The sequence below is a fragment of the Podarcis gaigeae genome (assembly GCF_964106915.1).
Source record: "Podarcis gaigeae genome assembly, chromosome: 9".
NCBI classification, from domain to species: domain Eukaryota; kingdom Metazoa; phylum Chordata; class Lepidosauria; order Squamata; family Lacertidae; genus Podarcis; species Podarcis gaigeae.
The window spans coordinates 44,494,666-44,623,964 of record NC_139685.1 but is presented as its reverse complement, the minus strand read 5'-3'; the positions used below and the strand labels follow the sequence as shown (position 1 = coordinate 44,623,964).

At 42.5% G+C, this 129,299-nt stretch overlaps 2 protein-coding genes across 7 annotated transcripts; one reads left to right on the top strand and one right to left on the bottom strand.

Moving 5' to 3' along the window:
• Positions 1 to 8,930: 8,930 nt before the first annotated feature.
• RNF150 (ring finger protein 150) lies at positions 8,931 to 92,972 on the bottom strand. Of its 2 annotated transcripts, XR_014568089.1 has the most exons (8): positions 91,544 to 92,972; positions 40,362 to 40,612; positions 30,949 to 31,020; positions 30,065 to 30,147; positions 28,773 to 28,869; positions 27,054 to 27,264; positions 15,253 to 16,278; positions 8,931 to 15,210 (listed from the first exon to the last, which is right to left on the bottom strand). XR_014568089.1 is itself a non-coding variant. In XM_083755847.1 (7 exons), the coding sequence occupies exons 1-7, from the start codon at positions 92,073 to 92,075 to the stop codon at positions 16,160 to 16,162; spliced, it is 1,365 nt and encodes a 454-aa protein (XP_083611973.1). In that variant the 5' UTR covers positions 92,076 to 92,972; the 3' UTR covers positions 8,931 to 16,159. The 2 variants fall into 2 exon arrangements, 1 of the variants encoding a protein (XP_083611973.1); XM_083755847.1 differs by having other exon boundaries at positions 8,931 to 16,278.
• ZNF330 (zinc finger protein 330) lies at positions 91,414 to 128,646 on the top strand. 5 transcript variants are annotated; one of them, XM_083755992.1, is made up of 11 exons: positions 91,414 to 91,874; positions 116,085 to 116,163; positions 117,891 to 118,020; positions 118,570 to 118,589; positions 118,692 to 118,762; positions 119,715 to 119,794; positions 121,545 to 121,671; positions 122,722 to 122,826; positions 124,341 to 124,387; positions 125,598 to 125,715; positions 127,546 to 128,646. In XM_083755992.1, the coding sequence occupies exons 3-11, from the start codon at positions 117,901 to 117,903 to the stop codon at positions 127,794 to 127,796; spliced, it is 939 nt and encodes a 312-aa protein (XP_083612118.1). In that variant the 5' UTR covers positions 91,414 to 91,874; positions 116,085 to 116,163; positions 117,891 to 117,900; the 3' UTR covers positions 127,797 to 128,646. The 5 variants fall into 5 exon arrangements, with proteins under 5 accessions (XP_083612118.1, XP_083612119.1, XP_083612117.1 ...); XM_083755993.1 differs by having other exon boundaries at positions 91,739 to 91,874; positions 117,826 to 118,020; XM_083755991.1 differs by lacking the exon at positions 91,414 to 91,874 and adding an exon at positions 112,557 to 112,814.
• Positions 128,647 to 129,299: the final 653 nt, after the last annotated feature.

Genomic DNA, 129,299 nt, shown 5'->3' with positions numbered 1-129,299 from the left:
GCAAGCGCCAAAGCTCAGTGGTAGAGCATCTCTTTTGCATACAGTAGGTCCCAGGTTCGTTCCATGACATCTCTAGGTAGGGTTATGAAAGACCCTTGCCTCAAATCCTGGAGAGTGACTGCTGAGTACAGTGGTACCTTGGGTTACAGATGCTTCAGGTTACAGAAATAGTACCTCGGGTTAAGAAGAAGAAGAAGAAGAAGAAGAAGAAGAAGAAGAAGAAGAAGAGTTTCGATTTGATATCCCACTTTATCACTCCCCTTCAGGAGTCTCAAAGCGGCTAACATTCTCCTTTCCCTTCCTCCCCCACAACAAACACTCTGTGAGGTGAGTGGGGCTGAGAGACTTCAGAGAAGTGTGACTGGCCCAAGGTCACCCAGCAGCTGCATGTGGAGGAGCGGGGACACGAACCCGGTTCACCAGATTACGAGTCCACCGCTCTTAACCACTACACTAGTTAAGAACTTTGCTTCAGAATGAGAACAGAAATTGTGCGGTGGCGGCACGGCGGCAGTGGGAGGCCCCATTAGCTAAAGTGGTACCTCAGGTTAAGAACAGTTTCAGGTTAAGAATGGACCTCCAGAATGAATAACCCGAGGGACCACTGTAATTGAAAGACAGTACTGAACTTGATAAGCACCTCTAAACATAGAGACACTTACCTGAGAGTAAACATGCAGAGTATTATGATGCATGAGGAGCAATTGTTTATAGAGCACCTATGATATAGTTAATAATTAATAGTAGCCTGCCCATCTGACTGAGTTGCCCCAGCCACTGTTTTGAGATGCAAAGAATAAAACAGATTTGATAAATGATTTGCATCAGCCACTAGATGGCACTAGCAAACTTGAATAAACTCAAGTGATACAATGCCGAATTGTGACTTCTTGTGAGATAAGTAACAGCAACTTGTTCCAGGTCATCCAGTGGGCTTCTGAGCCAGGTGAAGATTTGAATTAGGGGCTCCCTGGGCTAACACTACACCATACATGGTTTGTACAGCCTTCGGCACAGTGCAACATAGGCCCAAGTGAAAAGTGGCTGGTCACTAACCTTGGTAATAAGACTCATTAGCCGCTAACCATAGGTGTATTTTTCAGGCAATGTCTTACTCATGATGCTGATCAACTATAGTACAGTGGTGCCTCGCAAGACGAAATTAATTCGTTCCGCAAGTCTTTTCGTCTTGCGAGTTTTTCGTCTTGCGAAGCACGGTTTCCCATAGGAATGCATTAAAAATCAATTAATGCGTTCCTATGGAAACCGCCTTCAGACCAGGTCCGGGGACAGTCTGTCCCCCGACCTCTTCTGAAGGCCGGTGGGGGGCGAAAGTCTTTGCTCCCCCCCCGCCTGCCTTCCCGGGACAGCGGAGACTTCTCCGCTGTCCCGGGGCAGTCTTAAAATGCTGGCGGGCAGCAGCGAAGCCTTCGCTGCCGTCCCCCAGCATTTTAAAAGCCCCTGGGACAGCGGAGACTTCCCGGGGCGATTTTAAAATGCTGGCGGGCAGCAGCGCTGCCGCCCGCCAGCATTTTAAGATCACCCCAGACAGTGGAGAAGTCCTCCGCTGTCCTGGGGTTTTTAAAATGCTGGTGGGCGGCAGCGAAGGCTTCACGGGCAGCAGCGCTGCCGCCCGCCAGCATTTTAAGATCACCCCAGACAGCGGAGACTTCTCCGCTCCCGGGGCGATTTTAAAATGCTGGTGGGCGGCAGCGAAGGCTTCGCGGGCAGCAGCGCTGCCGCCCGCCAGCATTTTAAGATCACCCCAGACAGCGGAGACTTCTCCGCTCCCGGGGCGATTTTAAAATGCTGGTGGGCGGCAGCGAAGGCTTCGCGGGCAGCAGCACTGCCGCCCGCCAGCATTTTAAAATCGCCCCGGGACAGTGGAGGAATTATCCGCTGTCCCGGGGCGATTTAAAAGCCCCCGGGAAGGCAGGCAGGGGGGACAAAGACTTTCGCCCCCCACCGGCCTTCAGAAGAGGTCCTGGACCTCTTCTGAAGGCGGGCGGGGGGCAAAAGTCTTTGTCCCCCCTGCCTGCCTTCCCGGGAGAGCGGAGAAACGCATCGCTGCGTTTCTCCGCTCTCCCGGAAGGCAGGCAGGGGGGAGCAAAGACTTTTGCCCCCCGCCCGGCTTCAGAAGAGGTCCAGGACCTCTTCTGAAGGCCGGTGGGGGGCGAAAGTCTTTGCTCCCCCCTCCCCCGCCGCCTGCCTTCAAAAGCCATCCGGGATAGCGGGAAGCGCTTTCGGCCCCCGCCGGCCTTCCTGGACCTCTTCTGAAGGCCGGAGGGGGGGGGGAAGGCTTTGCTCCCCACCGCTAGCATTTAAAAGAGGTCCCCGGAGATTTCCCTATGGGCTTTCTTCTTGCGAAGCAAGCCCATAGGGAAATTCGTTTTGCGAAGCGCCTCCAAAACGGAAAACCCTTTCGTCTAGCGGGTTTTTCGTCTTGCGAGGCCTTCGTCTTGCGGGGCACCACTGTAAAGGTAAAGGTACCCCTGACCGTAGTGGACAGCAAATAAAGAGACCTGGTCTGAAACTGGATAATACACCCTCATTAGAGAAGATGTAATTTGTGTGGCTGGTTAGGTATACACTAGGTATTCAACTAAGTTTTACTTGGAGTAGTTGCATTTAAATTAAAGAACCTAATTTACTCATAACAAAAAAAATTCCTTCCAGTAGCACCTTAAAGACCAACTAAGTTAGTTCTTGGTATGAGCTTTCGTGTGCATGCACACATTCTTCAAATGTGTATTCTGTGCTTGAGGCAAGCTCCTTCTACAAAACAAGCATCTAAGCCTGGCTTTAATCAGCTAATTAATTGAATCTGTTTTGGTGGAAAGGGAAATGTCTAGGTATTGCCTGAATAATTTAAACTGGATGCTTTGTAACTCAGAATGATGATGGTGGGGATAGATTGGAAAGGCAATAGAATTTGGTTTACCATACTGAATTTTCTTCTAGTTCTGCGTGTTTCTTGCTCATCTTTCTTAATAATGATGGAAAAGGCTCAGTGGAATATAAATCATTGTGTCTCTGTGTTCACTAAAGCAATTTTGAATCTCTACAATAAGCTTTGTTCCCCTGGGCCATACTTCATGCCGCAGTGATCACGCTTGACTGAGATTAACTTCTTCTTTGTCTATATTCTTTGTATCAATTTGAAATCCACATGAATCTGCTTTCCGTTTGAGTGTGGCTTGACTATTTAACATACATTTCAGGAAAATCCTACCATTATCTGAAAGGTATGAATGCCCCCTACTGGTAATTTTAATAATACAGCTGGATTGTCCATTGAATTCAAATGAATTCCAAATCTCAAGGCAAATTGGGGCATCTTTGAGAGACTTAGGGATGCGGGTGGCGCTGTGGGTTAAACCACAGAGCCTAGGACTTGCCGATCAGAAGGTCGGCGGTTCGAATCCCCGCAACGGGGTGAGCTCCCGTTGCTCGGTCCCTGCTCCTGCCAACCTAGCAGTTCAAAAGCACATCAAAAGTGCAAGTAGATAAATAGGTACCGCTCCAGCGGGAAGGTAAACGGCGTTTCCGTGCACTGCTCTTGATTCACCAGAAGTGGCTTTGTCATGCTGGCCACATGACCCGGAAGCTGTACTCCGGCTCCCTCGGCCAATAAAGCGAGATGAGCGCTGCAACCCCAGAGTCGGTCACGACTGGACCTAATGGTCAGGGGTCCCTTTACCTTTACTTTACCTTGAGAGACTTGGGGCTTGACAAAGGTGAAGTGGGCTCTCTACAAATCAGGCCACACAAATCAAAATGCTTTGTGGCATGTTGGCAACCAATGCATGAAAAATACTATAGACAAGCATCTGCTAAAAGTAAAATAAATGCCTCTAAGTTTACCATAATACCAGGAGTGACTCAAGGGGGGAAGGAAGAACAAACACTAGAGCCCAGTAGGGGGAGAGAGAATATTCTCTTGGGACTGACAGGTCAAACTTCTAGTCAAATAGGACAATTTTATCTACAGAGTGAATCCTTTTTTAGTTCTTACCTTCCCAAAATAAACTTTAAGGGTGACTAGCACAAAAGCCTCTGAACAAATTTGTTTGCAGTTTGCCAGGGTTGTTACTCAGGGGGCACCTCTCTCATGCATACAAATATCAGACTAATTTCAGGCAAAATGCTAGCGGAGATTAAGCGATTCCTTTTATTTCCCTTTGTGGGAAAACAACTGCTGTCATCTTTCTGAAATTTGGCAGGATTCATCCTCTCAGAAGAGGTAAACTTCCCTGCAAATTTCATCAAATTCCACACCCAAATAATGGGAAATATATTGTCAGGAGTGAGCTGGCAGTAATTCAAATAGGAGTCAACTTTATTAGCAAGATGGTTATCTGCAGACTTGGGGGAGTGTCATGCCTAATGAGCCCAGCAGCTCATCCCTGGTAGATCTTGCCTCATGAATTAGTTGCAGGGACCAACAGTCCCTGCCTTCCCACAGCTGTCTAAAGTCCCCTCATTTCCAGGGCTTTCCCCAAGCAATTGTAGACTGCACCTGCATGAAGCCACCCTCTCCTCTGCTCTTTTCATGCCTCTTCTGGTTCTGGGAAGCTGGGAGGGGGAATCTTGTTGCAGCAGGCGGGGGAGAAACTCATGACTCTCCACCAGCCTGATTCCTCTCTGCTTCTTGGCCTGTCTCCTCCTATCCTCTGATTCTGGGGTAGATCCCTGCTCTTTTCGGATGACAATTAGGCCTGCATAGCATGATAGGGGCCAATTTAAACTTGAAACCTGCATGAATGTTGTGTAGATAAGTATTTCTTTTGACCAAAGGATAATATATTTTAGGGAAATCAAGTATTTAAATTTTATGGAATTCAAATTGCAATACAATAAAGTACAATATAAAAAATAAAAGGAATAATAAAAACACAATTAAGAATCAGTATTAATATGTAATGCAGGCACACTGTGGACCACTTGAATGAAGTTCATGGACCACTGATGGTCTGTGGACCACAGTTTGGGAACGCAAAATCTAGATGCAGCATTGTGAAAAAGAGTGTAACTTTTAGATGTTCATTCAGAGACAAAGTCCAGGAGAAATTCCTATTCAGGCATCACAGTGTTTTGTCTATTTGACTTGCTTGGCTGCTTTTGCATTTAGAACCATCTGGTTTCATGCATTTTTAACTAGAATGGTGTTTGCTTCACCATATTCCCCCAGGCCTTGGAGCTGGGCTGTTTTCATCTATTGAACTATTGGAGGGCATATCAGTTGCTTACAAAAACAACCTGTGTGCTAGGTTCTGTTTCATTTGCTATTGTTGGTTTAGGATTAAAAAACCTAACTGAGCAAAGTGCGCCAGACTATGCTTACGTTAAAGTCTATGCATGTTTACAGAGAGACTGTTCAAGTGTGTTTTAAGGATGGGGCAGCCAGTTGCAAAAAAATTCAGTGCTGCTTCTGTTCCTTGGATAGTTGCTAGATGAGGACATTTCAATAGATGCAGCTTGCAATGCAAACTACACCTGCTGAAAATCCCTGTTCTATGCAACTATTAAAGGTATAGGAGCAGCCCTGCCTTCTTTTTTCACCTGACCAACCCTTTTGCTCAGGGTTGCAGCTGTTCAAATGTCTCCGTATACACGGCTCTGCATATGGAAAGTGCAGACATAAAGAGCAAAACTCTGCTTACACATCATTTTACACAATTGCAATAAGCTATATTGTTCCTGGAGCTGAGTTTCCCAGCCAATGGGGGGCTCTCACTCTTGGTTTCTCAAACCCAGATAGCAGTGCCAATGTGCTTTCACCATCTGAACAGTTTTAAAAATACAGCTAGCATGAATCAGTGAGTGGGAGAACTTCTTTAAGTCCTGAACCAGAATCTCTCTCCGCAGTCAGCAGCAGATATTTTAATAGGTTAGTGTCAGGCTCTTTACATCCAAATGAGACACTCATATTGACATGTACAGAGCTGAGCTTCAATAAAATTAAAGTAAGGATTGTATCATTTCCCCACATTGAGTCTTTATCCCCAAACTGCCAGAGCTTTCCGGTAGAAGCCGAGCTGGGGTAGTTTATTTCTCAAAAAGCTGTTCCTTCATTCTGGACTTGGCAGTTCCTCCTTTTGTATTTATTTATAGATACTAATGCCATTCTTTCTTGCCCCCTCCCAATGCTGCCCCCCCCAGCTTCAAAATGTACTCTTCAGATATTTGAGACCATTCCCTCCCTTAAGATCTATAATATCAATGACAGCTGTGTTGTGTGTGCAGATCACATAGCAACTTGGTCCAGCTGCCTGCCAGAAACGCTGGCGCTGGCTTCTCCCATGACCGTATTTTAAATGTATGTGAAGAACAAAAGGCAATGAGGAGAGAGGAAAGGGAAGCTGGAGGAACAACTGCAAGAACAGGGCATGGCTTAGAATACTCAAGTGACTTATTTCTTTTGAAAAAGCCAGACAACTCTAGGGGTTATTACCGTGGTGACTTGCTTCCATTTTTGGAACCAAAATGCTAAGGAGGGGAAGCCTCTTGTATCACCAAGTGGCTGACACGTTTTTAGGGCTATTGGGAGACGTCCCAGCATCATTGGCAGAAACATCTGGAAATGTGTGCGTTTCCTGTTTCTGATTCAGTGTGCTTCCCAGTCACAAAAAGAATAACTGTAGCGGAATTGCCTTTAACGTCAGGCTGTGGCTGGTCACAAGACTTAGCTTGGTCCTGACTCTGACTAGGAGTGAGGAACCTTTTTCCTATTGAGGCCCCCATTAACTCCAGGAGACCAAGTTTGTTCTACGTAGTCTACCCAGTTTTCTACCTTTCACATGACGCAGAAGAGGATGTCATCCGCAGATGTTGTGGGCCCACCCTGGAGATCAAGATTGAGCCCACAACATCCAGAGCACGGCCTGTTCCCACCACTGTTCTAAGGAAAGGCAAACATTCATCTTGTGGCATTTTCACTTTTTGCAGACTTAAGAACATAACAAGGACCTGCTGGATCAGGCCAATGGCCCTTCTAGTCGCGTGTCCTGTTCTCACAATGGCCAACCTGTGGGGAAATTTCATGGCACAGAAGTGACTGTCCATTTGCATTGTCCCGGGGGGGGGGGGATTAAGTTGCTGAGCTCGAATACAATAACAAACGTAGAAAATGTAATTGTTTAATCCCCTTTCCTTGCTACCACATTAATGCCTCTTCTGGCAGATTCATATATACTCTAATTTGAGACAGAGGAACATCAAATGTTCTTGCACATCGGTGAATGAAAGCACCTACGCTTGGAAATTCAACTAAACGTCTTGTGGCTGAATCGTGTCAGGTTGGAACCCATATTTCCCTGTGAATAATATATTTTCTATGTGGGGGGGAAATAAAAGGCTGAAATCTTGCAATCTGTGTTAAATAAAAGAGACTGAGGAGTAATAAGCACCAAATGGCACTGCTTGTAGCTACGGAGCCAAAGAATTTCAAGATTCCAGAAATGGGAATGCAGGGTATGCAAGAAATTGTGCTCATTTTGCAATGCTATTTGTATTGTTAAAGATTACAGTGGCATTCATTTAATTTTCTTTCTTTCTATAATGCTACCACGAGGGATATTGACAATGGAACAGAGAACTTTGGGGGCTGCCTTTCTCCAGGGCATTTCTAAGAGGCAAGCTAGGGTTGCGTTGAAACCCACCCTCCAATTCCTATTTTTTCTTTACCTGTGAAAGAGGCTTCTGTTTTTCTGCCTTACATGAGACACTTGAAAATTTCTTTATGAATTTGATGGGTGTGCAATTTGGATACTGATGCACTTGTGTGTGATAGGCATGTGTGTGTGTTTTCTTCCTATCAAATATTTCTCCAGTGCTCTCTCCAGCCTTCCCACCTGCTTGTTCTTTCTGATCTGAAAAAGGCCAGAGGGTGAAGTTTACATCATTATGTCTTCCCCTGGATTTTAATTGATTAATTCAATCAATATATATTTTTAAACAAACCTGCCCCAATTTCTTAAAAAGCAAAAGTACTTTACACAGTCCTCCTCTGCTGCATTTAGTTGAAAGCCTAGCTGAGGAGACCAAGGCTTTTCAGGAAGTGTGGGCAGCTAGGAAGGCTGAAGTGTGCAGACAATCAGAGATGCCATTTTTAAAATGAAAGAACATTCTACAAACAACACCTTGGCAACCTTGAGAGTAATTTTAGCACAACAAAAACATTGCAGCCCATGCAACAGACTTTTGCTGAAATTGTCTCACTTCTTTGACAGATACAATTTCTTTTCTCATTGAGAACGGTTATTTAAAATGAAGAGGAGGAGTTTGGATTTGATATCCCGCTTTATCACTACCCTAAGGAATCTCAAAGCGGCTAACATTCTCCTTTCCTATCCCTTCCTCCCCCACAACAAACACTCTGTGAGGTGAGTGGGGCTCAGAGACTTCAGAGACGTGTGACTAGCCCAAGGTCACCCAGCAGCTGCATGTGGAGGAGCGGGGAATCGAACCTGGTTCACCAGATTACGAGTCCACTGCTCTTAACCATTACACCACACAGAAATTTTCAGCACAGCACTGGGGGAAATTGTGACGGCAGCCACCACTCTTTTTTGGCCAGAATGCTCTAGAATTCCACAACTCCCATTACTGTCTGGGATGAAAGTGGCAACAAAACTCGGCTCCTGCTGCACCAGATATGATTGTACCACTCCATCCAAATAGGTAATAGGAAGCAGGAAAAATATGAAAGCTGAGCTGAACGGGCCTCGTTCAGTTCAGTTTTCATTTATTGAGAAATAAACTCCCACCTCATGTGGACACTTTTGAGATTGCATTTGCACCAGCAGCTGCAGTGAGCATTTGTGAGGTGGGTGCCTTCAGATTATTTTGTTTCTCTTCAGAATTCAACCTGAGATCATTTGGAAAAGAAGCCTTTGTGCACTTGCCTAATACGTTTGTTAGGGAAAATGTAGGACACAAATCAGATAGTTTTTTATTAAAAAAGAAAGCTTGCAATAAAATTCCTCCGATTTCACAATCCTTTAACTTTTACAGTTGCAATATTTTACTAATACAGAATAACACAGTCTCACATATTTACACTATAGTCCTCTATATAACAAAAATAGCCATGTTGTACTACTGAATAATGTTTCTCCAATATCAACCTTAACATCTCCATATTTCCTCCCACAGCTGAGTCACTGTCTAAAGCTGTAAAGGACAGTGAGGACACAATTAACCAAAGTAATGTTTTTTTAAAAATAAAATTTTAAAAAAATCAATATTTGTGCCACTTGATTTCAGGCAAATCCCTTTATATATGATAGTTGTCAGACTCTCACATTTTCCAAATGATATAAAGTGCATTGGAAGGGAGGGTGGGATATATAAGGATGCATAATAAAGTAACAGCAACTTCACTAGCAGTTGAAATACATTTGCAATACTGTACAGAAGGTGTCGTAAAATGGATTCTTCATAGAACTATTTCAGCGCCGCATAGGCAGACAATTCACAGCTGCCAAAATATGTTAAGATAAAAAAAAATGCCTATGCAAATGTCATTGGGTAATCTTGATGATTTCTGCCACACACATACCCCTCCTTTATAAGCCGCTTCAAGGTGAGATTTAGAAGGTGATGAATTGCTTCCACTGTCAAAGCAGGGATGTTTTGTTATGTATGTGAACATTATAATGTTTAATGAACACTGTGAATGTTAATTGAATTGAGCATCCAACTGAATTGAGCATCCAATTGGTTGTATTACTTATTTTAAAGGAACAAAATCACTTATTGAAATAATAATAATAAAAAGAAATAAACAGCTTGGCAAATGGAGGAAATGGCCTTGTGATAACACAGGGAGCCAGCCAATCAGTGCTGTACACAGCCAGCTTCTGCTATAAACAGCAGAGTAGCTTGCAAGTGTGAACACAACTGCTTTTCACAGCAGGCTGATTGTTCAAACTATTTTTGTCTGACACATTCTAAATTCAGGGGGGAAACAGCAGGAGAATGAACTGTTTTAAGAGTGTTCTACTGTAAAACACTGTTTTGGTAACTAGAAATAATTTCAACATAACTGCAAAAAAGGAGTTATTTTTATTCATTTATCTACCTTTAAAAAATTATTGGCATTTGCTGGTATGGTGTGCATTCTGCTACATGACACGGCAGGAGAGAACTTTGGAGCAATTACTGTAAACCAAATACTTTTAGCGTTATGGATGAACGTTATACCAAATGGACGTCTTGTTTTAGTTTAAAAACTACTTTAAATAAAAATAAATATTTTCAGGAAATGGATGGAATGTATATTTTGACAAGTACAAAATCATTTTAAAATGCTCACGAGGTACAAGGAACATCTTGCTATAAAAATAACAGCCCTTCCCACCCCAACCCCTAGTTTACATTCCATTCTATTTATAAAATGGTATATAGCCTCAGGTTGCTTAACATGAAAACAGGAAGAAAAGGTGATACTATGTACATGTTAAAAAACACTTTTGATATTTCACATCTGTAATAACCATATACATATACATTCATGGCAAAGACATGTGTATCATCTGATGCCTTTAAAAATAGGCAGTATTTTAAAATTAGCAAATAACGGGGAGGGGTGATGACAGCATCCTCTTCCTTCTTTTGTCCTTTCTTCTTTGAATTCCTTCTTGCAAGGTAACGTTTTGACCAGAAAGCAAAATATTTTTGAAGACAAATGAGCATAAGATGATGCTATATTACACTTTCAGCACCTTCAATCCTTTTCCCGTCTCATTATTGTTATAGCCAAGCGGGTACATCCTTTCCCCACCCCACATCCCGGTCACCAAAGAATTAACATTTCTACCAGTGACAGATTTCCAGCTGTTGGATCTATGATAGAATTAAAAGTGGGCTTCTGGCGGCTGGAAGTCAGGCAGCAGAGGGTGCTCTTCTACTTTGCTATACAATGCATTAACAAACACCATCTGGTATGCCAAGACCCTTCTAGACTAGAAATTCTCTCACGTTGTTACTGCTGCAGAACTATCAGTTAGTTTATGCAACCGTTTGTCAAAACAAAGAACCTAAGTTGCTTTGTATCAACTGTTCCAATTATTATTATTATTTAAAAAACAACTTTACTAAAGCTCAGCCTTTCCTCAAATAACCCCTTGCTTTAATGGACTGCCTTCTGCCTACTTATAATAGGCCCACCTGTAGATGCATGCATTCTTGAGAATAAGCCCTGCAGAATGCAGCAGGTCTTTCTTTCTCAGGAGAAATGCATAGGGCTAGAGTGCGCACTCATGAAATACAGCCATCAATCATATCTGCTTATGAAGGTATCCATGATGTGCATTACATTTCCTGAACTGCCCGATCCTTTCGTATCTTTTAGGCTGATTCCTCTTGTTGCCAAGAGAAGCTGTCCCACAACTGATCAAAAATAGGGCTTCTTCTCCAGCTGCCTCAGGACGGTATAGGAATAGCCCAGCCAGGCTGCCGTAGAAGGTGCCTGTTCTCAGGTCACCCCATGTGTTTCTTGGTAAAGGCACACTCTAGGTGACTGACCATGGCAGTGACACTGCTGTTAATGTCTGTGAGGTGGTTTCTATTGATGGCAGCGTAGAAATACTGGAGGAAGAAAGTTGAGGGCTTGAATTCTAACTGAACTCCTGGGCAAAACTTCAGATTGTTCACTGCCTTTATACTGTGCAATGCAAACACTTCTAACCATATTCATATAGCAAGGTCTGGGAGGGAATACTGGAAGGTCAAAGTTAAAATGGTACCTATTCTTAACACTGGTGAAGATAATAGAGCTATACATTGGTAGAGAACCACGATCCTGGGCTCGGGGCATTTGATCAAATGGACAAAGATCATATGACTTTGGGGGAGATTTATCACACTCAAATCTTGATGCAGCAACAGCTGAAGGAAAAGATGGCACCTCTCCTCAATCCATGCATAAAAGCTGATTACACTGGCAGCTGAATCTGACCTCAATGCTGGGAGTGGGACAGAAGCTTCCACTGCACCTGAGAACAGCAGGTTGGCTTAGGAGGGGGAAGGGCAGGCCACGTGGAACAGGCACAACACCTTGCCACATCTCCCTGTTCCTCAGCAGCTGTCTCACTCTGTATAGCAGATCTGAGGAAACTTTGGCCCTCCAGATATTGCTGAATTACAACTCCCATCATCCTTGGTCATTGACAATGCTTGCTAGGACCGATGGGAGTTGTAGTTCTGCCAAAGGTTCCCCATACCTGCCAGACAGCAAAGAGATTCCATGCAAATCATACTCCCCTGTTCATATGATGGCTGCTGCCTCTTCCTAGGCATTCTGAGGCTAGAGTACGTCTGGAAGGATGAGACACCCAAGCACCTTTGAGCTTCCTCCCGGCCTTCTATTTTCAGTCCTAATCGATCCATGCCGTAGTTCAGTCACTTACAAGGCTGGAATCTCTCTCTCTGAAATTTGACATAAATCCATTTTCCAAAAGAAACTTCTTTGGATACAAGGATCTAGAAAAAAACCTCTGAAGTATAAGTGACATTTAACTGATTTCCCAGGACTATTTTGTTTTGTTTTTGCTATTTCCATATCAGTTTAAAAGCTTCCATCCTCCAGTAAATAAAGGCCTGGTCCCTGTACTATAACAACAAATTATCCCAGAAGGATCTCTCAAAGAAAGGGTGCAGAGCATATCCTTTGCATGCAGAAGTTTCCAGATTCAATTCCTAGGAAGACCAGGTAGCAGATAACTGAAATCACCTTTACCTGAGACCCTGGACAGCCACTGCCAGTCAAGAGTAGTCTATAATGGGCCAGATAGACAAACAATCTGACCTGCTACAAGGCAGCTTCCCAAAGCAGAAGATGCATGTCAAAAGAACCAATGTTTCCAGAAGTATGGTTTGTACTCTTTGTGGATTCTACATTTCTACATTTTTTTGGCGGGGAAATGAGATGGATGAATACGTTTTTAACTGGGAGTTGGCCATTAGCCTTTTCCTCCCTGTCACTTCTACATGGGCAGAATAAGCTGAATAAGCTGAAAGGGTGGTAGCTTTGGTGAGGTGACACAACTCATGCTGTTCTGTCAACCGAGCATTAGTGGATGCACCAGTAACTACCTCCAATACTTGAAGTGACATAAAAGTGGTGCTCAAAGCTATCAGATAGCACAGAAATTACAGAGACGGGGGAGGAACAGAGGTAGGAAGATTCACCGTGACGAAGCCAGCTTTTGCCAGTGCAACTTTGGATGCATGGTAAGAGGTTATAAAAGGAGTACAACTTACAGCACAGCTAGATGGATACATACTATTTGCGATCTTGCTATATTCATGCGAGCCACATAGCAATATAGGATCGACAAGGGCTGTATAGAAAACCCACTTTAAAAGGTGGCTCCACTAGATTGGGACTGCGCTATGCTTCTTTCTAACTGAATATGATATTCCTGACGTGCCTCAGAAATAATAAATTGAAATTGAAGATGGATCTCCCCCCAAAACTCATGCCCAGCCAGACTGGAGCACAGGGAAATGTGAATTCCTGAGCAGAGATGGCAAATGCTTCCATCTTTCGGCTCCTACATTTTGTAACAGTTGGGATAATTGAGTATGTTTTCACAGGTACAGCTTTATAAAACCTGGTAGAGCTGCGATGTAAGTTACACCTGCCAAAATTCTCTCTTCTCCATAACTACTGGAGGTACGAAAAGCCTAATTTGAAAGCTTGACTCTCAGTCTGAAGTTGGCCTGAAACAGCAATAAACATAGGTCTCAATTTGTCCTCACACATTTATTTTGGCTCAATTTAAATGAGATTATGAAAGAATAAGTAGAAGATGGCAGCTTTCTTTTTTTAAGGTGCCCACCTTCCCACACATAAGCCTTCAACATGTTGAAGCAAGCATGATCTTTCAAAGTGATTTAAAGCTCACTGAAAGCAATGCTCTATATAGGGGAATTATGACAGCTCCATAGTAACACTTAGGGTTGCTTCAGATGGAACACCAAACCAAATGTATGGTGCTACATGAATAAGCCCCTTAGGCGTGATTCCCCTCTCCTCAGGATAGACATTCAGCTCCTACCACCCATTGCAAGGTTCCCCTCAGGAAATGAAGAGGGAGGTAGCTGTAGACATTTTGCCAGGCCCTACAAAATCTAGCCACTGCGTGGGTGGGAGCATGTGAGCGCAGGACCTGTTCGCAAAGTGCCAAACTATGGGCAGATGGCATTATATCTGAACAATCCTTATAGTACTACTCTAATGCAGGAATTCTAATAGATTCTGTTTCTATTGTATTTTTTTTAGCACAGGCTACAGTGCTAAGCCTATTTACCTACCGCAATTTAAATCACTGTTCATATTGTCAGGAGTAATAGCGTACCCTTTTATGAAAGACAACAAGTTGAAAAGTCCTCCTTAACGCTTAAGTATTTTGATTGAAATATACAATTGCCCTCTGCATCAATAGCAAATCCCCTGAAACTACAGCACAATGCAAGATCTCTTGAGTCCCAGCAGTTTAATGGCAACCCTTTTCAACATATGCAGTTGAAACTGACAGTTGATTCATTTTGGAATGTTTCAGGTTTCTATTACAATTCAAAAATATGACATGGGAACAAGAGCCTCATCATTTTCTTTAACCCACTGGGGATCTACATCCAAGTGAGTTCAGAAGCCAGGGAGCAAGAGTTGACTTCCATACCAGGAACAACAACAGAACACTTTTGAGAGTATCTTTTCACATATGCCAGTAAAAGTGCCTCAGTGCCTCTGAGCCTCTTTCCCACTGTTTGCGCACACTAGTGAATTGCTTCAATGCAGGTCTGAATGTGCTAGTTTTTCATTTGACTAAAGGTTATGCAGGGAATAATCTCAGCCCTCGTGTGCTTTTGCTGTCACCCATGAACACATGTCCTCTACCTGAATTGGAGGACTGGTCCTTCATCTAGCAGAATGAGCACAGAGCTGTACATTTGATGGAGTGTGCGCACATTCTTACCCCTATTGACTGAAAGGGACCTTGGAAGTAGGAAGTGTTTTCACCTATGAACAGAGGAAGGAGGAGTGAACTAGAGTGTTGGTGGTGGTAAAGGTGGTTATGCAAAAAATAGCCTCAGTCCATTTGTAACTTTCCTATTATGGCCAACATCACCTAGCTTCTTCCCCCACACTTCCAGAAAATTCTGTTCTCTTTTCCCCTTACCACAAACAGTTTCAATGAACTTCAGTGCTCTGATGGCCAGAAGGAAATCTGAGTGAAATACCTCTGAAGAAGAAGGGGGGGGGGGAAGTGAATCTCATTACATACCAATCATAGGGAAGACCATTAAGGAATGAGAGATTTGTGATGACAGAAAATATAGCAAATAGGCTGCAAGAACAGGCTGACTTTTAATCCCATTATTATCATCTTCGTCTTCTCTCACTTGGTATCATATGTGCAAGCCATGAAACTCTGAATGTGAACTAATAACATTAAGTAGCAAGTCACCAACTTCAGTAAATCCAGTCACCTGTCTCCTGGCTGGGAGACCTGGAAGCACAAATCTCCAAGCCCCACTAAAACCACAGTGAAAAGAAGCTTCAGACCAAGACTCTGCTCTGAAGCACCATTTCTTTCCAAAGCAATGTTTACCTCATTCACTAACTTGGTGACCCATAAAATTATTCAGATTTCTGGGCTGAACTTTTGAAAATGCTGGGGGGGGGGCATGTTGAGAGGAAGAAAGACATGTCCATCCGAAACAAGCTATAAATAATCACCTTGAAGTGCTTTCTTCTGCTTAAAAAAACGACAACAACCAGGGTCTGAAGAAAGGTAGAAAACACACCAGCTGTCATTTCAGTTACATCGTTACGAACCACCAAGAAGGTGAATAACTCTTCTGATCACCTTCCAGTGTCAGTGAAATGGACACACCGAGTTAATGATGAAATTGCATCCAAGCAGACACGTCTGTTGCTATTGCTTTTCATGACCATCCTAGAATGGAGCGTACTGGAGTTCACAAAACGTTCTGGACGTGTGTATGGTTACGTGTGTGTGTGTACATGTGTGAATGAGAATGCATGTGTACACCAGTGGTCCAAATCTGACAGAACTTAATTCTTTTCCTTCCCCTCCCCACTACTGCCCTTTAGTTTAGTGGAAGGGTCTTTTGATCTGCTTTTTCAGGATTTCACCTCTTCGCAGTCTTGGTCAGTAGAAAGCTCTACATCAGAGAGTCCAACCTCCATTGCCATGATCAACGAAATATCTGAATCGCTACTGACGGCTGGCTCCTGCTCACCTGAAATAAGAAAAGAATGTCAAAGCCAAATTCTCACATCCCCCAAATTCCAACTTAGCTCCTACAATCTGATCTTAAATGAGAGAAGAAGCCTTGTATTGAGCCAAGTACTGCCTATTCTAACTGGAAGAAGCTCTCATGGTCCAAGGCACTGAGTGGCCTTTCCTCACTGGTCTTTTGAGTGGGAAATATCCGACATCTTCTACATGCAAAGTGTAGTGTCATACCCCTGAGCTGTGGCCTCTTGTTCTTCTTTCGTGTATTTTTAACTGGGTGTGTTTCTGTTCCCTCCAAACCTTCCCCAAGCCACTGTCCTGCATTGCTCAGTGGATGGATCTTGGGTAAGCAAACCACCTCAGCCTCAGCTCTTTGTCTGCAGCATCTCAGGAGCCCTATGAGAACACAACAGGTTGGCAAGGCTTCCTACGTCTCCTGACCTTTAAAACAGTCTTCCAGTTAAGGACAGTTCCTCCCCTGGATTGTTTTGCCTTTCAATCTACTTCTCTAGAATTCCCCATTGCTCTGTTCTGTTTGTTCTCCATCTTCTGCAATCCCATGCCTGGTTCCAATGCTATGAAGTAACATCAAGGGAAGTACTTCCATGAAAGGAATGTGCAATCTCTAGTTTTCTACATGTATACAAATGCTAGGAAACTGAAACCACTTGTAACTTCCTGGCAAGTGTATATATGGTGAAAAAACTCACAACGATTCATGTGCAGGTTTATTTCTTTCTTGCAAAACTTATTGGCCCACATTTCTTTTGTGTAAAAAGACCCCCGAGGAAATTAAAAATCATAACAAAAACAATGCCAATAAAACCCATGGGGAAATAAAAGCAAAAACAGGAAAAAGTTGCATTACCAGACCGGCAAACCAATACCAAATTATCACAGAGTATCCTCTTGATGCATGATTAAGCAATTTGGTTTTTATCCAGTGCCAAAACACACAGAGAAAGGAAGGCAACTGGATCACCCAAAGTGTGGAACTCCAAACTCTGGGTACCACAACCAAGGAGCTATTGTCCCTTAGGCCACCAACCATACCTCCGATGTTGATGGAATACAAAGCAGTCTTTCCTGGAAGATCAATGTATGATACACACTTCCATTGCACAGAGAAATGTATTCTGTGACCAAATTGTGTTATTGTTAATTTTTTAAGGCTGTCTTGCATATAAGTCCATGGATTTTTAGATTCATACTTCTTCCTATATTTTGCCTGCAAGACTTCTGAAGCGGAGGAGTAGCAGCTGCTTGAGTCAAGCAACAATGTATAAAATTGTTACCGTACTAAAACAGCTGGATTTCCTATTGGCTTTTCAACAGTAGCATATAAGAATGTTTATGTAATTTTGACTATTCTTTTATAAATTTACATTTTAGAAATGAAAAGTGAAACTACAAAAGCCCATCTGGGCTTGAAATCTTTTTAAAAAATTGATCTAAAACTAAATAAATCCACATTCAGCCAATATTGGATTGCAGAATTGTAGCTTCAGGATAACTATCCCAATTAGAATTTTCAAAGCTCCCTGAAATCTCTCCAGATTTCTGTAGCTTTGTCCTATAATAAAGGACTTGTGGTATAAATACCTCTTTGACAAAGTAATCACAACAGCAATTACACAACACACTAGGTAAATCCGTCTTTAAAACACACACACAAAAACTAGTTTCACAGGTAGAGGCACCACTATGAAATTATCTCCCCTGTTCTTCTTACAAAACACCCAAGTCTTTGTGCAGTTCATATATGCATCTTCAGGTGTCCAGTACACAGAGAGATTTGTGGAGTGTGGGATGTCAAATTTTTATCATCACCCTTCTGTAACGGGCATTGGTGAAATCAGAGATGGTATCCCGCTTTGCAAACATGCTTCTTTGTTGATGGGGAAGACCAGAGACCAAGTAAGCCCCAAAGTTTCTGAATCTGCCCCTGATACATTGAGGCGCACAGCCTGTCCAAATATTCTCCAAATATGCCAAGTCTTACATTCCACAAAGATGAGACTATAAAATAGCTCTTAAATAGCAGGAAAGGGAGAAGACATATTTGATATCAACAATTTTTTGAAACCCTTGAACCAGATGCATGAAAGAAGTTTTGCAAAAAGGAAAGTTAAGGAAGTGATAATGTGGCAAGACTTAAAAGACTAAGTCCAGTTAAGCAACGGTCATTACCTCCACTGTACCTTTCAAATGCACTTTAGAAAACCCACCCAACTAACATTAAAAGAGCCTAACACTAAAACTGTGTAGGCACAGTCCAACGCATATAGCTAATGACTGGGATATAAAGCTGTACAAAGCTATGGATGGAATATAATTAAAGACTGCAACTGTCTCTTCTGCTCCCTGTTGTGTCACCACTGAGCTACTATCTAGACAGTAGCTTTGACAGGTGCTTTGAAAACTCATTAAAGGAGTGGCAAGTGCTGATGTGAATGTGGGGAGCGAGGGAAACATCTTACTGTTTAAGAGATGAGTGTGTTTTTTGTGCAGGCATTACATTGAAGAAGTGTTTGGAATCACTAGTACATCCATGCTCACTGCTTCGTGATTTCTGAAGCCACCCCACTTTCCAGTTTCTGACAAATGGAAGATGTGCTTTTTGTACATCTGCTGAACAGGCAACTTATCTAGCAGGCTGAGTTTCAGCACATATCTACTAGATATTCATTAGATACACATACTGTTCCACTTATTCAATATCCAGTGTGCTCCCACCACTGGTTTGTGAAGCTGTGCACACATGACATCAGCCACAACCCACATCAGTCCTGCAGTTACTTGAGAAATACTGTGCTTTGACGTTGTTTGCTCCCAAACCAGCTTTGATCCAACTTGAAAACGTAAGCTATGTAAAGACAGAATGATAGATGGAGGTGGGGGAAAAAAACAAAATCTTGAGATATTTTCTGGTCAACATTGTGCTGTTATTGCATAAAAGCCATTGTACAAGGACAAAGACTCCGATTCTCTGTGGGAATCAGCTCTGTGCCAGTGCAGTGATTCCCATCAAATCAAGTGGCATTGATTGATTGATTGATTGATTGATTGAAGTGACAGTTAGCTCAGTTGGTTAGAGTGTGGTGCTGATAACGCCAAGGTCACGGGTTTGATTCCCATACAGACCACCTTCATATTCCTGCATTGTGGGGAGCTGTCAAGATGACCCTCGAGGCAACCTCCAACTCTACAATTCTGTGATTCTTAGCAAGCCAAACTGCCATAAAATGATGCAACCCACCAGAGACCGAAACTGGCTAGCCTAGTTTTCACCTTGCAAGACCAAGAGCCTGTCTGGGTGAAATATTGCCATGGCGCAATTTGCTTATACTCCATAACAGTGTTTGATATGCACAATTGACTCTGTAACAAATTGATTCTTGCTACAAAGGCAAGCTGCTCTTCTCTACATTTGTTCTGCTTTCTGCCCATTCCCAAACATTTCCTGCTGCCTCTACAAGGGATGCCTGGAATACTGCTATGAGGTTCTTTTGCTTTACATGTGTATTAATTTGTACAGCTCTTCCTACTTATTTATTAATTATTTTTTTAAAAAAAGATACCTACCATTCCTTAGTAAAATAAACTCACAACAACAGTCCATTAAATAATAAAAATAACAAACCAGACACATTGAAATCAATACTATTTCCCTAAGTTACTTGACTAGCACAGCTCCCATTGGTTTTAATGGGTCTACTGCTAAGCATGACTAAGTCTGAATCCAGCCTAGTAAAAACAGTTCTGACTGCTAAAAAAACTACACCTCTCTTCCAAAGCTAGTCTTACTGTTGAGGTAAGATAACCATACACTTAAAACACATACATTTAGGCTTCCTGCCCAAAAGTCTTGGAAACTGTACTATTTTATTATTATTCTGCTAATCTGGAAATTCTGGGGAAACAATTTCTTTTGTCATGTGGCCTTTGCCACCCTTGTGCCTTCCAGTTGTTCTGGCGTACAACTCCCACCAGCCCCAGCGAAGTGAGGCCATGCTAGCTGGGCCGATGGGAGTTAATAGTCCATAACCCCTGGAGGGGTCAGGGTGGTGAAGGTTGACACAGAACATTAAGGAATGCCAGGTACATCTGCTGCATTTAAAAAGCAGAAAAGGCAGGACAGGCCTTGCTATGAGGCAGAGGGAGGCAGGTGGAAGAGGCTGGTCAGCACAGAGCACAATGTGTGTGTGTGTGTTTGCCTCATGCCGCAAAATGTCTTGGGCAAGCGGTGAGAAAGGCAAAGAAGTCTTCTTGATAAGAAAGCAACACCAAGCACAAACGGTATGCGAATCTTTCGTATCATTTCCACCAGAGTGATTCCAGACAGACAGTGGCATCATTTCAGCCTTCCGGAATATTGTGGTGTGGGGAAGGTCCAGTGGACCTGATCCAGTGGAGGCACTACCTTGTTTCTGTTACCTCCTGTATCCTTAGTGATCAATCTAAACGGTAAGAGGAAGTCTACACTAGCTATAAAGAAATGTTGCATGGGTGAAAGTACAGCTGTGGGAACAACTGGCGGATGCAACAGAGCCTTTGAAGTGCTGCTGTGATGGGTGTGCACCTATAACGATACGTTGTCACGAGGTGGTAAGTTAACCCTCCCTTAGCAAGATGGCTACTGTGAAGAAGCAGCCTTTAGAATAAATTCATTTTAGAAATTGATTTTGAATGCATTTTACACTGAACAGCTGCTGAGTAGCTTTCATTGTGTGCATTCCAGGCAGCCTCCGGCCTGTAAATAACCCATTGCTACAGTCAGGCCCTGAATAATTTCTTCTTTCCCTTGTAACAGAAAATGGCTTGTTTCGAATGCAATTCTTCCTCATTCTTAAGACGTTCAGAGCAGCATATGCTTCCCTAGGCAAGGAGCCAGTGACTGTTAAACCTGCTGCAGTGGAAGGTCTCTAGCAAAAAATGAAATAAAGAAATGAATGCCTAGAGGGGTCATGGACTGCACTGAAAAGACGAGTATGAAAAAAGTAATGGACATAATCGTAACAGCACTGTGCATGTGACAGGGTATGTGTGTGTGTGTTTTGGAAATATGTGCTTATGCATAATAGTATATAATCATTAATCAGATGTATCATCTATCATCACCCACAGAGCGAGAGAGAGAAAGAAAGAAAGAAAGAAAGAAAGAAAGAAAGAAAGAAAGAAAGAAAAGCGGATGTGCTCATGGTTTATAATCTTCAGGGTAAAGGTCCTAAGAGAACTCTCTAAAACAGGGGTGATGAATCTGTGGTCCATCAGCCACGTGACCCAGTTTCCTCTGGGAATTTAACTGTATAGAGAATTCCTAGACATAAGACAATGGGGGGGGGGGGGGGAGAAGCATCACTAGGATGGAGCCAGATTTATAGAGCAATCAAAACATGATTAATCAGTAGTCAGTCCTATTGAAATAAATGGGGTTGACTCCCACTTAAACAGGGTTGGGATTGCAGCCTTCATCACTTTTAGAAGAGACTTGTTGGAATTGACAAGGGTGCTGCTCATAATCTCCAGTTAAGCCACTGAACACCCTGGCCATTGGATGTGTGCCATCAACAATTGCAGTTCTTAGTCATACTGCATGCCATCAGTAGCTGCGCCAAATCTGGCTTCACCCTGTAAATATTTGTATATTTGGAATATTTATTGGGATTTTTCGTGTGAAGAAAAAGCTCTCACATAGCTTATTTCAGTACAGCTATGGGAATATACAGAACCAAGTTAATAGAATGCCTTTGCTCGAAGTGCATTTAGCTAGACTTTTAATTTATCTTTGTGATCCTGAAGTTCCATGAGCATTATTGAAACATAGCAGCAAGAAAGGTTTGACTATTATTCTCTCTGTTAAAAAAAGAAGCCAATTAACTATTTTTCAGTTATTTGGGAAACTGCAAAGTACCACTGGGTGGGGCACCTAAAAGCACAGGTACTGTTTATGCATCATTTGTTTAAATTTATCAGGTTTAAATCACCCTGCTGTTGTTTTAAAAGTTTTATTTTAACGGTGAAATTTTCATAGTGGTTGACAAATATAATATCAGAATTTTTAGGCTATTATCATAAGTAGACTTTGGAAAATGAAAATACACTCCAAAGTATATTCCAGAGTACACTTTGGAAGAAGTTGACGGGACTTATGTCTTGATTAAGCATGCTCAGGTTGGATTTTTAGAATTGCAATAACTGTTAGTTAGATTTATACAGTATAAAAACATAAAAATACATAACATAACCTCCCAATAAAGATTCTTCTTGCTTTAAAATTGTTTCCTTATTGTTATGTATATTATATTATTTGATGCATGTTTTGATATTGTCTCCTACTTTGGGATTTATTTTAATTAAGACTGGGTTACAAGTACCCTAGATATAGATGATTGATTGATTGATTGATTGATTGATTGATAGATGACAGATATAGATAATACTATTTTGCATAAAAATAAATACAGCATCTTTCTATCTGGCTAGAAACAGGGGATTTACACATTGGGCTGATCCTCACTAATGAGATATTGCTTATCTGTCACATTTTACATGAATATTAATTTAAAAGGAAATAATTTGTACCAATAAAAGCCCAAATCTTTCTGCTACCAAACAGAAGACTGGAGGTGGAAGCGACTTTGCAACTCTAATAGACTAAGTGTGGTTTGTGACTGTCCTACTTCTGCATGTCAGATTCTTCCAGGGGTTAAACTCTTGCACTGGGCAAACCTTCTCCACCCTGGGGGCACCTCATCTATCTTGGTGCTCAATCTCAGTCAACTCAGCTCTGTCAAGTAACTCTGCATATCTTCCTGTGGCTAGGCAGGCCTTGAGTTGCTGCACCTTCACTTCCAGCAAGACAACCACCTTGCACTTGCTACAAGTGCGCCATTGCTTGTTCTCTGGCAGAATGACAAACATGGCACAGGCGCTACAGGTCACTGCAGCAGCTCCCTCACCCTCCATGTCTCTGGTCCTATACACACCAAGAGACAGAAACCTGGGCCTCCCCTGCTAAAAGCCCTTGCAAACGCCCCTGTTTCCGAGGTCTGTTTGTGAGCTCCCAGGATCTGCAGTGAGCTAAGTTTGACTGCTGCTGGTTGCTAACTCCGTCATGTGCCATTAATCATGTGAACAGCTGAGACAGCAGGGGGTCAAAAACTCCAAAGCAGGATTTCATTAGCATGATGCCCTTGAAAAAGCCAACTCACAACAGTCACACACCTATGCTGTTTCTGTAAAGGCCTTGAGTCTTATGAAGAAATTGATCCACAAAACACATAAACTGGAGTATTCAGACTTGCGTCTAGGAAACTAAACAGTTTTGCTTGAGTCATTTAACTAATCCATTTAACTAATCCACCTAGACTGGGTGAGCTCCCTGAGAAATATGCACTGGCATCTACATTCCTAGGGTCTCGGTGTGACTGAATGATATTGAACCAATGACAACACTAGCAGAAATAGAAAGTGTATGAACTCCTGAGGTGACATTTTAGAAGAGCAACGACCTATGCTGAACTCTGAGTAACATAATAGGGGAATGGCACGTAAGAACCTAAAACGCTCGTTGGAAGTCGCACGGTATTTCCAGTGTGCAACTTTGGAAGCCATTAACTTTAACTGAGGGATGGAGAACCAGATCTGGCCTACTGGCCAGATCTACTTATCTACACACTCTCCTGAAGGCCACATTTGACAGGTGGGTAGGCATATCCAATTGCTTCGCTGCTGGCTTCACCACAGCAGGGCTGCAGAGAGAACAGGAACCGCAGATTCCTTGGGATTTGCACTTCCTGCTCAGGTCTTCCCAAACAGATCTTTTGGGGAACTTTCTCAGCAAGAAGATGTAAATGTAAAAATATGTCACTTTTCAAAATTTATATTGTGAGCACCACCTCTGTCAGATGTCATACCACCAGCGGTGGAGCATATGCCCACGCTGCCCAGGGCGGACACGCTCCTGAGGGGCACACGGTGTGGATGATGTCCTCCCAGATGCAGGATAGCCGCTGGGGTGAATGGAGTGGCGCGCATGCCATGCAGCTGGGACCAGAGCAAGCTGCTGAAGTCAGACATTCATGCACCACCCGCCTGCGACTCCCAAGTCTCCCCCAAGTTGTCAAAAGGAAGGGGGGAATGCTGTTGGCAAAATGACACAGCTCCCCCCTTCCCTTGATGGCTCAGGGTAGGCTTTGGAGTCACGGGTGGGTGGCACGTCAAATGTCACCCCCCTCAGCAAAGTCACCTGGGGCGATTCGCCCCCCCGCACCCCCTTCCTCCCCTCCTGCATCCCACTGTAACCAATAGCCCACTCCCTCTTTGTCATGCCTGCTCTTCAGCTGCCTTGACAGTGGACGTATTTTAAAGGTGTTCCTGAATGCCTGACAATAGAATATATATGTTCAGATCCCTGTGTGCTTCCAGATGGAGGTTTACTGGGGAATCAGTATTACTTTCCCACACAAGGGTCTTGCACTGTGCACTCCATGTTGCCACCATCAAAATCTCAGGCCATGTTTTTAAAAACATTGAATCCAGATTTCCTCTTACAGTGGGAAATACGTTAAAGTAAACTTTTTCCATCTACAATATTATAAATTTGCAGTCATCACTGGCATGGAAGCTTGATAGCGCATTTGTTCAGGTAGGGAGCTTGTCATACATGTGGCAATGTTTCTGTGGGCGGCCTCTCTCGCTACACCCACATTTCCATTTGCACAAACTAACTGTTTTGTTTCCCGCAGCTCAAAGGATATTTGAAAAATAAAAAAATGGAGGTTGCCCACCTGTCTCCACCAAAAGGATAAGCCTCCATTTTGCCCTGATAAGTAGGGGCTGGTAAAAATTTGCTCTTCCTCCAAAGTTCCCAAACTTCCTGCGTGCTTGCTCCGAACGGGAAGAGGTAGCAGAGAGCAGGAAAGCTGTGACTGAGGGGCCAGAAAAAGGCAGCATGGAAACGCACTCACTGTTGTGAATGAGGCACAGAGGAATTATCTATGAAAAATCTAAGACCAAAAAATGAAGCGTGTGGACAATCATGTGCCAAATGTGTAAAATCCCCAGATAGGCAAGACGGTGAAATGAGGATACAGAGGACCCAACAGTGCATAAACATCTGTGTGATTTTTGTTTTACTTTTTGCAGGGTTGTGCTGAGCCCAATTTATGCCATATTCACACAGAGTCCTCAGGCAGCCTTGCTTTTAAGTTTTCTCACCAAGGCTACTCCACCGGGGCTACCTCTACTTCCATAGTCTCAAAGCACTTGATGACGGATAGGAAAAAACCAAAAACTCAGCCTGCAAACTCTAATTGTCTTAACCAGTAGATTTATCAACTAAAGGCTAATTTTAATCAAACACGGCAGATTTTCATTGGTGGGGCCACAAATTCTGGGGAAACTTCTTGTTTCTATAGGTCATACTGATTCTGTTATGCTATTGAAATGTAGAATGTTTTCCCCTCCCTTATCCCTAGTAAATATTAGGTTTTGTTTATTAAATTGTTAATAAAAATAACTTGGATTCCCTTTAATATCTCAGATCGACAGCGCTAACTGAAACAGTACTTTGGGTAGCTATGAAGATATTTTCCTCAGAGCTAATGCAGAGAGAAGACTTTTCCCCATATGTTGCAACATGCTCTCTTTCCCACAGCTCCCATTTTACAGTAAATTCTAGCTGTATGCCCTGGTCAGTTCATATCTGTGAGTCAGTCAGTCAGCTTCCTGTTTTTTAAGTCACAAAACATGTGATTTTATTTTTTTAAAGAAAAAAAAAGAAAGCAGAAAAAATATGATTATAAAAAACCCCCAAAAAGTGTAGCAGGAAAGTCAATGTGTATTGCTAACTGACGCTGTAATCCTAATCCCAGCTACCTAGGTATAAAACCCATTGTAATTGATATGAGTTTAAAGCTCCTTTTGAACTTTTGAAATGCATGTGGGAGGAAACCAATGGGAGAGTAATGTCCCTGCTAGAACTGCATTTTTAAAATTGTCAAATCTGGAAGCCGCTCAAGTATGCTGTGGTAGCAAATGTAAGATACTGCAATGCCTGCTGAAACTGAGGCCAGCTACTGTGGTCTGACACAATCCAAACATGTTGTGTCCCCTTGTGGCTTATGAAGAGTAAATGTATAGCAGGACTAGAAGATCATCTTTCTGCAGAACTGAACCCTAACAGGAAGGCAAATATAACCTGTGCTTACACTCTTGCGAGCCACAGACATATTTGCTTTGGGTTACATAGAGCCATCCTGCAATTCAAGGATTGGAGAGCGACAACTTGTTTGCCAGAAGAGGCCCACTCAGGACTCAAGCTTACCTTTAAAGTCTTCTGTTAATAAAAGAATTACACCAGACGGGCACATGAGATCCCTGCATATTCTCAGTGAGAACTATGATCGCACTGCATATTCACAAGTGCATATTTTTGGTATAACACCACAAAACCCTCTCCCAATACCTTCTTTCATTATGTGGTTGTGCCTGCTTGCACCTTCAGTGCAATTTTTGTTTTCACTGCAGCCAATCTGAGATCACGGTGAACATTGCGATTCCATGTAACCCATCAGATTTGGTTTGGAATGGATTACAGAATGCATTTGGGATGTCTATTGGAATTTCAAATGAGAAATCCAGTTCTGCTGAAGTATTTTCAATGGGAAACAGGACTTACCCATATCCCTGTTGAAAATACTACAGAATAGTCACCGGCAATTTTATGAATCACATTTGAAACATTCACTCTAAGCAAATGAGTTGAGAACTTACTGCTTGTGTTGAGGTTATTTTCCCCAGTCTGTGGAAGAGGGTCTGCATCCTGGATGACTTGTAGTACTCCAACTGTCCGGACAGGAGGATCCAGTGCTACAGAGCTTTCATTCACAGTTATATCGCTTGCTCCTGTAATCTGATTAGTTGGTGGCCCTCCTATAGAAGCTTCAAAATCTGGAGGTATGTCATCTACACAATCTGCATTGGGCTAATGAAAACAAGAAAGAAGAGTCTAAAAGGAAATATTTGTGACTGGATTACAGGAAGAAATAGTTCATTTATTTCTATAGTTCATTGTAGTTCCAAATATTACCTTGTCATGGATTTCAAAACATGCATTTTGGCTTCTCTTTACAGGATAGTCTTTGCAAATTCTTCTGAAAGCAAATGGCCATTTAGAGACTATCCATACCTAGATTGTTATGTTAGATATTTGCTGATGGCACCAAAACACCAACGCCTCTAACATCATAAGCCTAACCATGTCTACTCAGAAGTAAGTGCCAGTGAATTCAATAGAGCTTAATGCAAGGTAACTGGGGTTATGGCTGCAGCCTAAATCAGTAATCCTATCTTGGACATATCCTCACAGAAATACTTACCGTATTTTTCGCCCCATAGGGCGCACCAGCCCATAGGGCGCACCTAGGTTTTTTTTGGGGGGGGAATAAAGGGGGAAAAAATTATTCCCCCACCAGGCACGGGGCTGGGGTGGGGGAAGCCGGAGCTTCCCCCGACTCCAGCCCCCAGAACAGGCAGCTCTCCGCAAGCCGTGGGAGCCCAGCGTGAAGTTGCGCCGGGCTCCCATGGCTTGCGGAGAGCTGCGCGAAGCCCAGGGCGCGCTCCACTTTGTGCCCCGGGTTTCGGGATGCAGGCTGCTATCCGCAAGCCTAGGGAGCCCGGCGGGAATTCCCGCAGGCTCCCCAGGCTTGCGGATAGCTTCCTGAAGACTGCAGAGCGAGAGGGGTCGGTGCACACCGACCCCTCTCGCTCGCCAAGCTTCAGCAAAAGCCTGCATTCGCCCCATAGGAAGCACACAGATTTCCCCTTCATTTTTGGAGGGGAAAAAGTGCATCCTATAGGGCAAAAAATACGGTATCCAAATTGGAGGCATACGACATCACATGCCTTTTTTTTAAAACTGATGCCTGCTTGGTATATGGAGTTAATACATTTTCCTGGTAACCCTTCAGGTGTCTTAATGGATGATATCTACTAGACAGTTTGCTAATTTATGGCGTTACTGCTGGGATCCCCATTGTGGTACTGGGGGGAGCCATGCTACCCTCAGACACACTCTGTTCCCCACAACTTTCACTTAATTTTTTGCTTAAAAATGTGTGGGTATTCTTTGATTTTGTTGTAGGGGTTGTCGGTTTTGGGGAGGGTTGCTTACTTTGTTGCCTTGTGCTTTGTTTTAGGGGTTGTGTGTTTATCTGATTTGGGAAGTTTTGAGCTTCAGGTTTTTTTCATACATTGAATATTATGGTTCATGCCGAAAACATCACTTGGCGTGTGTGTGTGTGTGTGTGTGTGTGTGTGTGTAGTTTATATTGTCTTATTAGCATTGGTGAGGAAATGGCTTTAGGAGTCCCAAAATCTTCAGGATAGAAATATAATGCTCACTAGGATGATCCTTGCTTATTCACTTTTTAAATTAGGAATTAGGATTAATGAAAATGCCATGTTCAATGTTCTATCACATTACATGCTTACCGGAATCCCTAGTGCTTTTAAGATGTTCATTTTACACATAGGGCAGGTGCGATGGTCTAGTAGCCATGGATCCACACAAGATTTGTGAAAGAGGTGCCTACAAAGGGAGAAAAATGAATAAAATCTATATACGAACTAAATATTCACAATTTCTCAAAGTTGCAGTTGATACCATCTGTTTTGAAAAAGCCCAGAAGTGTCTTGCAGCGTAAGGACTATACAGCTGAAGATATATCTGTGTGGAAAATGCTTTTCTCAAGAAAAACCTGATGAAAGATGACCTGTACTGAAAAACAGAAGTGCTTTGTAGTTAATAAATTGTAGTGGATGGAACCTAGCTTGTAAATTTCGAATGTAAAATTAGCAGAAAAAAGCTCTCTAAATAAAAACTTCAGAAGATAAAATAAAATGGAAGCAATTTTCTATATTAAAAACCAGACCCTAAGAAACATTTATCTGCTGACAGCAGATTTATCATCCTTGGTCCTGTGAAAAGTAGCATAAATAAGTAAAAAACTATTTATTGTGTTTCACCTCTGTATTCATGACTGGAGATACTGCAAAACGCAAGATCTGCAACTGCAGAAAGAGAACTGACAGCATACAATTTGATCTGTGAACACAGAACCTATCAACCTGCGTAGGATGAGAATTGGAGTAATGGGCATTGATTCCCTAACAGGCTTGCTTCTTTGCTTGGAAAAAGATGCATGCAGTCTGTCACATCTATTTATTTACTGGTTTTGGTTTACTCCCTCCCCTCCCCCCCCGCCCACTGATCATAAAAGGAACATATTACATTAGATTGGGTCCAAAGGTTCTATTTCCCTGACAAAGGAAGACTATTTCCCATCAGAGTAAAGCAACCTTTGGATCTAAATCATCTGTTCCAAATTGGATTTTTCATGTGGGTTTTCCAAAAATACTAGCAGCATGTGCACTGAGGTAGCTGAAAAGGGGGCATGTATATGACACAACTACTATATATATGATATATCTAAGAAAAATTGCAGTTAAATTGCTTCTACTTTAAGGTGATCCAGTAAGTTAAAAAAAATCCCAATCAGATAAATTTCCGGCAACCAAATTTCAAACACCAATGTTGTTTCTTTAGCCCCCCCCCCAAGCCACTATTATTGTTTTAGCTTTAATTGGGGGGTTTGGGGAGGTGTTTAAAGCATATTGCACTGTTAGCAAATGACAAGGACATATTATTGGCCTGTGAAGAACACCACAAAAATCCATTACTTTATTAATTGTATCTCTCTAACTGGATGGTTATATCAACTCACCGGCAGGGCAAGATCCTGACAACGTCATTCGGTTTGTAACCCTCAATACACACTGCACAGTTATCGAAATCGGGTTCAGTTTCCTACAGAAACATTGAGATTGACATTTTCAACGAAAAGCATGGCGGACTGAAATACACTGACATTTAATAACATCCCCAAGTCCTTCCAGATTCCGAGAGTTCGGTTTAGTCCAATTGGTTACAGTGTCTATTTGCAAAGGGATCCCTGTACAATGGTGCCTCGCAAGACGAAATTAATTCGTTCCGCGAGTCTTTTCGTCTTGCGATGTTTTTCGTCTTGCAAAGCACGGTCCGTCGCAACTGCGCCTCTTCAAGCGGCTTTAGGAAAAAAGCGAACAAACTCGCAAGACGTTTTCATCTTGCGAAGCAAGCCCATAGGGAAATTCGTCTTGCGAAGCGACGCAAAAACCAAAAAACCCTTTCGTCTTGCACGTTTTTCGTTTTGCGAGGCATTTGTCTTGCGGGGCACCACGGTAATTCAGGAATGGAGAACCTGTGGCACTCCGAACTCTCACCAACCCCAGCCAGCCATGGTTAATGGTCAGAAACGACAGGAGCTGGAGTCTAGCAATACTTGGAGGGAACCATGTTGGTACCACTACTGAAGCACATAACACAGGCCAGTTTCAACCCTTCCTCCATATGGGGAGTCAATGTAGCAGGTTGCTGCAGGTATGAGCAACCAGGGTGTGCCTTCCATACAGCACTCTCCTCAGTCCTCACCAGGCCCTTTTGTGGAAGAAAGTAACCCACACAAAGGTTTCTGGTTTATTTTATTTTATTGCCCACGACACAATGCCTAACTGCATTCCCCACCCCCACCCGGCTTGGTTAAAACAAAGACTTAAGAAAAAAAATTACCTTATCTCCTTTCCTTATCGTTCTGACCTGCAGTTTGCTGATGGCTTTCTTTGCAGCATCTCCCAGACGGCGCTAAAAATGTAATATACCACTCTTTACTAAAGAGCACACCTTCACACAGATGTTCTTGCATAGCTCTGTAATAGTTTGATGGTCCAAGATAATTTTAAATGAAACAGAGAAGAGCTACGTAAATGCAATATTGGATTCAAAGAGGTCACTAATACGGGGAGTAATTGGTATCGACAAAACACCAGATGCAGGATGGATTAAAAGGTATCTAATTATCTCACACTGTTATATAGATGTTCAATTTGATGGAACAGGAACCAATGACAGAAGTATCAGGTGTAGCTGATTTTTGCTGATCCCCTGCTACCTATTTCATACTACATAATATTCCAGAGAGCCTGGCAACCTTTGGGAGCAGGGCATTTTTTAAGAAAGGTGGGCAGGGGCTTAGGTGGATAGGCGGGATCAACAAAAAATAGGTGTCCTGACTTGTGCAAGTAGAAGCACATTTTTTGACAATTCAGGACAAACAAAAATGGTTCTTCACACAAAACACAGTTAAAGTACATCCCACAAGATCTAGCAATGGTCACCAACTAAGATAGCAGTATGCCTCTGAATACCAGTTGTTGGAATCACAAACATGCTCAATGAATGCATGAGTGCTCTTGCAAGAACAGGGTTATATTACGGGTGGTATCAGAGCAGGTCCATTATTGTCTGTGTGTTGCTTACAGCACAATCCTAAATAGGCTGATTTAGAAGTAATTCCTACTGAATTCAGTTGGGCTTGCAAGACAAAGGGAAGTACTTCTTCATACAGTGCACAGAATTTGCTCCAGAAAGAGGCAATGATGACCACCAACTTGTATGGCTTTAAAAGTGGATTAGTCAGATTCCTGGAGGATAAAGCTATCAATGGCTACTATCCCTAATGGTTATGTTCCACCACCACTGTGAGAGGCAGCAATGCTTCTGAATGCCAGTTGCTGGAAACCACAGGAGGAGATGGTGGTGCTGTTGTGCTCAGGTCCCGACTTGATGCCCATGGTGGCCACTGAGAAAATATTTCTGGGTTAAGATGGGCCTTTGACCTCATCCAGCAGGTCTTGCAACCTGGTGGCCAAATAAAGAGGCAGGCACAGAGGCTGGGTTGAACTAAAACCATTAAATTTGAGATTAAAACCCATAAAACCGCTGCAGAGGGAAACACTATCAGTGTGGGATCAAACTTGAAACTGAGGCAAATTGCAATCTCTAGGGCAACCAAACCCAGGAACCAGAGGCACAGCTGTCCAGTCTGCATCCCTTTCCCAGGCCACACCATGAAGGTGAACAGGGAGGTCCACGCAAAAGAAGTTGCAGGATGTTGTGAGAAAGGCCTTGCCATTATGTTGCAAGAGGTATATCCCTGGCAGAATCCCAGACTGCATTCCTTGGCCAAATACCTGAAAATGTTCCATACTCTGCAACATTTGAAAATGCATTTCCCCACTACATTTTATTGCTAAATGAATACTTTTCTAAGCTAAGAAAAATGACTTTTGCACTTTAGCACTTCATCCACTTTCTCCCAACCTAAGTACGTACTGACTTCACACCATCCCTGCATGAGTGAAGCCATCTGCCTGGAGAATTAGGGTAAAAAATTATTCCACATATTTTTTGCATCTGAAATTCTGGAATGTGGATCATTCTTCACCCATCTGTTTCCATTTGCTTTTTTGTTTGTTTGTTTTTCCAAGGCACCATTCCAGTTTTCAGAAAGGAGAAGCAAAGATTTGGAAAGGGGGGAAGCAGTAAAAAATGTAGATTAAGTTTCCAAAAAAAGCAGTTTATTTTAAGAGTTGTCGCTGCAGTTATTTCCTTTTTTAAACCATGTAATGGACTATAATAAGGCTATCAACTTAGGCCAAACTGCTAGTTGGCTGCTCATCCCTACCCCCACTTTTTGTTTAAGCAATTATCAAATACAGAGTCACTCCACTTCATTGTTGGAGCCACTCAGTGTAAAGAGACAGTGAACTGATAAAAATATATAGGAGCTCCTGAAGACTCCTGTCATGTGATCCAACACACATGTGGGGCACTTCCTCTTCCAAATGGGTTCCACTGAGTTTCTTGCATTTATTATATCTCTGTGTATTGGATATATAGATTTGGATGTTAACATTGCTCTGTTCACAGAAGGACCTTCAGTTCATGGTTAAAAAAAAAAACCCTAGTTATGTTTTTGTAGATACATTTCATTATATTTTTGAATTTCTTGATCTTTTCCCCCTGCTAATTAAATCATGTTATATATTTTGGGTTTAATTGCCCTTATTATGTTAGTGCAATATATGGGGTTTAACATCTTGGGGCCACGCTGACGGGCCTAACAGCTCCCAAAGGTCTCCTACCCGGGTGGGAAGGCTGTAGTGCTGGGGGCACCCTTCATGCCCTGGAAACGCTTTCTCCTTCTGCTCACCACGGAAGAAAGACACCTTTTACCCTGTATTGAGCAGCAGGAGGGAAGCCATGCAGCGTGGAGAAGGCTGCCATCACCTCTCCCTGGGACGCACAGCTTTGCTTCTGTTGCACAATATGGAGGCAAAACAGTCCATACTTAGCAGGGAAAGAGAAAGATGTGATTCCAACTGCACATTGGGAGGCTATGTTTTATAATTTCACCAGAGTTGTTTACCTACCCAAGAGGCCCTGGTCAAATGCTGATGACATCCTTACTGAGGGGTGTATGTGGTGGTCGTATTCCACTATGTAGTGCTGTGTCAGGGCCCTCCAGAGTCCTCTTTAGTAGCACTATTTAATCGGCAAAATTTCAGCCACCACAATGAGTGGGGGCTGAAAAGTGGCGCACTCTGGCTGGATCACGTCCATCGTTTGCAAATGGGAAACATGTCCTTCATACAGCTCCTCGGAAGGGAGATAACAAAATGAACATTTAATGTAGCTCTTGATCATGACATGCTCGCCAACTATTATCTTGTAACGCAGCATTTTATCTTTGGCACCATTTCTCTCACAGCTTGCACAGAGCAGAGGGGAAAGGCAAGAGGGAGGGAAATATTTCTTGTGCGTTTTAAATATATATCAAAGGATGTGAGCTAGTGTAAAATAGATCTGGCAGGATGGCCATGATAGTTTGCTCCTCAGTTTTGCTCTCATGAAGCATTTAAGAATAAAACCATTTATTATTAAAATAACACTAGTTGCATCCAAATGATGTTTGATTCAGAGAAGACCTATTTAAATGAAGGATCCAGTTTGTCATGTTCATTAATTTTAGTGGATCCACTGCAAGAAGGATTAGTGATGAACACAATCCCATGCCACCTACTATAATAATAATAATAATAATAATAATAATAATAATAATAATAATTTATTTGTACCCAGCCCATTTGGCTGGGTTTCCCCAGCCACTCTGGGCGGCTTCCATAGAAACCAAAAATACACTAAAATATCACAGATTAAAAACGTCCCTGAACAGGGCTGCCTTAAGATGTCTTCTGAATGTCAGGTAGTTATTTATCGCTTTGACATCTGATGGGAGGGCGTTCCACAGGGCAGGCGCCACTACCGAAAAGGCCCTCTGCCTGGTACCCTGTAGCTTTGCTTCTCGCAATGAGGGAACCGCCAGAAGGCCCTCGGCGCTGGACCTCAGCGTCCGGGCAGAATGATGGGGGTGGAGACGCTCCTTCAGGTATACTGGGCCGAGGCCGTTTAGGGCTTTAAAGGTCAACACCAGCACTTTGAATTGTGCTCGGAAACGTACTGGGAGCCAATGTAGGTCTTTCAAGACCGGTGTTATGTGGTCTCGGCGGCCGCCCCCAGTCACCAGTCTAGCTGCTGCATTCTGGATTAGTTGTAGTTTCCGAGTCACCTTCAAAGGTAGCCCCACGTAGAGCGCATTGCAGTAGTCCAAGCGGGAGATAACCAGAGCATGCACCACTCTGGCGAGACAGTCCGCGGGCAGGTAGGGTCTCAGCCTGCGTACCAGGTGGAGTTGGTAGACAGCTGCCCTGGATACAGAATTGACCTGTGCCTCCATGGACAGCTGTGAGTGACTCCCAGGCTGCGCACCTGATCCTTCAGGGGCACAGTTAGCCCATTCATACTTTCCACCTACTAAATGTACTTTCATGTTGATTGTTCATCATTTAAATTAAATGCTGACACACTCCTTGCCTGCCGGAATATTTTTGCTGGAAACTTCAACTTTTGAGTCAGCAGATGTTTAATACTTTTGGGAATTAGAAATACAGTTTAAGATGGAAAATGAGGGTGGGCAATAACGGATTAAATATTTGTGATACTTTTGGAATACACTTAAGTTTTAAATATGATCACCATATCAGACAAATTAGAATACTTTCTCATTTTTACAGTGTTTAGACATTTATCCAGATCATGGCAGTTCCCTTTCTCCTCATTCCATGTGTCACTTGAGTGAGGAAAGCTCCAGTGATCAGGACCAACTCAAATGCTTGGGTCATCTAAACATTCTCCCATCCCATGTAGCCTATACAAAGGAAACATAATTCCAATACTGCAACTTCTAAGTGATCAGTGACTCTTTATTCACTTGGGGAGGCTGTGTTAGCTATTCCACTACTTGTGGAGGCTCATAGTGTGGCAGCATGTGGAAGAGCCTTCTTGGTAGTGGCTCCAGAGCTCTGGAACTTCCTGTCACTGGATCTACATTTTATAAGTGTCAATGACATTCCAAGCTGACCTTTTAATCTAAGGTGAATTTTAAAGGGCATTTTGTCAATTTGGAGAGGAGCAGGGTTTTGTTTTTTTTACTGGTTTATGTGGAAGAGGGTTATTTACTATGGTGAATAGCAGCGGTGGATTCCTTTTTTTAACTTGAAAGAAGATGAAGTTTTGCTGTTGCCTGTGATGGTGGCAGCAGTAGTAAAGCTCTTCTAAGTGGCTGGCAGAAGTCATCATCCTTTTCTTTCTATAATGCCTGTGGACTGCTCTTTGCCACTGCAACCAGATGTGATATTTTCTTCCTAGCAAACAGAGAAACTACTTCTTTCTCATGTTATGGTCCACTGACTGACACCTGCCTTTTGCCTTTTGTGTTTTAGATCTGAGATGAGACTATACAGCTTCCTCTGCCATAAAATTCTAGAGCTGTAACCAATTTGACATGAGCTTGGGTGCTCTCTGTCAAAAGGAAAGCAAACCAGTACAGAAAACAAATGAAACACATAGTTAAATAATTGAAATAGGCTGCTGACAGAACTAAAATACCACATGATAAAGATATTGGCAAAAATGACCTGAAACAGGGGTTACCAATCTTTTTTTGGGACTGTGGCCACATTTGCAATCCAGAAAAAATATTGTGGGCACCACACATGCAACCCCTCTCTAAATTGTTCCTTGCAGTATAATTAGGCTTTTAAAATCCTTCTGTTTGCTAAGGATTTTCTCCCCAAGCCTCATTGCAGTGGAGGAAGAAGCAGAGGGATGGGGCCCTGTGGATAGCAAGGAAAATTCTTGTGGATGTGTGTATGCCCCCAGGCAGCATGTTATCAACCCATGATGTAATTATCATAGCTATTGCTATGCATTATATATCAGTGAACGTTATACTGAGCGGAGAGAATGACAAAGGCCAAGCTAAAGAGGGGAAATGTTTGCAACAAATGGCTTTAGAAGAAGAGATGGAAAACCTCCATACTTCAAATGTCAAACATGCAATGCTACACCAGACATTAAGCTTTGAGCACTTTGCCCAAGAAGATGCAGAAGGAATACTGAATATGTGAGAGCCAAAGGCCAAACAGATATAAATTATAAGCAAGTTGATGTTTCACATCATTTCTACATATCATACAGCCAAAGATATATTAACTGTTAATGTTTTATATTTTGATCCAGGCAGGAAGAGCTACTTTAATAGAAGAACTCATGGCACAGGAATAAAGGAAAATGGTTGCAGCAAAGACTAATGGCACAGATTGAAAGAAAGCTGTCAAGAGAAGACTCCCTATTAGCAGCTCTCAGTTTCGGAATGAAAGCTGGCAAGCAATAAATGTTGACAACAGGACTTGGAAATCGATACTCTCTGAACATTAGGCCAAGGAAATTTCATTTTTTTATTCCAAAGCAAACAAGAGGAATAAGTCAGTGGTGGTTTTTTAAATCTGCATTGAGTTCATCAGATGCAGCTGATTGATTGCAGGAGGGAGAATGGGACAATTTATTTATTTATTACATTTAGCTTCCACCTATACATGGTTCACCTGACATTATCCTCACAACAATCATATGAGCCAGGTTAGGCAAAAGAGATAGTGACTGGCCCAAGGTTCATGGCTGAGTGGAGATGAACTCTGGTCTCTCAGGTTTTCGTCCAGCACTCTGACCACCATAAATTCCACAGGAATCTTTATTCTCTTTAGTAGGAAAGATTCAGTTTGTGATGTGTACCAACTGCAATCTGCTCTTTAAAACATAGCTCTGCTAGAAAGTTGGAGGGAAATTTCCAACTTTTAATAAAGAAAACATTTATGACAAAAGCAGAGACATCACCTTGCCAACAAAGGTCCGTATAGTTAAAGCTATGGCTTTCCCAGTAGTGATGTATGGAAGTGAGAGCTGGACCATCAAGAAGGCTGATCGACGAAGAATTGATGCTTTTGAATTATGGTGCTGGAGGAGACTCTTGAGAGTCCCATGGACTGCAAGAAGATCAAGCCTATCCATTCTTAAGGAAATCGGCCCCGAGTGCTCACTGGAAGGACAGATCGTGAAGCTGAGGCTCCAATACTTTGGCCACCTCATGAGAAGAGAAGACTCCCTGGAAAAGACCCTGATGTTGGGAAAGATGGAGGGCACAAGAAGAAGGGGACGACAGAGGACGAGATGGTTGGACAGTGTTCTCAAAGCTACCAGCATGATTTTGACCAAACTGTGGGAGGCAGTGGAAGACAGGAGGGCCTGGTGTGCTCTGGTCCATGGGGTCACGAAGAGTCGGACACGATTAAACAACAACAAAATGGATGGACATGTGCCATGAAAGTTGATATTGTTCAATGTGTGTGTGTGGGGGGGGCGTTGTATCTTTTTTATGCATGCACCAATGAAGAGTCTCTTAATGGGCAGAATAAGTTGACCATTATAACAGCCATGGCATGTCAATGAATGATGCTTAGAGATGTACTGCCACCAATGACACTGACTGAGCATAATTTCAGTTGAATGAAATATAAATATAAAAATATTTATTCCAAGCAATCTTTCGGCCAATAAACCTGCATATAATCTATTTGGGCTATTTTACTCTCCATTCTGAATATTCTTTAATAAGGTATGCAAAGCTTAATCTTACATTTGTCAGCAGTATTGCACATTTGCATTTTTAGCATGTCTGAAATATATAGCTGTTCAGTCTCTTTTACTGAAGCCATTTGTGTAATACTTAATCCTCTTTAGCGGAAGCCATTTGTAGTTCCTCCAGTGAATTATGTGCTCACATTTTTTTTTTTTAGTCTCTTTCTTTGCATTTATATAATACAAAAGTACAAATACACATAACTTAATTCCCATCTCCCCCTTCCCCCAAAGTATTCTCTGTGTATATATTAGTATAAGGCAAGTATAATATAGCCCATATGTTTATTCTTAAATGATTATAATTGGATATTGTGATATTTTCTTAGCAGATTGTTCCAGAGTGCAATGAGTTGCTTGTGGCTTTGTCATTATGCTATCTTTCCTAATGTACTGAACAAACATGTACCAAATTTCTTCAAAATCATCTCTGGCTTTCGTGTTTCTTCGAGCTTTAAGTTGCTTTGACTATTTTTCCATGACAGCAATGTTTCCAGCCATGTGTCCAATGTTAAAATGGCATTTTTCTAACATATTTATATATTAGTGGAGGAGGACTGCCGCTGGGATCACAGTGCATAGAGAGGTTTATTCCTTCCCTCCCCAGATGTGATTTGGCTGAAAATCGCCCTCCCACACAGGCATGAAGTTTAGCAGTTCCACTGGACACTAATTGAGATTTCCCCGCTTCTGAATCTAATAGACATGCCCAGAATGTGGGGAGATCTTTCTCCAATGAGAGAGATAGGACAAATCTCATCTCCTTGCATGTTATGGTTCTAATGACAACTGGATCCCTGTGGCTGTAACTAAAGAAGAAGTAACAGAAATGTAATGTATAGTTTGGCCCCAAGGTATCCGTTTTTGTTTCTGAAATTGCCTGATATATGTGATGTATATGTGTAGACATACAAACTGCTGTTTCAAAATTTTGGCTGGGGTGTGGGTGCTACTTCAGTCAGTGGGGCTAAAAGAGAAAGGTAACTGCTGGATCTCTGTACCCTGGTGCTGATAAGAGAGGTTACAGAAAATAGACAGGGGCTGGGTGGCTGGTAGAAACATGAAAATAGGAAACTAATGGAGCAGTTGTACAGTTACAAGTTTCTTCACGAAAATAGTTATTTTTCTTTCATACATTATGTTACTCATCTTCTATCTGCAGAAGTTTTTCCACTTTTAAAAGAAGTTACAGCTTTTTAAAAAAAACTTCTGCTTTCTTTAACTTACTGCCATTTCCCACTTGGTACTAGATCTGACTGTGCCTTTCGCTCCTTATCTGTTGCCTTTTGGCATTTCCAGTTCTAATTCCTCAACCTGAGACTAAGAAAGAAGTGTGCACACAACAAAGCAGGAATGTAAGAACTCTGCTACCATCACAAGCCATACGGGAGTTAGGTGCCCCATTTTTAACCAGGAGTAAAATTCTCTCACTTTGCTTTAAGTAATGTGTTAATGGTTGTTTTCTCTGGAGTAAAAAATAAATAAAAATAGTGTGAACACATTCCTGGGCATAGAACTATCAGTTCTGACACCTCACTTATTCAGTGCAAGAACTGTCAAATGGCACATCATCTTGTTATTCTCTTAGCTGTTGTATTGTATTATTATTATTTGTTAGATTTCTGACAACCCGTCATGATAAGTTCTCATGATGAATTACAGCAATATAAAAATGTAACATTAAAAACAGTTCTCAAAGGCCAGGGGAAACAGGTGCCAGACACATCTCTGTGGGGAGGGAATTCCACAGTTCCTAGTGCAGGTGAAAAATATAACAAGCACTTCATTGTGTAAGAATCTATTAATTCACCTGTCTTTCTTCCCTGTTTTTTGTTTTTTTTGTTTTTGTACTAGCTGACTCTCTCATTGCCCCTTTCCTTCATATTAAACATTTCCTTCTTGGCAATAAACAATAAAAAGACAGGTTAATTTAAAGTGCAATTCATTACTATGGGTTCGGAAAGGTTAAATAACAATGACATAAACCCTTTTAAGGAACTTGGGGCAGTGCGGGAGAGAAAAGTATGTCCATTTGCAAAGCTACTCACCTGGTTTCTGTCTCTAGCATTCGCATATCTGAACCTCTGAATGTAGTAGAAGACTAGCCATGCCAAGGAGATGATCATCAGCACAATGAAGGAGATGGAGACAAATACCACAGAGGTTCGGCTAACGTACTTCTGTAGGTTTCGAGTTCCAATTGTTATATGCATCATCACAGTAATATTTCGCTCCAGCAGACTCACTATCTCTTTCCCCTTTGGCTCAGGGATCATTATTGCTACAACATCTTCTGTACCTGCCAGATTGGAAAGAAAGAGAAACAACCATTAAAAAACAGCAAGAACCAAGGAAAGCAGCAATTTTTAAGAGGAGGGAAAGCAATAGCATCACAGCAAACTAAGAGGCGCAATGGCAATTGAACAAAAGCATCTGTAGCATACTCTTATGTGTTTATGTTGTTTTCCATTGAGGGAGGAAGCAAACTTGAACTCAAAGAGAACTTTAGGTAGGGAGGTTGAAACTCAAAGTTGCAATAGGGTCCTGCAACAGCTTGTGGGAAGCCTATTTCAACAGTAGGAAACAGGGATTGAGTAATGACTCATAAGTGCTACACACCTTTCCTATTTGACCACTTGTATTTAAAGCTATTATTTAAGATCAAAGAGTACAAGGGTGCTATGATCATACAGAATGTCTAACTGTAAATCATGCCTCATGTTGGCTATGTCTTCAGTGGGAACAATAGAGTTTCTGCTCTCTTTATTGCTTACATCGCTCCTTCTCTTTTTCTATTTCTAGATGACATTAATACAGAGTTTGCTATGAATTTTTAAGCAGCTGACAAGATGAATCACACTGAATCATGAATCAAAGGTGTCTAAATGCAATGAATGGGTAGGTTTTTCTGTTGTTCTTTCTCTAAACATCTCAAAATGCCATTTTTCTTTATTATTTAACAATGGGGGGGGGGGAATGTGACGGTGTGGTTAACTGAAACATACTCACTTGCTGAGGGACATTTACCCATCCCTGTATTTGAGCTAAAAGGACTACAAGATGTTCCAGTGACCTTTGATTAGCAGCAGCCTCTAATTTTGCATTGCACAGGATTGTTAATGAAATGCAATAAGGAGAATGGTAGTAGTGCAACGACCACACCCTCTTCATCCACACATTCTTACTGTCTTTCAACTTGATTTTCCAGGGCTCCAAAATGCACAGGGAGCCTCCATGGATACAAAAAGACTTCCCACTACAGACACTCACCCTCCATGAGTTGCAAGTCATTTGAAATAGTGTTGGAAAGCGGTGAAGCTAGCATGCTCATTCCTGCTGCCCTCCTTTATGTGCTTAAAGGTAAAGGGACCCCTGACCATTAGGTCCAGTTGTGACCGACTCTGGGGTTGCGGCGCTCATCTCGTTTTATTGGCCGAGGGAGCTGGCGTACAGCTTCCAGGTCATGTGGCCAGCATGACTAAGCCGCTTCTGGCGAACCAGAGCACCGCACGGAAATGCCGTTTACCTTCCCGCCGGAGCGGTACCTATTTATCTACTTGCACTTTGACGTGCTTTCGAACTGCTAGGTTGGCAGGAGCAGGGACCGAGCAATGGGAGCTCACCCCGTCGCGGGGATTCAAACCACCGACCTTCTGATTGGCAAGTCCTAGGCTCTGTGGTTTAACCCACAGCGCCACCCGCGTCCCCTTTATGTGCTTATGTTTCCCTATTAGTCATGCCTCTATAGGGCTTGAAATGATAGGTAAATCAAACACAACCCAGCAACATCTCAGTAGTCTATCCTCCAGAAATCAAGATGCTTCCTATTCTATCTTTTGGTTCTATATTCAGAATCATTTTATTGCTTGCAGGTACAGACCCAATCATGTCCATCCAGCACTAGTACCTGTCTTTCCTGGAGAACTTTCAAGACATATAAAAAAGAATTTCCTTTACAGTGGTACCTCTGGATGCGAACGGGATCCGTTCCGGAGCCCCGTTCGCATCCTGAGTAGAACGTAACACGCGACTGCGCAGGTTGCATTTCGCCGCTTCCGCACATGATGTCATTTTGAGCGTCTGCACATGCAGCAAAACCTGGAAGTAACGCGTTCCGTTACTTCTGGGTCACCGGGGAGCGTAACCTGAAAACGCTCAACCTAAAGCATATTTAACCCGAGATTTGACTGTATTTTAAAAAAATCAGCACCATAATCTGTGTTCTGCATACCAGTTACCTCATAAACTGGAGAATTTCACTGGATCAGTAATTTGCACTACATTTACTTATGTATTACCGTAGAGGTGAAATTTTTTTGGACCACTCCATTAAACCAGCCCTGACCTAACTAGAGTTAGTTATAACTAATTCCTATGGAAGCCAACAAAAAGGTTTTAGGGACACGAAATTAAGGTCCCTTAAAAAAAAAAAAAGGACCTCGTCATGATGATGGATGTTGCAGAATTCCAATGAAAATGGAAACAGAAGAACAAATTGCTGATGCTCACTTATTCATCCCATGTTTGGAATGGAATTCAACTTGTTGTTGTTTTCAGTCTATAAACAATGCATAATGGATGGCTTCCCTCTCCCTCATTTATATTGTGTTTTCTTTGCACTGAAATGAATGGTGTAGGAAGAATGATTAACTATGTTAAATTCATAACTTACATAAATTAAGTAAACAATTAGATAAATTCTGTTAAATAGCAGACAGTAGGATGATTAACACAGTATTTAACAGGAACTGAGCTGCAGTGGAATGGAAACAGCACTGATTGTGACGAAGGCAGGTCAGAACTGAAATGGCTGCCTTCTTACTTCCCTAGTCATGACTAACTTTAGATGGATTGTATAGCACAACTCAACATGGTGTATAAGAACTCAGGCAAAACGTTATGCTTCAATACCCTATAATGCTGCAGTAGAGAAAACTGAAAACAACAACACTGAATTGAAAATTGTACTTGGGACATTTTAGGAGCTTTACATCAGAAACCTGTTACATTAACAGTCAATTCTTGAACAAACTTTTGAATGAAATAAAAATGTTTGAGACAATGTAGAAAGAAATGTTTGAATTCTGAAGCTTACTATCTGACATAGTAAGACAGGCATAGTTCATCTGAAATATTAAGTGGTAGACTTCTCTAAATCATATTTGGATTCAGCAAAAACTGCCTTGCAGAATAAGCTTAAAAATGATAACTAGTCCACTCACATGTAACTATTGTCAGTCGCTGATAACCAAAGCAATATAGAAATAGACCTATCTTTTACCCACATGTATTGATTGAAGATATTCATATTCCTTCCAGTTTTTTAATATATATCTGATCTTACCTTTCTACTGCATTGGGTCTCAAAGGCAACTGAGAACTCAATTTAAAAACAAAATCATCATCATCATCATCATCATCATCATCATCATCACTACAATAATAACAACACTGCCCCCCACCCCCGGACTCGGGAAAATGCTATAGAAAGCAAACCTGAAAGCAGTATGACACAGAAGCCTAAACGCATAAAAACAGCAATAGCAGCAGCTGTTAAAATTAAATAAGCAAATAGATCTTGTAAACCACCAGGAGGTTGGGAGGACAGGACGGATTTAATGTGGCACTCAAAGAATAGCAGTGCCAGCACCAGGCAACAATTGTCTGGGAAAGGAGCTCTAAAAACCTGATCATAACCATAAAAGAGACCCCCGGCAACCACCCACCTAATTCCAGGCAGTTCCTCAGCTGAAAACCTTCATTTCCAAAAACATCATTGTCTGATCACATAGAGGTTCTATTTGCCATGGGACACAGGTTATTTAAAACCATGAATCAACCCCCCCCCAATAATAAAAAGATAAAAAGAAGTTTATGTATAAAAGCTTTTTATCGCCCTGCTGGATCAGCCCAAAGACTGATCCTGCATCCAGCTTCCTGCAATGGCCAGCCATACACCCCTGGGAAGTTCATAAGCAAGGCCTCACTCAGTTAAGTAGCCAATTCCCCATCAGCTGGTATTCAGAGACATGCTGCATCTGATCCTGCTGGTAACATATAGTCATCACGATTAGTAGCAAATGATAGCTTTAAAGAGGGAATAAACTATGGGGGATAAGGATCTCCGCACTGGTAAAATGCAACACATAACAGATAGATATGCCCATGTACAATTATGGAGATGGGGGCATCGGCATAGGCCAATCTTCCCCAACCTGGTACCCTCACAGACATATCATATCTAATAATTGGCCATGCTGGCTGGGACTGGTGGCAATTCTAGCCTAGCCAGCAATCCCCAGTGTGAAAATCAGGGTTTAAAAAGTACTCAAGTATTTCCAATTTTCACTATCAAAAATATAAAAGATAAATAATGAAAAACAAATAAAATATCCTAATCAACATAAATACAATGTATGATGATGATGATTAAATGACTCTGTTTTGTCAACTATGAAATGTCAGAGTGGACATCTTCTCTTCTTGGTAGTTAAGTTTTCCCTTTAAAAAAATTGAAGTCATTCTTCCATTATCCTTTTCTCCTTTTCCATTACTTTCCCAACTCACTTTGAATCCATATATAATCTGTGCAATGAGTGCAATACAGTGGTACCTCAGGTTAAGTACTTAATTCGTTCCGGAGGTCCGTTCTTAACCTGAAACTGTTCTTAACCTGAAGCACCACTTTAGCCAATGGGGCCTCCTGCTGTCGCCACGCTGCCGGAGCACGATTTCTATTCTCATCCTGAAGCAAAGTTCTTAACCTGAAGCACTATTTCTGGGTTAGCGGAGTCTGTAACCTGAAATGTCTGTAACCTGCAGCATATGTAACCCGAGGTACCACTGTACTTTCATATGACTTTTAAATGGAGTTATGGTGCTTCCACATGACATAGTCAACATCAAAATGCCGACCCACAGCCAGCTTCCAAAAAGTCTCCCTATTTACCCTTCCCATGAAAAAAATTACAAAAACCTGTTGTTGACTACCCATTCGCGATATCACAATAACCCGTTTGCAATATTAGGTCCCTATCTGGAAGAACCCCCTCCCTCTTATTGAAAATACTAATTCAGACTATAACCCCATCCTTCGGCCACAAACTGCACAATGCTGCAGACACATTAACAATTTAACAGGATAATTAAAGCCAAAGGGGTTCCTCCCCCCCTTTTTTACACTGGTCGTTTAATGTCTGGCTACAATATGAAGCAATTAAAATGGGAACCTTCCACCCAGATATTAACAGAATACTACAGAGCTCCACTGAACCTGTTTGAATGCTAATTAGGACTCCTTTCAAAATGCAGACCAGACACAGACAAGATGCAGCTGACTGTGATCTTTCCAACGTAGCACAGAACTAAGCCAGTGTGTTTATCATTGTGCAGGGAGGCCAATAATTTTCTTCTCGTTTTGCTGTAATCAATGTCAGTTGTGCAGAGGCCCCGAAGAACTCAGAACTGGCTGGCTTTCCTTAATTGTATGCAGACACTGCGGCAAACCAAAACGTATGGTGAAAATGTCCAGCGAAAGAGTTTATATTTTGTGCCTGACTCCCCAGCCCCTGCTAATAAAGAATTTCAACCCATCAATCAGCAGGAGAACTTAACAATATGAAATGAATTAGGATCCTGTTATTTATTTTGGTTAGATTAAAAATGTCATAAAACATCTAGGCATTAACAGTGCTATCAGACATCATTAAAAGCTTTTCCATATGCTGCTTCTTTGGCCTTTAGGAACACTTTACTCCTCAAAATTCTGGCAGATTACCCTGAGTATTTCTCTAGAGACTGCCTGTATTGTGTTTCTCTTTCTTTTTCTAAATCCACGCCTGGCTTTAATGAAACAATCTTATTGAATTCTACTTAAGGCTTAAACTTTGAGACTCTGCTTTGATTTTGCAAATCCCTGTAGAATTTTACCTCAGTCCTTCAGAGCTTTTTCATCAAAGTCTATGAACAGACTTTTCACTGCTCTAGCCACAACACACCAGCCTGGCCTCGGGTACATGAAGATTTCCCCCATCTTGCAGTAGCCCATCGTGAAATGCCTTGGGGAGGTTCCTACACCCTTTAGGGTGATATTTTTTTTGGGGGGGGAGCAGGGGATTATTGCCTGGAAGGGGAGCTGAACTGCATGCTGATTGTAACTACTAAAATTAGGGGGAGGGGCAAAGTTGCAAACTGCAGAAAAATGGAGAAATAAATCCACCTATTGTTCCAGGAAAGTATAATAAGATACAGGAAATATTAGCTACAGATAAGATCTCATATCAGTTAAAAGCTATAGCTAACCCCAAAACTAATTATACTTAAAAAAACAACGGTACTTGTTCCTAAGTGTTATTCACTCTGCTAATAGGAAATAAAAAAGAATACTCAGATTCTCCTCAGTGGTACTTTGGTGATTACAAGATAACGGTTGCTGGTTTTTTTATACCTACATCCAAGAAAGCCTTTAGTATGCCTTTTACAGTTCCTGATCATTCTCATTTCTTCCCTTCACACTTCTTTGTCAAGATATTATGTTCTCACTTGTGTCCTTAAGGAAAAGGAAATGTGTTATTTTAAAATGTAACAAAATATTCTAAAGTATGCAGTACCAAAGGATATGGATAGGGTGAAAATGAATGATTTGTTCATTTTTAAAAAAAAATAAATAAAATTTGACTCATTGTTGCTGCATATTTCTAAAGCAATATTCAATTATTTTGAGTACACTCTGAATTGGTTCATTGATATCTCTGTAAAATAGCCTAAGGAAAGCAGAAGCTTGTCTGCATCAAAGCAGCATAAGCAATTAAACAGCCTCAGCCTAAATTCACAAGTTAAAACAAATGTCTGCTAGCCAGTGTGATAGGAAGTGAATGTTATTATCCACAGTATCACGCAGTGTCTGTCAATTATATGCTAGCCAGATGATATACGATTAGTGCAAAAAATGGCTACTGTTCTTCATTTGATCTTTGGCAGAAATGACTGTATATTTCATGAATATACAAAGAGAAAGCTTTGTATATTTTCCCAGCACAATTATGGCAATGGGTTTATTTATTTGAAATTTATAACCCAATCTTTTCACATGATATAACAAGGCAGTTTACATCATATAAAATGCAATGTAAAAGATATTGCTATGCCTATAGAGCCTGAAAGCAGGCAGATGACTGTGCCTTCTTGAGAGAAGAGATATGCCTTGGCCTAAAAGAAGAGAAAAAACAGCAAGAAATCTTGAACAGCAAAATGCTTGATTCTCAGTTCCAAATTGCATGTCTCTAAGCAACATCCCACGGATATGCTTCTTTTTGTTGATAACCATGTTCTGTTGAGGGGAACGATATGAACAACAGATTTGCATCAAGAGTTTGGGACAATAGGCCGTTATGTGTGCATGCTGGCGGAACTTGTGGAAGGAATGTGTGCATGATTTCAAGGGATCTCCAAGCAGTGCCACTGTGGTGGAAGACATTGTGCAGATGGCCAGGCAAATGGGTGGTGATGGCTTTGCTGGCCTCATCCATGAAGAGTGGAAGAGCTATTTGAGGGCCAACAGGTGTTGGCTGTTGAAGAGCAGGAGGAACTGGTCTGATCAAGTTCAGAATGCAAGGAGGAAGATGAGGAAGTAAGCATGAGCCTGCAAGCTGGAACCTGCAGAAATTTTCTTAGCTCTTCCCAAGTCTTAAAGCACGCAAAAGATATGATTGTGGAGTCTGACCCCTTCATGGAACATGGCCTCAAGATCACCGGTGAGCTTACAGACACTCTGAGACCATACAAGGAAATGCTTGACAAGCTCAAGAGACAACAGTGGCAGCTGCCAATCACCAAGATCCCCACAAAGGATCAATAACAACAGTAGTATCAGACGTGCCCAAGCAACCCAGCTCTGGATCTGAACCACAGCCAAGAACATCTTCTGGCTTCCAGTCAAGCCCCCTTGTTCTCATATCATCTGAAGCATTATCCAGCGAGGGAAAAGAGGAAGAAGAACACAAGTCATATTCGTCCCTCACTGGTAGGTGCAACAATTTTAAATGATTTCCTTGGGGTTGTTCCGGCTTTGTGTGATGTTGCTTATACATGCAATGGCCAGGAATGTAACCCCTACATAAGATGCAAGTTACCTGTATACCACATGCGGGGAACTGCTTGAAAGCAAAGTGTTTCCCAGCACAATAAGGACAAGTAAAAGTATTAGCACAAGATGGATCAGCTGCAGCCTTTTTGCTGCCCAAAGAGAAAACAAAATCTGAGTTGTTCACTCCAGTTAGCCTCCTTTTCCATTTTTGCCTTATACCTTACAGTCCGCTTCCTCCTCCTGCAGATGTAAGAGGTGCAGTAGTGCCAAACACAGGCACCAGAAAGTGCACAGACTTTCCGCAGCAATCACTCTACACCATCATCTGTACACAGATTAGCAGGATAATCTGACTGTTGCCACAAGAGACTAGTGCTAGTGAGGTTAAGGGTTTGGAGGGTGACACTTTCTGGAACATGTCAGTCCAAAAACTCGACTCTGCTACACCTGCACTCCAAATTTAAGTCATATTTAAAATACTTTCCCAGAAAATAATCTCCAAAGAGCTTTATAACCATAAGACAATAAAAGCAGCATCAAAATAATACAAAAACAACTGCATTGGCAAGCAATAACTGAAATTGCAATTCAAAAAGCAATTCCAGCTTATACCAGAAGGTTTATACAAAAGTCAGGAATAACAAATGTGTTTTCTTCCAAAATGTCTAAAAGCATTTATATGGAATGTGGGTATGCGCGCTCTACATATTATTCTGGATTCAGGCTGCTTAGGTCTTTAAAGGTCAAAACCAGCACCATAGTAGAATCTACCTAGGATTTGTGTCACGTGCTTCTGCTTCCACAGACCAGCACCTGAAAATAATTATACTGTGGCATTTGAGAATGAAAGAAGTGTCAAGACTTTCATGAATTCTTGCAAAGAGTATGTTATACTAGTCCAGTATAACACTTATTTGGACTAATTGTATGTAAAAAGCTTTCCCATGTTTTCCTACACATCTAAAAAAAAAAGTATTTTGTTTACAGATTTGTGGTGGGAACAAATGTAAAATCAACTATTTTGAATAAATCAAAGCTGGGGCAAGTATGTACTATGATACCAGTTCCAGAATGAGAGCATGAATTGTAGAATGTGAAGTTGTATAAATGTGTAATTTTTATTCTATGTAATATTTATTCAACTGAAAACAACAACTTTTCTGTCTGTTTGAAATATGGCAACCCTAAAACCTCAAAGAAAGGAGATCTGCATGGGCACGTTTTGGATTTGAGGGTGACACTACATTTTTAATTGACTGGAAGGCAAGAAAAAGAAGCGGCTGGTGTAAATATGGGAGCACTCTTTGCATGTACTGTTGATACCCACTAACTATGAAATCAAATATAAATATTAGAAGGTTACCAAAAAAATACTTATCTGGCAGAGCAAGGATGAAGAAGAAGAAGAAGAGTTTGGATTTGATATCCCGCCTTTCACTCCCTTTAAGGAGTCTCAAAGCGGCTAACATTCTCCTTTCCCTTCCTTCCCCACAACAAACACTCTATGAGGTGAGTGAGGCTGAGAGACTTCAGAGAAGTGTGACTGGCCCAAGGTCACCCAGCAGCTGCATGTGGAGGAGCGGAGACGCAAACCCGGTTACCCAGGAACCCGGTTACCCAGGATTACGAGACTACCGCTCTTAACCACTACACCACAAGGCAGTCTTATCATCAATGAATGCCAACTTAAAATGCTGCTTCTCCCTGGGGGAGAATGAGCACACAAATCAAGAGCACACTTGTTCACAATAAGACAGTGAGGCTCTAGAAGTGATTATTTTTGATGATCTTTAAGAAGAAGTGGAGTACGTACAGGCACACAGTTTGGAGGTGGGGTGGGGGAATGCAAGTTTTGTCCAGAGTCTCACAGGGAGATCTCCTACAATTACCTCCAAGTCATCTGCACCAAGCCAAGCTTTACTGCTACTATATTCCCAGCTGCCCAAATGCCAGCATAACATCCTCAACAAAACATATCCATGTACACCACTGCAATCCATTTCCTGGGCTAGAATTTCATTACAGACATGCTGCCTTATGCAAGTATTTCTCTCAGTAGACTTGATGGGCTGTGGTCAGAAAGGCTCATTAAGCTGATCGTTAGCTACTATGGTGTTCTGGAAACTGTCACAGTTATGGGCTAAAGTCAGCTTGCCCAAAGGAGCTCTGACTGCAAGGCATAGTATTTATGGCCTGATTTTGACCCATCAATGAAACAGAAAAAGCAGTTTGGTGTTCTGAAGCTAAGAGGCTTCTGGGCTGGGAGTCTTGATGAGCCAGGAGTGCTACTGTGTTGTTTTGGGGAGAGCACTGCTGCAGGCTATGGGCATTGTGTCTCTTTAAATAAACAGATATTCTTTAAACACCAAGACGCTCCAGTGGCTTCTCCAAACAAGGCTGATCCTAGAAGATCTCCCTGAAATTTCAACACTCAGAGGAAGAGGGGTAAGTTAATCAGGAAGTAGAGTTTAAAACATGGGCAAGGTGATCACTTGCACAATGCTCAAAAGGAAGAAACACATCAACATCAAAAAAGAAAACTTCGCAAGTAGCAGCCAAGGCTTATTTTACAGTGGATGGGGGTGGGGAATCTTCCTGGCCAAGTGCAAGTGGGCCAGATCTTTATTTCCCCTACCCCCTTGGCCAACTGCGGCAGGTGGGTGGGACAACCCACATGTCAATCATATGACCTGCCAAAGTTGGCTCTCAAGATAAACCCTTGGGATTTATTTTGGTAGTATCCATAACAAGAAAATACTGGTTGAGAAATAAATCACCTTTCTTTCATGTTCATGTAAAGCAAACACTATATATTTTTTTTAGAGAGAGGAAGGTTTTAATATCTTTTTACGAAGCATGGCCTAGTCCTGTTTTTAGGACATGGCTTGCCAAATAGGCCATCAAAACACTGTAAGAAATTATAGCAGATTTATTAGATACCTGGGCTGTCTAGATAAGGGCATCCTGCTCTGTTCACAATGTACAGAGAACATTACATAACAAGGGACAAAAGACAGGATGGAGGATGAATCATACTGTGTTCCGAACCCTTTGTAATAGACCATAAAAATATCATTACTGTACAGGAGATAGAAAAAGATGAATAGGTGCAGATTTGTTATGTGTTAGTAGTGGGCATTTCAGAATCCTTAAATATCAGCATCTGATACTAATGGCTGTGTTCAGTCATTGAGGCCACAGTCTTATGCAGACTTACCTGGGAGGAAGTCTCCTTAAACTAAACACGATTTACTTCCACATCAATATGGACGGGATTCAGACAGGCAACTGTTGCATGTTTCATAATTAATGTGAATGGCACACTCTTCTAGCTAACACGTTGATGCACCCAACATTGTCATAAACCAGTAAACGGGAGAAGCCCGTTGTACTTCTTGCAAAACCAACATTATCTTTATGTTACTAATAGTAAGAAATAACCTTCAAAGACAGCACTCTTCCTAGAGCAGGGGTCAGCAAACTTTTTCAGCAGGGGGCCAGTCCACTGTCCCTCAGACCTTGGGGGGGCCAGATATTTTGGAAAAGAAAAAAAGAACGAATTCCTATATGCGCCACAAATAACCCAGAGATGCATTTTAAATAAAAGCACACACTCTACTCATGTAAAAACACGATGATTCCCAGACCGTCCACAGACTGGATTTAGAAGGCGATTGGGCCAAATCCAACCCCCGGGCCTTTGTTTGCCTACCAATGTCCTAGAGCTCTGAGGTGAGAAAAGCATCCAATTCTCCTAAGGGCCAAAAGGGACTCTGCTCTAAAATCTCACAGGGGGCTGCACTGCACAGGGTATTTAAATGGCAACTTTGTAATTACCATGTTTCTTATTAGAAAAGGCATATACTTTGATAAGTATGGGTGTCTTCAATAATTCTAAGACCATCTTAATGGCAAATAAAGGCCAATTACAGTTAAATCTACAGAATAGATGCAGTGTTCCATACGTATGAAATGAGGAACCACTTACAGGCATTTTGGTGTGCAATATTCTTATAATGAAAGCTAATTATTTTACATTTCAATATGAACAGATCTCCTCAGCTAACTAGAAGTCGTATTATGTTCAGGAATGAATATATTCCTTACTGTAGCTCTAAGACACTGGATTTGTTGAATAAACCATGAAAATGTTAATCTATCAATCATCACAATACCTGTGTTATTAAACAAGCTTTTCCGCTGGTAGCGGTATAATTGCTGCCTCTCTCAGTTACAAGTGAATCTGAACAACCAATCTAATTATCCTATCTAGCCATCCCATAATTCGCATGAAAGCCTTTAATGAATGATGAAAGATTACAAAATGGATCAGCCATATGACAGGGTTACATTTGAAAAGAAAACAGATTTAAATGAAAATTCGAAGCTTGATACAGCCACCTGTTGTTCTAAGAAAGAGCACTGTCTGTCCCGTTTGCTCTGAAGCAACCATTTTAGAATTACCAACCAATAATTCCACATTTGGTAACATTGATTATTGTTGATTTAGAACATTCTCAAATATCATTAAAAATATCATGCACTTCATAAACATACTTATTCTGAGACACCAATTCTGTATATTTATATTTTCTGGCATCACATTGTATTTTTTTTTAATGAAGTTTATCTTCTCTGTCACACAGGTTACAAATGTGGCTAGCTCACAGTTATTAATATATATACCTTTTTAAAAATATTCCCTGAAGATACAGACACTGAAACTATACAAGTGCCAGAATATACTTCAGGATATATATGCTGCTTAGATAGTCATTTGAAATCAGAGTCTGAAGGATAAAAATGATGGACAAGCAACAGAAAGTTCAAGTTTTGGCTGCATTGGAGGAATTGCACCTCAAATTGAAAATCTTAGAACAGGGATGTGAAGCCTGTGGCCCTCTACCTATGTGCTGTTGGTTTCCAACTCCAATCATCCCTGATAACAAACCAAGCTGACTGGGTCTGTTGGGAGTCCAACAACATCTGGGTGACCACAAGTTTCCCATCCTCATCCATGACAAAGGGAGTGAAGCAGTGGCATAGCGTGGGTTGTCAGCACCCGGGGCAAGGCAAGTAATTTGCACCCCCTAACCCGTGGATTTGCGCCCCCTAACCCTAACCCCCAGATGTTGCACCTGGTGCAGCCCGGGGCCCCTGCACCCCCCACGCTACGCCACTGGAGTGAAGAGACGTTGTTGTTCTTGTTGTTGTTGTTAATGTAATGCTTGATTCAATCAATCAATCAATCAATCAAACAAACAAACAAACAAACAAACCTCAAAGCTGTTTACAAAAAGAGAAAGTGTGTGTAATAACAACAAGGAATTTGTGCCATGTGAACTGCTAGACTTTTTGCTGGGTCATCTTACTTTAAATCCAAACATTTCAATAAATAGCTATTCTCAGAGAGGAAACTGGCACAACTGTCTTGGAAACAATGTAGCTGGCTGCAAGATCATCCTGATCACCAAAAGGGCTAAAGGCTTCTTGTTCAGCCTTCTTAATCTTCTGCATATAGAACTGTTTTGTTTTTTTAAAAAAAAGTTTGTGGAAGTAGCGGCAAACTTCCAAAGCTAAAGACCAACAATCCTTACTCCATTCCAGTATTTTAACTTTTATTTTTATTTACTTCTGAACAGCTATGGGCATTTTGAATCTTACCAGTATATAAACAAACACAAAACAGAGTTTTGGCAAACCCCTTAAGATTTAGATCCACCCAGGAGTCCTCATTAGCAAAGGCAATTAAAGTGTAATAGCAGAAGCTTCTCTCATACACATACACATCACTTATAGAATTATCGTACGGAGGTGCAGTCAGCTTCTTCCACTTTTGCCATATTTATTCTCCACTCCCTTTCTGTGCATATATAGAAGTCTCTCCTGAGTATAACAATTCCTTGATTCTCTGTTCGTAGATTTGTTTGCCTCTCTATAATTTTTTTTAAAAAAAGGGTTACCAGAAAATGCAAAGCACAGTTAAAGAACAAATAAGATGGAATGCTCACTTTTGGGTATCTTACAACTTTTCAAAGTTCTTTTCTCATGTGGAACAGTTTAGACTATATTGTGAACAAATATAGCAGAGTCAACTAAAAGTAAGGGCAATTGCTTGTAAATGTTTTTAGATTGTTGTGAAAAGAGGGCCATTTCAGCTTCAAAATTGCTTGGATACAGTTATAGGCATTTCTCAAAGAGCTGAGAAGACCTCTGTCCAAATGGATTGCCATATTAAGAAGCCATACAGCACAGATGTGCCTGCTTTACAGATAGTGAGACTTTTCCAGTTTAGTGAGTGACACAACTCAATGAGTGACATCCAATTCCTGTGTTGCCTCTTCATCTGTGTACCTGTTTCATTAACACCCAGGTAAATTATGTTCTGTGTAGAACTTCAGAGCAGAACCACAAAAGGAACCACTACCACATCACAGCAATTAGAGTAATTCTTGAGGTTCTTTCAATTATGCTGGTTCTAAAATAATAATAATTATTGTGAGGATTTTCATCCCATCTTTTAGGTGGCAGGTTTACTGTAATGCACCCAATGCAGGGCTGCCCTTGAGGTTGGTCCAGAAGCTGGAGCTGGTGCAAAATGCAGCAGTTGAACTGAATGTCTGAATGGTACTAGCTACTTTCCCTTAATATAGCATTAGTTTTAAACGATCCCACATTAAATAGCCAGATTCCTTCCTTTCTAATTGGCAATGCTATGTCAAAACTATTGTTAATGAGTCAATATTTTAGTTTCAAGAAGAGCTCAGGTAATGAATAAATTATCCTTATTTGTTGTCAGAGCTGAGCTAACAAGTCCAGAATTCCTACTTTAATGAAAAATGGTGGGGGGGGGGGCTCTGTTAATCATGAGCACATTTATTGCATTTCTAAGTTATGAGTCTCAAGAAAATACAGTTAAACCCTGGCATATGATCCATAAAGTTGTAAAGTAAAATCTGCATACACCAAGAATTGTGTTCAAGTCTCTCACCCTAGAAGCAGGTCAACATGCCACTTGATAGACGCTTTTGAAATTCAAGGGAGTTTTGAAGTGGTTTCTGCTGCAACATGAAGAGCTTATGCTAGAAACACAAGTCAAAGTGCACGTGCAGAAACCATTGGGGGCGGCAGCTGTCCAGATTGCAACCTTTTATGCTCTTATCTGCATTAAAGAGTGTGCGAGAACTGTATTCATAACTTCAATAGACTACCGAATAAACACTAACTGGATCCTGAGAACAGGCATAAGCCAGCAAAGAAAAGAGGGACTGCAGTGGCGGGGTGGGGGGTGGGGAGAGAGCTGAAAAAATGTCTAGAATCAGTGGTAGATCAGAGGAGGGACAATAAACCGGAGCTCAGTCTAGACAAGATGGAGGTTCTGCTGGGAGGTGGTTTCTCTGACTGGGAAGGTGATATTCAATCTGTTTTGGTGAGGTCACACTCCCATAAAGGACCAGTTTTCATCTTCACTATGGTATTCTTACAATGAGGGAGACTATCGAGTCTATTGAGTCCATCTATTCTGACAGACAGCAGTTCTCCAGGGGTGTCAGTAGGCATCTTTGCTACATGAGGTGGTTAACGCTGGGGACTACCAAAAGCCATCAAAATGCTGGTGATCCTTGCTTGGAATGACTATTTGTGCTCTAGGACACTGGAAGTTTGGAATGAAAAGTCTCTTAAGGATGCTATGAGGGATGAAGTATTTTTAAATTAAAGAATGCATGAAACAAAAGGGCATAATTTAGGGTCTGGGGTGGAACATAGTGCTATGAGTATGCCGGGGGGGTAGGCTGTACAGTGGTACCTTGGGTTACATACGCTTCAGGTTACATACGCTTCAGGTTACACACTCCGCTAACCTAGAAATAGTGCTTCAGGTTAAGAACTTTGCTTCAGGATAAGAACAGAAATCGGGCTCCATCGGCACGTCGGCAGCAGGAGGCCCCATTAGCTAAAGTGGTGCTTCAGGTTAAGAACAGTTTCAGGTTAAGTACAGACCTCCGGAATGAATTAAATACTTAACGCAAGGTACCACTGTATGTCTGAGATGCTTCTAACTCCTCGATCCAGCAAGTGTTAAAATATAAGCAAGGGTTCAAATTGTTGAAATAGCCAGACAAGTTTATTGGTAATACCCCCTCTAAGTATGGGTCATCAAGGTAACAAAGCTAGTGGCTCTGTGCCAGATAGCAAATTAATACAAAAGACCTTAATACAAAAGTCAGAGCTGAGTGTCATGTGAGCTACAAGGTAGAAGCTGGCAGGCTGCAGGCTGGGCAGCTGGGAGACAAAGCCATGTCTGATTTCTGTTGGAATCCAAGGCTGTGGCTCTGAGTGAAGCAAGACCCTCTTGGGGAGTTAATGCTGTGAACCCCTCCGTCATAGGTAAATAAACCATGTATTATAGAAACATGACAGTCTCCTCTGTCCCTAATTCCAAAGGAAACGCAAACCCTGGGTAAGCGCCTGGAACTCCTGGAATCTTGCTCTGCTCAGAGATTAATTCCCTGCTTCAAAATGTCCATCGCTTCTAATGTCGTCTAGTTTGCTTGGCAGAAAAAGGACAATGTCAGGAGAGCACAACCAATGATGGTGGAAGAAGAATCCACTTAAGAGACAGCTTGACTTTAAAACCCTAGAAGTAATATATACAGTATTCAAAAGTGTGTGTGTGTGTGTGTGTGTGAGAGAGAGAGAGAGAGAGAGAGAGAGAGAGAGAGAGAGAGAGCTTCCCACATGGACACACTTTAATCTCTTAAGAATGGGAATTAATCTGACGCAAATGCATGTCTTCATTCGCTATCAGTTCAAATTGCTCTAATCTCTAGCACTTTATTCTCTCTCCCCATGGCAAGCTTGCCTTTCCATTCCAGCAATCAACTAAAGTGAGGAGCTGGGATCTTTTTATGGTTAGGAAGTGAGTGCATTGGCATTCCGACAGCAAAGCTTAATCTGGAATTAAAGCCTGAACATCTCCTGAAATGCTACTTCCTCTTTCAGTGCAGGGTTTTCCTTCTCTAAAGCTTTTTTAAAAAATAAAACAAAACACAAAAACAAAACTCAACAGATTGTGGTTTTGAACAAATCTGCCACCATCATGAAATTATAGTGTTCACTTTTGTCTCAATTCAAGTTGTTTGTTGTTGTTCAGATGGGCTATGCACATTCTGGTGTTAAACACTTGCGCTCCTAAAAATAGAACTTGTCATAGCTTAGAAGGGCAGAAGGTCACCTTTGCAATAATACTACAAAGGGACCACAGAACAGCTTTATGACTGCAATAGGATCCCCAGTTAAGGCAAGACATTTATGTCTTTACAAGTGTGCCATGGGAGGAGTAGGGGATTGGGGGCTGGAAATCAGAATTAAAATCTAAACCCTGTTAATGTATCAGAATGAAATAAAATATAAATTGAGAAAACCAATCTCTGACAATATGAAAGTACAAAATGTATAAAGAATAAAATGACTCTGTGACTATTATGTTCAGGAAGAGTGAGTTCTGGGTCACAAAGGTGTGTCCCTCTCCATACTAGCTAAGTAGCTCGAATCAATGTACTTTGACCCAGTGCTGCACAAAACGCCTTAAACTGTAGTGTGACATTGAAATCCACACAATGACACTAGGCAGTGCAAAGCAGACTCATTTTAATGGGGCACACTTAATTGACATCTCACACACTCACCCAGACTACTGTAATTGGAATGGAAGCAGAATGTAATTGGAGTTCTTGTTCATCCCAAATGAGAACCCCTTCCATCCTATTAAAATCTGACAAGTGTGATGTGTCAGGAAGGCTGAATGTGCTACCACATTAGATAGAGCATTTCAGAGCGTGGTATTAATGGAATGCTATTGTTTGCTATTACACCGGACACCCTCAGCTCATTCTCCAGCATTAGATAGAAATACAAGACTCCTTTACAAGTATTGTTTTTTAAAAAATCCTGACAAGCCACATGCCCCTTACCCTCTCCTGCTTGTACTATATCATATTATTCACACATTAAAAAATAAAAACTATATAGAAGAAATGGTGTATTAGAGCAATAAAGGAAGAAAAAAGTACACAAACCTTTTCCAGCTTGTACAAAAAAAATTACAATGTCTGTACTTAAAGGGCAGAATGGCATGTTAGATTGGGGAGAATTTCCCAACCCAGTGTTTCTTCCCTAATGTTAATGGGATGTGAGGGCGTGTTTAACCCTCCTCCTGCCCATCAATTCAGCCATCAAAATACTGCTTAAGTGGTTTTAATAGTTTATTTATAAGCACACACACAATTAGGCTAAAAACCAGGAAATAAGCCTGGCTGGGAGCAAAGTGTTGAGGTAGAGAGTATGCACACTGGGTGCTAGAGAAATTAAAACATCCATCTTTCCACTCTTTCTCCTGTAGAAACACTCTATGCCCCCATTATTGTGGCAATTGCTTCTAAGGGTGGAGCTACTTACTGCAGCATTCCCTCTCCTACAAAAGCCTAATTACCCAGGTGGCTTTTCCTGAAAAGGAGAACAATAGATTACAATAGGATTTATTAAAATCTAATTTTGTCTTTTCACGGCATAGTTAACCTACTTTTGACTTCACTTTTATTCAAGCACCATCCCTTTATGTGAATGAACTTGAAATACCTCTCAATACTAATGATCACAAGCCACAATGAAAGCAGGTTCATTTATAGGGTAGCAAATTTAATGATTAGGGAGTACAGTCTTGTTCAGCATAGACTCAGAGGTAGAAGAGCTAAAAAGACGACTAGGTACACTATCACAAGTAAGTTCTATGACTGAACAACTCCTACAATTAGAAATCAGCTATCACAATCTTGACAACATTGCATGACAGTCAGGAAGAAGCTGCAGCACTCATAGTGTTATGACCTCAGAGTCCAGCAGTAACCAGATTTAGAGACCAATTTAGACACTACAATGGCACCATCTGAGGAGGTAGTCTACATTCCTGGCTCTGAGCCTGATATCGGTGATATCAGGGCATTGAACCCCGACTTGCCCGTCAAGAACCTGTTTAATCAGACCCCACAATACCTGGAGCCACAGAACCAGAGCAAGGACTTTCATAGGTGGGTTTCCTTGGGCCTGAGAAAGCGAGTGCCTCCCACATTCTGTTTCACAAATCCATTCCACTAGGCAGAAGGCCATTTAGTGAGCATTCATCTTCAAGCAGAGAATTAGTTCTGTAAAAATCTGCAGTTAGCCAAAAAAGGGGACAGAGTAGAACAGAGGCAGAGAGGAGATCTCAGTTCAAAAGGCCTCAGTTCACCACTAGTTCTCCTTGGACAAAGTGGTCACACCAGGAGCTCTCCTTGGTACTGTGACATGCAGCTCGTCTTGCTCCTGGTGGGCACTTCCTTGAGACAAGGGCAGGACAAACAGCTGAGTAAATACTAGCTCCAGTTGACTTACTCATGTGTCAGCTAAAGAAGACATAACAGATGCAATCGCTGGTGACCATCATTCCTCTACTCCCTTATCAGTGTCACAAGCTAATCTGACCTGCAGGACAACTTCTCTATCTGAAATGATGACAAATTGATCAGTTCTGTTGGATGAGCAAGCAAAACTGATCTACTGAATCACCACTAAATCCACTATTCAATAAAGCTTAGATGGCACAATCTTTACACCACCAAACACTGTCTCTAGCCATGGCAATACCTACCCCAGCAAGGTTGATGGAAGTGTCCAGATGCAAATACAGAGCATTTTGTGGACGAAATTCATTAAGAAGAAGAAGCAGCTTCTGCAGATGAATGCTACAAACAGCAGTATTTGCAGAACTCCCTTTTCTTTTAACACCAGAAGAACTGAGATAATAAAGAATCCAATTATAAACCACAGCACTGAAGAAAAAGGAACTGAACTCAAGACTTTTTAACCTGCTGGCAACCCTTTCAACGTCTTCATTTTTTGCTTTTAATACCTCTTTGTTTTTAATACGTCTTTGAAGTTTTCACAACTGATTCCAGTTGGTTGCCATTTTTAGGAAAGGACCACAGCTAAGCGGTAGAGCATCTAGCTTGAAAGCAGAAGGTCATGGGTCCAGTCCCTGGTATCTCCAGAACTGTCCCAGTCTGAAACCATGGGGAAGGTGAAATGTATTCAGCAGTAGAGTCTGAAAGGGGATTGCAAGTGCATTTGACTGAATGTGCTTACAAGTCTCTCTGCAATCAGGAAGTCCTGGTCATGGGGAGGAATGCACCACCCCCTTTCTTCTCACTCAGGGAAGATCAGGGTGGAGGACTGGGACTGGCAACCATGGCCCCAAACCCCCTACAATGTTACACATATATAGTGCTTGAACGGGCTTGTTCCATGCATAAACTGAGACCCAGAAAGCCATTATACAACCACAACCATCATTATTCAAATTATATAAAGGGGCTTCAATTCTACACAGTTAGGCTACTTAAATTGTCAATTGGATTTTAAGCATCCTATATGCAAGGTTGTAATGAATAACTTCCGTGAAAATTCCCCAAAGACAAGCTAAAGTTAGGCTGTTAGTAGGAACAGAATGGAAATAAGCCCTTAGGTAAGATTCAGAAACCTTCAGCATGATGACATCAAAGTTATTACTATTTTTTATTTATTTTTCAGATGGGACAATTAACGTAATATTCTCGCAGTAGGATTTTGTGTCACAAAATGGAATAAGGACAATTTTGTTTATGTAAAGAATCTTCAATTTAAAAATGTGATCTTTTTCTGGATTCTCAGCAACTTGATGAATGGATCCTACATTTGTACAAGGAATTGAGACATAACTTTAAGATTAAACAATGTGAGTAACAGTATTTAAACCTCCAAAAAACCCAACATCATTGGAAATACAACTGCAACAAACAGAAAAAGGCATTTCTTCTCTCTCTCAGGGATATACAGCAAGAGCCAAATTCCATCTAAAGTATTTTCATGTTTCTTCAATGCAGATGATCAAGAGAGCGCCAAAAATAGATTGTATGTTTATGTAGTACAGATGCCAAACACACGGGCTGCACGATTCTCTTGCTTTGCTTTTGCCAAATCAAGGGAAATGTAGGAGAAAATGAAGCAAAGCACCCTCGATTAGCCTTACTAAAGGCTAAAATATAGTTCCTTTTTCAATGTTTCATCTCACAAAGCAAAATATTTTCCTGTTATGGCAGAGAAGAATTTACCAGCCCTCCTCACCACCTTTAAAAATCTGGTATAGTTTATGCCTAGATGCCAACTCTATGTTTTAAAAAAGTGACCAAGACATAATATACCGGTACTTTCTGAGTTGGGGACATACTCAATCTATTGGGGGTCAATGCAGCTCTTATAAACGCAACTTTCTCCCCTGACAGTTCTTATTTTTTAAAAATATATGACCATTCTAGGCTGGCGAAAAGAAGGTCTAATCCTGGGGCTTCCCAGGTGCTTTAGAAACAAGGTCACCTTGGTCCTGTCCTCTGCTAAATGTACACAGAATACCATAGTTAGGGGGCTATCACTGGTTACTACTGCCGGCAAGATCGCTACGGGTGGTGATCTATGCCTGCAGAACTTTCCATGGACTTAGCAGGAGCTTTGGATTTGCTCTGCTGGCAGAGAGACACTTCCACTCAATTCTAATCCTCTCCAGCCTCAATATTTGGAGGTTAGGATAGCTGTTAGACAAGTTGTTCTGAAGCAGCATTCATTTGTAGGAGTGAGTAGCCACTACGGGGGCCCCACCACCCGCCCTGACCCCCACACCAGCAGACTTCTAAAAATTGTCTCCATATTGTAGTATTCCACACAAGAATATTTTCCTCATGGTTTGGTTGCTGTATGGAGCATTACCATATGGAATTGATTTTCTGCACCCTGAAAATTCAGGCTGTAACATGAAAGATAACCTAAAAGAAAGAATTAGTTCACACTCTTACTATGCCCTTCCACCCTTTTCAGCTTCCCTTCTGCAACGCATGCCCTCTTTCTCAGCAGCTGACCTCTTATTCACTCTTATTTTAACCAGTGTTATCCCACCAAACAGGGTTTTCTGTGTACATTCAGCAGAGAACAGTACCCTAAGTTAGGGTTAGGTTAGAGGTGGGTTAGGACCCTCACCTAGAAACAGTTGTTGAACCTGCAGCCTGAAATATCCTTCCCCCTTTTTAATTAGGAAGGCACCGTTAATTATTTGTTTCAGGCACTTCCTAAAAATGTTTTTGCTCAGGTCTTTCCAGTCTCCAAGGGTTTGAGATTTTTGCACCTCTGTTGGTATAAAACCAATAAAATGCAGCACCCTTTTATATTATATTTTGTCCTGTGTTTTACTGTACACCTCTTAATTCTTTTTTTAAATGTTTAGCAGTCTAGGCATTTTTATAAGAAATAAATTATGATGAAAAGGAACAGTGCTCTCCCATCATCCCTTGCATGTGGGCTTTGGGGTTTCTGTTAGCGTTAGTTTAAACCACAGTTTCTCTTTCAACTGAACCAGGAAAGAGTGGTTTAATTATGGATGTATTTTTTTTCTACCTTTCTACACCAAAGCACACTAAAAGGCGTAGTCTGCTGAATAACTGCAGAACAGTGCACTGTACTTGTACAATATATACTTGCCAAGAAGAGATGCTCATATTTGTGAAAAACACAAACACAAGCTGGCAGTCATCCGCCAAAGGTAAATTAAGTATGCTGCTTATGATATCCATCTATATTTTACAAACTTTGTCTAAATCAATAAGAGATATGCTGCGTCTAAGAAGAACTGATCTACTGTTAGACATGGATCAAATTGGGCTGAGGCTTCTGGCTCAAAGGAAAAGAAGAAGAAGAGTTTGGATTTGATATCCCGCTTTATCACTACCTGAAGGAGTCTCAAAGCGTCTAACATTCTCCTTTCCCTTCCTCCCCCACAACAAACACTCTGTGAGGTGAGTGGGGCTGAGAGACTTCAGAGAAGTGTGACTGGCCCAAGGTCACCCAGCAGCTGCATGTGGAGGAGCGGAGACGCAAACCCGGTTCCCCAGATTACGAGTCTACCGCTCTTAACCACTACACCACACAGAAAAGATGTCTGTCACCTTTGGACCAAGTTACGGAATCAAGTTACATGTACAAATATCCACACTGTAAATGTAACTAAATAAAATAATGGTCCATGTTTTCATGACACAGTAAGCCATAACCCAGGAATGGGCAACCTACAACCCCCCAGATGTTACTGGATTGCAAGTCCTATCACCCATGACCACTAGCCATTCTAGCTGAGGCCGAACGTCCGGTGCAGCTACCGCTATTGTTTCCGGTGCACCTGTGCAATTGGGAGCCAATAGGAAGCTGCACCTTGGTTTCCAAATGTTTCTGAAGTCGAACGGACTTCTGGAACACATTCTGTTCGAAAACCAAGGTACAACTGTACACACTTTCTAATACACATGGATCTTGATTACATTCTCAAAGTCTGACACACAGCCTTTACACACAAACACTAATTAAACCCATTTTCTAATGCACATTGAGACTGTCTTATAATCCAGTAATAACATACACGTTCTAATTTAATCCTAATATTTACTAAACTTGCCTGATTTTGTAATTTGTATTCATGGCTTAAGGTAGAGATATTATTTGAACTAAGCAAATGTGAAATCACCCTTGGCTCAACAATTAGCAATATTCAGCAATATTTCCTACAAGTTGGGACTGCCTTGGAAGTTGGCCTGGATGCCACTGCTAGCACAAAGCGAGGTAAATTGGTGTCCCTAGAATTACTTTGCAAATCTGCAAGAGAAATCTTATTTCAGGTGAGGACAAGAGCAATATCTCCGATCTTGAAATGTTTATAGTACCACATGACTTTTTAGCATGGGGCTACTAATTAACATAAATACTGCAGAACAGTTGTGATATCCTAAAACAGATCTCAATAGAATTAAGATGGAGAAAATATTACTCCTTAGTACATGCCACAACTAATTATTACCTTGATGATATCAGAAACATCTTTGCCTTGATTTCAAAGAACAAGGAACAAGAGAACAAGCCATTGAGATAGTATCTTTAAACAAGCAGCTACTCTCTGAATGGAGTTCCAGATTAGTGAAGCTGTCTAAATCAAGGCCAGCTAGCGTATGCTCCACTGCCTCATTTAAATATCTGTTAATTATGAGTTCAGGCTATTTTGCAGGAGAACTCAAAGCATTGTAACAGAGGGAAATGACAGCCAATCAAATACTTGGCAGTGAAGATTTCCAGCCCTCGTCAGTATACTGCTATTATGACCTGTCAGATTTAATTTATGGCTGACATCACTCATGGCACTAATGAAATTATTCAACTTGTTTTGTTTTTGCTTGAGCTACTAATTTTAACAAGGAGTCTGCTGTGGCATACTGATATGTTTGGATTTCCACCCATGTCCTCAACAAGATTAAACAATAGTTCAGAGGATTTCAAACAGCAGGGGCAGAAAAGGGATTTTGGCCATATGTTGTCTATTATCCTGCCCAAACAATTCATTTTCCTAAGTCTATTTCCTATGGCACTGTAATGTGCAATTTCAGTACACAATGAGAAGAGATTTTTAATACTTTGTGATCCCATGAGCCACTACCCTGGTATGTTAGACAAGCTCAGGATATCATTACTGGCGTTGGTATTTGTGCTGGCTAAGACCACCCTCACTGAAGTAGAGCAATGGTGTTAGGCAGAGCTTGCACCGATGCACTGCTGAGACCCATGCTTCAGTTTTGCCCTCCTGCACCTGGAATACATATTCCCAAAATGGGAATATAAGAATATCCTATTCTCGTTGGATCCAAACTTTCCAACTCACTGCCAAAAGTAAAAAGTACATCAGGGACCATACTGTATAGCTTTACAGGATCCACGTTGTCTCCTTAGGCTGTTCACGTGTTCTTCCATCTTATTAATCTATTCACAGTAACACCCTGCATGAGTACATTACCACCACTGCTGCACCTTGAATTGTATTGTAGTGCATTGTATACATTAAGCAGAACATACAAATCATATAGCTCCTATGTATATAGTTTATATTCTGTTTTCCTAAACCTCCTTTGCTTGACCTGTTGCTTGTTTTCAATTTTTGTATTGAACAAAGCCTATCTAATCCAATGTTTACTCTTGACTGTAGAACATAGCTCCTGTCAACTGTTGCACAATAAAGCATGCTGTCTGGTCTATTGTCATGTATATTTGCAGGATCGGAGCGCAAAGCCGCAATCTTATAAACGTGCACCCAGGGATAGGCTCTGCTGAACTCAACAGAACCTGTGTAGGATAGCATTGCCGAAGATCTGAAGGCTAAACATGCAGGAGAGCAGGGTAGAGAGAGAGGTTATTTTACAAAAATGTGGCAAAGTTGCTTGTTTAAAAGCATGGACAGGCATGGATACACGTTATAAACTGGAGACAGAGAAAGAAACATAAAATCATCCTAGTGAGGAATGCTGCAAGCGGCAAGCACGGATTTATCCCCAGGCCAGGAAAACATGGCCAAAATGCTTTAAAGAAGTTGATGGTTTTCAACCTTTGGCTACTTGATGTAGGCTGAAATCCTATGTACATTTTCTTTACAGGAAGCTCCTTCAAACTCAGTGGGGCTTAATCTTCCATCAACATACATGGAATAGTGCTGTACGACAGGCATGTGTAGCTAGCAAAGATTTTTGTGGGCTAACAAATTATGTGGCTTTATTTGCAAGACTGCTGTAGTGCTGTTTGCACAACGGTTCTTGGAGCAGGACTCCAAAGACTGCGCAAATAAAGCATTAAGGCTGCTCACTGCAGCATGATCTCTAAATGATCTGAACTCAACTTTCCTTCAGATAGATATGGCTCTGAAAGGCATACTTTTCAGCGTGCCAACACTGTACCCTTCAAAGCACTGAATTTTCTCTTTGGACAGTGCATTGGGTCTTTAAAACATTGGGTGGGGGTGGGGAAGGGGGAGCGGTGTATGGGTTACTAAAAATATCCAGGACCTAGAAATAAAATAAAAATTGCTACTCAACAGCAGAAAGACTGAATCCCCACAAACATGGTTGATTTAGGTATTAGGTTTGGCAGTTCCTAAAATAAATGTTCATTCATTGACTCATTGCATGAAGAGGTTCCTCAAACATTGCTTTGTTGCAGAGGAGCATGAGTTTCTTTGAGAAGGGACATGGTTGTTATCCAATCTGTAATGTTTGATTCCTGTGTATATGCAATGCATTCTATCGCCAGCTATTATGCAGAAAGAATTTCAATAAAATTATGTTTCTTCTACCAAATTCCACACAGTGCCACAAAACAGCTTAAAAATCATGTTTTTCTTCTCAAAGGCCTATGACACCATTTAAAATTAAGAGTATCTGAATGCTGTGAAATCTTCAGATCATCAGTCACATTTTCCAACCTATTCCTTCTCATAGTTCTTACACTGTGATTGTTCCATACCATTTCCATATTTGAATATTGATGTGTTTACATTTTTCAGTATGATTATATAATTACTTTGAGTTACATTTTAATACATTTTTAAATAAATTGTTCTTAATGTTGCAAATTCTTGCAGACTGGAGATATCAACTATTTACCAAAACATTAGCAAGATATGTCTTGAGACTCTGGTGAGCTCAATATCAGGAATTATAGCCATATGGTTAAATTGTTTATTATTATTACTTTGTCAACTATTTTTGGTGTTCAGAACTGATGCATAAGGAACTTCTATACATAAATATATGTCACTGAGGAAGGGTGACCATGCCAAAATGCATCTAGCATTCCAGGCGATCACAGAACTTCACCAAAAATATGGATTATATTTTACTGATTGTGATGTTTTTAATGTTTTTGATATATTCCATCTGAATTTACTGAACTGTTTGGTGCTGTGCATGGTTGCGCTTCCTACACTTGCAGATATTTTTGTATGCTGGTTTCTACTTTTCATATTCATGATAAAGTCAGATTTAACTCCTTTCATATGTTTTGTATAAGCGTTACAAATGCATTTTTAGCATTATAGCCATTAGGTTTACTTTCTATAAAGGTAGATACCACACCATATTATTTACAACTTTTTATCTTGACTTCTTGTGCCATATGTTTATAGTGTATATTCAGGGATATCTCTTGTCATTCTGGTTAGTTAGTTAGTTGCCATTTGTACATCCTCAGCACATACATTGGAACATGATACTGAAGGAAGGTCTGCATAAGTAGGCAAAGCTTTGACTATAGCTAGTGTCCAATTAGTTTTTAAAAGACATCTGGCTTTCCTATCTCTGTCTTCTGTACAACTATCAAAATGTACATCAGTCAGCACAGCAGGACAGGCTTACGATGCTTAGTGTTCAGAGGAGAAGAATGACAGCAACTAAACCATAAGAATTCATTCCAGTAATCTTAGGATCATATGCATTCAGAACAGACATGATCCTTACATGCATACACATTAGATTTAGTATCCCAAGTTTCTGCTTTCATCGGGCCTTCGGAATCTCACATATGGCTAGCAGATTCTCTGCTGGATGTTATCTGCAGTCACTGCCTTCTTTGTTCCCCAGTCCAAAGATTTTTGCAGTTAGATCCCAAGCTTTCACTGTAGTCTACATCCTCTCATGTAGTCCCTTCCCTGGCAGTTCCCATTTAGCCAGGAATTGGGAACCTGCTTCCCTCCAGATGCTGCTGGAATGCAATTTCTATCATCCTGATCATTGGCCATGATGGTTGGGGCTAATGGGAGTTGCGAGTCTAAAAACATCTGGAGGGCAACAGGTTTTCCTAGGACTCCTCTTTGTGGTGAGGAACAGAGCAGAAGCTATATATTGCTATATAGTATCTCCTTTCCGGAGCACTCAACTAACACCTGGTTGACATTTTGTAAGATCTTATTTGAAGGATGGTTTGCAGCTGTTCTTGGGTCTAGGGCTTCCTCAACACCTTGGTCTCACTGCAGGCTTGCACTAGCAAAGGTATTTTGGTGCCTTCCTTTAACAAGACTTTAGGTGCAAACTGCATCTCTGTTAACTCTGATGCAACAAACTTCTATGAAGTCAGACCCTTAGGCCATCTAGCTTAGCACAGCCAGTGGCTCTTCAGGGTTTCAAACAGGAGACATTCCCAGTCCTATCAAGGAGATTCTGGGAATTGAACCTTGGACCACTTTTTGTGTATTCTACCCACTGTCCTATGGCCCTTCCCCATTAGGAATCTCTGTGGAACACAAAAACTATACGAGAGATTTTGTTGTCTTCGTTTCAGATCAAAACCATTAAGAGGCTAAGAGGTGGCCGTGTTGTTCCTCACACTTGTTACAAAAATAGAACTATAAAAGCACAGACAGTTGTTTATTTACCCTTGAATATTTAACAGGCCAGTAAATTATAGTATGATAATCATATGTGCCATACTTTTCATACAACGAACACTGATTATTTTTTCTCCTGAGAGAAAGTGTTATAGCCACGCAAAACAAAAAAGAGTAGCAAGTTCACAATATCATAAAATCATCTTGCCATAACAGCAGTTACAATAAATTCATTGGTCCATAAAATGATAAGCACCAGTGATAATGGTATTGGAAAAGCTTCTTGCTCAATTACAAAAAAAATAAGTCCTTTTAGCTTGCAATCTTATACCCACTTATATGGGAATAAGATCCATTGAACTCAATGGCTATTACCGTATTGGCCCAAATATAACATGCACCCACAAATAAGCCTCACTTTTAAAATTCAAGGCTTATTTGCAGGTGTGGCCTGCCTCCTGGCTCTACCACCCTGAAAGGGGGGCAGCTGGCGCTGGCGCTCGGGGTCCCACTCGCCAAGGCGGCGCTGGGGGAGCTTGGGAGCGGAGGGTGGGCTGCGTGCCATTGCACTCCCAGGCTGCTTCGGGGGGGGGGAGCTGACCACTTTGCAGGTGGCCTCCCCACCTTCCCCCTTCATTTTGACAGCTCAGGGAGGCTTGGGAGGGTGGTGCACCGCTGCCCCACACTCCTGATTGCCCTCCTGGGCAGCGTTTCAGCAGCGGTACCATAAGATTGCAAATATAAGCCACACTTCAACTTTTCACACTTTGGGGGGAAAGTGCAGCTTATATTCAGGCCAATACGGTATATCATACTGTGCTGTTAGACAATAGGTACACTAGCATGCTAAATATACAGTACAACATATAATTTACCAATGAGCCCTGGCTCCAATTAATTACTGTCAGGGGCGGTAAGGTAGAAAGGTAAAGAACCCCTGGATGGTTAAGTCCAGTCAAAGGTGACTATGAGGTGTGTCACTCATCTCGCTTCAGGATAAGGGAGCCGGCGTTTGTCCACAGACAGCTTTCTGGGTCATATGGCCAGCATGACTAAACTGCTACTGGGGCATGGAGAACCATGACAAGTGCCAAAGCACATGGAAACGCTGTTTATCTTCCTGCCACAGTGGTACCTATTTATCTACTTGCACTGGTATGGTTTTGAATAGAAGCTGGGACATGCTTTTTGGCAGAAGCTTGGACAGAGCAACAGGAGCTCACCCCGTCATGCGGATTCGAACCGTAGACCTTCAGATCAGCAAGTCCAAGAGGTTCAGCGGTTTAGATTACAGCGCCACCCACTTCCCTGCCAGGGGCAATACAGACATCCTAGACACCAAAGAGGTTTGCAGTGTCTCTTACCCCCATTAACCACTTCTCTCCCTCCCTGCTGAAGCTATGTCAGTCCTCTCCACACATCATCACAGAAATCCACTTATAAATTTAGTGATCATTGGTTTGCTGACAATTATTTTTACAGTTGTCTCTTTAAATGTCTACCCAGGAACATTCTCCTTGAAAGATATACTATGCTATCGGGAAATCTGGCTACACAGTTTCGAAATGATTTTTCAGCATGCATGTTGGCTAGGGCGAGGTAGGAAGACGATTCCTGATATGCATTCCCTTTTGAAGTTAAACATACCAAAGTCATTTTGGTTGAAACAGGCTTCATGGACAGTGGCTGCTATCTAAGAACAGTGTGAGTAGAACTCAAGGTGGGAACAGCACCAGACATAAAAAAAAATACAGAGCTTGCTTTTTTATGTCAAAAACCAGTTAAGCCTTTGGACAGTCATCTTGTTTCCAATGGGTTTGAGGCTTAAACAACCACACCATACAGATTCCAGTTACACAAGAAGCAAGACACGCAATCCAATAGAATCCAATAGAATCTCAGAAGTAGAGTGGTCATTTACACGTCAGCAAAAATGAGAATAAAAGAGAACACCAACTTTCATATCCAGTTTGCATGTGTATGTAGAGGTGCATATTTAGAAATAGTATAATTTCAATAGAACAATACAGTAGTGGGGAAGACCATGACCAGGTGACCTATGTGACTGTTCATTTTGCTGCACCATCCTGGAACCTTTTGATGAAGGGTGGTTAAAAATATATATTTTAAGTTAAACAAACAAACTTCCAAGACTCTATTCTCTCTCCTAATAATTCATTATCATTAAGCCAGACTGGACTGGAAAATCTTTTCAAGCAGAGGACTTATTCCAATAAAGGACTGCCTCTGCACTGCTATTAATAGAAAAATAAGAGTCACAGGGTTGAAATCCAGCCACAAATATGACTAGTCACACAGTAAAAACAAACTAAAAAATATTATGCCCCAAAGACAGGAAAACAGCCCAGCAACACACAATATAGGGTGAGGCCAGTTTTTTAAAAGGCAATTTTCATTATTTTTTAAAATATTTTTTATTAGTTTTATGAAATACAGAAAAAAGAATAAAGAGCATATTATAAAAGTAGAAAAAGAAAGTTACAAATTTTCTTGTTCTTTTTTCCAAATCTACTGGACTTCCCCGCGTCCTCCCAACCCTGCATTCTCTGTGATACATAACATCTGCAATTTGTTAACTTGTTTCAATACTTATTGTATCTTCCATTTTATCATGTTACCCAATTTCAAATATATTATGACCCAAATCATGTACGTTTTCATTTTAACACAATAAAGTTGTTTCATTATTCTATCTCTGACTTCTTGTACCTTAATTTCCATTTCTTTAATTTAACATTACTGAAGCTAGAATTTCCTAAAAGGTGCATTTTTTAACATTCATACAACTTATAATATTTTTCCAAATAGTCTTTAAATTTTTTCCAGTCCTCCTCAATTGTTTCTTCTCCCAAGTCTCGGATTCTGCCAGTCATTTCGGCCAGTTCCATGTAGTCCATCAACTGCGTGTGCCATTCCTCCAGTGTGGGTAAATCTTGTGTCTTCCAATGTTTTGCAATCAGGATTTCAAAGGCAGACTAAAACGGAAACCTTTTACCTGCTTTCAAAAGACCAACGGAGAGGATGCTGTATGAACTTATTTTGACATGCACAGCATCAGGGCTGTAATGGAAGAGACCTTGCTCCTCGTGGTGGTGAATACTGCTGCCCCAGAAAATGAAACCCAGAGCAGGACCTCATCAAAACATCTTAAGAATCATAGTTTGGGAGGGTGGGATACAAGGGTGAAGATGCTCCCTGAGATGGTCAGGATCCAAGGTTCTTGGGTTTTTAAAGTCGAAATGGAGAACCTACATCTCTCCATATGTTGGAGGGCTGTGACTCCTATCATCCATGTACATTAGCCATGTTGACTGGGGTTGATGGGAGTTGGAAACCCAACAACATCTGAAGGCCCACAGGTTCCTCATGACTGTCTTACAGGGAAGAGTGAACACTCTGAACAACTGGGCCCAGAAATATGGTGGCAACCAATTCAGGTGGCTTCAAAACCGGTATCAGTCTACACTTGTTAACAAGTGGGGCACTTCAATTAGCTTCAGCTGCATTTCTGTACCTTCTTCAAAGTCAGCACCATGCAGAGTGCATTTCATCACACATCTGCTTACCACCAAATCATGAATGGCAGATCTGAAGTCTATATTCCAACAGTAGGCATAGCTGATAAAGGTAGTTTATACAGCTGCCACCTGGGAATACAGGAACAATACTGGCTCCAGCCACACCTTCAAGCTATTTGTCTCTTCCTTACAGGAGAAAATTATCTAGAGGCTCTGGCATAAGTGTTGGGACTGTTTTTTTAATTGCCTTTTTAACCTAAATCAGATGTGTGTAATGTAGTTATAAGTGCCCCTAGAATACCACAGTCAGGGATTAGTCAAGTATCCCACTATCATCAATGATGTTTTACCTGGATTGAGATTACATCTATTCACTCTCATCCAATCCATCACTTATTGCAGACGTGTATTCAAGGACAGAACTGCCTCACAAGGGTTGGATGGGGACAAAACAAACCACAGAGTGTCATCAGTGCATGAACTCTTGTTAACAAGTCTCTCCCAGCGACTTCATATAGCAGGGGACAAAACCAAATCTCGAGTGTACCAGCATCCCCATCTGGCAGAAAATTCTCTAATAAAGATTCACTAATGACTATGTTGACAAGGTTGGCCAAAGCTTTCTAACTGGCCCTTACCAGCCAGTATGGCCATCACTCAAGGTGGCAAGTTGTAATAAGTACCTCGTCTGTATTATACAACCATGTCTAATAAATGTGAAGAAAGTGACTGGAGCAGCATCACCATAGCACTTGGCTTTCCAAAACAGGTATGTCCTGCTTTTCCCAGATGAAAAATTAGTAGCATTTAGCAGAGAGTTGAAAGTGCTTACTGCTAAAATATAAAAGACGAGTCATGGAAAGGCAGAAAGAAATTTTTTTTTCTAAGAGGATCTATTAGGAATCCCACAGCAAAAGAACTGACTTTTTTCTTTCTTTGCAAAATTACCTTTAATCTCAGTAATGGGAATTCCTTTTGCTGCTGTCAACTGTTCCCTCTGGATATAATCCAGCTCTGGATGTAAAATGAAAGAGCATTGCTCCATCAGCACTTTGGGCACTGCTAAATGGCAAGAGGAACATGAAAACTGATATGCTGGGCAACAGCTAGGAGTGTTCACCAGTGGACAGACTCTCTGAACAGGTGAATGGAAGCAAAAATGGAAGCTCAGGCAGCACAACAAACGGTAGAATAATCATTGCAGAGTTATGAAGGGATACATGACAGCCACTAGATCAAGACAACTATATCCCACCTCAGCAACCAGACTACGAACACACATTTACAGCACAGGACTCCCCCTGCCCAAGAATCCTAGGAACTGTAGTTTGTTAAGGGTGCTGGGAACGGGAGCTCTGTGAAGGGGAAACCAGAGATCCCAGTCACGTGTTTTAAGTGTGCTTTATGGTGCGTGGGAAGATGCCAATGATTAGTATAGTGGTACCTCTGGTTAAGAACTTAATACATTCTGAAGGTCCGTTCTTAACCTGAAACTCTTCTTAACCTGAAGCACGACTTTAGCTAATGGGGCCTCCTGCTGCAGCCGCGCCACTGGAGCACGATTTCTGTTCTCATCCTGAAGCAAAGTTCTTAAGCCGTGGTACTATTCCTGGGTTAGCGGAGTCTGTAACCTGAAGCGTATTTAACCTGAAGCATATGTAACTTGAGGTACCACTATATCAGGGTTTATCTAAAGATGCTTGATAGTAATAGCAGGGAAATAAAAGACAATAGGTTTTTCAAAAGTATAACACCACAGTAGATAAAATACTCTGGAGGGATTCAAATAAGATGAAGCAAAGGGGGAATAATGTGGTGTACCTGATTTCCTTATGCCATAGGACTCACGTCCAGTGCCCCACAGATCTGGGGCCCCCTGAACAATTGCCCAAGAATAGGAAACAACCTCCAGCATCCTCCTCTCTCTTATTTTTAAGAAACTTTATTATGGGTGATGCAATCAAAGAAAGTACAGTGGTACCTCGGGTTACATACTGTATTTTTCGCCCTATAGGACGCACTTTTTCCCCTCCAAAAATGAAGGGGAAATCTGTGTGTGTCCTATGGGGCGAATGCAGGCTTTCGCTGAAGCTTGGAGAGCGAGGGGGGTCGGTGCGCACTGACCCCTTCCGCTCTCCAGGCTTCAGGAAGCTACCAGCAAGCCTGGGGAGCCCGCGGGAGTTCCCGCAGGGCTCCCTAGGCTGCGGATAGCAGCCTGCCGCCCGGCGCGCATTATGCCCTGAAGCAGAGCGCCCCGCCTGCCGGGCAGACATCGGCCAGCCCCACAAGCTCGGGGGACAGCGGGGAGGCGCCGCCATCCCACTGTTCCCCGACCTAGTTTTTTTGGGGGGGGAATAAAGGGGGGGAAATTCCTTTATTCCCCCCCCAAAAAAAATTAGGTGCGTCCTATGGGACGGAGCGTCCTATGGGACAAAAATACTGTACGCTTCAGGTTACATACACTTCAGGTTACAGACTCCGCTAACCCAGAAACAGTACCTCAGGTTAAGAACTTTGCTTCAGGATGAGAACAGAAACAGCTAATATATATATATAAAAAGGGCAGAAATGTGTAAATAGTAACAATAGGAAGGAATGGCAGACAAATTGAGGGAAGTCAAAAAAGAGAAGTAAGATGTAATTAAGATGTATGGAATGTATAAATTTGTTTTTGTATTTGAAAACTAATAAAAATATAATATATATAAAAAAAGAGAACAGAAATCGTGCTCCGGCGGCACGGCAGCAGCGGGAGGCCCCATTGGCTAAAGTGGTGCTTCAGGTTAAGAACAGTTTCAGGTTAAGAACGGACCTCCGGAACAAATTATGTACTTAACCCGAGGTACCACTGTAGTTGCACCCTCTGTCTTTAATTTCCCAGAGTCTCTAGTGTGTGTACCCAACAGTGTGTGTACCCTGGACCACGGGAACTACTCCCAAAGCCAGTACTTAAGGAAGAAAATGAGAAGGATGTAACAGGAGGGGGAGGAGATGATTGAGCCCACTGACCACTTCTATTACAAGGGAAATGGAACAAGTTTCTTCACCACTGAGTGGTAAGAAGGCTGCAGAGGATGCGAGGATCAGTTCTTTTTTCTTTCTGAAGAGTGAATGGAAAAGTGACTCGATCTTCCCCCAGGATGGGGTGACAGGAGAGAAAGTGGTGTGACAATGGGGGAGCCAACAGAGGGCATTTTGCACAAGGTCTCCTGAATGCGTGCAGTGCCACTGGCTACATTTACAGACAGACACAAAGCTGCAGATGCAACTGTGGCTTAGTTAACACAGCAACAGCAGGCTCCCCGCCCCCCCCCCCCATGCCACTACAGACCTCCATCTATAAAGCTGCAACAAGAGATTAGGAAAAATGCGGTTCCAGACAAGTGAAGCCTATAAAACAGCAAGAACTTTGATCACGGGGGATTCTTTAATTACTTAGCTATTGAGCGGAATAACAATGAAAGGCAGAATCTAAGGAAGAGAGGTTCTCTATAATGGCCTGACAAATTGATTTCAATTAAAAAAACAAAAAGCTGAAAAGTATTTTATGACTCATTGTTTGAAAACACCCACAAACACAAAGTCATCAAGATGTCATAGGGTCAAAATTCACTGCAGAATTTGGAGGCAGACACAGTACAGTAGAGACTGAAGTGTTATCGAAGCCATATACTGCAGAAAAATGACTGGGTAGGTGTTATGTACTGAGCTGAATAGGATTCAGAATGCAGCAATCTGATTGGTCCTAGAACAATAGGATTCAGAATGCAGCAGTCTGATTGGTCCACAGGAGCCACCCAATCCAGGTCCAGGTGGAAGTGAATCCGCAACCTGATTGGCCTACAGGAGAATCCTGGAATTAGCCAATCACGTGGGGCCCATTGTGTAAATAATGTATATAAGGCAGACATTCTGGGGGAACTTCCACTCCTCCTCACTACTATGAGCTGAATAAAGAGCATGAAATCCACTCTCGACTCCGAGTACATTTCAGTAGGGCTGCCCTACGTCTGAGTTTTCCCGGACACGTCCAGGAATTGGGCAGCAAAATGGCATCTGGACAGATTATCACTCAATCAGCAAAATGTCTGGGAAAAGAAAAGTCCAAAAACCTGGGGGGGGGGGGATAAATCCCCCCCCAAAAGCCCATCAACTTTGTCTCAGTTTTCACTTTTGGGAATATGGCAACCCTATCACTGGGTCACATATTTATTGCAGCCCACTTCCATGTTAGGTGTGCCCCATATATGTGCAACTGCTCATGTGTGCATCCCAGAAGTGACTCAAAAATGTCACAAAAGGGGATGGAATGGGGTTTTTGCAGGCTTTTTCAACAGTGTTTCAAATATATGCGATTTCACTTAAGAGTGCAGAGCCTTGGAACATAATCGCCACATAAATCGGGGGTTGCCTGTATTAACCCCACAGGAACACAAAGCGAAGAATAATCTCAGTAAGACAGTACTAATGTGCTACTTCTATGGGCCAATTATTCAACACTTTGGAAATTATCAGTTTGACTTGCATATTGTCTTCTAACTGATCTATCTTTGTACTTGGGTGGTTTTTTTGGCTTTTTCTGGGACAAAATGTGTTTTGATGCTACATTTTTGTGCTAACGAAAGCAGAGATATATCCACTGAAGTTAAACATTTATAACAAAGCTTTTCTTAATTAAATGGCTTTATAACACCTAATGCTCTTATTGATCCGTTTCTTCGTCTTTGCTTTTAGATGATGGCAGGGTAGGAGGGGGAAGAATAGATTAATGGGTTGTTTTTAATATGATTCAACAAACAGTGTTGAACAATCTTTTTTATGATGGGTTTATTTGTTTTTGGCTTATGAATTCTTTTCTTTATAGATTTTTGTGTTTAATATTTGTTGATTGATGATCAAGCATTAATTTCTCTGGTGATTAACCAGGATCAGCATTGCTGGAGAAAAGCCACAATGATTAAACTGCAGTTATTTTGAAAATGTTCTTTTAAAAATCTAAGGACTGACCTGTTTTTCCAGGAATCTAACTTAAAACAGTGAAACAGATTGTTTTTCTCTTTCAAAAGAGTGAGATTGATTTATTGTTTTATGATGGTGAGATCTGGCAGAAGTGTTTTAAGAAATGGACTGACAAGCAGCCTAAACAGATTGGCTTTTGTGTTTCATGAGGCCTAGATGTATATGAAATATACTTGGCTTAAATAATGTTCCAAAGGAATTGCCTATTTTAGATACTGATGGAAATGACTGGGTCATTTTAATTAGCCATTGCTTATTCAATAAATGCAGTAACCACAAGAACACTGATAACACTGAATATCTAAAGTGTATAGTTTTTCTTTAAAAACAACACCACCACTTGTTTGTTTATACATAAACTTAGTATTCACTATCTTCTTTTTTCAATTACATTCTTTAAAATTATACAACAATTCTAAATTATAAGAGATTATATATAAAAATCAGCCTCTACCTTTTTTTGGGGGGGTGACATCCCCCCCCCTTAACAAAAGAACAAGAAAAAATCCTCTTTTGTGTTTCAAGTTAATGTCCCGGTTCTATTACCGTATTTTTCCATGTATAAGACACCACCATGTATAAGACGGTCCCTATTTTTTGAACCCCAAATTAAGAAATTAATATTTTAAACATCAAACAACTTTTTTTTCAGTTAGTGTGCTCAGGGGAGATCACCTTCAAGTCCAGGCAGAAAGTGGGCAGGATCTAGATGAGCGGGCAGGTGGAAGAGAGGGGGCCAGTCTGTTGCCCTCAAGTTCTCTGCAGCATAAGCCACAACCTGCCCAATCTGCTCTGCCTGGAGACAGTGGCAATGCCCAGGTCCCAAGACCAGAGCCGCTGGAGCTGGGAGTGATCTCCATGGACTGGGCAAGGCAGGTGCCAGAACTGGAAAAGCCACCTACTCCTGTCCCCAAAATAACACCTTCAGCACAGATTGGCAGCCACGCCACTGACATCACCAAACTTCAGAACCTTGGCAGGGAAGGTTGGGCAAAAATTTTGGAGTGGGAGCTACAGGCAGAGCAGAGCCTTCTGTGCAGGGTGACAAGGCGTCCTCTTCAGTGTCGTACTAGAGGGGTTTCTACAGGATACTTTGTGAAACCATGCACCAGGCTCACTCCCGGCTGAGGGGGAAATAGTGCCTATGGGCATGAGCAAAGTGCCTTTCTTTTTCTGCCATGTCGCCTGACAGCAACCAAGCTTTCCGCTCCCACCCCGCATTCACATTCCATGTATAAGACGACCCCCAATTTTTGACCGAAAAAAAGTCAGCAAAAAACATTGTCTTATACATGGAAAAATACGGTAAATTGTTCAGAATATATAACGTATATAATGTAACTTGCTATCAAACCAGTTTATTTCTCAAAATGTATTGTTATATCCTATAGTATAAACTGTAAAGTGCCACTTTTCAGCCAACATTTTATCAGCATTGTATCTATAGTATTCAGTATCTAAAGGATTTCAGCATGCACATGGGGAGTGGGGGAGAAAGACTCCCAATTTCTCCTTCCAGAAGTGTCTTTCTGCACCACACTGAATCCCACTCACAAGGCCCCCCTCAACCTCCAGGACAGGCTTTTGAGCGATGCCCAGGGACTGCAGTAGAAAGATGAGCTGGAAAAACCATCATTTGCAAAAAGCATATTCACCTATACTTAACCAATGTCACATGAGCTGTGTTAAGACGCCAAATGAACCCCAAATTTAGTTAAATCTGGCAATTAATGCATTGGGTTCATTTACAAATGGCGTAAATAAAACATTCACGATGAACAGGAAGAATGCTTTAAAAATAATAATTACAAGGCAACTTATACAATGGCAAGGCAATTTTTGAAAAGCCGTAGTATGTAATAAATTACATTCCTCTTGCTATGCATATACCTACAATTCCATTAAGGTAATCATGGTATTTTCAGGCACATCTTTATTTTCCATCTTAAAGTAACCTTTTTAAGATCTTGGAACAATCACGGATACGTTTTGTTTTCAAAACAACCGTGCCAGTTCTTGGTTTTTAAAGCCACCACCAAACCATACTGCTTTTCAAAGTCCCAATGTCTTCCAAAAGGCACCAGAGAGACAGGTCCTTCCCAGCATCCATTCACCCAAAAGGGAAAATGTCTTTGCCAGGGGAGGGTTAGCCTTGGAGGACTGATGCTTGAGGATGTGTGTCTTCTGACACTGACCCTCTCCATCCATGATCCTTTAAGTAGTTAGAGGCAGTGGGAATGGTGACTGGGCTAGGAGGACAAATATTGAATGGTGTGCACCCTATAAGGTTGAGGGGCAACAACCACTTGGCAGTATGAACATGCAGCCTTTGGCTATTGACCATTCTGGGTAGCTTTGGGGAGATGCAGACTTCTTTTAAAAATACGCAGCATGCCTCAGAGTTCTCCCATTGCTTTCAGGGACCCAGTATTCCACTTATCCTTCACCTGTTTTGGCAGCCAGTGCTTCCTCATGCTAGCTACCCTTTTTGGTAACATATATGCTTTGCAGTAGTACAAAACCACCCAGACCTATCGTGCATGGACTATACTTAGTTAACAAAGAGATGAGGTTACACGAATTCATGGTCCTTTTACATATCTTATTTCAATAAATCAATGAATGTATTGTGTCCTTCAGCAGCCAAATAATCAGCAATCCAATGTAGATGAAAAGGGCAGAAAAGCACCTTATCAGGATTGAATACTGTCTTTGTGCAGCATGACCATGCAAGAGGTACTGGAATGTGAAGAAGGCATTTGAGCTACTCTTTCACAATGATGGGAGTGTTCCTTCATCTGGCTCCAGGTGTAAGAGACAGGCAGAGGCGGGGCTGGGGGTAGAGGCAGATCATATGAGCCCCTGATCAACACCTGCACTTCTTTTCCTCACCAGCTTTTAAGAAGCCACATTTTCGCTTTATCTTCTGAAAGCATTCCAGGTGCTAAGTGAAATACATCGCAAGAGTTGTCATGGTGCTTCGCGTGCATGAGTCAACGAGAGGCAACTGTGTTAACACAACAATGACAGGATGCTCTGCCGCGATATTGTAACAGCCTAATTAGTAGGTATCATATTGATGCTTAAACATCAGGGCTAGAACAAGCAACAATGAACCTCTAATGCACTTGTATGTCAGCATCTGATATCCATGTATTCCAAAATGGAGCGTAGGGTTCATAGTACATGTTAATATACTGTCAGAGGACATGTTAATCTGAGATACCCGAGACCGTATCAACGGCTGTTTCCATGGAGATCAAGAACTATTTCAGTCTAAAAATGCCATCAAACAATGCTTGGGAAACAGATTTTGAAACAATTATGTGAATCAGCCCTACAAATACGAATGTTTGCTGCTGAGACAACCGGAATATAGTCTTTCATGATGCTATTCAAAGAAATGTGAGGAAGTGTCTTCTGGTTTAATTGCAAGCAGGTAAGGTTTACAAACTAGAAATGTGCAACAGTCAAATAAAAAGTAGATACAGTCCATGGATGCATTGGAAAACAATATTTAAGATCCAAATACAGTCCTATCACTACATGGCTGACTCTCTCTAATTTATAAAGTCTATATTGTTGCCACATTTGCAGGGTGCAAATCGCTAACTCCATGTCAAAGGATTAAGATGACAGCAGCTTGAGAAAATGGGATACACATTGTATATTACTACAGCATAGGGCACCGTCCCTAGTTTTAGCTGCATATGATGTATATTTAAATCTATTGTTTATTTATAAGAATATTTGCATACCACTATACCAAAGTAGAAAGTGCCTACTGTGGTTTCTCACCTCCCACTATTACATTGCTTAAGACTATGCTAGCCAGATGAAGCTAGGCTATATCCCAGCCTTTCTCAACCTGGTACCCTCCAGAAGTATTAGACTACAACTCCCATGGTCCCTGATCATTGGCCATGCTGGCTGGAGCTGATGAGAATTAAGAGCCCAACCCCACCTGGATGGCATCAGGTTTGGGAAGGCTGGCATATTACTTTCAGTAGGAATATATTAATAACCGAGTCTTTAATAACATGGACCATATTGTGAAAATCCAAGTAACAGATTACACAGATGGTCTTTTACCAAGATGTTCAATCTTTTGTGTAACATTAAGAGTATGACTTGGTTCAAGATAGTAATTTATGCTACATGTTGTATATTGGTATTTCCCACAGTGGTTTAACAGTCAATCCCTCTTCACAAAGGGACTCTTGAGTGTATTGTGGCTCTATGAGGTAAATGGGGGCAGGGATCCTCCTTAGCACCATTGACACACAACAGATCCTAGGATTATTGGGAGGGAAGCCACGATTGTTTAAAGTAGGACACTGCTTTAAATGTATAGTGCAGATGGGGCCTTGCTTCTGGCTAGTCTGGGATAACATCCAACCTTGAAGTTCAAAAATAAAAATAAAAATATGGTATTGCAAAGCTCAGTTTGCATGGGAACAGGCCCTAGCTCAGAGACAGAGTGCATGCTTTTTGCACAGAAGCCCTCATGTTTGATCCCTGGCATTTCCAGTTACCAAAGAATTAAGGAGTAGGTGATGTGATCTACCTGAGATCCTGGAAAGACACTACCACTGCCAATCAATTAGCACTAGGCTAAATGAACCTGACCTGGTATAAGGCAGTTTATTGAGTTATTGCATATAGTCCTCCAAAATACATTTATATATATGTATATTTGCATCTGAAATCAAAGTATCTATGCTGCAGTTGGATTCGTGCATATGGCATTAAGTCCTCCCAACCTGCAGATGTACAAAATTATATATAAGTTGTTGCAGGCCAAGAACAAAACAAAAACAGAGACTGTGGTTTATGCTGACTGCAGTTGTGGTGCCATACTTTGTGGGCTGCAAAAGTTACCACAAAAATAAGTGAAGTAGGAATTAAAACCTCTATAAACTTTACTTAGCCTTTTTGTGGGGTTTAATGCATTTCATTTCTTTTTCCCTAAAAATATGAACTTTAAAAAGACCCTTCTATTAGGGTTGGAAAATCTAAAAACTTCCTCTACCTTGGTTTTTAAAGAAAGCTTGGGGGAACATCTGACATAGGAGAGTTTCAATTCAGTCAGTAGGAGAAGTTGGGTGTTTAAGATTCTGGAAATCCTATGCAACCCTATCATCTGTGATTCTACGTTCCTACTAAATGTACAAATTCAGGTAGACTGAGAGTTACTGCATGCATTTAAAAAAAAAAGGAAAGTGCTTTAAAAATAAACCCACAGATTGTGAAATCAAGATACAGCTACATGAAAGCCTTTCCCCAAAAAAACTAAAATAACATTTCTCATAGGTAGTGTCCAAACAACTATGGTTATTGTTCCTCAGATAAAATGGAGGGGGGGGGGAATATGAAACCCACCTTGAGCATCTTGGGGGAAAGGCAAAATGTAACAAAAACAAAAAATAACTCCATGGTAATCTTCCCGGTAAAAACTGATCATATTATTTCACCTACACTCAGGAATTTTCAAAACCTAGAACAGAAGACTTTCGTCTTAGCATACTGCAGCTAATTTAATGAATATATAGCACAACATTCCTGCCTCGTGATTTTCACAATCACAGGAACCCTTTTTTGGATGTGTAAAAATATCAGAGATATCTTATCAGAGCCTCCTTATGTAGAACAAGTGCATTTCAAGTTTTAAAAGTGTGATAGCTTTTACTGAAGTAATGGGCACTTGGGAGAGCTGCCATCTCTCACCTGTACAGATTTATATGCCATAATTTACATGTATAACATGAATATTAATTATGTATAGTTATTTATATTATGAATATGCAAAAAGGGATGCTAAATTAGCATCTCTCATTTGTGCCAAATCCAATAAACTCTCCCTAGTACCAGCCAGGCACCCAAAGTCAGCAACAGACTACTGTTTAATGTCAAGAAAGACGGCCAATATTTAAAAGCACTGGCCCCACTTCAGGGGTGGTATCCGAATCTTTCCTATTCACTTGCAATTATTGAGAGAACTCCAGTTAGGTTTCTTTTCTTCCAGGCTATGAAATTCAGTGGGTTACCATATCTGATCTGAGGCTGTGTTAAGGAGTCCTAGGTAGCTCCCCTACACCTTTCTCAAACAGCACAGAAATACTTGCTGAAGATACATGTCATAGGTATAAACACAAACAGGAGGTGGAAACCAGGTAAGAAAACCTTCCCCTGCCACAAAGAGAGGGGTGGTGCAAGCAACATGAAACTGAGAGACCAATGTCTCTTTTGTTCTATGGCCTCATATAACGTGGAGTTGAGTTGGCTTCAAGCGCAAAGCTGAAACAAAGCTGAAACCAAACCTGGAACAACCAGTTCACTAAAATAAAATGGTTTATAAGAATGAATACACAGAAATTTTGAGAAAAGCGAGAACCAACGTGTCCTCCTTTGAGCAACAAACTTCCTTTTTGGTTTTGCATGCCTTCATTTCCCCGCTCCATAACTTTTTATAGCTCTACTTCTGGCATTCTGCACCAAAGCCACAGTTGCCATGCTATCCCTCCCTCTTACCCATTTGACAAATGTATGAATCATAAAAACAAAGGCTGAAATGTATAACTTTTCCGATTTAGTCAGCACATACATGCATGCATACACACACACACACACACACACACACAGCTGGAAAAAGTAATTTTTCTACCTTCTTAAAACTTCCAAAGATTCTGGCTAACAACAGCCCCCACAAAAACACCCAGAAACCTCCCAAACCATGACTGCTATGCTTGATAATAATAAAAAAAAGAATTAGAAAAGTCTGGTTCTGGGTACTTGGGTTAGGATTGGGGCCATGAGAACAGCTCATTCATTATTTTGGCCCTATTCATTTGTAATGGCCTAGACCACTTTTTGAAATTTAGGGCACAAAGCTTGCCCTTTTGAGAATGTGTGGCCTTTCCCTACACCCAACACTATGACTGGATACACACACAGTGTCCATTGAAGCTCCCAGGGTTACATCAAATGAAGTTGTCCCATTAGCAGAAGGACTTCTGTCTGTGCAATGGGACTTCCTCTCCCTTTCCTCTCCCTGTGCCCCCCCCCATCTGCTTGGGATTTTCTACAAACCCTCCAGAGCAGATTTGTGGGGAGTGGGAGGTACAAAGGGGGAGCAGGGGAAGAAATTCCATTGTGAAAGTAGAAGACCCTTATACTGAGGGATTGCTCTGTTGGATACAACCCTTCGTTTCTCCTGTCCAGGGCAATAGGCTCTCTGACCCGTCCCTTAATATTCAATTTGACTATAAGTTTTCCATGAATGCATAAATATTTTTGCCTGCACAAGCATCCATGGAAATGGAAGGAGGGGGAGAAAATGTGGAGAAGCATTCCATTGTAATGCATTCCACATGAAAAACAAATGTGGAATACATTATGTCAAGAGCTAGTAGCTATGAGGGGAGTCGTCGCAGCAAGCATCAAAAGGAGGCAATGCTAGGAATGGTAGAAAATGCTGACCATGTTTGCTGGGAAAGGAATTCAGGTTTGCACAAATAGGTATAAACTGCTATTTTAGAAAAATCAGAGCTGAGGCATTTAGCACTTCTCTGGGATGTGCCTGCATTAAACCAGTTTATGGCTGGTGGTCAGCAGTGAGCCTTCAGACTTTGCCTTGGGACTTTAGCTGAAACTGCTATCAAGGTGAAGCTGACAAAAAGCTTCTTCACACTTTGTCAAGAGCAAGGGTAGTTTGTTTGTTTGATCCTTGGAGGATCTGCAGTTAACCTGTGGTCCTCCAGATATTGTTGAACTCCAGCTCCCATCAATTCCAGCTAGCATGGCCAATGGTCAGGGATGATGGGAGCTAGAATCCAACAGCACAGAGAGGACCGTAGGTTAACCAAGGCATAGTCTAAAGAGTACAGTAGATAGTTTCAGTTCCAGCATAAGTAGCCAATCAGGAAAACACATGAAAGGGACCAATGTCAATGTCAGCTTCTGTCCTGGAGTGACCATATTCATGGTGCTACCCTTAACAGCCTGGGACCAGTTTACCCGAAGAATCCCATTACCCCATATATCAGGCTTCCTCAACCTCAGCCCTCCAGATGTTTTGAGACTACAATCCCCATCATCCTTGACCACTGGTCCTGCCAGCTAGGGATCATGGGAGTTGTAGGCCAAAAACATCTGGCGGGCCGAGGTCGAGGAAGCCTGCCATATATGCACATTCAGCCACTTCAATCTGCAGAACTGGCATTTCTACAAGTTTCGCATTGTGTTGTTTCTGCAGTTGCAAGGAGTCACTCCTTCAGTGTGGCATCACCTACACTGTGGAACTCCCTGCTCATTCATATTAGGCAGGCTCCTTCAAGCAGCTTCAGGAAAACATTTTTCTTGGGACTGTACCACAAAGTGGGGGGGGGAGAGGTTAACACCCCCCCTCCAAGGATGCTACAGTCCCAGTCACCCACTTGCTACCCAAGTCACTCTGTCAGTGCATCCACACAACCCCAAACTCTCCAGCACCATGCCTCACTGCAGCACTAGCCAGGTATGTTGCAGCAATGCCAGTGTTGGGAAAGTGGCTCTGTCCCTCCACACTGGCCACTACTGAATACATATTGCGCAAATGCAATATTTTATTTGAAAATAACACCTCAGCTAAAACACACAACTATTCTCCAAATAAAATATATCCAGAAGTCCTAATCACCCAAAGTCTCAGGTAGCCTGTACAGTAGCTGTTGCATCACAGTATTTCTGTAGGAAGTTCTGATTTCCTTACTGCGTGCCTTTAATACCCCAGTACATATGCACATTTACTTGGAATGTCCTATTAAGTTTCATGAGGCCTAGTAAGGATAAGCTGCAGCTACAGACAAATCTTGTGCTGAATCCGGATACTTCGGAGAGATTCTTGGCTTCTCCATTGTGTAGCAGTATCCGCACAAGCCAGGTGCTCTGAGTTAGAGGAGATACTGTATTGCGAATCACCTTGTGGCACCTTAGTGACTCAGATGCAAAAAAACGAAAGAAGAAGCCCAACCATGCTACAGACAAGGGTCTGCAAAATGTGAAACTATGCATCTAAGCTTTCCATAAAAGGAAAACACAGGTGAAGAAAAGGTACAGCTTTGCAAAATCAAACTTATGCCTCTAGCTTAAGAAAATGCCAGGGTCTTGAATGGGAAGGGTAGCTCATTCATGACCAACAGGCCAAGTGTGCAAGCAGCATCCTTCCCACAAGGCACCTGCACTCTCTAATTTTAGTGCTTTGGAGGGAGAGACGCTAAAGGAATATGCACTTTCTCACTATTACTTCTTGATCTTTTGCTGTTCTGTTCTACAGAGCAAAATACATCAGAAAGAGTTTTGATGAAGTTTGGAGGCATCCCTCCCTTAGGCACCCTTTTCTAATCATTGTCCAACATTTTTGATCCTTTAATCCCATTCTGATTTTATATGTTCCAAGTGTTCCTGTTCTCCTGAGCAGCGTGTGTGAACAGTCTGGTCCCTTGCTCACCATTTTGCCTAGAGAATAAGGCATATCCCTTCTTAAACACACAAAATTCATAATTAAATCCTTTCTAGCAAGAAGACAAATGAATCTTGGGAGAATTTCTGTGTGTGTAATAACCTTCTTGCTGTGCCTCCAGGAGGCGTCTACCATTTCCCCAACACACACACTGATTCCCTGGCAGGCACACCTGAACTCTGATTAGATGGAAACTACTTTAGCCTTTAAGCCTACTGTGGGCCCTGAGCCCTTAAAATGGGCCGTGGCCATACAGACATTGTCCCTCTTGATTTCCCCAACTCGCAACTGATGCTTGAAACTTCCAGTGCCAGAAGTGACCACTGAGAGTAAGTTCACAATGTTCATTTGGATAAAGTGTAGGATGATTTAAGACCACTAGTCTGGTGCAAGTGTTTTATTTCAACTCTGAGCTTCATACCTGCTATTTCTCCTCCACACCCCTTTTCTTTACTTCTACAGTGGTACCTTGGGTTACAGACGCTTCAGGTTACAGACCCCACTAACCCAGAAATATTACCTCGGGTTAAGAACTTTGCTTCAGGATGAGAACAGAAATCGTGCAGCGGCGGCACAGCAGCAGCAGGAGGCCCCATTAGCTAAAGTGGTGCTTCAGTTTAAGAACAATTTCAGGTAAGAACGGACCTCCAGAAGGAATTAAGTTCTTAACCCGAGGTACCACTGTACTCAATTTGAATAAACTGCTTAATTGGATTTCTGGGCTGTACTGATTTTGGCGCACACTCGGAGGCTGTTTATCCTCCCACCATGTGGCTTAGGTTGCTTGGGGCTACACTAGGGGTTGTCAAAGTGATTGGATGAGCAGACAGGAGACAGGCTGAAGTTGCAAAAAGTCTCGGAAGTCAGCTGGCTGCTCTCCAACACTCAAGGAGATCACCGTAAGGCAGTGGGAATCCCGAGCCCTTGGCATTAGGTGACACAGAAAAGGGTTGTGGCAGCAGAGAGAAACTACTGCAGGTTCCTAAGGCTATGAGCCTGCCCTTCAAGTTTGGTGCTGAAACAGGGGACCATCCTACTGTCACAGAGTGTAGTATTTTAGTTAGCCTTGTAGTTTGGAGGCCTTTGCTTCTGCACAACTTTGTGTAATATTTTTCAATCAATCCAAATAGTTTTTTTTAAATGTGTGTACAGTGGTACCTCGAGTTACATACGCTTCAAGTTACATACGCTTCAGGTTACAGACTCCGCTAACCCAGAAATAGTACCTCAGGTTAAGAACTTTGCTTCAGGATGAGAACAGAAATTGTGCTCCAGCGGTGCGTCAGCAGCAGGAGGCCCCGTTAGCTAAAGTGGTGCTTCAGGTTAAGAACAGTTTCAGGTTAAGAACGGACCTCCGGAACGAATTAAGTAGTTAACCCGAGGTACCACTGTATCACTCAACCTCTTGTTTTTAATGATGTTATTTCTCCCATGTGCGGTCATGTCCCAAGTGATTATTTTCATTTATCAGCCATGAGTTATTAATATTCCTTAGCGCTTACTGTCCTTGTGTGCCTCTTTTCCACATACACACTAGGGTCTTTTACTGAAGTACTATTTTGTGTGAATAAACACTCACTGCTTAAGCAGAAAAGTACCACACAACAATAACACACACCTTTAGCAAAGTGTGTTGCCCCCATCTACCTTGTGCCTGGTCAGGGCAAGAGGTGGGGGCAGCGGGAGAGATGGCTCTCTGAGGGCTCCACCCACTAAGCTGAAATGCACCTTCTCTGTTGTAGCCAGAAATAGTGATGACATTCAACAGCTGCAAGTTCTCTCTCTAGCAGTGGGAGCAAACAGCAGAGAATATGGGTTTGCTTTGTGTTCACAGCAGAACCTAGATATACAACCTACCTGCTTTGTAGGAAGCAGCTAAGCAGGGAGAATGTTCCAGGGCACTATGCCACCTGAGCTGTCATCACATACCTGTAAAGGATGGAGAGAGCCAGGGCAAGACTGCACTGGTGGTGTACAAAATTCACATACCCTTCTTCCCACCACCAACTGGATGTTTTCCTCACTGTCTCTCTGCTGGACACATCCCAATCTGGCAAACAACAACACTGGCACAGCTGGGAGGGTGCCATGACCGACAGGATTTCGGGTGGGATAAGTATATGGGCCCACAAAGAGCAAGTTTCCAATGCCCACATTAGCCTATTCCTCAAATCAAAAGACTTTGTTTGCAGCTCTATGTGCAGTAGAACCAGTAGCACCTCTCTAATGCTGCTGAATTTTTGACCACAAACAAAACCACAGGGAAGAAAAAGAATCCCTTTCAGTCTTCAGTCTACACACACACACACACACACACACACACACACACACTGTCAACTTAAAGGAACCTAGCACAAAACCTCCTAGGCCCATTTGTATGTAATTTGGCATGTTTCACACCTAGGGGCACTTCTGCTATTTTCAGATCAATCGCCCTCAAAACACTAGCAGAGACAAAATGAATCTCTTTGAATTTATTGTTCTATTCTCTGTGTGTTGCCTCAGCTTTTTTTGCCCATTACTAACTTTCTATGCTACTAGTGACCAATAAGCATAATAAATCTATCTATCTATCTTTCTTTCTTAGCATCCCCAAACTGCAAATGCTGTCCTTATGAGGAATCTGCAGTAGCTATCTTTCTTTGGTAGGATCCATCCCCTTAGAAGGGACTACCATGCCTGCAAATTTTATCAATTTCTGCAAAATATGAGAACTATAAAATGTTATTCTAAAAAAAAGAAAAAAATATTAAACTTTATAAGGCACCTGCCACAAAAAACACTATTGATTTGCCTGTAATTTGTCAAATTTTATTCACTTTGGAGGGGCTATTATGCCCACATAAATCATGCATCTCTTTCAAAAGGAATAACATTGGAACATTTTTTAAATTTCTCAACAGTGCACAGGTGAGAACAAAGCCTTATTTTTCTGAAGAAGATTCAGACCCTGAGCTGAATCACAGAGTCTCTGAAGTTCTTTGGACCAAACTGAGCTGTTTCCATAGTGCCAACTCAAGGTCCAACCAAATATTGCAGCTGGTATATTCCCTACCTGTCAGGGTCTACAACTTAGTAATTACTGTTAAAATAATGCTAATGTTTTGCTACCAAACTTTCCTCTAGGTTCCCCTCTAAGGAGGAACAACTGCAACCCCAATCTAAGACCCATTGAATTTTGTGGTTCTTACTAAAGAAGAAATATATTTACCTAGGCTGATTTGCAAGATGTGTACAACCCGAATTCAAAAGTGCCAATTTGATTCTCCATAGCGCGGTATTTTGGAATAAGAAGCAGGTAGCTCTTGACCATGTAAGGCCCTGCCCCCAAACAACAACTCTTGGTGTTTTCTAAAAACACAACATTTTCAAATGCTGATAATGAATAAGAGCACATGTTCATCATACAGCCTGTTCTTGCATACTGATATTTTGTACTTATTTTTGTTCCATATGACAAACTGGAATATATCCAAGAGCACCATCACATAAACATCTACACTCTGTGTGTTGCAAAGAAGCCTTAGCAGGATTCAAAGAAGCCTAAAAGTGGATTTAAACATTGCATGTGTGTATAGTACCTGAAATTAGACAGTAATCCATGTCACAGGAATTGCAGATATTGTACTAAGACTGCATTTTCCAAGTAAAATCTTCTAATAGTAATTAACCTAATTGTGTTCCTGGCATCCTGAATAGCTCATTCTCTTGACACAGTGCTTGCACAGCCAGAGCAAGCGACGGCAAAGAAGCCAGAAAAAGGCTTACAGCAACAGCACTATACACAGAAATCACAAACCTCCTGGGATTCGGGAAGTGGCTTAAAACACCAGAACTTTCAAACTTTCCCAGACATATGGAAAGGTGCTGTTGTATCAGCCCACTGTTTAATCAACATAGTTCAACCATTCATTACAAAGGGCTGCACCCGCAAGCCCAAATGTAGCATGAATGAATTTGAAGGAACACAGAAAGTAATGTGCACATCTCGAATGGCCACTGAAAAAGGCTCAGAGTGAAATCAAATGGCAGGATATGTGAATGTCCTCCAGATGTGGTTGGACTCCAGCTCCCATTATCCCTGACCATAGTCTATGCTGGCTGGGATTGAGAGGAGTTGGGAGTCTAAGCAACATCTGGGGGCCACACATTGCCCTTTCCTTCCCTGCACCAGACACACTAACCTCCCATTCCCTATTGCCAAGATGCACATCATTTCAGCAGGTTTTCCCCTTTCTGGGGTTTCCCTTCTGCCTTGTACCTGTCCTCTTCCCTTCTGTCTTCCACCTGGTTGGATCCTTGACTGCTACAACCTTTCTCCCCCTTCCCTTCCCAAAACAGCTGGCCTGCCTCCCCTTATTACTTTCCTGTTCCCCTGCATTCAAAAGCTGTCCTTGCATCCCTTGTCATTTAGCTTCAAGCTATTCAAAGGCCAGCTCTTAGATGTGCCCCATCACTCACTCCACTAGCCTTCCCCTCTTTTCCCCCCAGCTCAAGAAGAGGGGGGGGGGCAAAGAGAGAGAGGGAGAAATAGCCAAAAACTCATCTTATGGCGAGGCAAAGCACACAGCGCTGCCTGCTTTTCACCCAGATCCCAGGATGTTATTAACCCCGGCCACGGCCATTGGCTTGGCTATTAATAACATCCTGGGAGGCTGGTTGGGTGCGATGGTCCAAGGAGGGGTGCGATTAAACTGTCCAGAAGGGAGATCCTCAAACAGTGGGACTTTTTGGGGGAGGGGGATGGTTGTGGCTCAGCACCCTCCCCCCCCCCAACACCCGCTCACCTGCGGGGGGCATGGTGATGGTCTCGTTGGCGTTGCTGGAGCCCACGTTGTAGACGACCACGGCCGAGGCATTTTGCGCGGCGGCGTGCCGGATCTTATCCTTGTAAGTGCAGTTCCCCTTGGGGATGAGCGCGATCCAGATCTTGCCGGGCCCGGGCACGGCGAACCTGGCGTTGGGGTCGCAGGCTAGCCGGTCGGCGGCCGCCGAGGTCATCACCACCTGGCCCCAGACGTCGTGCTTGGGCGAGTGTTCCCCGTAGCGGCCGCACTCGGTCTTCTCGCTACGCAACTCCCCGCCTGCGCCACCGCCGCCGCCGCCACCAGGATCCGGGTAAGTAATGTTCACGAAGGCCGTGTACCACTCCTCTTTCTCGGCCACGGTGAAATCCAGGCACAGCAGATGCACGAAACAAAAGGAAAGCAGCCATGTTGAGAGAGCCAGGCTGCGGCACGCTTGGATCACGGACATTGCCATCTTCGCCTCCTGCTCCCGCTCGCCCCCCCGCCGCCGCCGCCGCGCGCGTGTCTGCATGTGGGGGGCGCGCGCGCGCGCGTGGAGAAGGCGCGCGGGGACACGCCAGCCCGGGCGGAGGAGGCAGGCGGCGCGCCCTCACCTTTGCAACCCGCTCGGCATTCCCAGCTCCTCTGCTGGGCGCGCGGGGAAAAGAAACAAAAGCGGACGGCGGCGCAGCCTCGCTTGCCGTCGGCCCGTCCTCCTCGCTCGCTCGCTCGCTCTCGGGCGGCTTAAGAAGGGGGGGCGGCCGGCCGGCAGGCGCGCCCGGCCAAGCGGGTCCTTTTCAGTGCCAGCTGGGCTCCCCAGAGACGCGGGCGAAGGCGGCCTCTTCGCAGCTGAGGGGAAAGCCCCCGAGAGGGAGCGCGCTGCTCCGGCGGCCTCTCCGGCTCTGGAGCTCCCTCATTCCCCCTCGCCTTGCGGGCTTCTCAGCTGCCTCACGCCGGAGGAGATGTTTTGTTTTGGAGGGTGGGGGGTAGAAGGGGCGGGAAAAGAGGGGAGCTAAGGTTGGAGGGGGGAGCGAGGAGGTCGAGCGCAGGAGGAGCTTGCATGTGATGTCAAGAGCTCCCGCTTGCAGCTGCTCGGCTTTGGCGAGGCTGGTCTCTCGACTCCGAAGGGAAGGAAGGACGCCTGCCGGCAGACAGAGGGAAGGCAGCCTGCCCGACCGCCGTTTGCAGGAGAGAGGAAAGGTGAGGAGCAGCGAAGCCCGCTTGGTCCCCTGTGAACTGGGGAGAGGTCCCGAGGCCTCGTCCGAATGAGTCCCCGCAGGTGGGAGAATGGACTGCGCCCGCGCGGGAGGGAAGGCCTCTGTGAACGTCTTTCTAGAAGAAAATCTCTACCAGGAGACAACTTGTCACAGCAGAGCAAGAGGCAGATCGAGAATTTTCAGCCTGATATGCTGGGGTGATTTTGAGAAAATAAAATAACTTCCAGGCAGGTGGTGTTGCTTTTTAAATTGTGGTTATAGGCAGGTTCTTTAAAAAAATGTTTAGGGGTGCTCTCATTTTGGCTCAAGAAGATCACCATTTTATAGTTCAAATCAGGAAAAATAAATACAGTAAATGTACAGATTCACAAAATGTTTAGGGGTATGCGTACCCCTGTGTCCCACCAGAAAAAAGCACTGGTTATAAGGAATATTTTTGGGGGGGATGGCAAGCCCCTGCTTGGAGTTTGAAGTGGTATGTTCCACTTTATCACCTTGGTTCCTCCAGGGAGCTCATTCTGCTGCAGGCCATAATGAGTGCAAGCAGCATGGTAAGTGGATTTGCACCAACTTATCCCAAACTGCTTCACTATCCTGGTAACTCTTCAGTAACCATTCATACAAGCTTTCATTCAGTGTTTTGCACAAAAGTGCTCCCCCACTTTTTTTTAAATGTAGAGGGTAAGTGGCGGGAGGTCTGTCCACAAATCTTATGAATGAATCCACCTAGGAAAAGTGTGCAGTCATCAGATAGAGACCAGATCCTAGACAAAATGGGGAAGGAACAGAATATAAATGCAGGCTGGGATTGGTTCAATAGATCTCTATACAGTGGCACCTCGGGTTAAGTACTTAATTCGTTCCGGAGGTCCGTTCTTAACCTGAAACTGTTCTTAACCTGAAGCACCACTTTAGCTAATGGGGCCTCCTGCTGCCGCCACGCCTCTGGAGCACAATTTCTGTTCTCATCCTGAAGCAAAGTTCTTAACCTGAAGCACTATTTCTGGGTTAGCAGAGTCTATAACCTGAAGCGTATGCAACCCAAGGTACCACTGTACTGCTCTTTGCACTTGTTTGAAAAGCTTGCAGAGAGGAGGACACAAAGAAATCCGGGGGGGGGGGGAGCAGGTGCATGTGGACAGCCCGGGGCAATGAGTTACAGGTCTGGAACAGCCATCGCATCTTGTACATCAGCTTTCCTGTAGCTTGCCATCACCTTCAGTGCAAGGGTTTTCAATGCAGCAAATCACACGTTCAGCTGTGTGACTCACCAAACGGTGAGTCATCCAGTGATGCATGTGTGAATCAGCCCTCTGGGAGCCACAGCCAAGGTTTCCTCGTGTGTATTCATAGGCACAGCATGGGATTTCTGCTGTTAGCCAAGGACTGTAGGTGGCTACAAAACCATGTCTGCAGCTGATCCACTTCCCAAGCTCAAGTTTTAAAGACTTGTTTCCCTCCCTACAGCAACGAGGTTAGGCACATTACTTACATCTTTTCCTATCAGAAGCTACTCAACAAGCAGGAACATATGGAGTGTGGGGTTAGTCTAATCCGTGGCAGAAAAGGGGGGAGAAGAAAAAGCTGGTGAAACAGTGAGATCCAGCCGCACATCCTGTTAGTGTTGAGGCAACTTCTGACTGCCTCCCATAGCCACCACGACTGCAGTCTTGTACACATTTACTGGCAAGTAAGCAGTGGGACTTACTTTTGAGTAGATATGCCACTTTATTAGTTTATGTTTCATTTTTTAGATGGCCACAACAACCGACGCTATCAAGCCTCTTCGTATGTATGTTGAACCATTACAATAAATCTCTTACAGATAGGTAGCCGTGTTGGTCTGCCATAGTCAAAACAAAAAAAATTCCTTCCAGTAGCACCTTAAAGACCAACTAAGTCAGTTCTTGGTATGAGCTTTCGTGTGCATGCACACTTCTTCAGATACACACATAAATAAATCTCTTGTCACCCTTCTCATAATACTCGCATTGTATATATGATGATGGGACACGGGTGGCACTGTGGGTTAAACCACAGAACCTAGGACTTGCCGATCAGAAGGTCGGTGGTTCGAATCCCCGCGACGGGGTGAGCTTCCGTTGCTCGGTCCCTGCTCCTGCCAACCTAGCAGTTCGAAAGCACGTCAAAGTGCAAGTAGATAAATAGGTACCGCTCCGGCGGGAAGGTAAACGGCATTTCCGTGCGCTGCTCTGGTTTGCTGGCCACATGACCCGGAAGCTGTACGCTGGCTCTCTTGGCCAATAAAGTGAGATGATCGCCACAACCCCAGATTCAGCCATGACTGGGTCCCTTTACCTTTTTATATATAATGATAATATAAATGTTATGATGTGGTGTCCTTGTCCACCTTTCTTTGCTCTCTGCTTCTAGAAACTTCATGGCTCTTACCAGTGCTTAATTTCAGCCCCAGATTCAGCCCTGGAAATTTTTGAATTGTCAAGGCTCAGTTTGGGAATGCAGGAGTAAATAATTAAGATTATACCTCTGATCACTTGCATACTTTTCTCAATACTCAGTAAAATCCCAGGGAATCCTTATACAACTAGGACTGGTCCTGAAGAACTCATTAACTGCCACTATTCTATTATACACAGCTGTGAGATAATCTTTGGCCTGAATCCAAAACTGCTGCTCCTTCTCCAGCCCTAGCCTAGCCACATCCTCACCATTGACAATTACTGTACTATAGTTGCTGACTGTGTACTCTATTTTTCCATTATGTTCTTTGGGCTGGAGATTCTGATTCTGCCTTCTTTGATCTGGCTATCCACAGGCCACAGAAAACACTGATGACACAATGGAAGAGATAACATCCCTCTTTGTGTGCATGTATATAGCTTGGTCTCCTTTATCTGCCCAGATATTCATGCAGGTCATGCATTTCTAAAAGATGGAAGCAGAACAGCAACAAGAGGAAGAGGAAGTAGTAGCAGAAGAACAACAACAATCAAATGTATTGATTGGAATAGATAAAAGAAGACAAAAAGTCTTCTTTCTCCAGAAGAGCAAAAAAACAAAGCACTTCCGTTTTAATTGCAGCCACCTCCACCAAACCTTTTGGAGAAGCGTCACAACTGAATCATGTGAGCTCCGCATGGGTGTGGATCCTGCTGGTGGCAGTGATGGGCTTTGGTAATACGGCACCTTGGGCAAGGGCAAAATTTGGCGCCCCCTCTAAAGATTTATTATTTTCACCACAATTCCATTTGGTACAGTTGCTTTTTTATGAATCTTCTCAGTAGGTACCCATATAAATATAGGTTTGTTGTTGTGGTTTTACATTCCTTAGCTCAGTGCCCTGTGGGTTGGGGGGGGGACCACTCACACCACCCTAAATCTGGTCTGCTGGTGGGATTTCAAGTGCTGCATGAGGTCTTGGTTGCTTTGCTTCCATTCTCTCAACAAGAGGGGAAGAGTCAAGGAGAAGATGGGCTGGGGACAAGGATACGTGGGGTGGGGGAGAAGGGGAAGTGACCAGAGTGAACTGATGCCACGGGTTGGATGAAATTCAGCCATGGGCCAAGCAATGCAAAAATAAGCTGGGATTATTTATTGAAATATTCATATGCCACGCCTTCATAAAAACCCCCAGCAAGGTGGTCTACAGCATACAAAATTACAATAAAAACACCAGTAAAAGCATAAATAAAAGGATATGCACATTGCAAAGGCCTGTCTGAATAACATCGTTTTGAGAAGACATCTAAAAGAAGGCAAGGGTGATTCCTGCTGAACGTCTATTGGCAGGGAGTTCCACAGAGCAGAGCCAGTCACATGAAAGGCTTGGTCCCTTTCAGAAGCCAAGCGAACCTCAAGGGTGTGAGGAAGCACAAGTAGAGCCCCATCAGTGGATCTTGGTGATCAAGGTGGAGTGTAAGGAGACAGGCAGTCCTCAAGGTATTTGGGCCCAAGTTGTGTAGGCTTTTGCGAATTAACACAAGAGCTGCAAACCTGGCCTGGTAGCAAACTGGCAAACCAGCACAGCTCTCTTAGAAGAGGAGTGACATTTTGCCAGTAGCCTGCTTCTGTGAATCATCTGGCCCTTGCAGCTTCCAGACCAGATACAAGGGCAGCCCTACATGAAACATAATACAGTAATCAAGTCTTGAGGTTACCCCAATGCATGGACCACTGTGGTCAGACTATGAGCAGTGCTTTAATACACAAACAGCCCACTGTATTGTTATCAAAGTTTCAAGAAGATGGAAAGAACAGTTCTTATGCAATGGCCAACAAAGAGGAAAGTAGAACAGCTCAACAGCCAAAGTAGGTGGAGAGAAATAGTTTTTCTTTTCATATGTCATCTCTGAGCAGAGGGTGGGGGGTGAAGGAGTAACATCAGTGGGAGGCAGCTGAGTCATAGTCCTTTAGCTGCCTCCAGAGCTCCTGGTGGGAGGTGAGGCTTTCACGAAGAATGGGGAAAGGCAAAACCCTTGACTATTTTTAGTTCCTCCATCCCTGCCGATAGCTGCTGGGGGGAAAGATATAGCCTGACATTTTACATTTATTCTTCATCAAGGTAAAAGAAATGTAAAATATTTATTTCATAAAATTATATTCCACATTCCAAGGAGAACCCTCACAAAACAGCTTCCAGCAAATGAAGAGAGTGTGTGTGTGTGTGTGTGTGTGTGTGTGTGTGTGTGAACCAATGGGTGGTACTCAACTAAGTATTACTCAGAGTAGACCTGCCTGCTGAAATCAATGGGCCTTTTTTTAAAAAAAAAGTTTTAAAATATATATTGAATTTGCCATTACCTAAACATCGCCATCTAGTGTCGCATTTGTATAGTGCACTTAAAACGTTATATTTGCAGCTGTATAGCTGAGTCCCCAGCCAAGTCTTAATTTTAGCGAGTTTCCTCTGTGTAAAACATAGTAGAGGGTTTCTTAAAAAAAAACACAAAACCTCGAAGTATGAGTCAGGAGGGGACGCGGGTGGCGCTGTGAGTAAAAGCCTCAGCGCCTAGGGCTTGCCGATCGAAAGGTCGGCGGTTCAAATCCCCATGGCGGGGTGCGCTCCCGTTGCTCGGTCCCAGCGCCTGCCAACCTAGCAGTTCGAAAGCACCTCCGGGTGCAAGTAGATAAATAGGGACCGCTTACCAGCGGGAAGGTAAACAGCGTTTCCGTGTGCGGCTCTGGCTCGCCAGAGCAGCGATGTCACGCTGGCCACGTGACCCGGAAGTGTCTTCGGACAGCGCTGGCCCCTGGCCTCTTGAGTGAGATGGGCGCACAACCCCAGAGTCTGGCAAGACTGGCCCCTACGGACAGGGGTACCTTTACCTTTACCTTTATGAGTGAGGAGAGATCAAGGGATAACACTGAATGAAAGCTTGTATGAATGGTTACTGAAGAGTTACCAGGATAGTGAAGCAGTTTGGAATAAGTAGACAAATAGGTGGGAAGGTAAACGGCGTTTCCGTGCACTGCTCTGGTTCGCCAGAAGCGGCCTAGTCATGCTGGTCACATAACCCGGAAGCTGTACGCCGCCTCCCTCGGCAATAAAGCGAGATGAGCACCACAACCCCAGAGTAGGTCACCACTGGACCTAATGGTCAGGGGTCCCTTTACCTTTAAATATATATATATAGGATTGCAGCCTAAGGGTGACTTTGTAGGGAGTGAAATTGACTAGTCTTGATGCAAAGTGTGGAGAAACTCCTTTACAGCTTCATCTCAGGGGTGGTTTGTATGTGTGTGGAGCAGACAATGGACATAATGTTCCTAGTCGGTTTCTCTACCTGTGAGAAAATGCTTTGCAGGCTGAAGTTAGAGTCACATCACAAGAGATGTGGCACCTTGTGGCATAGACACGGTTCTGACATTGATGCAATCACATTATAGACAACACTAAAAATTACAATGAGTCCAGCTGGGTGCAGGGAAACTCTATTTTCTCCAACAATGTATTGCAGTAGGAGTGCTGCAAAATTGTGACATTCCAGAAATATAAGCGCATTTGTCATATTCTAAACCAATCATCTGGAAAGGCCCAAAGTATTATTTAAAAGGCACCCATTCTCTACTCACAGGAGGAGCAAGCTAACCATAACTGATCAATCTCTCTGGAACACAACAGAGTATTAGCAGAGGTAATTTCCCGCTGTTCCAGGTGAGTGGCCTTAATTATGTTATGCCCATTTTTATTTCAAATTTTTGAATTTGAAAGCAAAATTGTTCCATGGTCTGCAGAATAGCCCATTATGGAATAAAGCAACTGTGAAAATGCCCCTAGAGAATGGAATCTTGTTAAGAAACGAGATCTTTATCCACCACAATGTGAACATCAAAATGAAGACTGCTTTACAATCAGTTGCGCACATCAGCCTGTGTGAGAAATGAAAGCAGTAATTTGAAGTTTCCAGCAGCCAAGGCCAGGCAGAGGGGAAGTCTCACGGAGACAGAATTCTCAGAGAACTGGGAAATTAATGCCAAAGATTATTTAACGCTTGAGGCAGCGAGGAGGAAAATCTCGCCATGATTCATGTTGCAGGCACCGAGGAATTAAAAAGAGATTAGTGCCCTCCCCATGTGTCACTCACTCTGCATCTTCCTAGAAATCTTTAATGCCACCTTTTTTGAATGTGTTTGCTATGTGAGCATCCATCAGAATTAGAGGGGGGGGAGAGAATATGCACCCAGATCACATGTAAAACTTCAAAAGTTATTTTAAACATGTGAAAAGATGCATGGTTTTTATGGATCTAGGAGGTGAGCATTCACATTTTTCAATTCATTTATCTTTTGATGGCGTAGAGTTGCATGCTCCAGCAGAGGGTCAATCATCCCCACTTGACCATAAGGTTCACTAGGTGGAGAACCAAGTATGCCTTTTTGTGTTGCCCTTCCCCCCCCTCCCTGAAGCAAAACCAATCCCTTAGGATTGAAGCTGACTATACTAAGGCTGCATTCAAACAGCATTCTTCCTCCCCATTTTCTCAATGTTTCCCTAATTGTTAATTTCTGTATTATAACTTTTACACTGTTATTCATTTCGGTCCTGGAGGTGCTCCTGAATATGATTAGAGGGGACTGGTTGGTGGAAGGAATCCAGGTCGGAGCGAAACAATACAAACTTAAGGCTTTCGCAGATGACCTAGTTTTGACCTTACAGGAGCCAGAATCTAGTACGAAAAGGGCATTACAATTAATTCAAGACTTTGGTCGGGTGGCGGGTTTCAAATTAAACAAGCAAAAAACTAAGGTATTGGAGAAAAATTTGACAGTTCCAGAGTCAGAAAGGTTTCAGAAGGAGACGGAATTAAACGTGGTTAAAAAAAGTAAAATATCTAGGGGTGAACATAACAGCAAAAAAGCTGAGTTTATTTAAGGACAATTATGAAAAGTGCTGGTCAGAAATTAAGAGAGATTTAGAAAGTTGGTCAAGATTGAAACTTTCCTTGATGGGTCGAATTGCTGCTATAAAACTGAATGTATTGCCAAGAATGCTGTTTCTATTTCAGACTTTACAGATTGTGGATAAAATGGAGTGTTTCAGGAAGTGGCAAAGAGACATTTCTAAATTTGTCTGGCAGGGCAAAAAGCCCAGAATTAAGTTTAAAATATTAACTGATGCTAAAGAAAGAGGGGGGTTTGCCCTGCCAGACTTAAGGTTGTACTATGAATCAGCAGCTTTTTGCTGGCTGAAAGATTGGCTGCTCCTTGAAAACACTGATGTGTTAGATTTGGAAGGATTTAACAATGCTTTTGGTTGGCATGCATATCTGTGGTATGACAAAGTTAAGATCCATAAGAATTTCAAGAACCATATTGTAAGGAAAGCAGTGTTTAATGTCTGGACAAAATATAAAGACTTATTAGAAAATAAGAACCCAAGGTGGCTATCACCTATGGAAGCCAAAGCTGTGAAAAGACCCAATATGGAGGTCAAATGGCCGAAATACTGGGAGATACTAGAAAGAGATGGAGACAATTGGAGATTGCAGAGTTTGGAGAAACTAAAAGACAAAGTGCGAGATTGGCTACATTACGCTCAGATTAAAGAGGCTTTTAAACTGGATAAAAAATTAGGATTCCAGGTGGAAAAATCGAAACTGGAAACAGAACTGTTAGAACCTAAGACCAAGGTACTTTCAAGAATGTATAACTTGTTGCTGAGGTGGAATACACAGGATGAAACGGTTAAATCAGCTATGATAAAGTGGGCACAGGACATTGGGTATAATATCATGTTTGCTGACTGGGAAAAGTTATGGACCACCGGTATGAAGTTTACGGCATGTAATGCCTTGAAAGAAAACATTATGAAAATGATATATAGGTGGTACATGACCCCAGTCAAGCTAGCAAAAATATATCACCTGTCAGATAATAAGTGTTGGAAATGTAAGGAAACTGAAGGAATGTTCTTTCACCTCTGGTGGACTTGCCCTAGGGTCAAGGCCTTCTGGGAAATGATATATAACGAGCTGAAAAAGGTATTTAAGTATACCTTCCCTAAGAAACCAGAGGCCTTCCTTTTGGGCATTGTTGGCCAGAGGGTGTTAAAGAATGATTGAACATTTTTCATGTATGCGACAACAGCAGCAAGGATACTTGTTGCTAAATACTGGAAAACTCAAGATTTGCCCACGCTGGAAGAATGGCAAATGCAACTGATGGACTACATGGAGCTAGCAGAAATGACTGGCAGAATCCGAGACCTGGGAGAGGAAGCAGTGGAAGAGGACTGGAAGAAATTCAAGGACTACCTACAAAAACACTGTAAATTATACGAGTGCTAAGAAGGATGAGGGATTTGAAAATAACAGGGCACCATAAAATTTGGTGAAAAGACTGTGAGAATGAGTGAATTTTATGAGAAAAATAAACTTTGAATAAATAATATGGTAAGATTAGATATTTAAGACCTAGATAAAAATATTCAAAGTTAGGGACAAAATGTTGGAAAAGTGTACAATAAGAATGGAAATAAGGTGATAAACTGCTGGTTAAAGTTTTATAAATTTGGAAAGTAGGAGCGAGAGACGTGAGGAAGTCCAAAAATGAAGAAAAGTTGGTTACTATATGAATGCTAAATTTTATGTTTGTTTTTCTTTTTTGTTTCTTTTTTGCTATGCTGTTTTTCTTCTTTATTGTTATATAAAAAAAATCTCTTAATAAAAATTTCTATAACTTTTACATGACAAAAAAAAACCAATGCTCCCAGAAACATAGTTGGAATACACAGCACAAATTTAGTGCCCAGGAAAACCCCTCCCAACAATTTTCAAATAACATGGAAATGAGCATCACACATGCACACCTGCTATATTTCCAGAACTGGCTTTTACCTTGGGTGCATTCAGATGTGGTCAGGATTGCATTAATTTTTACTGATTATATTGCTGGCACTTCTGTCCCGTTTTCTAACATTTCTTTCACACCACAGTACCTGATGTACCATGGAACTGTGGCTTTTTAACTACTACACTGGCATGTCATGCTAAATTTCATTTATGCTAGTGGGTGTTGTGTGGCACGGCAACAAATGTCTTTGAACAATGACACTACTTCCCCAGCCTTTCTGTGGCTTCTTCTGTTCCCCCATGATTCATTCCTCCATGAAAGCAGCAGAGAAGAACTGAATGCCAATATAGCACCCCAAATTCAGTCACCTCCAATTTCCAGTTTAAGGGGGCTGTGGATAGTCCCCCCCCCATGTGATCAAATAACACACAAATGTACATACATGAGCTATATTTCATTAGCTTTCTGAAAGTGGGTTTTATATCACATATTATGCAGAAATGAGCAGTTAGGGAAATGGAACAAACTTCAGTATGACTGCAACCCACGAGAGGCTCATGGACCAGTTTTAGTTCATTTCATTGCTGTCTTTCATTATTAAAAAATAATTCCTGCCACAAATCAAATCCAATTACAGGGCGCAAGGCTTACTGACAAAATTCCTCAATGGGGAATCCCTGTGGGGTTTGCTGTCAGCACCGATCAGCTAATTGACTCTTGCCAGCAAGCCCTGCTTGCAAAGGAGTAAGTGGGACCTTGCTTTAAGCTCCAGACCTTTCCTTTGCAGAAGGGTGTCAGGTGTGAGGCGGGTGGGTGCAGTTTGGGAGATATGTCTTCATGGGTCAATATGGGGCCTGTCCCAGGCCTTAATTATGCACCTGTGAGTTAGAAGTTCCCCAACCCCTGAACCAAACTTGGGCTGCACTCCTGTGCAGTCTCACCTGGGAGTTAGTCCCATTGAACTCAACAGGCTTGTACATTAGTACCTCGGGTTACAGACGCTTCAGGTTACAGACTCTGCTAACCCAGAAATAGTACCTCGGGTTAAGAACTTTGCTTCAGGATGAGAACCGAAATCGTGCGGTGGCAGCGCAGCAGCAGCCTGAGGCCTTATTAGCTAAAGTGGTCTTCAGGTTAAGAACAGTTTCAGCTTAAGAACGGACCTCCAGAACAAATTAAGTTCTTAACCCAAGGTACCACTGTATTGGTTTGTGCTGTTCGGCTTGAAGGTGCCTGTTTTTTGCTGCCTTACTTTGAATAAACTATAAAGGTAAAGGGACCCCTGACCATTAGGTCCAGTCGTGACCGACTCTGGGGTTGCGGCGCTCATTTCGCTTTATTGGCCAAGGGAGCCAGCGTACAGCTTCCAGGTCATGTGGCCAGCATGACTAAGCCGCTTCTGGCAAACCAGAGCAGCGCACAGAAACACAGTTTACCTTCCCGCCGGAGCGGTACCTATTTATCTACTTGCACTTTGATGTGCTTTCAAACTGCTAGGTTGGCAGGAGCAGGGACCAAACAACGGGAGCTCACCCCGTCGCGGGGATTCAAACCGCCGACCTGATCGGCAAGTCCTAGGCTCTGTGGTTTAACCCACAGTGCCACCCGCGTCCCTTGAATGAACTAGCTGTGGTTTAATGTGGCAAAGTTGGTCTTTCACTTATAGGTTGGGGTTGCCAGCAGTGTCCCGCAGCATGCAATCACTTCTCTCCCATGCAAGGGAGGGAACAGTGCCATGCAAATCTACTCTCCATGCACAATAATAATGCAGGGTCCCATGGCTGGTAGGCTACATACAATTAGAATAAAAGCAGACCGTGTTAATTGCAACAACATTTTATACATTTTTTTGTTAAGTGCAGAATTCTGTACTGAAATCAAACTGCTCTTCATTTGTATTATACGGCCCATCCCATGAAGCTGAGTTATCATACTATTCCTGGAAGGATGAACTTCTCTATTATGTGTTAAAATCTTTGTTGTGCTGAGGTCCAGCCACTAGAGGGAGATGTTGTTCTATAACAGGGCTCTCGGATCACTTCAATTCTCTGCCTGCCGTTTTTCAAAATCCTTCCAATTTGCCTGCCTTCAGTTTGCATTAGTTAATTCCCCACTAACCCTTGCTTGTAGCATTAGTGTTAGAAAGACATCGAGTCATAAGTACATTTAGGGCTGGACTTAAATCACTTTATTGTAAAAAAAAGAAAAAAAGAAAGAGTGCTCTTATTTCTTGCGATTCTTCTCTGTGTGATACCTTTGTGCACACTATACATTTAAAGCACATTTCCCCCCTCAGATAATTCTGGGCATGGTAGTTTGTTAAGGATTATTGGGAATTGTAACTCTGTGGCTGATGAACTGCACTGCCCAGAATTCTTTGGGGGAAAGAACGGGCGTTGAATGTCCTTTAACAGTATTGTATGTATGAAGCCACACGTGTACACACTGCAATCATAGGTATTAGCAAATTGATCGCTTGTGCATTGCAAAGGATCCTGGAGGGACGCACTGTTCTCTGTGTATCCTTTTCCCCATTCCCCACAACAGAACCCTCACAGCAATGAATGGCAGCCATTCTGACACTTGGGCGAAAATAAAGGATGCACTCGGGGACCCTGCTGAGGTAGGATTGCCAGATGCCAAAAAGGACAGGGATCCTGCAACTTTGCTAGTTGTGCAGAAGAGGGAATAAAAAGGTAAAGGTAAAGGACCCCTGGACGGTTAAGTCCAGTCAAAGCAACTATGGGGTTGCGGCGCTCATCTCGCTTTCAGGCCGACGGAGCAGGCGTTTGTCCACAGAAAGCTTTCCGTGTCGTGTGGCAAGCATGACTAAACTGCTTTTGGCGCAATGGGACACCGTGATGGAAACCAGAGCGCACAGAAACACCGTTTACCTTCCTGCCACAGCGGTACCTATTTATCTACTTGCACTGGCATGCGTTGGAACTGCTAGGATGGCAGGAGCTGGGACAAAGCAACAGGAGCTCACTCCGCCGCAGGGATTTGAACTGCTGACCTTCTGATTGGCAAGCCCAAGAGGCTCAGTGGTTTAGGCCACAGCACCACCCACATCCCAGAAGAGGGAATATCAGTTGCATAGCTTGTCTGCATCTGGCCAGCCTATATTGCAGTGGGGATTAAAACTTCTCCCTTGGCTACTAATGCTAGTAGATCTGAAGTAGCCTGCTATAGGAAGCTTAAGAGGGTGGGTTATAGTGTGCTTTGACTGACTTAAATCCAGGTGAAGGTTTTGAGGATTAGGTGCAAGTCAATTGAAAACAAAATACATCAAGAGTTTGTTGTCTTGGTTCAAGTCAATACCTGATGGTATGTGATCCTACGCACAGAGATGGGGGGACGGTTATTAATGACATTCTGTCCTGCCTCCTCACCCCCAAGCAGTTCGTTCAGGATGGCATATATAGTGGTACCTCGGGTTAAGAACTTAATTCGTTCTGGAGGTCCGTTCTTAACCTGAAACTGTTCTTAACCTGAGGTACCACTTTAGTTAATGGGGCCTCCCGCTGCCGCCACACTGCCGCTGTATGATTTCTGTTTTCATCCTGAAGCAAAGTTCTTAACCCGAGGTAATATTTCTAGGTTAGCAGAGTCTGTAATCTGAAGCATCTGTAATCTGAAACGTCTGTAAACCCAGGTACCACTGTATGTGTTGTCGTCTCCTGCACACACACACACACACACCATTACGTTCTCACAACAAACCTGTGAGGTAGGCCAAGTTTAGAGAGAGGGGTTAAGGAGTAACAATGCGGCGGCTGCTCACTCTCGGCCTAAAGAACCTCACAGTGACAGAGTGTTGATTTGAACCTGAGTCTCCCTGGCACAAAATTTTAGGCGCTGCACCCCATTGATTCTCCACTGAGTTCAGTGGGACTCACTTTTCAGTAGACCACAAATGAGGAACCTGTGGTCTTCTAAATGCTGTGCATCTCCAGTCCTTGTCAGCTCCATCCAGCATGGCCAATATTCATAGACAATGGGGCCTGCAGCTCAGAAATATCTGGATGGCCAAGGAATTCCCAACCCTGCAGTTAGCAGACATAGGGTTGGACACTCGTGAGGATAACTTACGTGTGATATTCTGTATCATAATGTGCAATAATGAAGTTTAAACTTCAGGAAATGGGTAGTTTTGCATGGGATCCAAATCTCAAATACACAGACAGTGCCATGAAGCGCAAAACTATTTTAGAAGCATGCAGTTGGGGACTGGGGAGTCTGTGACCCTCCAGATTTCGTGAACTACAACTCCCATCATCCTTGACCACTGGCCATGCTTGCTAGGGTTAATGGAAGCTGGAGTCCAACAGCATCAAGAGAGCCACAGGTTCCCTCCCCCTCCATCAGGTCTACGCCGCAGCAAAATGCAATAAAACAGATTCTGAACAAAAACTGGAGCAGCAGAGATTAATGTTAAGAAACAGTAGAAAACTCACACATAGTGTTGCGAGGTTTGTCATTCCAGTTCTTGCCCACCTTCAGACATGTTATTTGTCAAGCAGATGATATTTGTCATCCAACAGATATTGTATCAAACTCTAAGTGATAGATTGCTGTGTCATTTCATCAGCCTCCAGGAGCAATAACAATACTTGGACTAAGTCAACTGCACTGAGTTATACAACCACTCAGTCTCCCTGCAGTTCAAATGGGAGAAGCTGGCAATGTTTCTTCGTGGCTGGCCTCTCCAGCTCGCTCAGAAGTAACCCCATTGCATTCGAGGAGCTATTTTTTCTTTGCCAAAATTATACTAAAATATTACCAAGCCGTGAAGATGAAAGAGATAGTAACAAATGCAGTACTGTGCTGGGGGTGGGGTGGGGATCCTTAAAAAACAAAACATTCTCCATAAATTAATGAGAAAATAAATTGCATCTGAAAATTACCAAAGGGGAGAGGCATCCCCCCTGCTTCTAATTGTCTCATTTTTGGTGGGGGTTTGTGCACTTACCATATTTATGGGGTGGCAGAGAGGTGTTAGTGAGTGTCCTTTCATGCTGCAAATCATCTCACCAGTCCTCTGCCCCCTTCGGGCTCCCCAGTTATCCTAGGCTGGAGCTGGCACAGTGAAAACTAAAACAGCAAAACACCCACCTCCTACAAGCCTGTCTGGTGCAAGTCAGCAGGACTTTGGGTGCAGTAGTGGATCAATTGCTCTGTTTCACTGCTCACTGACCCCTTGAGAGGTTGAGATGACAAGCAGAAGTTTGGAACCTCCTATGGTTTCAATTTTTTGCGGCTAGGAAATCACATCAGTGATGAAACTCTAAATGGTTCTTCACCACCGCAGTTTACACTATTTGAAAAAAAGATGATCAATCAATAAATATGAGAAATTCCAGAGGGTTTCTTTTATTTTGATTGAAAACCATCTTCTGAAGGGAGACTATGTTAAATCTCATTGGGAAAAGATGTTATGTACAACAGTGACACAGGACGGATTTCTTAAAAAAATCTGGAGAAATAGCAAATTAAATCTGTGTTCATCTGAGAGACAATTATTATAAATTGCAACATGCTAGTATCTAACTCCAGGGGGGAAATGGGTGAAATATATAATTACTAGTGGGCCTATAACAAAATGTTGTAGCATGCAGTGTTCCTGTTCAGCCTTCTCACAAGCAAACTATGCTCTGTCCATGTCATTTCCCCTAGCCACCAGTTTTCTTCCACCCACCAAATAGTTGGCAAGTATTTCATGTGCTCAATTCTGACTGGAATGATTTTGCAGCTTTTTGCTCCCTTCAAGTATATATGTGGAGCTTGCTGATACTTCCCTCTTGTGTGTGGATGGTGTCCTTTGGGTTATATAAGGAACAGCACTTGGAGAATGAGTTCACCATTGGTATATACGGTAACTTGAAAAGGTTTACTTTTAAGTTCCTGCTGGGAATATTGAGCATATGCTGTGTGGCATAATCCTATGCATGTTTACTTGGATTACATGATTTCTGTAAGGTTTACTCCCAAGGAAGCACCTATTGGGTTGCCACCTAAGTGCCTCCCATCAAACTACCCACGGACTGCAATTCTGTACTTACTTCTTGGCATGCATACTTATGGTACGACAAGGTTAAGATCAATAAGGCCTTTAAGAACCATATTGTCAGGAAAGCAGTGTTTAATGTCTGGACAAAATACAAAGACTTATTGGAAAACAAAACTCCAAGGTGGCTTTCACCTCTGGAAGCTAAGGCCCGAAAAAGACCCAATATGGAGGCCAAGTGGCCAAAATATTGGGAAATACTAGAAAAAGATGGAAACAATTGGAAATTGCAGAGTTTGGAGAAAATGAAGGATAAAGTGCGAGACTGGTTACACTACGCTCAGATTAAAGAAGTCTTTAAAAATGATAAAAAGTTAGGGTTTCAGGTGGAGAAATCGAAGTTGGAAACAGAGCTGTTAGAACCTAAAACCAAGGTACTTTCAAGAATGTATAACTTGCTATTAAAATGGAACACACAAGATGAAATGGTTAAATCGGCTATGATAAAGTGGGCACAGGATATTGGGCATAACATTATGTTTGAGGACTGGGAAAGGTTGTGGACCACTGGGCTGAACTTCACTGCATGTAATGCTTTGAAGGAAAATGTTATGAAAATGATATATAGATGGTACATGACCCCAGTTAAACTTGCCAAGATATACCATTTGTCTGATAATAAATGTTGGAAATGTAAAGCAAATGAAGGAACATTCTTTCACCTCTGGTGGACTTGCCCTAGGGTGAAGGCCTTCTGGGAAATGATATATAATGAGCTGAAAAAGGTATTTAAGTATACCTTTACCAAGAAACCAGAGGCCTTCCTTCTGGGTATTGTCGGCCAGCAGGTGTTAAAGAAGGACAGAACATTTTTTATGTATGCAACAACGGCAGCAAGGATACTTATCGCTAAGAATTGGAAAACTCAAGATTTACCCACACTGGAAGAGTGGCAGATGCAACTGATGGACTATATGGAACTGGCCGAGATGACTGGCAGAATCCGAGACCTGGGAGAGGAGAGGGTTGAAGAAGACTGGAAGAAATTTAAGAGTTATTTAAAAAAACATTGCAACTTGGTTGAGTGTTAAGAAAGGATGCTAGATCTTAAATAATTGTGCACCACTAAATTTGATGAAATTATGATGATAAGTAAATTGAGGTTAAATTAGAAACCTATTGGAGAATTAACAGACTATAGTTAAATGAATGTGATATAAGATTGCAAACAAGATGATAAATTGCGGGCAAGAATTGACAATGATGTAAATGGGAGCGGGAGATGTGAGGGAGTCCTAAGTAGTTAAGAAAATATGTTATGATATATGTTACATTGTTCTTTATCTTTGCATTTATGTTCAAAAACCTTAATAAAAAATATATCAAAAAAAAATTCTGTACTTACTTCTGAGTAAACATGTACAGGATTGCATGGTAAAAGTCTGTAATATTGGCTGGATCGTGCCTTTAATTTGTAAACAGATGTTTATAGGTGTTGAAAGTATACTTGGCAATGTCAGCTTACTATTAGTAATAATGTTATTATTTCCACCCGACCCACCTGACTGCCTTATATTGAATCAGAATATAAACCCATTGTATTGTCTTCTGTTATTTTTTACTGCATTTATATCCTACCTTTTTCTCTGAGCTCGAGGAAGCATACCTGGTTTCCCCTCTCATTTAATCCGTGAGGTAGATTAAGCTGAGAGACAGTGGCTGGCCTAAGGTCACCCAGTGAGCATCATGGCAGAGTACGGATTTGAACCTTGGTCTTCCAGATTCTACTCCAACATTATGTTGAAAATAAATAACAACATTCCGGGAGGGGCACCCTAACCAACATATCACACTACCTGCAGTGGCAGACAGAGTCTCACCTTCCCACACCCAAGCCAGGGCTTGAAGCTGGGATTTTGGCTACTAATTCCGATCTGTAGACACGAGTCACTGCACCAAAAATGGTGAATTGGTACCAAGGTTGATTGTGGTTTTCTTTTCTCCAAGATCTATATCTTAGTAGCTGTAAAACAGGTGGTGACCTTGCAGTTATTACTGTGTTATGTCAGCATCTGTCAGCAACATAAAAAAAGCACATAAGACAGTGATAGTGGTGAGCAGCTCATCATCCGCTTATCACTAAACAAATGATTGGTGCCTAAATGCATATGAAACCTAAATGCATGATATGACTCTGCACAGGGTCCTCTGTGCAGGATCCAGCCCTGAAGAGAATTTGCAGTCAGAACCCTGTTTCCACAAGTAACTCTCATTTGCTTACATCCACTTAATGGGTGCATTTTGCTGTATAGTAAGTAAAACATGCTATTGACATCAATTGTTTAGAAATGTGATTCTCTGCTCTATTTGCTTTTGTGCTGCAGTACCTGGACCAACAGATAAATGCCTTGGTCAAAGAGACCTTACCGCAGTCAAATAGTGGCATAGCTTTTAAGGTCACTTGCTGAAAAGCAAATTACATTTGATGGATGCTGCTTCAAAGGTCAGTTAGTAAGGTAGTCAGCACCTGTTTTATAGTGCAATTCCCTGAACCCAAGCTTATTGAATGCTGAAAGATGCACTGCTTTAAACAAAGATTATCATAGGTTTTGTTTAGATGGGAATATGCTTTGTTTAGAAAGAAAGAGAAGTGAACTTAGTTAAAAAGCATTACAGTTGATGTTAACAGTTGCCCCCCCTTTTTAAAAAACAAACAAATCTGAAGCTTACTGAGACGATTGTAATAGATTTTTTAAAAATGTTTGAGAGAATTTATAGGGATAAGGATTAAGGATACAGCATTATCACCCAATTATATTAGGGTCAGTCTGCCCTGCCAGGCATTGACCTGCATGTAAGCGAGCTTTGATTTGAAAACATGACATTCAATGGTAGAAATACTTCTCAGGTTAAGTACTGGTGTAAAAATAAAATAATCTATAAATAATATTGTGTGCATTTGGTGTGACTGCTGCATTACCACTCGGGGGCAAAATCTATATGCAAAGAAGCTCAGCTTTCTTTTTCCTTTATTCCAAAAAAAAAGTGTTTTTTCACTTCCCGCATTTAAAAAGAAAACTTCAGAAAAACACAGATCGTATCTGGAGGAAGCTCAAAGCTTAGCAAGTAGAAAGAGGGATTTCAGTTATCTCAGACTGCATCTTCAATTCCATGCACACGTGTGTACCTTTTCTTGTCCTGTTGGCCATGCTGCAGTTTCCATTCCTAACTCTGCTCTTTCTTTATCTTCTGCCATGCATGCTTTTGTAAATAAATTCCAAATTCTTTGAAAATGATTACTTTAGAGGCCAAGGAATTAATATGAAGTACATACATGCAAGTGAACTTTCTATAATTCTGGATGCTTTATCGATTGATAAAATTTATTTAAGTGCTTTGACTGTTGTGGAAATATGTAAAATTTCTGCATAGGCCTGTCAGAATAAAAAGTTTTCAGCAAGTGTTCAAAAGTTGCAGCAGAAGGTGTCTGTTGAATTTCTATTTGCAGAGTATTCCACAGTTATGGATGGATAACACCTTAAGGCTTAGATTTGTGTTGTTGTCAGATGAGCATCAAAACTCAGCAACAACCAAGATGCTCCTAATGATCTGTTATTGACCTGGGATATAAGGGTTAAAGTGATCGCTGAGGTGTCACTGCCTCTCAGCCTAAGGTACCTCACAGGGCTGTTGGGGTTACCTGAGGATGAGGACCATCCTCAGTACACCACCTTGAGCTCTTTGGAGAAAAAAGTGAGACATGCAATAAAATGAACATTAAAAACAGCTTTCCCCTCCTTGGTGACCACCAGAGGTTTGGGACTACATCAACCCATCAGCATGACCAATGAGGATGGATGATGATGATGATGATGATGATAATAATAATAAATTTTATTTATATCCTGCCCTCCCCAGCCGAAGCCGGGCTCAGGGCAGCTAACAACAATAAAATAATACAACATTATCCAAAACATCTGGAGGGTACCCGGTTGGGGAAGTCTGAACTATAAGCAAAGCAACAGGCCTGCGTGCCCATTTTACAACACCCCGCAATAGGGATGATGATGATGATTAGTAGTATAGTAATGGGCTATTACTATACTACTAATATACTAATATACTCGGTCACGACTGGACCTAATAGTCTGGGGTCCCTTTACCCTTTACCTAATGGGCTATCTGGCCATTTAAAAAAATATTGTTTGCTTTAAAGCAGAACAAATCACCGTATTGGTCGGGAAAGATAAGAACAAAACGCAGCCTATGCATGCTTACCTCGGAGTAAGCCCCGTTGTGCACAGCGGCGCTTTCTTCCGAGTAAACATGCATGGGGCGAAAGACTTCCCCTTTCTTGCCACCGACTAATGCCTACGTGGCCATGATCTGACGTGCTATTTTCTCCCCCACCCGCATCATCCATACTGCAGCTAAGCGGTGCATATAATAAATGAGTTCGGGCGAGGAGGGGGGGGATGTTCTGGAAGAGGGCGACAGCTGGAAGGCGCATTGGGCCTGCTGGGTGTTTGCAAGGTCTCTGCTGCTTGTAAATCCTCCCGCGACCCTAGACGGGGAGGAGAATCCCTCCCCAACTAAGGGCAAGATGAAGGCGAGGTTGCTTCACAGGCTGCCTCCCACTGAGCATGCTCACCCTCCGCCGGGCATGCTCAGTCGCCGCGGCGAGGCAGGAGTTCCCCCCCCCTCCCCCGAGCAAGCAGTTGGGACACCGGCTTTCGCCTTCCTGCCTCGCTAGCGGCCGGCGAAGCAACTTTAGGTGAGCGGGAGGGGAAAGTCCGGAGCCACCGGGCGGGCCCTGCTGCGAGCGAGTGGATCTGCGAGGAAGGGGGTGGGATGCTGGGCAGACCCCTCTCCCTGCAATAGGCAGATGCAGACAGGGAGGGGGGCGAGAAAGGGACGTGGGGTTGCCCACCCCCTTGATCGGGAGGGGCGGTAGCAATAAGGCGTCTCTATCACGAGGTGGGGGGGGGGGGTCGGGGAGGGGAGCGATTGCCATTAGCCTCGCAGCTGCTCCGGAGCTTTGGGGTTGTTCGCTGCAATGTGGCTGGCAAGCAGTTCCCAGGGAAATTGGTTTCAACTTTCCCCGTTTCCTCTTTCACACCATCGCCCCCCTTTTCCGAGAGTTTCCAGAAGTTGGGTGGTGGCCTCCACCCCACCGCCAGCTTCCAATTCTGTGCTTGCTTCGGCTAGCTGTGCCTGTGAACTAGGCCTTAAAGAAGCCTCCAGATCAGTGTTTCCTAAACTTGGGTCTCCCAACTGGGTTGTTGTTGTTTTTTTGGACTACAACTCCCATCATCCCTAGCTAGCAAGACCAGTGGACAGGGATGATGGGAATTGTAGTCTGAAAAAAACAGCGGGAGAGCCAAGTTTGGGAAACACTGCTCTGGGGTGATGTTGGACTACAACTCCCAGCCCTAGCTAGTGTGCTCAGTGGTCAGGGATGATGGGAGTTGTAGTCCAATAACACTCATATGTGCCTTAAAAGAAACAAAGGGAAACCTTTCCTGAGGATTTTTGGCTGCATCTGGGGATAGACCTGTGATATTAGCAAAGCTGCACTCCCAGGCCTGCTTCTGAGCTAACAAGGGAGTGAAAGGTGACAGGCAACTCAAGAGCTAGCTGTTCTCCCTAAAGCCCAACAATTTTGCTCAGGTTTTCGTAAATGACACTAACAATGTTAGTGTTGCTGTTGCTACCCTGTGAGCTATACCTGTGTAATTGAAAGTGGGGAATCATAAATACAGCAGCACAGGAAAACCCTTGCACTAGAACCCATTCGCTCTTGAGGGGCCCAGTGTGCAGACAGGGCTGTCACTTCTCCAGTATCCTGACCTCACAAGCCTGGCCCCTGTGATGTCACAAGGCAATGACTCTTGCTTGACAAATTTTGAAAGACAAAATCTCTGCACTGGGGGAGGTTGTACCAGTAAACATAACTCTGGGGGTTTCACATTTTTATGTAAAACTGCTTTGTCAGGTTCATCTGAAAAGTGATATATAAATACCTCAAAATGAATGACCGAATACGTTCTTGGTGAGTTTACATTGGTTGTAGTTAAGCACTATAAAGTGGTTACTGAAGTTTTAGGGTTAGGAACACCGAAAACTGCCAGTGTGACATCGGATCTTGAGGGTGGCCTTAAGAGTTGCCTTGTGTCTATGTATTTTTTATTTTTAAATCTGGTCTGTTTCTGAATCACTGTCTCCTCTGCTCCAGTCTGTGTGTTGGATTCCATGGCACTCTGTGTAAAACTTATCTCTCCATTTGCCTTAATGGGCACTCTAAATATGGCTATAATCCCCTGACTTTTGGTGGAAGCAGATGAAATTTACAGACACTGGATAAAACTTAATCAAGAGTGGGTTAAGCCTGTCCTGTCAAATTGCAGACAAATAGGCCTAGGAACTCTGGCGGGGGAACATTCTTCTGCAATCCATATTAGGGCAATACATTGATTAGGCAAAAAGGACTTAAGCCTCCATTTTGGCTTCACATTTTGGAGGAGGGTGGGAAGCAGGGGTTTATCTCACTCCTTGCCTTTAAATCATTACGAGGTGACTGAGTGCTGTGCTTGTGCATTTAAAAAACCTTCCTGCTGGTGGTTAGGTCCTCTGAAATAGGCTGTACAGATCCCTGATAGGCCTCACAACATGAGACTGACTAGGACACTGCCTTGGAGTTGTGAAGATCTTTGTTGTTTGCTAAAACAGAACAGCATAGGTTTTTTTTTAAAGCACATCTTTAAAAATCATTCACTGTTGTGCTTTGCGAAAAATAATGCAGAGCTCTTGTTACTACTCCACGGGCAACCTTTAATTTAGCCTCACTTCGTGCAAAGTCCATGGAACTACAGTGGTGTCCCGCAAGACGAATGCCTCGCAAGACGAAAAACCCGCTAGACGAAAGGGTTTTCCGTTTTTCGAGGCGCTTCACAAGACGAATTTCTCTATGGGCTTGCTTTGCAAGATGAAAACGTCTTGCGAGTCTTGCAATTTTTTCGCTCCCCCCCTTTTTTCTAAGTTGCTAAACCGCTAATAGCCACTTTGCCGCTTTGCCGCTAATAGCCGCTAAGCCGCTAATAGGGTTGCTTCGCAAGACGAAAAAACCGCAAGACGAAGAGACTCGCAGAACGGATTCTTTTCGTCTTGCGAGGCACCACTGTAGGGAAAGATTGAGACATAGGCAAACATAGAGCTACAATGGTCTGAAAATTACAGAGCTACAAAGTTCAGAAAAACAAAGTGACAAGGCTTTGTGGAGCCCCTGTCTCATGTACATGTGTGTTGATGTCATACTTTGACAGGGGAAGCCCCCAAAACAGTGTTAGAATTCTCCTGGATGCTAGGTCCAGTTGCGACCATGTGGACTTCCTTGGATGCTAGGATGGTGGCAGACACCTCCATTGTGCTGACGGATCTACACAATTCATTTACAGCTTTTTAATCTTGGAGGGGCAGGGGAAGGCACCTCTTAGAACAGGCATAGGCAAACTCGGCCCTCCAGATGTTTTGGGACTACAATTCCCATCATCCCTGACCACTGGTCCTGTTAGCTAGGGATGATGGGAGTTGTAGTCCCAAAACATCTAGAGGGTCGAGTTTGCCTATGCCTGTCCTAGAAATTCCATTGTGGTGACCATTACCTAGGTTTAACATGCCATTTGGCAAATAGCTTTTGTATTTGAGTTTCTAAATCACTCCAGTTTGCCTCATTGTTTAGCCTCCACACCGCTAGTATATATCCATAATGGTTAGCAGCCATTGGTAGCATTTTCACCCATGAATTTGCCTAATCCCCTTTTAAAGCTGTTTACATTGGTGGCCATGACCACATCTTTTGATACTGAATTCCACAACTACTCTCTGTATGCAGAAGGACTTCCCTTTGTCTGTTCTGAATTTCCCACCATTTCAGGGGAGGGGGGACATTTTCCCTATCTACACCCTCTAGTCTATGTCACGCCTCCCTTCCCCTTATCCTTGTTTTTTCACAAAATTCAAAAGCTGTTGTAACCTTTCCTTACAGGGGGAGTTGCTTCAACCTCTTGACCTTTTTGGTTGTCATTTTCTGCATCTTTTTCATCTCTGCAATATCCTTTTTTGAGGTATGTTGACAAGGGCAGTTTTATTTCTCACCCCTTTCCTAAACGGGGATTTGGGAATAAGATGAGAATCTTAGACCATTTCAAGGTAGAGTTGTACACTGGGGTATATAGCACTTCGCACAGTAATTGATCAAGAGCTATCAGCTGATGAAGTAACTGTTCCAGTCCCCCCATGTAGCCAATGCAGTATAATTCTGCATTATTATGATTTTAGATTCAGTGTGTTTGGTGCCCTCCAATATTTTACATAAACGATTCCAGCAGCTGCCAATATTTTACATGAATGACTTGAGTAGCTGCTGTCATATAACTAAAAGTTCATAATATGGGTTCAGTCTCCTGAGTACGTGACAGAAGGAATAATTTTAGGTGGTAGCATTGCTTACGACCAATATGCTCTTGACATTTTTTGAAGCATCCAATTTTTCCACAAATTGCTATTACAGTGCTTCAAGGTGTGTAATAAATGCCTAGAATGATATGTATAAATACCAAAGATTGAAGTTCTTATTGCTAAATTGACATTAAGCAGGAAGAAAACCTAGTTTATAATGTGATATTGGGTATTCAGTGTCATAGATGTCAGTCTACAGAATAATGATTGTTGCCACCAGGCAGCTTGGTATGCAATTCTGAATATAAAATATGACTTTTTAATGCAATTTAAACACTGTATAGAAGGCTAACCAGCTTATATGAGTTCCCCACATTAATAATAAGAAAAATATATATCTTTCTTTAGTACAATATGCATCATTCCCATCCAATCTAATTTTTTAAAAACAAGCTTAAAATTCTTTATTTTTAATTAAGACTTCTCTCTGCTTGGGACTCCCAGCAACTTACAATGTATAACCCACAGGCTATCACTTGAATCACACTGTCCTATCCCACACTTCTGTGGGAATGCAATATCACCATGGGGCAGACACTCATGAACCCGTTGTTCATGGGGAAATACTTGTTGGGGAGCGAGGGAGAAGCCTTACTCTGCTGGTTACAAGTGATGGGTTGCTGCCTTGGAGAACTAGGCAAAAGAAAGGGTAAGGACCAAGTGTTCCTTTGGTATTGAGCTTCAGGTTAAGACTGCTGCTCTTGTCAGCCACTCTATTACAGTTGTACCTTGGAAGTCGAACGGAATCCGTTCCGGAAATCCGTTTGACTTCCAAAACATTCAAAAACCAAATTGCGGCTTCTGATTGGCTGCAGGAAGCTCCTGCAGCCAATCAGAAGCCGTGGAAGCCCCATTGAATATTTGGGTTCCAAAAGAACGTTTACGTTTGCAAACCGGAACAATCACTTCTGAGTTTGCTGCGTTCGGGAGCCAAAACATACGAGTTTCAGGGCATTTGACAACAAAGCTACGAATAGTTTTCATTTCGTATCTTTTTTTCTTTCTAGGTGTAGCTATTCTGTGTTGAGCAGCTAGTTTGGGAACTCTGGAGCAGGGGTGGCTAACCAGTTGTTGTTGGACTCCCAAATCCTATCATCCCCAGTTGGCCTAGCCAGTGGTCAGAGATTATGGGAGTTGTAGCCTATCAGCACCTGAAGGGCAAGTGGTCGGTGATTAGAATTGCTAATGCGTGTTTATGGGCACATTCCAAAATAAAAATAAAAATCTGGCAGGGAGGAATATGTCACGATTTTAAAAATTACGTTTAGCATCCATTTTAGAGGATACCAATCACTCTTCGTCAAATGTTGTTGAGTAAAACATTGTCTCCCAGAAAGTGAAGAATGCCTAAAAAGAAGACTGGCGCTCGCAAGAAGGCCGAGAGCCGTAAAGAACGGGAGAAGCAGATAAGGGCTTCAAGAGGCAACATTGATTTGGCTAAACATCCCTGCAATGCTTCCATGGTAAATATTGAGATGTATTTCTGATAATGGCTTTAAAATTCCTTCTTCTCCTCTCCCAGTGTCAAGGAGAGGAGGGTGAGATTGACAGTGCTTTATCAGATTGAAACAAGCAGAACTAGATCCTAAGCATATAACCTTGAGATTTTGTAAAAGACACCGGATGTTATAAATCTTCTTAAACAATGAAATAGTTCCCGTTGCACACACAGAGAGAGTGAAATTCTTCTTCAGCTCTTCTTCAAGTTGTCTGGTTTTCACAAAGGAAGGGGGAGGGTAGCGGCAAGTACAAATAAGAGCTGGTTATTGATCCAGGGCAAAGCTTTTGGAGCCCTCCTAGCGATACCAGAAGGACTTTACGTATACAAACACATGGGTATACTCCACCTGCAGCACTGACTGTTGCACCTTCATTGTGTGTTTGTATTTGCACGGGGCACTCAAAGTGGGGAAAGGACCAACGAACTGTGTTTGTGGCAAGTGAATTCACAAGTTTATAAACTCTGAATTTAAATGGGAACTCCTGTAAAACAATCTCTCTTTCTCTTACAGGAATGTGATAAATGTCAAAGGTAAATGCGCATTCAGTATTTCCTTTACATGTAACATTTTTGGCACCATTTTAAACGGACTTCATTCATTTATTTGTTTCACCCTTTTTTTTATTCTGACAGACGGCAGAAAAATAGAGCTTTTTGCTACTTTTGTAGCTCTGTCCAGAAGCTGCCCATTTGCGCACAGTGCGGTAAGTCTTTCTCTTAATTCTCTGTGTTCCTACAATTGGTCTGTGCGTAGAATTTTATTTTTGCATTGTGGCCTGATTATACAAACTTAGCCATATTTTGACTCTGTTGGTGCCAGATGTGGCTGGATTTTAGTTTCCATCATCCCTGACCATTGGCCACGCTGGCTGCAGCTGGTGGGAGTAGCGACTCCAGCAATATCTGGAGGGACACAGGTTATTCACCCTCAAACGCGACAGGAAAGTTACCTTATTTGGGCTCCTTCTGGGGCTGAAAACATTAGCTGCTTTTAATTGTTCAGTCTAAACTATCAGCACCTTTAACCATGCAGCAAATTATTTTTAATAAAGCAGTTGTAAAAACTGCAGATGAAAGGGTGTATCTTCAGAAGAGGCAGCCTCTCTAGTGCAGGAATGTGGAACCTGCAGTCCTCCAGATGTTTCTGGACTCTGGAACCTTTGTCCCTCCAGACTTCCAATTCCCATCAGCCCCAGCAAGCGAGGTCAATTTTCAATTATGCAGCAATATCTGGAAGGCAACAGGTTCCCCATCCCCCCATCCATGATGAATAAAGAATGCCTCTTCTAAGATGGTGAACTGTCTGAAAAAATAAATTATTCGGTTGTATCCAATAAGACTGTCGTATTAGTGCAAAGACTACGGTCTGCACAACAGGACTTCTTCTTTTTGCTCCACCAAATCTGCTCCAAAGGGTTGAGAGAAACCCATAAAAAATTGGTGAGTTGCAAGCCAGTGGTGGAGGGGAGAAGAGGGAGTGAAAGTCTGTATGATAGTCCTTACTCTCACTTTTCCCCCCTTAGCTTGAAACACTTGTAAACACTGAAAGAGACAAATGCTATGGCTTTTTATGGAGCTTTAGTGTTGCTGAACACTCGTGTGTGTGTGTGTGTGTGTGTGTGTGTGTGTGTAATATTTCTTTTCTCTCTGTAATAGGCAAAACAAAATGCATGATGAAATCTTCAGACTGTGTCATAAAACATGCTGGTGTGTACAGCACTGGGCTTTCTATGGTGGTATGTATCTGGAAACAATACATCAGTTTTAGAATATGTGATAAGTGCAACTAAAGTTTGAAGAGATTACTTGCCCAACTGTGCTGATGGCTCTTTTCTTGTTACCCAGTGGTGCAGCTCAGTAATTTTCAACCCTGGAGTGGTGGTCTTACCACACAGAGGGAGTTGTGAAGCTCACATTAATAGTAGTAGTAGTAGTAGTAGTAGTAGTAGTAGTAGTAATAAATAAAAATAAATAAAAATAACATTGCTCTTCCACAGCCTTCCTGACTCCCCTGCAATTCTATGCATTACAATGGTTTCTACATTCCTGTTATATTGGAGCAAAAAGCCAAAATATTTTGCCAACCCTGGTAAATAAAAAGCAAACAAACTCATAAGCATGCACAGTTTAAACTCATAGCACCATCGTGATCTTTGGTTCTGCTATCTTGAAGGTAAACACATGTATTTTGGAATAAGCATTAAAAAAAACATTGTTCAAATTAGCAACCAGAACCTTCTGAATCCTGGCTATAAAATGTTTTTTAAAAATAAGACAGGATGATGATTTGGGAGTCTGTGTGCCCCTGCCCTCCATCGCCTTCTGTTGCCTGGGTGGTCATTTGCAGGCCCCTCGATTGCAGAGCCCTGGATTTCAGTGTTGAGGTTCAGCCACTGTTACCTGTTTTTACTGCAGGAAAATGCAGGAATGGTAACATTTGCACAGATCATTGTGCATGCTTAAGCCCTTTTCAAATTAATAGGCACGACCATGCCTATCTGTAAGGCAGCTTGCAACCAAAGTCGTGAATATCCCAGTCTTGGACTTCAGAGTCACACGTTTCAAGAAAGGTAAAGGTTCCATGAAAGGTAACAATTGAGCCTGGAATCATGGGAAGGTTAACTAGTAACTCAAGACAAAAAACACTATTAGCCCATATATAGAGGAGAGGAAAACAAGATTGTGCATTTTTAAAATACCGTATTTACTCAAATCTAATGTTCACCTTTTTTTGGCCAAATTACGACACGAAAATTAAGGTCTGCATTAGATTCGATGGGACATTTACATTTGCCAGCAACTCCTTTTTTTGGTTTCAAGGTTCTGAAAATTGAGGTGCGATGGTGCATTGGACTCGAGTAAATACGGTATTTCTTTTGAAGTTCGACTTCCTTGTTTCTGCGTGTTCTATGCTGTCACGAGCAAACTGCATAGTGCAAATCCTTTTGCAAATAAGCAAAGCTTCCCTGAATACATTGCCTGGTATGAACATAATGGGCAGCTCTGTTGTTGTCCACATGCATGGCTCCCTGGATGAGACAGCACAGCAAGAGCCAATTCATGGGGGGTGGGGGGAGTAGCCAGTGAAACGCAGGCTGCTTGCATACTTTGGAACATCTTGTCCAGGTCTGTCGCGTTCCTTAGCGAGGACTTCCGAGCAATTCTGGTTGCTGAGAGTAGCGTGTGGGATTAAAAAAGAAAACACAGAAAGAAAATCAATGGGATTCAATTTCATGTAATGTACTTTAGGAATGGGCACTTAGCAGTCTTGCAAAAAAAAAAAAAAAAAAAGAGCCCTGAGAATATGGAATGCATTTGGGAGATGGATGGCAGCGCTGAGCAAAATTGCCTTCCACTGCTTCAGAATGACTCCCTCCTGCTGTCGCTGCCTGGAATGCATGCCCGGTCCTTGCTTGTTCAGCAGAGCTGGTGCTTATATAGAGTTCTGCCAAAGTCCATAGTAATGTGTGGGTTCTTGTTTTGCAGGGGGCCATATGTGATTTCTGTGAAGCTTGGGTTTGCCATGGCAGGAAATGCCTTAGCACCCATGCTTGTATCTGTCCTCTGGCCGACGCAGAGTGCATTGAATGTGAGAGAGGTGTCTGGGATCACGGTGAGTTGTTCACCAGTTAGAGGGGTGTGTTCTCTTGTTTCACTTGCATTTGGAAAGCTCACCAATTACCAAAGGAAGGTGGCTACAGGGCTAGTTTCCTTGCCGTAGCAAGTCTTTATGAATTGAAAACAACTTCACTAGAAGTAGAGAATCCTAAAATTGGAGGAGAGGCAGACCCCTTCACATATCCCTTTTCAGATGACACATGCAAGAAAACTATTACTCGTTCTATGTGTAGGAATTGAGGATGTGTGTTAAGGTTGTACTCGGGGTAGACTTGTTGAAACTGGTAGGCTTAAGTGCCTGTGACTTAGCTGGCTATCCCTTGGGAGTATTTGCACAGGCTGTTTGGATTGGCTGCAGCTCATGATGCAATTTATCACGTGAACTCCCTCCCACTGACACATTGTCTGTCCGAAAGTATATTACACAGGAGGGAAGTTTTCAAACTACCAAGGTAATTTGTGCTACTAGCTATCATTATCAGTAGTCATAAAAGCCTGTGCTAAACCATCAACTCTGCAAAATTACAGTATCCTCTTGGGATGTTGTGCATATCTCTTCCTTTCACCCCCCCCCCACCACCACTCCAGTTTCAGGAAAAGGTGTTTCATTGCCTTTCTCCTCTTTATCTCAATGGCCTTAACAGTGTACCACCTTAGACTGCAATCCGCCAAAAGCAGCAAGACATGTATAGAACTGAACTGTTAGTTTAGGCTATTTTTGAGGGGTGGGGTGGGTGCAGATGTAGCTGGAATATTTGGTTTAGATGCTGCTGTGCAATAAAATCTCTTTTAATATGGTGGTCTCGTCATTCCGTGACCAAGCCATCTCAACCTAACCAGGAAAACGCGATTAATATTATAAAACATCTTGTTTACACAAATGGCTGGTACCACTGTAATCCACAGTATTTTTCTATCTGGTGCAAGACAGGCCAGGTTTTCTTTCATTCCTAGAATTGATTCATGACATCTGCTTGTTTTTTGATGCTAGGGAGTGTGGGGACTGATTTTGATCCTTTACATTGTGTCTTGCTGAATCTTCTAGGAGGCAGAATATTCAGCTGCTGTTTTTGCCACAATTTTCTTTGCGAAGATGATCAGTTTGAACATCAGGCCAGCTGCCAAGTCCTGGAAGCCGAGACCTTTAAATGTAAGCTATATCCCTGAAAGTCTCCCTTATTAAAGGTGAACCAGCTTTTAACTGCTTCTGCTCATATCCAGATAGTAGTTTGGTAGCGAACTTTAAGCCAGTGCCTTGTGGAATGTAGCAACCTTCCCCCAACCCCATACCATGAGTAAGATGGGTCAGTGTTTTGCAGATGAAGTTGGGTACTGAACAATGCCAGTATAGGGTCTAGTTGGGATGTGTCCCTTTCACAAGCCCAGAGTGTGCACCACTAGGCCCTGTATACCTTAAGGAGTGACCCCATGCCCATCATTTAGCCCAGACCCTGAGATCCAGCTCTGAGGGTCTTCTGGTAGTTCCCGCACTGTGAGAAGCGAAGTTACAGGGAACCAGGCAAAGGGCCTTCTCAGTAGTGGTGACTGCCTTGTGGAACACCCTCCCATCAGATGTCAAACAGGTAAACCACTACAGATGGCAGCCATTTTGAATTGGGGTTCTGTTCCTGGCCCCTGTGTGCATCAGTGGAGTGCATATAATAAGCACACCCCACCTCATTACACCTCCATTCTGCCTTCTACCAGGCTGAAAAAGACCCGCACATCGGTGATTGCATGTCACTTAGATGCACCTAAAATGGTCACTGCCTGTACATAACTTTCCAAATACAGATAGGTAGCCGTGTTGGTCTGCCATAGTCAAAAAAAAAAAAAAAAAAAAAAAAATTCCTTCCAGTAGCACCTTAAAGACCAACTAAGTTAGTTCTTGGTATGAGCTTTCGTGTGCATGCACACTTCTTCAGATACCTATCTGAAGAAGTGTGCATGCACACGAAAGCTCATACCAAGAACTAACTTAGTTGGTCTTTAGGGTGCTACTGGAAGGAATTTTTTTTTTGTTATAACTTTCCAAAGACATCTGAAGGCAACCCTGTATCAGGAAGTTTTTTTATATTTGATGTTTTGCTATGTTTTTATTACGTTGGAAGTCTCCCAGAGTGTCTGGGACAATCCAGTCAGATGGGCGGGTTATAAGTAATAAATGATTCTTCTTCTTCTTCTTCTTGTTATAAGTAATAAATTGTTGTTGTTTTAGTTCAAGGAGAGCCAGGCTGGTGTGTTTAGGCCCTCCTTGCACTAATGCCAGGTTTGTGATGTGCCTGAGTTTTGCACTTCTCCCCCAGCATTACTGCTTGTAAAGTTCCCCACATTTGTTGTTGTTGTTCAGTCTAGTTATTCTGCTCGTCCTGGTTGTACAAGCTGTTGCTTCCAGTCAAGAGGACTTCCTCTGCTTTCAGGAAGGGAGGAAGAGCAACGTTGGGCCCGAGCTCTGTAGGGACATCGTTAAAAATGTCTGTTCACTTCTTTTTCTCGGCTGAGGCAGAGTGTTCATTTTCCTTGTACTTTAAAGAGGCGCAGTCATGGAAAGCCTGAGGCTACCCATTGAACTGAATAGTTGACCTTGGCTTAGAAGGCAAAAGGAAAAGAGCAAAGCCATGAAATCTCATTATTCAAGCATGCCTTTTTTATCTTGCCTAATAGGTGTTTCCTGTAATCGACTTGGGCAGCATTCATGTCTCCGTTGTAAGGTAACAGCAAAAGCATTTAGAAAGTAGATGTATCGGGCTCACAGCTCTCATATACATTGAAAGCTGCTGGCGGTTCTTGCCGCGTCCTTCTCCACAATGCATCAAAAAACGTCTCCTGATTCCCACCCGCCTCCCCAAAGAAGTTATCTGGGTCCTGTTCCCATCTCTCTTTGATTAATGTAACCTCCATGCTGTGTTCCTGGACACTTGGTGTTCCTTCCCTCCAGTCCTTCTAAACCCCAGTTGCTAAAATTGCCTTCCTTCGCTCATTGTTACAGCCTCAGCACTGCTGCAGCCTTTTCCCTCCGCTGGTTTCCTTTCATTCAAAATGCAAAAATCTTTCATCTTTGTCTGGCTGCTGTCTGCAACAGGCTGCTTCCGCGTGAAGCCGAGATAACATCTCATTACCCTGCACATTTTCTATATATCTGCTAGTATTATCGTTCACGGGGTTCTAATGAATCATTTGCCTCAGGGAAGTGGGGCTCGTGGCCCCTCTCCCCAGACCACTCCCTCTGGTGCACCAGTGCTGTCTGTCGCCTGGCTGAAATTGTGTCCTTGGACTGTATTAAAGCCTCTCGTTTGCCTCGATGAAAGATGGAGAATGTGTGCATGTGTGTTTGTAGAAAACTCTTTGAGTTTTGAATGGCTGGCATGCACCCTATTGTACAAAGGCGTGGGACGCATTCCTTGTCCCATTCACTTTTGCTTCTGGTCCTGCCCGCCACTGGCATGCAGCTGAGTCCAAAGATCCGTAGCCATGACAGAGAAGGGCTTTATGGGGATGAAGAGCCCAATTTCAGTTACTCCAACTTCCCCTGCAGTTGCTCACGGCTCTGAACAGGAGCTGGTTGAGTAGATTGGGAAGAGGCACAGCTGTCCTTACGGGCCCTGATTTATGCTGAGTCTTGCATCGCCAGCTAGACTGAAATGTCTCCATCCAGTTGCCCCACTCAAACAAGTACTTAAGAGGAGGAACTATTCTTGTCTCCCCCTAATGTCATTAGCTAGCTTTCATGCAGAAGGAGGGCTGCATATATTTTAGTGAATTAAAAAGATTCAAATGGAGCTTGCTAGATGGTAGTGGTATGTATCCCATCGCCACTCAGCTTGGGCAGTCTGCTGTGTTTCTCCATGGGGCTTCTTTTCCGATTGCAGTCTGTTCTTTTGTGATCTATTTCCCCTTTTATTTATTTTATATAACCTGCAGGCTTGTTTCTGCGATGATCACGCACGGAGTAAGGTTTTCAAACAAGAGAAGGGAAGGGAGCCCCCCTGCCCTAAGTGTGGCCATGAAACGCAACAGACTAAGGACCTGAGCATGTCAAGTAAGTTTCCCTTTGGTAATGGCATTCAGAATTCCCCAGGCACCAGGCATGTTTTGCGACCATGTGGAGATCTCTGGATGCTAGGTTGGCAGCTGACATCTCCACCTGGCTGGCCCCTGCAGCTTTCTTAAGCAGGTAAGCAGAAGAGCTTGTGTATTGCATTAATCTCCCACATTTTTCTCCCAAGGAGTACATGGTTTACCTTCCTCCTCAGTTAATCCCTACAACAACCCTGTGAGGTAGGTTAAGAGGCTGTGACTGGCCCAAGGTCACCCAGTGAGCTTCATGGCTGAGTGGGGATTTGAACCCTGGTCTCCCAGGTCCTGTTCTGACACTCTTAACCACTACACCCCATATGCTTCCTAGAGTACTTCTGCTACGGGGCTGCTATATTAATCATGTCACTTAGAGAAGCTTTTCTTGAAGCTTGATTTTGTTATTATTCTGGATTGTTTTATTTGATGTTTTAATGTGCTGTAAACCGCGCTGAACTTTTGCATTAAAACATAAAGCAGTATATTAATTAATTTCAACACCCCACCCCAATGGCACCTAGACATTCCATTGTGGTGACCGTAACCTAGATTAAAGCTGCCATTTGGCAATTAGCTTATATACCTGAGTGTTGGACTTTCGGAGGAAGAGAGGGGAACTAGCCCTGTTGTATATCAGTGGGAGGGGGGGGGTTGTGTGGAGAGAGTCTCTTCCTTTAAATTCCTAGGAGTTTACCTTAGTGAAGACCTAACTTGGATAAACAGTATAACTCAGGTGCTGAGGAAGGCCCAAAGGAGACTACATTTCCTCTGGGTCTTGCGAAAGAACAATGTTAAACAACAATTGATGACCTCCTTCTACTGGTCCACAATAGAAAGTGTGCTCTCATATTGTATCACAGTGTGGTACGTTGGCTTGACAGCCATGGACAGAAAGTCTTTACAGAGGGTGGTGAACACAGCACTTGATATCATGGGCTGTCCCCTGAGCCCGCTAGATGACATCGCAAAGGATCGTTGCCTTAGGAGAGAGAAAAATTCTCAGGGATGATTCACACCCTGGCCAGCACCTCTTTAATCTTCTACCCTTGGGCAGGAGTTATAGAAGTATAATCTGTCATACCAACAGGCTAAAAAACAGTTTCTATCCATGGACTGTTAGGTTTCTGAACGGAAAATAATATATGCAACCAACTTTCGAGGTTGGTGTGTTGTGCGACAAGCACACAGAGTGCAATGAGAATGTGTTTTGGGGGGGAGGCTCGGTTAATTTCATTGTACACAGGTTGTACATTGACAATAAAGATATTATTATTATTTATTAGTTATTATTATTCTAACACTGGTAACCATTTCCACCTGCAATTACCCTTATCACCTGCAGCAAACCTCGTACTGGGAAGTCCATGTTCTTCCCTGTTCAAAAGACTTGTCATAAAATCTGGTAGCGTATTTTTGAATTAATGCAACGAGATGAGGATGGTTTCATCTCCGTCAGAAAGGGTGTAAACCGCAGAGAAGCCTCTGTGCCTTGTTTCACCAGGAGCACACTGGCTAACCAGAATGATCCTGTAAATGAGGAGGGGGAGAAAAAATTAAAGAAGACAAAGAATGAATGAATGAATGAATGAATGAATGAATGAATGAATGGGTTTCTTACGGATTTGTGATAATGCCTTACCTGCTTCTAGTGTTATTTGACGGTGCAATCATGAGAATTACACATGTGAAAATAGATGTAAGGTAGAGTTGTTGGGGTTTAACCTGAACTATTTAACACCCACCTTCCTTGATGGGAAGTGAAACAAAGACAGGATGTTTTCCTCTCTTTCTGCAGCACGCTCTCTGAGGTTTGGCCGACAGACAGGAGGCGAAGAGGCTGACGGGGCTTCCGGCTATGATGCCTATTGGAAGAACCTTTCGGCTGGCAAAGATGATGATTACGAAGCAGAGGATGACGATGAAGACGAGGAGGAGGAGGAAGGAGGCAGGGATTCGGAAACGGAGGCAACCAGTATGTTTGGTCACTTGAATTTAGGAAGAACCTATGCCAGCGGCTATGCACACTATGAGGAGGCGGATGACTAAGGCTACTTACGTAAGCACACTTTTAAGAAGCAGTCAGTCCCCTTTAACATGGTGGCCCTTAACTTCCGGGTAAACGTGCTTACCATCTGGCCATAAGCCCACATTTATGGTGGAGCTAGCATTTGAGAGGAACTGTTTGTGTACTTAGTGAATTTTTATGTGTGGTGGCACTGGAATAACACAGCTAGACTTTTCAAATAGCAAAGCTTACTAGGAATCAAAAGGAATGGAGCAATTTGCAGGAGATCAAGAAAAGATTTGTATGGCTAAAGATATTGGAAGGCTTGGAGACTAAAGGGTGTGAGGGTTCACATTAGTTCAGGGAACTTGGAAATGAGGTTGAGACCTAATGCTCTCTCTACAGCATAAGTTGGAAGTGTGGGAAGGCTAAGGTAATTTTTGTTTCCAGGCATTATTTAGAAGCAAAGTTATTTTTCTTGAGTAATTTTGGGGGAGGGTTTTGTCATCATGTTTCATAAATTCATAAGTATTGGTGGCAGTGGGCATCAACTATTTTTATATATTGAAAGCTGTCTCCTAGGTTTTTCATAAATATTGATCTAGCTTGAGCACTTGGGGAAATGCTTGCTACAAGCCATTGTACTCTAAATATAAATTGGAATTAAAGTTACTTTGACATTTTGTGTAAGCAAGACTGATCAATATAGTCTCTTGTAATGCACTACTGGAGAATTGTCAGTTCCTGCCTTTTTGAACGGCCAGACATTAACTGTAGCGCTCGCAGCCACTTGCAGTGTGACCTAAATAAACTTTTGATCTTAGATTTGTCGCCATAAAAATGTCACTGCATCCTCCTTGCCTAATAAAGTCCATCGCGCTCTCTCTTTCATCCTGTGTCCTTGTGTTTTGCTGCAGCAGAGGGAGGGTGGTGTTGACAGATATATGGTCAGAGAAAAGGGCACGGCCTCCTAAAACAGCCTCCTAAAATCAGTGACATTGTCAGACCTATAGAATAGAACGGTATCCCATCATGCCTTGGGGCCAGCTGCCCACCCTGTGCAGCAGTGACATGGTGCCCCTTCTGGTAAGCCTTTTAGCCTTCCAGGGCTCTTGGCCTTCACACTTCCAACAGCCCTGCTCTGTTACTGGTGCTGCCCCACCCCCATGCTACTTTTAAGTCTAGTTTTTATCTACGTTGTGTATGCCCCCGAACCCCTTCTTTTCTCTTCCTCCTTTGCTGTGTTCGCTGTCAGCCACCATCACTCCCACCCAGCTGAAGGGATGTGCTACATCCACTGGAAGTGGCCTGACCAGCTTCTCCCCCTGCCCTTTTCGTTTCAACCAGAGGGCTTGGGAAAGTTGGTATTTTATTCGGTACGTATGCCAAGCACCTTATATGAAAATGTGGGGTAAAAATATTTAAATGAAGTAAGATAAGATGAGTGGTGGACACTCCTCCCAACCCAAAACATAAATCTGTTTTTAGCTATTCCTATTTTATCTGTAAGCTGCCTTAAGTCCCAGTCTGGGGAAAAGGTGGGA

What these genes read in the sequence shown, in the direction of transcription:
- RNF150 (XM_083755847.1), bottom strand. Translation starts at nt 92,075, where the DNA reads ATGCAGACACGCGCGCGGCGGCGGCGGCGGGGGGGCGAGCGGGAGCAG. An exon ending in GTCAGGATCTTGCCCTGCCG is followed by an intron (nt 28,870 to 30,064) that starts GTGAGTTGATAT and finishes CTCCCTTTGTAG; the next exon opens with GCACCTCTTTCACAAATCTT. An exon ending in TAAAAGCACTAGGGATTCCG is followed by an intron (nt 27,265 to 28,772) that starts GTAAGCATGTAA and finishes TGTTTTCATTAG; the next exon opens with CCCAATGCAGATTGTGTAGA.
- ZNF330 (XM_083755992.1), top strand. Translation starts at nt 117,901, where the DNA reads ATGCCTAAAAAGAAGACTGGCGCTCGCAAGAAGGCCGAGAGCCGTAAA. An exon ending in GCACTGGGCTTTCTATGGTG is followed by an intron (nt 119,795 to 121,544) that starts GTATGTATCTGG and finishes CTTGTTTTGCAG; the next exon opens with GGGGCCATATGTGATTTCTG. An exon ending in ATTCATGTCTCCGTTGTAAG is followed by an intron (nt 124,388 to 125,597) that starts GTAACAGCAAAA and finishes TATAACCTGCAG; the next exon opens with GCTTGTTTCTGCGATGATCA.